Consider the following 109594-nt stretch of genomic DNA (forward strand, 5'->3'; position numbering starts at 1 on the left):
GCACCGTCAAATCCCAAATTTTGTGGATTTTTTCTGTTCTCCTCACGGACCTCACACATATCGATGGAAAAGACCAAGATTATTCTTGATCTGAATGAAATGCTAATAGTCGAGTACTAGGCTTCGCATGAGTTGCGTTACTTGTGAATCTTGATTTGGTCCTTCCTTCTTGATTCTTGAATGATACATGTATTGCTCTCAATTATAAAATTGAGAATTTGAGAGCAAGAGGCAAGAGCATTATAAAGAGTAAAGACTAAAGAGGAAATGACACCCTATGGGTTGTGTGACTGGGTCTGTTTCTTTAGTGTTGATTCTCTTGAAGAAGATCAAAAACTTAGAAGTTAGTTAAGTATCAAATATTCGTTCCCTTTCATCATTTCGTGTTTTGATGTTCATTTTATTTTTTCTTTCACTTAGTAGCTATTTTTTCAATATTTCTAAGTTCTAAATTTCTAATGTTAATGTTGATATATCATACAATTGTTCATGAATGAGGAACGTCTATTCCGCCTTAGAGCCTCTACCTCATTGATTTTGTGTCTTCCAATCTTTGATTCTACAAGTTACAAACGACTAAGGTATTTTTTAGGTATTTTTTTTTCTTACATTATTTGTTATTTTTATGTTCTGATGAATGAATAACAAACCCGATAATGTCTGCTTTATGCTCTAATTATTCTCCAATTAATGCAATACTTGTTTTATTTTTGACTAATGATTATGATTAACAAACCCATGTAATGAATGTTCACAATGTTTAGAAAATTTTCATCACAATTAAAATTGTTCAATATGCCTATTTAGTCTTCAGTTAGGCACTTATTGGCATGTATAGTTATGAAGCTGACTGTAACGACCCACCTCTAATGACACAATATTGTTCGCTTTTGGCTCTCCCAAATCAGACTTCCCAGAAGGTCACCTATCCTGGTACTACTCTCGCAGAAGCACACTTAACTGCGGAATTTTGATAGGTTCATAGTCATCACGGCTTTAAAACACGTTGTGTCAAGAAAGGTATATATATACATATAAGCAAATCTCCATTCCCAGGCGATGTGGGACATCACATCTTCCTCTTGGGACCCAGCATCCCCGCTGGCGACCCTCATGAGATCTCCCAATTCTTAGCGTTCCAACGAGTGCCAGCTAGCGACCCTCATGAGCTTATGCACACTCCCTCCATCTCAGGCTAGGTAATGGCTCTGATACTATTTTTAATGACCCAAGAAAAAATAATAGCCACATTTATGCTATTACTCAAAAAGGACTAGTTAATTTGAAGTTTCCCTAGAGTCCCTTATAAAGCTCAGAACCACCTACTAACACTAGATCATATGGTACTGGAGCACCGCATGACGTGACCCTGACGAGGACGTCAGGGGTTTAAGAGGGAGAGTTTGTAACACCCCGATTCCATATTGGGAAGATATAAAAAGCTCACATAAAGTGAGTGATTTATAAAAGATAGTCATGAGTGCTAAGTCCCGCATTACGAAGTTTATAGGTGAAATTGAGCTTTATAAGGGATTCTAGGGAAGCTTCAAATTGACTAGTCCTTTTAGGTCCCGAATTACCTAGTTAATAGGTGAAACTGAGCTTTATAAGGGATTCTAGGGAAGCTTCAAATTGACTAGTCATTTTAGGGTAATAGCGCAGGTGTGGCTAGCGCTTTTCCTTAGATCATTATATATGGTATTAGAGTCATTGTCTAGCCTGAGATAGGGGGAGCGTGCACAAGCTCATGAGGGTCGCTAGCGGGTACTTGTTGGGAAGCTAAGAATGGGTGGATCCCATGAGGGTTGTCAGCGGGGACATTGGGTCCCAAAAAGGGGTGATTGTGACGTCCCACATTGCCTAGGTTTGGAAATGGGTATATGCTTATATGTATATTCGCACACTCCTTGACACAACGCATTTTAAAGCCGTGATGGACATGAACCTATCAGAATTCCGCAATTAAGCGTGCTTCTGCGAGAGTAGTACTAGGATGGATAACCTCTTAGGAAGTCTGATTTGGGGGAGTTAGAAGTGGATAATATTGTGTCATTGGGGGTAGGTCATTACACTAACAATATGTGGCGGTGCTGTCTTCTCTATTTAGAATTGTTCTTGTAAGTTGTAACATTGTTCATCCTTTTAGTTACATTGTTTGCCTTGCATATATTTTAATTTTGGTAATTTGTTTACAATAGAATTAGAGTATATATTTTATTGAAGTTTATCTGTTTGTCATCTAGCTACTACTTGTCTACGTGATATGAACAAAACAAATTATACAAAACCTTGGCGGATTAAAAATTTCATAATATTAAGCAATGAACAAAAAAGATGAACAAAAGAAATAAAAAACAAAAAACCAGGTAGATCCTAATATGCTTGAAAAACTATGAACAAAACTAAAATTTTAAAAACTGTACATGTAGATCCGAAATTTCTTAAGAAAGTATTAAGCAATGAACAAAAAACTATGAAGAACCCATTTTTTTACAACAAAAATTTGCAGAGATTAGAAGTCACATGAACCATATGATATGCAAACTTAAATTCTATTCTAGAATTTAAAAATTCAGATTGCAACTCAAGTTTGAAGTATCTAAGTTCTAACACTTGCCTTTTTTTTTTTTCTTTCTTTTTTTTTTTTTTTTCATAACATGTTGAACACAAGAGAAGCAAACTACGTAATTATATTTGTACAACAAACAACACAAGTCCCATGACTAAACCAAGAAAGCTTCAAACTCACAATTTAAAAATCTCATCGCATTTTCTTGACACAGTAGAGATACATCACAACTGCATGTTTAGATGAATGCCCAACATACACCTAAAATTTAGAAAAAATAATAATTTTTATCTTGATTCTTTACAAGGCAAAAATGAGTGGCATTGTGGCAATAGGTAGTAGCAAGCTAGCAGTTAGGGCTGTAAACGAGCCGGTCCGAGTCGAGTTTTTGGCAATCCCAGACCGGCTCGTTTTATGGAGAATTTAAACGAGTCGATCCCGAGCTCGAGCCTGGCTTTAGGACCTTTACCCAGGATCGACTCATTGGGGTAATACCCTAACTCGGGACTATTAAGTCAGTCCTCACGAGTCGAGTCGAGCTCGGATCAAACCCAAAAAGTTGTTTCAGGTTCAATCCGAGCCCGAGCTCGAGCTTCGGGTTCAGGGCTCAGCCTGTCGACTAATTGGGTAGCTCGGCCCAATTAGGGCTCGTTTAGTTCAAATCTCAAATTTGGTAAAAATAAGTGGAAAAACAAAAAACTAAACAACTTCAGCCTTCAGGGGTTGAAGAAGAATAGCCGAACATGCACAACACAAGCACAAACCGCAAAACCAATATCAAACCAAAATCTCAAGAAAATGGGTCTCCTACAAAGACCAAAACCAAAAAGCAGAAAACATAAATACAGAGAGTATAACTGTATAAAACTTACACTCATAATATATATATATATAACTTATTACAAATCATTGGTGGCGGAAGAACCATTGTTGGAGACCAGCGAAGATGGAGGAAGACGGTGGAGAGCAACTCGCATGGCGTTGGGCTTCCAAAAACCGTGGATCGCAGGAGTCCGGTCCGGTTGTAGGGAAGGGAGGGCAAGAGGAGAAAATGGAAAGAAAAAGGGGGGGAGGGGGAGAGAAGCTTTCTCTCCCATGGTAGGCAGCACAATGAGGAGAACTGCGAGAGAGAGAGAGAGAGAGAGAGAGAGAGTTAGAGAAGGAAAATGAAGAGTAATAAAAGAAATGAAACGGCGCATGAGAGAAAGTGCAAAGGTCTTTAAGGGTTTGTAGAATTGAACGGTCAAGATCGTTTGATGTGTATGACTCTTTTATCCACAGCCGTTTGATCAAATTTTAAGTAAATGAGGGTAGTTGATTGCATTTAATGCAGATGATAAGAAGTGAACGGTTAGGATGTGCTCAGATAAATCCAGCGGCTGAAATGTGTTCATGGGTCTCTATTTCTGCATGAGCGACACGTGTTATCTTTAAAAAAAATATATCAAACGATCAGATCCAAATCTAACCGTCAGATCTTTAAAAAAATCGATCTGATATATTTTTTTTTTCTTAACGACTTATTGTGTTTCTTCTTTTTCGTGTTTTATATATATGTATATATATATATATACAAATTATACCTGTGTCTTGTCTTTTCTTCTTTAAAAATTGAAAAGTTTGATGAGTTATGACTTTTCTTTGAAAATTGAAAAGTCTCTTATCTTCTAATCTTGGTTGGAGTGCGTGGAATGGAAATAGCGGGAAATAAGGGATGTGATTTTTTTTCCCTGCAGGCGTGTGTAGGTGAAATCGAAATGGTGTATCCCACTATAAAAAATGAAAGGTTGGGATTTAATCAAAATTAATCGCGGGGTCAAAAATCAGTCTAAAAATGCCTCGTTTTGGCCCTTTTTGGAATTGAAATTTGTATTAATTTTATGTCATTTAATGGCATGGTTTTTGAATTACCATTCAATTAAATGCACGGCTAACATTAATGCCCATTTTAAGCTTGTTAACTTATATATATTGAACCATAAATGGATTAAAAAAATACACAATTTTTCATTAACATTTAATTCGATGTAATTTTTTTTTAACATTAATGGTAAGCTAATTCAAAGCATAGCATTAATGCCCATTTTAAACTTATTAAATTATTGAACCATATAAATTATTCTTATTAATCAATTTTTGAAAACTTATCCTTATTGACTTATTTGGAATATTGGATACTTAATCAGTTTTTGACCTTATTAACCTATTAACATTATAACATATTAACTTATTAACATATCAAAACTTCATGATTGTCACTTAATAATAATTATACTTATTCAAAGGCTCATAGCCTGTAAATTATAAATTTTGAAATATTGCTTAGAAAAGAATTTCTTTTCTTTTTTTTTTTTAAAAAAAAAGAGAGAGTTAATCATGTATCTTGGAAACTGCTCATCAAGTTAATCATGTATTCATGTATGATATACAACAATGATATGATGTATCATGTATAAGTTAATAATTTGTTTATAGAATTAGACCCATGGAATGGAACGTCTATTCCTATGGAATAGTCATTCTTTTGTTTGGTAGGAGTCTATTCCTTGGAATAGGTATTCCCATTAGAATACATATTCCTTTATAAAGAGGAATACCTATTCCTCTAAAAAATGAGAGGAATAGCTATTCCTTGGGATAAATGCAATAATTTTCAGAAAAAACCATTATTTTATATTTTATATTTTATTATTTAAAAAAAAAAAAACCAAACCCTTAACTGGCTAGCCGGCCACCCATATATGGAGTCGTGGGTGGCCGCGGCCACTCCCAGAGTCCCTCGGGGGTGGCCGACCACCCTCGACGAGTATTTTGTGGGTGGCCGTGGCCACCCCCGGAGACCACTCTGGGGGTGGTTGCGGCCACCCTCGAAGTGAATCGGTGGGCGGCCGACCACCCCAATGGGTGGTCGGCCACCCATGGGATTTTTTTTTTTTTTTTCCTTTTTTTTTTAATAATTTAATTTTCTTTTTAATTTTTTTTTAAAAAAATATGGGGTTTTTTTAGTAATTTTGATTGAATTCCAATTAAAATATATTTATTCTTACCAAACTAAAGATTAGGAATAGCCATTCCATTCTGCCACCTTCTATTCCTATAAATGACTTTTCCTTTTCCTAATGGAATAGTTATTCCGCAAATCAAACGAGACCTTAATAATAATAATAATACTAAATCATAGGCTCATAACCTATAAAATATGAATTTGGTTATAAATTATACTTAAGCTATATAATAATAATAATAATAATAATAATAATAATAATAATAATAATAATAATAATAATAATAATACTTATTAGGTGGATTTGGTCAATCTTATTCTCATATTTGCAATCACCAAGATCCTTTATAATTCTAAGATTTCATTTAATATCAAATAATATTTGAAATCTATACATTAAATTTGTATTTAATTTTCTAAAGAATTTGGACTTTTAATTCTAAAATTCATTTTTCTTTTCCTTCCTAAGTGATCATCCAATTAGTTGAATTGTATTTGATTAGGTTGCTTTGAGCACCTACTTAATTGTATAATATTCATAACTTAATTTGTAATTATATGAACATATACTTATAATAGTGTGATTATGTGAACTCAAACTTATAACTTATTTTCTAATTATACATTTATAAATTATGATACAATAATTCATAATTTATATATCTAATGATAATCTAGATACGAAATCTATATACTTACATACTTAATATATAATTATAATACTTAGATCATATGATCATATTTAATGATTATATAGTACAATTTTAGATCATATGAGCACGTGATCTAAATTGTAATGATAATACTTAATTTGTGATGATAATTAATAAATTGGTGATTCTAATCCTAATTACTTAATTTTGGATTATATGAATCAGATTATCATTGTATATGATAATTAAGTTTCAGAATTGTCATTATATCATATGATTAGTGTAAATTCATTTTATTGGTATGAATTTGTATACTTATATGACATTATGTGACTATAATTTATACTTGTGCTTAGTTTGTAATTATTTATATTTGTAATATATTTATGAATTATGAATCAATATCATATCATTTGACTTATGAGATTATCTATGATAAGTATGATCATCATGAATCATAATTATCTTAATTCCTTAGTATCTAATGATCAGATGATTTAAGTATTATCATATGATCATATGATTTAACAATTCAATGATCTTAAATCTTTAATCACGTGATCTAATAATTCTTAAGTAGCTAATTATAATACTTAGATCATTCTATCATATTAGTTAATATAGTAACTAATAGTCTAGTAATATTAGTTAATATCATATATGTTAATGATAATGCCAATGTTAAACTATAATAGTTTATACATAATGTCACACACTAACAAGCAACATAATTATATATAAATTAACTCTCTTATTACTTATATTCTATGTTATCTAATCTAGTATAATTAACTAAGTTACTATCATGTATTTATTCAATATATTAATACTTATTATAATGATTAATGATTAAGTTGTGATTATATTCACATTTTTATATTATGTAAATTACAATGTTATTGTTGCACTTGCATACATTCATACATACATTAATAAACTAAATATGGTATTAGTATGAATTTGTATATATTATACTCACGTTACATTATGTGCCTATAATATTATAGTACTTACGAGTTATGAATTGTAAATTATGTGATCCAACGATTTCTAAGAGTCTAATGATAATTCTTGAATTATATATATGATCATATTAATATATGCATATGATATAATATAATGATTAAATGATAAAATATTATATCATATGATCGTGTAATATTTATATGAATTATGTGATCATATGGCACAATGTTAAATCATTAGTTACTTCAATACTAATCACTTAATTTAATTATATATAAATCACATTGTCATTGTACTTGAATATATTCATACATACATCAAGGAACTAACTAACTAAATATATATATATATATATACTATTCATATGAAGTTGTATATATACTTGTGTGACATGATATAATTATAATATTATACTTATAACTTATGAATTGAAAAATAATAATATCATATAATATGAAATTATTTATAATAAATAAGAAGTAATGAAATATAATAATATAGATATAAATATTAGGTAACCTATATATATATATATATCGAGCTAACGAGTTGAGCAATCGAGCCGGGCGGGCTGAGCGAGTCGAGCCCTTAACGGGTCGAGCTCGCGAGTTCCCGTCGAGTTATGTCGGGGGAGTCGGGTATGTATCATTAACTAATCGAGCGAGTTTCAACAGTAATGAGCGGGTTTCAACAGTGCCGAGTTCGAGCTCGAATCGGGCTAAATTGGGCGGGTACCTAGTGGGACCTTGAGCCCGGCCGGCTCGCTTACAGCCCTACTAGCAATTAATGTTTTGAATATAAAAAAAATAAAAAATAAAAATTATTAGGCATTTTGAACACAATAGAAGCAGACTACCTAATTGGCTAATCATATTTGTACAACAAACAATACAAGTCCCATGACTTGTGCACGAAAGCTTTAAAACTCGCAATTTAATTTAATAGGAAAAATTGGAGAAAACCATATATATATATAAAGCAATCATGTGTCCTTCTAGAAGAAAAATCTATGGTCCTATCACCTGTAACACACACAAAAAGAGAGATTTAATTTTAACTCCCTTGCATTATTTACACAAGTTTTATATACTTGGTAAAAATGTCAAGGGAGGTTTAATAATACACAATTTAGTATGCCTAAATCATTAAATATAAAATCATAAATTACCTTAAGTCTTCATGTCTCCAACAAAATAATATTGTACAAGATCTTTAACAAAATTACATTGTCCAACATAGTCCCCAATCAAATTATAGTTATATTACAACACTTCAAAAAAGTTTGTGCAAATAACACTAACAATTAATTTGCGTCTCACAAAGTTGCCTCCACCTCATTTTGATCATTCTAACATAAAGAAGAAAAAGAAAAATAAAGGAGTAATTAGTACAATGTAAAAGCAAAATTAAATTAACAAACACAATTAGACAAAAAAAAAAAAAAAAAAAACTCACTGCAGATTACTTTTTAAGCCCATACATTGATTTGACCCCAATCAAGCCCACATAACAACTTTTGAACTGTTTCAATTGATAATGAAGCTCTGTGGGGATCAATAACTATTCCTTCAGTACTAAATGTAGACTCTGAAGTTATAGTAGTATTTGGTGTTGACAAAATATCTTTGGCTACTTTAGACAAAATACGAAATTTAAAGGTATTTGCTTTCCATTAGTCTAAGGTACTAAATTTCAAACTCTTTTAAGGTATATATAGACCCTCCTCAAAATATATTTCTAACTCTGATTTAACTAGTTGATGCACCATTTCAACACTTCTAAGGAATGACTCATAAATTGTAACGCCCCGCTTTTGCAAAAAGCGTAAATGAAAATTTTCGAATTTTCACGTGACATTACCTTATCAGAGGTAAATGTTGGCAACGGAATATATGTAAATGTAATATAGATAGATTGACACCTCAGAGCTACTACTGAAATACCTCAAATATATATATTAAGTCAGTAAGTATAATTATACAAACAGTGATAACAGTTATGGCTCACAGGGCAAGATAGTCATACAAGCCAAATATTTACATATAACTGAAGAACTATAAGTAATGTCTTAAGTTAGGTAGGGTGAACTACAGCAGGGTAGTCCCAAAAAGAAAGGCTGTCTAGCCTTACAAAAAGTTGAATCAGGAACCATCTATGGGTCGGGGTAGTCCTGATATTCCTCTTCTTCACAACCTGAATCATTACACAGTACAAAGAGAAGACAACAACATAGAATACTAAAGTGAGTCCGCTGTTTCCAATAATAATATGAATGCTGATTTATTTAATTAATGCAACATAATGCAATGGCCATATAATCACATGTATATACAAAATATAATCTATGACCGCGAATCATAGACATAAGATGAACATAAACGTAATCATAAAGCAATGACAGTTTTAAGTGTAGAATTTTAGGTATTTTCCTTTTTCCACTACTCTGTTGGCCTTGGCACGATTAGCGTGTTATTTGAAACCTTGGTTTCCTCACTTAACTTTTAATTATATTCTTTGGGAGCCTTGACTCCTGGAAACCTTGGTTTCCCTGGTGACCTTGGTACACCAGTTTTTGTATTTATTAATCTTTTCAGGTACCTCCTCATTTACTGAGAACCTTAGAACTCATGTGAAGCCTCGGGTACCCACTGTGGATCTTGATCCAACAGCTTGTTATTAGACAGATTATTAAAAATAATAAAATATGCAAAACCACACGCCCAAACAAATAAATAAAGCAGTAAACATAATATTATAGGAAAGTCAACCAGCTTCGTCCTCAGTAAGTATAGAGATACTTACTAGTTTCTGCTCCAAAAGTCTTTCTCTACAACTGCATAATTTCAATCATGTAGTAATACTAAATTAGTGAAAAGGTGCTACGAATATGTTTACTATACTTATCCTTAAAGTATTATTTTAACGATCGTTCTAACACTTCCGTTTTTGGTTTTCTTAATCAAGATATTGAATGACATCTTAGATTATTGAATAATGAAACTAAAACATCCTCTTTTAGGAGCCATTAATTCCAACTAGTATATTGATATATGACTCCCACTCATACCCATATATATATATATATATATATATATATATATATATATATATATATATATATATATATATATATATATATATATATATATATATATATATATATATATTATGTACACCTTATAGCCAAAATAATCCTTTCTACACACACATATTAGCCATATACCCATATACACTCACTCACTAAGTTTATATTTTAATATTCTCATTCATGCAGGGAATTCCAGCATACACCTCACACACAATTCACTTCACACATTCATTTTATTAATCAGCACACATACATTTCAGCAGCTCATTCACACACAAAATATTAAGGCAAAGTTACTATCTTGCTTATTTAAAACTTCATAGGTGTAATTCTCTCATTAGAAGAGGAGAAACAACCCATGATCCTAGGGAACAAATACTGAATTTCAGAGAGTGAAAAGGAAGATTTACTTACAGAAATTCGTACCCAACAGATTGGATAAAAGGAAGGGATCTGATTCCAAAACAGAGTGCTTAACTGAATTGGAAGTTGCTGGTTTTTGAGCTAGAATCAGAGAGGGATTTCAGATGTTCGTTTCTGGTATTTTGTTGAGAAACAAGAGGAGATTTAAGGCTTCATTTCTGGCTCATAAGTGCTGGTTTTCATAGGAGAGTGAGAGAGTTTTTCCCATGGAAGATTCAATACTAAAACAGTGAAGGGAATGAAAGCTTACGTGAGTGGTATGGGGAGAGCTTTGGCTGATTTTTGATGTCCCATGCATGCTATATATAATAACTTTGGATGGCTGAGATCAAGCCAGCACAATTTCTTCCAATGGTCGGATCTTTGACAGCAAGAGAGAGAGACATCCATGCAAGATCATGCAATATCCAATATTAGATTTTTTTTCCATATCTAGTGTCATAATTAGATTGTACTACCATATCTAGTTCAATTTCAACCAAACTAAGCTAACTTAGGCTAACTGAATGGGTTTCAATCATTTGGAGCCGTCCACAAGTAATGGGTTCAAAATCAAAGGTAGAAAATCACTCTCTGCTGTTTACTCGTAAGCTGCGTCGCACTAGATAAAATCGCTCGATCTAAAATTAGTCGATCGATCAACATCGACCCATAATCGCTCGATCGACCAGAGAGTCGCTTGATCGATTTTACATTACTCCCAAAGTCGCTCGATCGACATCAGAATCGCTCGATCGACTTTAACTTTACTGATCCATTTCTCTACATGCATAAATATATAATTTTATTAGACTAATAGTAATTCTTAAGCCTTATATTTATGCAGGCACATATTTAATAACCTAAGTATGGCGTCTTTCCCGGGCATTACATAAATTTCCAGACGACCCTGATCAACTGCACTGATTGAATAATTACTTGAAGAGCATTCTTGAGCATTGCTCACAAGATTTTGTTCTATAAGATTTGAATTATGTTCATTAACATACACATCATATATCTCATTAGCTTCAGCCTTTTCATAGATTATAGGAAAGCAAAATCGTATCAACACCATCTTAAACCTTGGGTCCAAAATTGCCGCAACTGACATAAACAAATTGCACTCACCCCAGTATTTAGCAAACTTGGGTTTCATTCTTTATTCCATGGATATGATGTAGTCATTTTGATAATTACATTTCTTGGTTAGAACTCTTTCATTCGCCAAATTTCAAGAAGGAATAAATTTGTTGTTGGATAGTCACTCGCAAATACAATCTTGGTTACTCGGTCGAAGACCCCAAAAAGTTCATACACAGATTCAACTTTAACTCAATCCTCATGTGATGGCACCCAAGTAAATTGTCAATCTTTGTATCCATACCTAGGAAATACCTACCTAAACTCATGAGCAGCTACTAACATCAAATACATGCTATTCTGACGAGTAGGTACATCCAAAAATAGTTTATTGGAAGACAAATGCAAGTTCTTTGCAATTTCACTAAATTGCATTAAACTTCCCTCCGATGCTACCAAGTATTTAATACCGTCCCTCACACAATCAAAAATTCCACCAAGATCATCATGAACCATCAAATTAGTTATGTGCGCATAGCAGCGCATGTGAAACAACTTTCCCTCAACAACAAGCTATTTTCTCATATTAAAAACATCTCTCAAGTGTCTTATTGCTACATAATTTGCCTTTGCGTTTTCTACGGTTATTAAACAAATTTTATTCTCAATACCCTAGTCTCTAAAACATTTATGAGGTGCATCAGCAATAAGAAGTCCGAAGTGTAGAGGTGGAATATTGCAAAAGTTCAACACATGCCTATTTAAATGACATTCAGAATCTATGAATGACATGTCACAACCACATACGAAACTTTTTGAAAAGAAGTCCACATGTCTGTTGTGATGTAAACTTTGGAAACCCGATTCAATAAAGCTTTCAATTTCTTCTTTTCTGATTTGTAGTTGACAAAGCAAAGACTCTTAGCAGTAGCTTGGGAAATTTTTTGCCAATGTGGTATGCAAGCCTTCATATACTTATTAAACACTACATGCTCCACAATTCTAAAAGGATACTCATGATAGAAGATCATGTGAGATAAAAGTTCTCTCACCTTACTTTCATGAAACTGGAAAATTTGAAATGGTGCTTGATTTTGATGTACAACTTGATTTTGAAATGGTACTTTCATCACCTTACTTCTCTCACGTCTCCAAGTATCTACCCAAGGTAGATGTACAACTTGATTTTGATTTGGTGAATTCGCTTTTACACCATTTGCATTGATTCTTTTTTGTGCATCTCCTTCATTTGGATCCTCATTAGTAGCAGCCGCAGTATCTTAAACCAGCTCAATAGTTGCTTCAACAGTAGCACCAGGACTAATTTCAAAAGAATCCTCAATCTCATACTCTTCAATCGAATCAAGTTGGTGCAAATCACTCTTCATGCCTTTTAATTTTTAAATATTATATTAGACTAGGAATTTCCTTGCCTTGTTTTCCTCAGAGACAGACCACACGATTCTGCTTTAATGTTGTTGATGTTACTTGGCTCTCTCTCTCTCTCTCTGAGAAAGCAGTTACACTAAAAACTATAGTTAATAAATAAAGGAAGCAGAAGCTAACTTATGATCGGACGAGAGAGGAACAGGCCTTGCCATTCTGGCAAAGCACAGCTCTTGAATCACCGTAGTTGGTGACGATGATCTTGTCAGACGTTACGATGGAAACAAACACAGTGGATCCAGCCACATCGCACTCGGGCGACTAGAGCTCGCACATCCACTTGGCTCCCAAAACGTTCTCGTTCCATGCAATCACTTCCTTGTCCATGCGCCAGAAGCTTCACTCCATCGCGCTCTTCCATTCTTCCTTGCTCTCCAATTCTTCCTTCACCATCTTATTAATTTTTATTTAATATTCAAGACATTAACTGCAAGTCTTCAACTGCCTACTGCCACAATGCCACTCATTTTCCTTGTCAAGAATTAAGACAAAAATGATTATGTTTTCTAAATTTTAGGTGTATCTTGGGCATTGATCTAAACAGGCAGTTGTGGTGTATCTCTACTATGTCACGAAAATGCATCGAGAATTTATTATAATATTAGTTTGGGTGGCTCACACAAACACAAGTTTTACAAAATTTCAGTAATATGTTATATGCATGACTATTTGGTAGGACTAGTAGTCTGTCATGGACTCATGGATGATTGTCTATTTGTCTTTGATAGGGACATAGTGTTATTAATGATTTAGGCACATTAAATTGTGTTATTATTAGACTTCAAGAAAATTACACTTTACCTTCCAAAGTTTCACCCAAATTGCAATTTGGCTCGAAAGTGAAAAAAGTTGCAATGGACCACAACAAAGTTTCAAAAATTTGCAATGTAGCCATTCCGTTAACTGATTTCGTCTTCCTTGACGGAAAGTGTCGCATGTGTGCCGCACGTGCGAGTTTTGGTCCCAACTTCACCAAAATTCCCTCATGTATTTTCACCTGTTCCTCTCTGTATCCTTCTCCTCTCTCCCCGCCCTCCCCACACAATCTCGCTCGTCGTTTTGCGCCAAGAGTCCATGTCGGAGGAGTCCCATCCTGACCATCTGAGCCAAGATCAGGGAGATCTTCATGCCGACCCTAAGCTCCACTATGACTGAGGGCAAGATCGTTTCCTGGATCAAGTCAAAGGAAGACAGGCTCTCCAAGGGTGAGAGCGTTGTTGTTGTCAAGTCCAACAAGGCCAACATTGACGTCAAGACCTTTTATGATGGCATTCTCGCCGCCATCATCCCCGAATGAGGGTTGACGTTAAGAGAGCCAAACCGCTCTCTACACTTCGTCGCCACCTAAAACAAATAACTTACATTTTAAACTCTAAATTGAAAATCGAAGTAAAAATTCGATTTTTTTTTTTTTTTTTTGGTTTATTGAATCGGAAAATGAGACTCGTACATTTACTTAACCATTTGCAAAGTCAATTATAATATCAAATTAAGTTTAATCTAACGATTGAGATTAAGTAATCATTACGATCTAACGTCTATAATTAAATAATTGTTAACAACAATTTAATATAACAATCAAAATTAGGTGTCTTTTAAGATTTGATGATCAGATTTTATTGACTGTTAGAATAGTTATTTATTACTATTAAAATAGAAGTTAATTTTGAAGTTAGATGTCTATTAGTGAACAGACTTTGATAACTGCTGTTTTAACACTAAGTATTCTATTGCATACCATTTTTTTGTACACAAAAATTATTTCTTCTTCTATCTCTCTAAACATTTTATGTAGTTTTTAAAATTCGAGTATCTCTCTTGCTAGATGATGTGTGTTTTAATGAGTACTCGCAAGCGCACAAATCGTTTGCAATATAGTGTGTGCAAGTGCGAGTTCGAATCCACAGGGAAATGGTCAAATGTTGGTGTCTTGTTTAATCAACTTCATTTTAACCTAGTTCCAAAGGTTTGAGGATTGATTCAAGAGTAAAAGACTAAACAAAAGATATGAAATGAAATGTGCAAATTAAAAGGAACTAAGGCTAAGGAATCTACCAAACCAAATCCAACAACTCACACTTCTTGGTTTCTACTTGAACACCCAAAGAACATTAAGCTTAGGATGTCATTCAAGTTTCTCAACCACATATTCTAGAACCATTAAATGAATCCAACTCAAAGATAAATCACAAAGAGTACCCATTTGAAATCAAATCATCTAATGTATCCATTCAATGAACAAATCACAATGGATATCATCATTCAAACCGATAAAACAATGTATCCATCGGTTGAAACACATTAAATGTCCTCTATCTACCAACAACCACGTTCATTGCAAAAGATAAAGCATTTAAATGAATGGAACTTGAATAACAAATATGATATATCATCAAATGTGCAAGTATTATAACAAGAGTGTGAGTGTCATCAATGGAAAGGTTTCATCCTCAACCTTAGTTGAGGTTACTAGCCTTCCATGACTAAGAACACCACAAGAAAATGAAGAACAAGCATGAAAATAAAAGGAAAGCTTTACAAAAAGAAAGTGTCTAAGAACAAAAGCTACTGGAATACACTACAAAATGCACGAAATTAAACCTAGCTACTGTTCTCTGAACTCTCTCTACAAGGAGGTATGGCTATGACTTTAGATAAGGAAATTAGGGCTAGAAACCCATGTAAAATGACTCCTCTAACCCCCTCTAGGGTTCTTCTCTTACTAGAGACAACCAAGGTCATGCAACCAGCGTGTTCTGCTGCGAAAATCAGAGGGAGAACTGCTTTTTGTCATGGAGTAGCTCCTGATTGGATGTTCTGGCGCGCTTCTGCAAAAGTAAGTTCTTGGAAATTTCGATCGATCGACTTTTATTCAATCGATCGACTTCGAGCAAAATTCGATCGATCGACTTTTAAGTTCGATTGATCGAGTTCTTCAGAACTTCCGAATTTTCCAAGCAATTCCACATGAATTTTGCCATTCCTTACTTATTAACTTACAAAACATAAAAACACAAAAACTAACAAAAGCATCAGAAAATAACAAGGCTAAAGGTCTAACTTATGTAAATCAAGGAGTCCAAATACACAATATTTGGCACTCATCACTAGAATAAAATCTTAGGGTGTTCAGGTTTGGTTTCGTTTGTGCAAAATGCAATCAAACAACATATCTTTTTCTGGGCTACATTTACTGGAAAAATATTTGCTATAGCTTTTTGAATACCAATTCATCATAATTTGGTGGGGTCAAATAATTTCTTAAGGAAAGCGACACAGTAACACACTTCAAGAGCATTTTGTTTTCTGTCTTATTATATTATTTTTCTCACACCAAAGCCTTCTCATCTTCACATTATTTCATACTAACTGATGTAACATGTTTTAAGTGGTCAAGAGCATTCCTAGTAGCCTCACCAAATTTTACTAGCCAAAGTAGTTAAAAACCATTTTTCTCTATTTTAGCCATCCACTTTTTTAAAGCACCCCAGCAGCCTCACTATTTTGGCAATCCACTGTTACTATTCCATTTAAATAATTTTTTTCAAAATGGATGTTGTGTGTAATGCCTGAGAGAGAAAAAAAAAATAAAATTGAAGAGAGATAAAATTTTATTAGTTTTTTTTTTGTTGCTTTGGTGAGTGAATAGTATTCACTATTATTGGTGAGTATTGTTCATTTATCAAATTTTTTTCACCAAACTGTTAAGCCTACTAAGAACTCATTTTGGATCATTTTAATAAATTGGCTCCTCAAAATAGTATTATTATTATTATTATTTTAATGAATCTATTAAGAATGCTATGACATAAAAAGTCAATTAAAATGTTACTTCAACTAATATAAGATGAGTGCGAAGTAGCGTAAAACTTCTTAAAAATCAACCTCAATGTCCATATCTCTATGAAAGCTACAGGTTGTCACGATTCATTTGGAAATATTCTACACGTACAACGAGACGCAAAAGACAAGCAGAGACAACCCGGTAGTGGACAAAAGCAAAAGTTGCCTCCCTAGCAATCCAAAAATCGATTAGCCCTTGCATTTGATAATATTATTTTCCAAGATCGATTTGCCCTTCACATAGTCATTCATGCTATCATAAACCAGCATCTCACTCACTTAAAATCCTTTATGCCATCATAAACCAACATATGAAGTACGTTGGAATAGGCTCTCTCTTTGAAAGGGAGAGAAACCATTTTATAGTTCAGATTAAATTCTACATTATCTTACGATAAACATACTGCTATATCACTCAAAAATTTTAAATGGCGCAATAATATATTTGTCATGTGATGACAACATATACACCACTGGATGCTGTAAGCCATAAAATAGTTCTCCATTTCACTTTTTTCTTCCAAGTACGAGAGGCAAGTTCTTATCGTTATAGCAAATTCTTATCCACACCTAATAAAATATATCCAAAGATTTGGGATCCCTGATCAAGTATTAATGGGGTTTGCCAATGCTCTGTGACTTGTGCGCCTTGCATATTTCCAACTTTGATGATTCTAACCACGGAAAAATCATTTACAAAGCAAAATCAACATCCATTAAACACAACACTATTTGTACAAATACATGCGAAGACTCCTTGAGCCAGCAGTATATCGTCCCTAAGCTCTTCTCTCTTTTTTCTTCTCTCTCGGGAAAAACCAGGCCTTGTATCTACCAGGTCCACGAGACTAGCCTTTGTAAACCATAAATTAGCTTCCATGATGCAGCTTTCTCAAGTTAGACTCTTAAAGAAGGGATGATTCAGAGCTTCTCTAGCCGTTAGACGTTCAGAGGGATCATATTTCATCAAATTAACCAACAAATCAGTGAGAGGGCATCTTGAGGACTCTACATGTTGAGATACCAGATCCTGTATAAAACAGCATTAGTCATCACACCATAGAATCTGTGCACGTATATTCCACAACCACCACATATCAACGACAGTAAACAATTTCCCAAACAACAAAAAAAGAAAAACAAAAGAAAAAAAGAAGACAAAGGAAAAGGAAGAAAACTAGTAAACCTTCAGACGGTGAAGCTTATTTACAGCTCTTATACTCTCCCTTGAAACTGCTCCTTCTGGCCAAATTAGTCGGGAACCTCGCCTGAAATATTTTTCAGCACCTCGGCTGCATATCACAACAAAGGCAAGCAAAGGCATGTATGCGTGATTTAGTAAGATCTAAATTATATTCCTCGATGCATCCAAAAAATTATTTCTTAATCAGTGTATGGAACCTTCATGGACATGCACTTATAAATCATCAAAAAGGGCTTGCAGATGCAAAACATGTCAACATGTAGACGCAAACATTCTTCAAGGGAAGCAACTGATTCAAAAAAATTCACTACTTACTCAGCCCTTCGAATCATGTGCTCTGGCAGAGGTCCCAACACCCTCTCCATCATTGCCAAATGCTCTAGGTTCTCATGGGTCTGAAATAATGCTTCACCCTGACAAAAGCTCCGTGTCTTAACAATTCCTAACTAGATATTCCATATCCAAATCAAGTTTAATATAACTATCAAAAATATAAAAACCAAAACTGACCGAGCAAAGTTCAACAAGTATGCAACCAACACTCCATAAATCACATGGATAAGTCCATCCTAAACCTGCATGATGTGTATACAACACCGTCAGAAGAGAGAAAAATAAAAAATTATGCAATTGAGAAATGTTATCCACAGCCATTCTTTTTCATAATCAAGAGCAACTATGTTTCTATAGAAGAAGGAAAAAAGAGGACAACCATATATTTCATCCCCATAAAAACAAAATCCCAAAACTTGACTCAAAAGGACGAGTCTAACATTTTACAGATACAAAGTTAAGCAACTACAATATAAGGGAATAGAAAGCAAATCATTTGAAATAGGTAGTATAAAGTGGGACCACACCCATAAACTGAAAAGACTTGTTGCATCTTTGACGTGATTCGTAGGGTACCAATTGACAGTTTTGAACCATGCTCTGATTTCATAGGACCCAGATTTCTGTTTCAGTGACCAAATTCTACCCTTGCGGCCCATCATTTGCCTTTCCTTTATAATATTCTCACTAGAAATTCTCCTTCCAAAAATATGTGTATGAGTAAATTGCTTCTCTTAAAAGAAATTTAAATCCTCTCCCGTGAAACTCCTTTATCTATGATTGATCTCTCACTATTTTCATTAGTCAGAAGATTGAAAGAGGTTTCAACAGAAACCACAATTTTATTTTATTTTTTGATAAGTAACAGCATCCAGAATTATTTTATCTACAAACAAACTGCTTTATGGTTGGAATCAGAACACAATGCACGTAAACCAAATGAAATGAACAGAGTTTTACTTGCCAACACCATAACTATTTACCTAAAATAACCTCAGGTGCTCTGTAATGCCTCGTTGAAACAACGGAGCTATGATTCTGATTATCAAAGGCAGTACTACCAAAATCAATCAGCTTAATGGCACTAGACTTGGGCAAGCACCTGAATTGCGTTTCATCCGAAGAAAACCTCTGTACCATTCCAAGAATTTTTTGAAATATATCATAACTGAGTCTATACCATATATGAAATGGTATTATTTTTTATATTATAAAAATCCAAATACCTTACAACCAGGAAGCTTTACAAATTCAGAAGACACAAGTAGTATATTTTCTGGCTTCAGGTCAGTGTGAATTAAACATAAGTCATGCATATCTGCCGGATATGATAAAGCAAAGAAACAAGTTAAACATTAAAGACAAAATCAAAACAAACTGTTCACCCCTGAACAATCAAAACAGGCCAAGAAACAGATCTGGGTGATTGGTTAGGAAATATAAGAAAAAAAGAAAATGAGAGAGATAAGCCAAAGGCCATGAACTATCCACACACATGCAACAGATTCCAAAAGCTGTCGTCCAAATTCCCGAACAAGATCCACAGGTAATGGGCAGTATTTATTTCTCTTTAGAAAATCAAATAAACTTGGTCCAAGCCTCTCAAACACCTGATAACACCATTAAAATGCATTCAAAGGAAGGTTCCTGTTTAGTTCCCAGTTGTATGAATAAAGTCCATATGGACAAATTGAGACAACAGTACAATTGATCTAATTCATTTGCAAAGAATATGTAAATCAATCATCCAAACCTCAAAGAACGGAAACACAGCAGGTCTAAGAGAAGTTATAATCAAGCATATTAACACAGCAACAAAGACAAAATACAAAAAGACAGAAAAGAGAGAAAGAATCATTGATCCAGAAAAATAGGAGAGGTATTCCCATAGTGCTAGAAGTCAACCAATCGCAAGACAGTACAGAAGTAAAAGTGGCCTTATTACAGAATGCAACCCAAGGCAATTAAGTATTATAGTTTCCTGTAAAAGAGCACGGATGTAATAGTACAAAAGGCAATAAAAACATACAAAAATTAATCTAAATACTTACAATGCATATGTGATTGCGGTAGTCAAACCAGTTCCGTATCTGAACGCAGCTGCACAAATGGATCAAGATGCGCAAAAGTTAGATCATGTCACAGAATGAATCAGTAATAAGACAAAACTATGTAGGTACGTACTGTGAGTTTCCTTGATCATTCTTGGCAAGATGTTGAAGTACATCAACCTCAATCATTGCTGCATCACGGTATTTACGTATGCTCCGAACAACCTTGATTGCCACATACTCTCGTGTTTGTCGGTCCCAACATTCCAAAACTCGACCAAATGTGCCTACAGCACTAGCAATATGCTGAATGACACAAGCAGAATCACAAAAACATAAAATCTTGCAGACATCAGGGCACTTGACAGCTAACCTTCACCAATCTTGCTGAGTATCTTATCTGCCAAAGAGATATTCCAAGTCAATTATGATGCAAAAATTAACTACTAAAAGCCAAAAATACTACTTAATAAAAAATTTACAATGGATTGACAACAAACTTACAGTGGGAAAAATTCTCACAGAAACCAAAGAAGCACGGAAATACAGTGCACAATACGCGAGCCATTAAGAAAATCATTTTTACAATAATTGACTAATTGATCATATACATTGCATTACTAGGAAGCTATCATAATAGCACAAAGAAAGAAAACTTCCAGAATCTAATTCACTAATTTGGTTATAGAAGCAATTGACAAGTTGATGCAATAAGTTGTTACAAGCATTGTGCCCAAAAAGAAAAGGTTCGATCAAGTCCAACGGATTTATGGCCAACAGTATATTAAACCATGCAGCCAATATATCATAGGCAGAGATAGTTGTTAAAGAAATTATGACCTGCTAACTCATAATAAGGCCTTAGACACGTAAGGAATCCCAAATTCAACCTAATTTCATGCAACACAGAGACTTCCAATTGAAACTTCAGGTGAATTAAATTAAATTCATAACCCAACAGCGGCAACAGAACAAGCAGCAAAATTAATTAACATAAACCGAAAATATGGGAAGTAAAACGGACATCTAGGACTGAGATTCTCGCCGAGATTGAAGACGTAATGCCCTTCGCGATCGTCGTCCCTTCTCGGCGGAGACCCATGCCTTCTTCTATCCACCCCTTCATTACTCACCGCCTCTGCTCGTTTCCCCTACAGCCACCACAAAAAACCCTCATCAAACAAAAAAGAAAACCATAGTCTTCGGTTTGAGGCGGATTCTCTCTCCAAAAACCCTAACGCTAACCCTAATTTACGACTCGAAAGAAAAGCAAGAAGCAAGCGAGGGACGGCCGGACGGACCTGAGGTTCAGATGGCGCCACGTCCCACGTGGGCCGAGGCCTTTTCCTGATTCGCTGCTCTCTCTGCTGCATCCCTTCAACTTCCACGGCCACCATTCACACCCAATCGATTCGATACCTATCTTCCTTCGCCGGGAACGTATATCTCCGTTTGTGTTTGAGTTTATGCTGCTTTATATATCTGCAACAAAAGAGAAAAACTCTGACAGGATTTTAGCGTCTGTGAGATTGAGAGTGAGCCTTGTAGAGCAGAAAAATCAGGTTCTCGGGGGGAGAGAGAGAGAGAGAGAGAAGAGTTGGGATTAGGGTTTTTTTTTTTTTTTTTTTTTTTTTTTTTTTTTTTTTTTTATAGCTTAGGATGGCAAGGATGCTCTCCGGCGGTTAATGAATGGTGGTTTAGAGGTAATTTTCAAACGTGCTATTTTTGCTCCATTTCACGTGTGGTCCGACACTCACACTCGGGTTTTCAGACCAAACTCGGTGCCCGATTAACTTGAACTTAATTTACAACTTCAAGCCCACCACCTTTTTTTTTTCTTCTTTTTTTTTACGGGTAACCAGAACTAACGTGCATTACTCGAAGAGTTCAACGGCCATTAAAGTGAATAAAGGTGCAAAGACACTCTACACACTAAATCAGAAAAAATTTTGACTTGGTGCTATCTGCGAATTTCAAATATTACAGGGACAGACATTTGAGCCACTATTTAACAATATTGCTCCTCTAATAAAGAAAAGAGGGCTGATCCAAGTTAACAAGTTATAAAAAGTCTAGTAATATCTAAAAATTTAACCGACAGACTTTCGAACTAAAACTACAAAAAACAGAAAACACCAAACACATAGCCGGTGTCAGGAAGAACTACCGTCACTGGAGACAACGCGTGTAGGGAAAGAGAAAATAGTGCAAAAATTAGGGGGTTCATTTATATAGGGTAGACTGGGGTCGTCCCAGCGTCCCCAAGTCTTTGACATAGTGTAACGTCCCGCCTTTTACAAAAATGTGTAAGTGAAAAAATTTCAATTTCCACGTGACATTACGACAACATTAGAAATGAGTTTTAGCAGCGAAATATATATATATATATACACACATATATATTATAACTTATGAACCAATAGTACATCAACTTGACATTTATTAAAATCATTATATTATTCTATGCTAATTACATCAAGACGTGTGTCCCATATGACACCAAAAGCATACATGGAAAACTAGGGACAGAGCCAGACATTTGGCTGGGAGAAGGCCAAACAAATAAAAAATTAAAATATGTGGTCAAAATATAAATACAAAATTACTGGGTGGGTTTGGTCTCTCTTCGTTTTCAAGTTTTCAACGTCTTCTTGAGTCTTTTATGTGCTTTGAAACAAAAAAAAAAAAAAAAAAAAAAAAAAAAAAAAAAAAAAAACCCGCATCTTTTCTACAATACCTTTCTTTCTTCTTTCTTTTTTCTTTATTCTCAAGTTTATACTACATCATCTATAACACAAACTAATATTTCCTTTCATTCGACAGGTAATATTAGTCAGAATATAGTGAAGTGGTGCTTTTCACGATATGGCCGAACCGCCTATATACTAACCCAAAATTTCTTAATTAAGATTCTAACTCCTGCAAAGATCAATATTTCTAAGATTTTTTTTTAAAAAAATCTTCCTCTTCCCAAGTTCCCAGCACTCAAGAACGAACCTAAAAAAAAAAAAATGCTAAGAAATTTGCTCCTCTGTTTTTGGCATGCACCCATATTTTAATTCATTTATATTTCTCCATAAATTATAAACCGTTTCACAAAGAACCAATCGACATAGATAAGCTCTAAAAGGTTTATTCCTCCACACTTTAACAGCGAAAATAAGCCAAAAATTTTAATGGGTAGGGGCCAAATAGACTAAAAATCAAACTATACTTATTAATTTTTTTTATTTTTTCAAATGAATTGAGGGGGCCATGGCCCCTACTAGCCACCCCCCAGCTCAATCCTTGTGGAAAACCTATTGAATGCAAACCTTTCTCTAAACATGTTACATACAAAAGCACGTGAATACCGATAATTAAAACCAAATATACAAATATTGACTTTAAATCCTTAAAGCTAGCATAATCCATTTCTTCATCTACAGAACCTGCACCAACAAATATGTGATTGTAGATGTTACCACAATCTCATACTGTAATAAAGTGAGTTAACTGTTTTCAATAATATAATTATTGCTGATTTATTTATTTAAAGAAATACAATGCAGTAATATGATGACAGTTTTATACAAGTCTTATTTATTTTCTGTTTTAACTCCTCTAGTTATAGCCTTGGCTTGGTTAAGTGTTAGCTTGAAGCCTAGGCTTCCTCACTAATAACGCTTAATAGTTTTGAAGGCTTAGGTCTTGCCTGTGAGCTAGACTCGCCAAGTTCGTATTTATTATATTTTTTATGGGGCCTTCCTCATTCACTGTGAACTTTGGAACGCCAGTGAAACCTTGTGCACCCACAGTGAGTCTAGACTCGCCAGCTTTGTTAATAATCAATTTAATCACAATAATAACATAATCAATTTCACACGCATACAATTAAATAAATTCAAAACCACAATATTATGGAAACCAACATCACTCTCAGTAAGTAATAAATACTTACTGTCTTTTGGTACAGTCCTCAGTACATCATCTACAATTAAATACATATATACCAGAGATGGTATATTTATCAGTTTCTTTTTCTAACCATAAGACATTGTACTTACAAACATGAGTTTGTAAATCAAAAGCCAATCAAACATTTAAAATCATCACAGAAATAATAACATAATCCTAAAACATAGGTCATAGCCAAATCAATGAAATGGCATTGAAAATTAGTTTAAAGCTATATGATAGATACAACTAAAACTTATTGAATTCACAATAGAATTTTGCAACCCAAAATAGCTAAATCATTAAACAGACAATATTAAGGCATACTAAAATAGTTTTAATTCAACATATGGTTTATTTTACCAACAGTCAGTCAAGAATTACACAACTTCAACCATTAATGAAAATAATGGTTATAATACTATTTAAAAATAACCATTAGCGTAACTAATGCTTTAGAAAATGTTTTCTAAAACTTTAAGCAGCGTAACGGCGCTTTCATAAAATATTTGATTTTTTTTATAATAGTACTTTTATAAAATGTTCATTTTTACTCAGGCATCATAACGGCGTGTTTTATTAATTAAATATGCCACTTGAAAAAACATTGTTTAGAACACAATACCAAACGTTAAAAAACTCAATAACTTTTAGTGATAAAAGTTTATAAAATACATGCATAAAATAAGACTTACCAAAATATCCAAGTGGGATATTTTAAAACACATCACTGCTAGTAAGGCTCGGCCAAGAGAGAGAGATTTTTGTTTCCTTTTCTTTTATTCTTTCTTTTCCTATTTCTTTTCTTTTTATCCGGTTGACCCTAGAGTGAGAGAAGAAGAGTTCTTCTTCCTTTGTTTTCTTCTAACTGAACCGTGAGAGAGAGTTGAGAGAAACTTCTCTACTGCTGCAATCCATGGTTGAGTTGAGCAGATGAGAGAATTAGAGAGGAAAGAGAACTACTGCAGCTGGTTTGAGAGAAAAGAAGAGAAGAACAAAGCTTCTATAAGTTTTTCTTTTCTGTTTTCTGGCTACTGAAAAATCGAGAGAAAGAGAGAGCATGAGAGTTTCTTCATTCTTTCTGCTATTTAATTCCTCTAAGATCAACATGGGTTGCTGTCTAGAGAAATAAGCAGAAGGAGAAGAGAGGTGTAGCAAGAGAAAAGCAGAGGAAAGGGAAGGGGAAGAAGGCTATGCGTGAAAATGAACTGAGAAGTGCCTTCTATTTATACTAATTTGGATAGCTGGGATTGCACTGAGTCATCCTTGATCAATGGTGGAGGCCATCTACTTGGGCAGCAAGTTGGGCATCGAGTCTTGTAGAAGAGGTACTTAAGAAATATCTCTCATCTCCAAGGAACTACACGGTTGGTTCTAACTAAATGCTTAAAACTTGTTTATCAAAGTTTCTTTAATTACTAAGGTGTGGAATCAACGGTAGGGGATTGCTTTGAGTTGGTCTTATCCAACGGTTAGGGATCCTTTTCGTGGGCAACAAGTAGGGTATGAGATATTTTGTTAAAATATCAGAGATAGGTGTTCGGTACGATGTAATCTGCACTCAGCAGAACTATGTCGATCGATCGTCAAGTACTGGCGATCGAGCGCCGTGTCGATCGAGCACTGGTTTTGAAAGATCGAGCGCCATCGCAGGTGTTTCCTTCCCTATTGTATAATTTGTATTCAACTGCTTATGGTTTATTAAACTTATCTAAGTGGAATAAGAACTGCTAACATGTTTCAAATGTTAATGAATATTTAATCTTATAAATATTCATATCAAATACTGATGAATATTTATTTTATAAATATTCATATTATTTAATTACTATTACTAGGTTTTAAATTTTATTTTTAAACGTTATATTTTATGTCTTAAAATTTGGAGCCCTACATCCCTCCCCTCTTAACAAAATTTCATCATCGAAATTTGTAAACTATGCTAAGCATAAAGTTTACACTAAAGGAAGATTTAAATTCTAAATCTTAAATCAAGGGACACAGATTTTAAGTGTAGTGTCAAACATAGGTTTCTCTAACCGCAATTACTTAGAAATATTATTCTAAGGGAGGACAATAACTTATATGGCGATCTGACTTTTACCATCCATATCATTTCCATTTCTCTACTTCAATGTAAAGGTCTGCTTTTATCATAGACCCTCGCCTACTTTGTTCGTCCGTGTTACCATATGATCAGATCATTATACTGTCAAATACCTCAAGTAATATACTGAAATTCCATCTCCTGTTATTGGAATTTCACCACCCAATTCAAGAGAAGAAACTTATTCATTGCCTAACGTTTCGATTAAAAGGCCGTTTCTAGTTATCCTTAAGGGTCGGAGTTCCTTTCTACTAGGAAATCCTTTTTAACATTAATTCAGGGTTTATCATTTCTATTCCTCAAGTAGGAAGTAATCCTTAATTCCTTAGCCCTTGAAAATGTAAATCATATTGTTGTGCAAATTTTATTAACTCACAAGTGCACTAATCGTTTGCAATAAAGGATTTTGCAAATGCGAGTTCGATCCCACAGAGAATTGTGTTCTTGAAAACAGTTTTGTATCTAAACTAATTAAATCTTAACCTAGTTTTGAAAAAGATTTGATTTCTGATAAAAAGAAAACGTAAACTAAATGAAGTAAAAATAATCAAAAGATAAGGTACTAAGGTTTAGGAATCCACACCCACCAAAATCATAACAACATATTCTCATCTTCATCAATATATATTCGAAGTTCTTACAATACAAATCTTATGTATGTTCTGCTATGCTTAAAAAATTAATAAAATCATTCAATGAATTTGTTCTTTGCACAAATCACAAAAGATATACAGTTTAAATCAAATCATCAAATGTATCCATAGAACAAAACACAATGAATATTCAACGTATTGATAAATAAAAACCCAAGCAATTAATTAAATGAAATTATCTCAAATCATCAAATGTATCCGTAAATCACAATAGATATTCAAGAATCATCTCAATAATTGAATTGAAGTAGAACAATTAGAAATAAAAAACTCATAAAATCGGATAGTATAAACTTACATGAAAATATTGTTGCTCTTCAATGGTAAGGCTTCATCCTCAACCTTAGTTGAGAATTTAGTTACACATGATTAAGAAAAAATAAAATCTAAATCTAAAGACGAACTAAACTAAAAGGGAAAAAATATGTGGAATCTCCTCCTCTGGTTTTCTAGTCTCCAGCCCTCTAGTATTATAAGCATATCACGCATACTTGCTTTTAGGTGTTAGACAAATTCTCTAAATGGTGCCTTTACCCCTCTCTAACCTCTTCCCACTTTACAAAAGAAAAGCAAGAATATATATGCTAGGGTTTTGGGCGTTTGCAACTGCTTAAAGCAAAAGAACGGTGTCTTTTTCGTTGAAGATTTAATGTCTGCCATTTTTGGGAAGAAATCGTGTCTGGGTTCGATCATTGCCAGGTCAGCCAAGTGCGCTTGCTCGCACTTGGGGTTTCTTCAATTCTTCCACTTTTATGAAATTTTAGGGGTAATTACCTTTTCCCCCATATGAACTACCAGCCATTGTCAACATGCCCCCATGATCTGACACCTCGACAAAAATAGAGTATCCAACTACCATCTTTACATATTTTGCCCTCTTCCGTCAATCAGACCCATTATGTTGGACTGTCAATGGGTCACGTGCACCTCACGTTCCACTTTAATGATTTTTCTTCCACTTTTTCTCTCATCAGCTCATGGGGGCATGTTGGAAGAGAGTGGTAGTTCATGGGGGAAAGGTAATTACCACCCAAAAAAAAAAAAAAAGCTATGATTTTCCTTCTCTTCCAACAATCGCATGATTGAATCATCAACCACCACCGTGATCCGATCTTTTGCTCTCGTGGATGACAACCAAACTAAGAAAATGATTCAGCTCCATCAAGAAAATGTTCGGAACCCACTCTTTGCTTCCAACAATCCCACGACAAGCCAAAGATTTCCCATCCCCTCAAACAAGCCAGTGCCTCTTTCCCTTGCCACTAATGCCGGTTCCACCTCTCATCCACTCTTCCATTACCTGGAATCCACTCCTAATCGGGCCAGAGATCGTCACTGAGCAGTCCAATTGGTGTGGGAGAAGCTGCTTCGATGGTCCCACTCTTGCAGCTCCAAGGCCAAGAACGATGTTCTTGAGTGTACGAACAAGGAGAAGTACGTAGATAGAGATATTCATTCAACTGGGAGCTCATTCAAAAACTGTCCATGAATAATCTCATTTGTAATCATTCAGGCATTCACTTTCATTCCCCTCCTCTGTTTGCCTTTGTTCTCACATTATAAAACAAAGTCCACTTCATTTCCCTTTGTTTTTGTTCTACATTGATTTGCAGTTTTCCAAAGAATATACTGTCACTGATACTATCCGACCAGTGAACAAAAAAGTTTGAAATCAAGGTAGAAGAGGATTGAAAGAAAAGATAAAAGGAAAAAAGAAATGTATTCAGATTCTTAATATTGTTTTTTATTTATCCTTTTAATGATCATGATATTAGAGAGGCAGAAGAAGTAGACAAGAAAAATGCGTCCTTGTGTGTGTCTGAAAGAGTACAATATATATAACGAATATTTCCATTTCCGATCCTCAGATAAAGTAATCATTGCTTTTGCTCATGTGAGCTATATAGTCAACTCAAAGAGTATATATATATATATAAACAAATAATATATTTGGTAGACCAAGGATACCGGCCACTGCAAATTATATTAAGCTTCATATATGTGGTAGACCAAGGACCCACTGCAAATTATATTAAAGAACACGAACGACGAACGACTGACTGCAATGTAGGGGAATAAACGGAACGACCCACTGCAACGTAGTTTGTGTTTAAGCTTATATTGTATAAGCTTCTAATCTTTATTAATATTAAAGAACACAAACAACCCAGGGAACGACCCACTGCAAGATAGTTTGTGTTTAAGCTTATATTGTATAAGCTTCTAATATTTACTCACACCCGCAGGAAGATTTATACTTGTTAAACATGTATTATCTTCTATTCCTGTACACATACTAGCAGCTTGTTCTCTTCCAAAAGGAGTCATGAGGACTAGAAACTCCTTGATGTTCAACTTTCTCTGGCTAATAAAACCAATGACCACAGTAAGCATTGGATTTCATGAATCGTCAGTGGAATCGGTTGGGAAGACTGGGTCGAGTTCAAACCCGTCCTCGTTGCTTCCTTTTGTTGTTTAGCAGGGGACTCAAAGTTGGCGGTGAAGAACACCTTGAGAGGTGAAAGTTGAAAGTCGTGGGGAACGCAACAAATCCTTAGTTAAACAGTGTGTTTTGAAGACTAAACAAAAAACCCTATTTGCCTTCAACCTTCAACCCTTCTTCAACGTCTGTAATATTTTTTTTAACCTAATTATTGAAACGTGAGGTTGTGACAAAAAAAAAAATGGCAAGGCCCTATTTGGTACTTATGCACCCCTTTCGCTTTGTACGTATAATATGGCCAACTTTGGTACGTACATGCTATGTGCAAAGAAGAGCGGTGTTTTGTTTATGAAACGATCAACACCTCTATAACATGATTAACCATCCATGATACAACTTTGGTACGTGCATGGTAAGATATATTGGCCAAAAAATGGGGTAATTACTTTTTCCCCCATGAATTATCACCTTCTTCCAACATGCCCCCATGAACTGACAACAAAGACAAGGGTAAAAGAGGAAAAAAAAAATAACTAAAACAGCAAGTGACAGGCATGTGACCCGTTGACGGTCCAACATAACAGGTCTGACTGACAGAAGGGGGCAAAATATGTAAAGTTGGTAGTTTGATGCTCTATTTTGGTCGAGGTGTCAGTTCATGGGGGTATATTGACAATGGCCGGTATTTCATGGGGGGAAAAGGTAATTACCCCACTAAATTTTACTTAAAAACTGTCATTTTCTCTCAATGACCTGCAAAACACTAAAACTAACAAAAAATATCAGAAAATAACAAAGCTAAAGGTTTAACAAATGCAAATTAAGGGGTCCAAATATACAATATTTGGCACTCATCAAATATCTCAAACTTACATTTTGCTAAACCCTGAGCAAAAACAAAATGGAAAACAAAATCAAAGCATGAAACATAAGTCCGCTGTCGTGGGAAAGACGATTGCATATAGCATATGTAACAAGCCTTTTAAACCCCTAGGACTCCCTAGTAGACAAGTAAAGTCTCATGAGAGTTTGCCATAAATGATACGTATAAACATTGAAGCACTATGTTGTTAACAAGAAAGAATTTTTACACAAACCATTGTTCTTATTCATGAGTAAGCTTAAAAAGACAAACATCATCATTAACATCAAAAGGGAATCCAACATCAAATCACTCATAAATGGAGACATCATATGTTTTGAAAAGTGCAAAGTGAAATTAACATACAATCATGAGGTTTCAATTTAATCTCAAGATAAGTATCTCAAAAATCATTGGAATCCCTATCAAATGAAACAACCAAGGCAAGATATGCATATCTTTATTCTTCTTCTTCTTCTTCTTCTTTTGTGTAGACTATGGAATGCTCGGCTCCCTTAAACTTTCTAATTGACCTATGTAATGAGTGTTGGGTCAGTGACTCCTAAACTAGATAGTTTTAGGGCACTAGATGTAAAAACATCCCTATGGGCTTAATGACTCAAGTAAAAAAGGCTACAAAGACAAGCTAATCATACCATCAATCAACTTAAACTTTACATCTTTTGACGCGAACACTCAATGCTTAATGAGGCAAGACGTCCGGTTACTTAGTGAAAAAACTCAAGCCAAGGTTATTTATGAATAGGCCATCTAACAACTCTCAAAATACACATGATTAAGCACAAATTCATATCTTACAGATTATATGCTAATATGCTCTTGATAATTTAACTCAAACAAGTGAAGTCTTACTAACGCAAAAATAAGTCAAAAGACTCAGATTCCTAATGACATGATGATATGTTCAACTCTCTAAGCAAGCCAATGAAATGCAAACCACAGTTATGGTTTAACTCAAACTTGACAACAACATAGAACAATTTTTTTTTTCAAAATTTTCTAGAACAAAAAGACAAATAAAAATAAACAAACAAACAAACAGACATAGTATTTTTTTCATAACCCCAAACTTGAATTACACATTGTACTCAATGTGTAGTGTTGAAATACGTTACCAAAAGGGAAGGAAAATCCGAGTGTGAAAAAGGTTAGGGCGTCCTCCAAACTTAAACACCAAAACACCTATTAAAAACTAACAGCAATATTGTCTCACAGGAACAAACATTAAAAGATTAATTGCTGTAAAAAATAAAATGACAAGAAATAGAATGAAAAAGGAAAGAAAGAAAATGTAAGGAAATTAAAATGGAAAATAAATTTTACAGTGCTTTCTTCGATCATTTGGATGTCCAACCAATCCCTTCCACCATTTCTTCTTTAGAATTTGATAGCCTTCTAGAAGAATGTTTCGCTATCTCAGGTAGCCAACTTGCTTACTTCGAAGGATCTTCTTAGGAAGATGGTTCCTAGATTTGTGACCTTGTGTGCATAGATCCTTGACAAGTTTATCATAAGATGGCTCTTTGAGGCATTGAAGAACTAAAACTTGGGGCTTATGAAGTGTCTCAAGAGGGATTGTGATGAAGGAATGAGCTTCAATACTTACTTCCCAGTCATTGGACAAATTTGGAGTTGACGGGTTCTCAAGCCAAACGATCAAGCTGTCCTTCCAACCTTTCAATCATTGGAGTGTTGGTCATAGTGGCATCTTTGATCTCTTGAATGGCTTGGCTATCGACCATGGTGACATTCTTAAGCTCTTGTATGGTTTGCCTATTTGAGTGTATGAATGCTTTGAATGTGTCATCCAATGATGACTCTGATTGTGGCACTTGAATGGTGGATTGGCTAGTTCTCTCTATAAATACCTTTAGCGTGTCTTCCAATGAAGATTTTTTAGGAAGAGGATCATATGATGAAGGATGGAGGACTAGCTTTTCGAACTGCGGATATTCAGGATGGTGCAGTGCATGAAATTGGAGAGCACAATTTCCCATGGCTTGAGCTTGCTAAGAGAAATCAGGATGGTTGCTATAGTTCGGGTTGTAAAAATTTGAATTTGATTCAAACCTTGGACTGGAGAATTTGATGTTCATTTGTTTATATGAAAAATGGGGGAATTGTCCCCAGGATGGACAATTACTAGAATTATGATAAGGATTGGAGCAATATGAACATGGTCCATATGGGTGAAAATTTTGAGGGAAGTTGATAGGAGCTAGCTCCCTACAACTATGAGAAGCATGATGTACAGAAAAATTATTAAAATCATCAAACGGAAAATTCATGTTTCACCCCCACTCGTCAACATACAAATATCCCACCTAAAACATGAACCATTTTTTTTTTTCAAAGAAGATAAAATAAACAAAAATAAATCAAATCAAATCAAAAATGAAAACTAACACAGAAGTTTTAATTCAAACATTATTCAGACTCCAAATTTCCAGAAGTATTGCAAGTATTTTAATCAAGACTGGAAAGGACTGAACAAGGGAAGATTTGCAATATATTTCTCAAGACAGGAAAGAATTTATTGAAGAAGATCTTCTGAAGACTTTAAAGAATTAGAAAAGTCGGTTTCCTTGCTGACCGTCCAAACGTCCAAGATCAGTGTCCAGACGGAAGCCACAAAGAATGTATGTTATATATGTCGGAACAGCACATCGGATGCAAGCCACATAGAGTTCATGTTCGCTACCTGTCCAAACGGTCTAGCGGACGCGAGGCACAGAGAGTCCCTGTGTGCAAGGATGTCCAGACGCAAAAGTGAAGACTACGGACAGAGAAGCTTTTCCATGCAGATGTCCGGACACGCTTCAGCAAAATATGAAATTGTTGATACTTGTTTGGGCGCAAGATGAACTATCTAGACGCCGCCACCTAGAAATCCATTTCTGACTTGTTTTAGGATTTTCAAAGCCTATTTAAAGGGGCTTCTAGGCAGTGTTATTGTAAGAATTCCAATAGAGAATTCCATTGTGCTAAGAAAATGTTTATTAGGCGTAAACGTTTATATGTATCTCTCTTAGAGTGTTTCATAAATTTGTTGTAACCATTCAACTGTTAAAATCTAACTAGAGAGGAGCTCCAATTAAGGGCTCAATAGAAGAACTCTCTAGACTGGTCTGGGAGAGAGGCAAAAAAGTAAGCACTTATTAGAATTCAAGAGAGTGACTACTGTAAAGGGTTGTGAGTATGAACTTTGTAATTAGCTATTTCTCCTAATAATTGATTTCTTGAGTTTGGCTGCCCCGTAGTGGTTTTTCTCTTTGGTGCAAAGAGTTTCCACTTCATAACCATCTGTGTTAATTCATTTTACTACTTTACATATTTGGTTAACTGTTTGGTTGAGGTTACTTAGGAGTCTAAATTTATTTTTCACTAGTTAAAAGAGGGACATAAATTTCTTACATATTGGATTGTAGGAAAATTCCACCAACTCAGTTATGTCGACCCGAACCTTATAACCTCAATAAGGTAGGCCGAATCACCACAATAACATGTACATACCTAAAACGATCTCATCACATGAGAATATCATATCATAGATCATTCTATTGTGCAGAAACAATGACATAATAAAAACTTACATAACACGCAGAGCTGCCAAATACATCTAGATCATTAAAGCATGCAACACATCCATATACATCACAATTGCTATATACGATACAAAGATGATGTACAAACAAAAAATAGGCTATAGTAAGCCTAAACTAAATAGTCCACGACATCGCATGATCTCAATCATAGTAGCTCAACTATGACGCAATCGGGTCCTTATCAACACTATTATCAACTACAACATCTACATGATTGTGGGGTTACCACATTTGCACAACGAATATGTCAGTCTACCGTCTCAGCAAGTATAAATTACTAAGTTTTATCATTGAGCCAACTTTTTATTTCCTTCCTTTAATTTACAATAACAGCTACACTTAACTTTACAATTCCTTTAAAACGTTTTATAGTTGATGAAGTAAACTCCGTAGTTATGCAAATTCTCTAAAATAACTATATCTTAGGTGTGAGTGTATGTACATTTTCCAAACCCCCTCTTAGAAACATGGACATACAAACTCATAAAATTCATATAATTTTTATACATCATATAACTCAAATATATACATATACATGTATTCTACATTTTAAGCGAAACACACGCATATAAGCATAACTAAGCAAGAAACTGTACTAAATCATCATATGCATTCTAACATACATATGTTCTGTTATATTCAAATTTACATGCATACTGATACATCTATCATGAAATCCCTGTTAAATCATGTCACATAAACATCATCATAAAATATGTCATGCATGCTTTCATGTGTTCTTTTCATTTCCTTTCTCTCTCTTATCTCTCTGGGAACTTGTTTCCGACGATTGTCTAGGACATCATCGCACTTTCATACATGTCTGTCATGTGGTACTTGTCCCATTAACTGTGAGAGATTGCTCATCACACCTTTAGGACTTGTCCTTAATAACACGCTTAGGTTAGCAGAATCGAGGGATTGCCCCTCATGGACTTGTCCTAATGCTTTAATCTCTTATGTACTTTTCTCTCATGCTCATGTCATGTATAACTAACATTCTTTTACTTTCATTCTCATGCTCTTTTCATCATTGTTCTTTTCAATACAAAAAATAAAACACATCTTTGTACTTGTAACTTCATAAAAATCATGAAACATTCTTCAAGACATTTCTCAACGTCATTCAAACATCTGAAAGCAAACATAAATCATTATCATTATAAAACATACTATCGATTCAATTAAAACATTATATCATGTTTGAAAACAATTTTCTTTTTAAAATCCATATTATTGCTTTGTGAACAAAATACTTACTAAACATTAAAATATTAGAAACGTAGTATCATCCTCAATAAACAATATACTAACATATCATTGACAACAAGCTTGAGATGGATCCCTAACCAAGCCTAGCAATGCCACTACATTTTCACATTGCAATAACTCTATTAAACTCTCACAACATAACAAACATGACTACCTCAAGTATAACCCTCTCATGACAACTTATAATAAGAAAGAGTTTACATTTACTACCCACAAGTTAATAAGCTAACCCATAGAGAAGCTTTTGGATTAGACACTCAAAAAATCCACATTATAAGACTTAGATAAACTTAGGGTTTGGGTCTTACCTTGAGGATGGAGGAATCTAAAGTTTCGTACCACGAAACTCTTACCCGTTGTTTGATGAATACTTTGAACTCCTCAAAATAAAAATAAAAAAATAAAATAAAAAAAGCCCTAAAGAAATTTGAGGAATTAACCATAAGCCTCAAAAATCAACCCAAAGCAAGGATAATCTAGGGTTCAAGGATTTAACTCAAATCGATCGATCAAAGTAGTGTTCTAACACCTAGAATTGCATTTCCTTTGTTAGATTCTGCTTTGAAAACTCCTACAAGATCAATCCTGAGAGCTTGACTCAAACCCTAGGAGAGAAAATAAGAGAGAGAGAGAGAGAGAGAGAGAGAGAGAGAGAGAGAGAGAGAATTGGGAGAAAATGAACTCCCAATTCGTGATTTGGTTACTTATAGGCCAATTTTGGTCTTTCGTTTGATCTAGGAAAACCTAGTTCGAACTAGCCTTTAAAATTTGCAAAAAGAAAAAAGAAAGAAAGATGAATTTTAGTTTTTAGTTCAAAATGAAAGTTAGAACAGGGAATACAACAAACCTGTTTCGATTGGAACTTCGAATGAAAAAGGTTATGTCGAACCTCAGTTTGAATGGGACTTAGATTGGAGGGTTCTATTAAATCCCAGTTCTAACGGAATTTAGAGCCGAAGGTTCTATCAAACCTCAATTTGAAGGGAACTTAGAATGGAAATTAAAACAAAAGGTTCTGAAAAACTTTTTACTATGCATTTCAATGGCCTGTTTGAACTGGAAACTTCCCAGTATGAACCAAAGGCTTAAAAATTGACTTTTTACTACAATTTTCATGTGTTCTTGCATCCTATTAGCTTTTAATTGTTTTATTTACTTAATTTAATTATAATAAATCTTTTAATTAGCTTTTTAGGTGTTACACCAGTCTCTAAAAGTATTATGTGTCTCTTTGCATGTGAGAAATACGTGTTTATAATAGCATTAAGAAGAAAAACATTTGCTCCTCACATGCTTTTTTAATAGCATTAATAAAATATATGTATATGTGTGCGCGCGGGCGCTCACATGCTCAAACACTTTTAGAGACTGAGTTGAAAGAATTTATACAATCAAATTTGTAGGAAATTTATATCCTTAAAAAAGATACCAAATTATTAAAAGAGAAATGCTACACACATTCACATACTTTCAAGTGCCACATCAGGACACTCCCTGATGTGGCACTAAAAATCATAATTGGATTCAAAATTCAATAGTGATCCATCCAAAACCTAATGGTGATTTTTAGTACAACTTTAGGGAATGTGTAGTTAAGAGTGTAGTAGTGAAAGTGTGTGTAGCATTTATTTTATCAAAAGACCTTTTGGTGTTAATAAAGGGAAAGAGGAACAGTTGAGCACCGTTTTGAATGTTTAAAATGCCAAGTTAGCAATTTGAAACTTGATATTAGTGATTGGGTAGATAAGTTTTTAACCCTTCAACTCTTGGTAAGAGTAAAGTTCATTATGTTAAAGAAAGAAAAATGCATTAAAGAAAAAAAAAAAGAAAAAAAAAAAAAAAAAGAACTTCGTTATGCAATCAAATTGATTGAAAAGGAAAGGTCATAAACATTGTAAAGTTATTAAAAAAAGAAAGAAAAAAAAACATATATAAAAGTGACAAACGTTACATAGATTTACTTACCAAGAAAATGAAACACTTTAGATAGACTTTTAAGCAAGCAATATATGTTGCAATTGAAAATGGATCAAGATCTTCTAGACTTTCTGGGATATTTTATTTGGTAAATTTTTTCAAACTTTAACTGTTGTTTTAAAATTAAATGAGGGAGATTTATTTATTATTATTATTTTTCATTTTAACATTTATCATCTATAAATATGATAAATATGATATCATCTATAAATATCAAAAGAATGGCTTTACAAACAATACGTGTCACAAGCGACACAAGCTAATACAAAAGTCTACAAAATATGGACTACTCTTGAGTCCGTAACATATGACCGTCACGATGTGCTTCAATCATAATATCCCAAATACAATACGACTAGGTCATCATCTACATCTGTTGTACCTGCAGCCAAAGGAACAATATCTACATTGTTGATGCAGTTTTCTGATAGGTGATGAAGGCATGTGGTATACCGAATCGGCATATGACCGAGCTCCACAAGAACTTTGTCACGTTCTCGGTTGTGATGGTGGCTAGGGCTTCGACTTCGGCCCACTTTGTGAAATAATCCACCGCGACAACAAGGAATTTCTGACTTCCAATGTCGACCCCCCATTTTGCGAATGGCCATGGCGAAGTGATTGAATTGAGCTTTTTGGGTGGGTTTTTCATTATCCGAGCAAATCTCTGGCATTTGTCACATTTTTGGACTAGTTTGATCGAGTCTTTGCTCATGGTTGGCTAGTAGTACCCAACCCTCATTGCTTTGTGCACCAGCATGCGAGATCCTGAATGGTTTCCGCAAACCCCTTCATGTATCTCCTTGAGTATATACTTAGCTTCGGAGTTCATGAGGCATTTGAGGAGCGGCTCGGTATGTCCTTTTCGATACAGTATTCCTTCGATTAGCGTGTACCAAGCCGAATGCATTTTTACCTTACGCGATAATAACTTGTCCTTGACAAGTGATCCGTTCCGGAGATATTGGATGACTCCCATGGCCCACTCGGGTTCGGTTGATTCTTATTCGATTTCCATCATGTCTTGCTTCGTATAGCCGATGAACCATCCACATAGGCTACCCATGTGTCTTCTATGGACAACTCCTCACTCTCGAGAGTGTTGCAGAACTCTACAAGGAAATTGGCTAGGGCCTGGCCTTTGATTGCAGTCTGAGGATGGAACTCTATGTCAAATTGCCCTATCTCGATTGCCCAATTCACTAGTCTGCCTGAGAGGTTTGGCTTCTGCAATACTTTCTTCATAGGATACTCGATCAATACCCGTATTGCATGGGCTTGAAAATACAGCCTTAGCCTTCGCGCCGAGACGACTAGGGCAAAGGTTAGTTTTTCGATCTGAGGATATCTCTCTTCAACTCCATAAAGTGCCTTGGTCTTAAAGTACACCGGCCTTTGGATTCCCAAGTCTTTTTTGACTAAGCCCAAACTGACAGCCGAGGGAGATACTACCAAGTAGAGATAAAGAATTTCTCCTTTGGCCGGACGGCTCAAGTGTGGTGGATTCATCAGATACTCTTTTAGTTTGCCAAAGGCTTCCTTGCATTCATTGCTCCATGTGAATGCTTTCCTTAGGATCTTAAAGAAAGGGAGACATTTATCAGTAGACCGAGAGATGAACCAGTTCAAGGCTGCTATTCTCTCGGTCAGTTGTTGTAATTGTTTTATCTTCGGGGTGGTAGCATTCTAGGACGACCTTCACCTTATCGGGATTGGCCTCAATACCTTTTTGTGAGACCATGAATCCCAAAAATTTCCTGGAAGAGACACCAAAGGCGCTTTTGGTCGGATTCAGCTTCATTTGTGGTTCCTCAGTGTTTTGAAGGTTTCCTTTAGATCTGCTATATGGCTAACGACTCGAGAGCTTTTTACTAGCATGTCATCGACATAGACTTCTACGTTTCGGCCAATCTGGTCTCGAAACATTTTGTTGACTAACCTCTAGTATGTGGCCCCAGCATTCTTTAGGCCGAACGACATCATCTTATAGTAGTATAAGCCTTGGTCGGTGATGAAGGATGTCTTCTCCTGGTCAACCTCATCCATATGTATTTGATTGTATCCCGAGAAGTCATCCATGAAGGTGAAAAGCTCATGCTCGGATGTAGAGTCTACAAGGAGATCCATTTGGGGCAATGGAAAACTGTCATTGGGGCATGCTTTGTTGAGGTCAGTGAAATCGACACACATTCTCCATTTTCCGCTGGACTTTTTGACCAAAACGACATTAGCCAACCATTCCGGATAGTTTACTTCCTGAATAAATCCGACTTGTAGCAACTTTTGTACCTCCTCGGTTATGGCTTGATTTCGTTCCGGGGCAAAGCTCAGTCTTCGCTGTTTGACCGGCCTGTGGTTCGGGTCGACCATCAGTTTGTGGACTATTACCGAGGGAGGTATTCCCGGCATATCCTCATGGCTTTATGCAAATACGTCTTTATTCCGCCTTAGGAATGCCACTAGCATTTCCTTCATTTCCTGGGGAAGTTGTGAGCTTACTCATATTTTCTTTTTCGAGTTGCCAAGCTCAAAATCCTCCAGATCTTCAACCGGTTCCCCCAACTATGATTGCTACTTCCCATCCTCCTTTGTCTTTTCCCCGAGGCTGATGGCCTTGGGGAGCTTTTTCAAGCTTGTATTGTATCATTCCCAGGCCATCCTTTGATCACCTTTTTTAACATCGATTCCTTCTTCGGTGGGGAATTTTCATGCTCAAGTGGGATGTCGATGTTACGGCTTTGAGATCATTTAGAGCCGTCCTCCCGATGATGGCATTGTAAGCCTAGGATTGATCTATTACCAGGAAAGTAACCATAATGGTTCTTTGCCTCGGGTATGTTCTTGCCATGACCGGAAGTTCAATAGACCCAAGTGGGAATACTTGCTCTCCTGAGAAGCCCACTAGGGAGTGTCTAGCTGAGACAACTTTACTCTGATCAATCTTCATAAGCTCGAAGGTTGACTTATAGAGGATATCAGTTGAGCTCCCTGTGCCTATCAAGATTCGATGTATCTAGTGGTTGGCGATAGCCAAGCTTAACACCAAAGCATCGGTATGCGGGAGAGATACCCTCGCATAATCATCATCCGAGAACCTAATGATCCGGGTCTCGTATTTCCTGGACTTTGGAGGTATCTGCATTGAGTACACGTCAAAGTCTTTCATTTGCCTTGCATAGGCTTTCCGAGCCGAACCAGACTCTCCTCCTCCTCTGAAACCCCCGGCGATTGTGTGAATTTCCAGAAGGTTTTCCTGTGGTGCCTGATGTGCTCGGTTCCTACTCCTTCCTTGCCTCTCTCGAGCATCTTCTTGATGATTTGGCTCCCTAGTCCTTTGATGGCTCCTTTCCCGGTCATCCCGAGGCTGATCTTGGTTTTGGTGGGCTCGGTTGCGTTCTTCTCGGGGATGATGATCTCATTCGTGATTCTACAGATTTCTCTGTTCTACGAGGAATCGAAAAATCCTTACCATTCTCGATGAAGCGTTCGATCAGGATCCTTAGAGAAATGTAGGCCTCGGTTCTGTGTCCAGTGGCATCATGGAATCCACAATATTGGTATGTGAATTGAGAATTCGGCTGACCGAGTATCGGCCTAAGCTTTTGGAACATCATATCTCTCTTTATCTCCATGAGAACATCCATGATTGAGGCATTGAGAGTGGTCCAGTTGTAATCTTTGAGCGACCTTTTGTCTTGCTTAGACCTGGAGCCCTCGCCCTCCTAATTTGCCATGCATTCTTCCTTCCGAGAATCCCTTTTCTTCTTTCGAGGCTCGAACGTCGAGGTGCGAGGTTGCTCGGATCCCAAGAGAGCTAGGAGTGTTTCCTCTTGGTTAATGTACTTCTCAGCTTTACTCATGAAGTCGTCTAGATTTTGAGGTGGCTTCCTAGCTAAGTCAGCCATGAGGGCCCTGTCTTTCCTAATTCCCTAGAAGAGGGCACCGTAGATAAAGTCATCGGTTGCACTCTCTGCACCAAGCCTCTCCTGATTGAAGCTCATAAAGAAGTCTTCCAGAGACTCCTCGAGACCTTGGTGTAGTGACATCAAAGATCTAGATGGCTTCCTTCTTTCTCTCCCGGCCATGAATCGTGTCAGTAACATCTTTTTGAGTAGGTCGAAATCGCTAATAGAATTTGGGGGGAGTTTTCTGAACCAATCTCGGGCATTGCCCGAGAGGGTGAGAGGAAAGGCTCTGCAGGCCACCTTCTCTAGTGTCTGGTGGAGGTCCATGTGAGCACAAAAAATTCTCCAGGTGCTCAAGAGGATCTTTAAGACCTATGTAAAATGGAACATCCCGGACTTTGAACTTCTCGGGAAGATGAAAGTTGGTCCTCCTTGATAAATGACGATGCAGTCTTCTAAAAGAGATTTTTGACTAGGGAAGCTTTCCCTTTGTCGTTTCGTTGGATCGCCTCGGTAAGAATGTTGCATCTCTGTTCTAACCTGTTGATCATATCCTGCATCGCTCTTCCCACTTCGGTTTGAAGAGGAGGAAGATTCCCATGAAAAAAACTATGCCATGCATGCTTTCTTTCTTATCACTCTGGGACTTGTCCCAACGGCTTCTAGGATAATCCTTTCGCTTACATACATAACATCATAAGGGACTTGCCCCTAGGTAGTGAGAGGTTGCAACTCACTCATTTCGAAGACTTGTCATTCATAACATTTTCATCATTCCATTTACAGCATCGAGAGTTTTCCCCCATGGACTTGTCCATTAGTGTGATGCTAGGGATTTGTCCCGATACTTTAATCTCTTATGCATTTTTCACTCACATCTATGCTCATGCTTCATTCTACAAAATCATCTTACATTTACTTTCATGATCATGCTTTCAACACATATCTCTTTCATAAATCTTAAACATTTCATTGGGTCATTTTATCATCATAAATAACATAAATCATGCCTCATTCTCATTATACTTCAAAACTCATCAAAACATAGCTCAATTCATGCTTTCATACTCATCATCTCAAAGACACATAAACATCATCATATCTTAATATAATTGAAAATATTGAAAATACTCAAACACATATTATCATAAATTATTATCGGCTTGAATTAAAACACATATCAATTAGCATTACTATAAAATACACAAAACGTAGTAACTTTTCTCAATGACTAGAATACTCACTTTGGCTGCTTGGTCTTAGGCTCAACTATGGATTTTTAACCAACGTCTTGCAATGTATCTCTGTATCAACACATTGCATGACATATTAGTATTTTTAACTCTAAAGATCCCAAATAGCTCTTGAACTACTCAAATAGAAAACCCATAAAATTTCTAAGATTCTATTTGACAACTCATTAACATATCACACTAACCCATTAGATATTCTTAGGGTTAGACACTTAAAACCACAATTTAAACTCTAAAACCAAAAGCTAGGGTTTGAGACTCTTACCTTAAATCTTCACCAAATGAGACCCAACTCTTGGAGATTACTTAGGAAGCTCTAAAATACACAAAACCTGAATAAAAATGGAAGGTTAAGCTTAATCTCTTGAGATTTATACCAAAACTAGAGAGATTATAAATTTCGGATTTTACTTCAAATCAAATGGTGAAAACGTAGATCGCGCTTTAAGCATCACGTTTTCAGAGTCGAATTTGAGATTGGAGGCTTAGATCTTCAAGAATCAAGGGTTTTGGGTAAAAAAACCTAGGTGAGAGAGTGAGAGATTGTGAGAGGGGGAGAAAGTTTTGAAAATGAGCTAAAAAGAGCTCATTTTCGGTTTAAAATGTAGCTTGTCCGAACATGCGCATGAGAAGTCGCAGAATTGAACATTCTGCAAGCTATGTCCGAACACAGCTTGGCCCTGTTCGAACACAACAGGTAGAAAGTTGATAACGACTTTTTGATCAACCCGTCTTGACATGGATTCCAGCCCGTCTGGACCCAACACCCAGAAATTCAATTTTGAACATTTTTTTAAGTGTTTTCAAGGTGTTTTCTTATGGGCTTTAATGATATAATTTTGAAGGGGGATACCTTACAGATTGTAGATGTGGTTAAAGCGGAAGGCGACAAATGGAGCAAGTTTAGACATATTGTAGATGATATCAAACTGGGGTTGTGTCAACTGAGATCCTGGAGAATTGAGCATGTTAAGAGATCCTGCGAATACAACAACTCATATCATAGCTCACGAGGCTATTCTGTGTGTCATAGATAGAGTTATGGTTGAAGATATTTCAAAATGTATATGTGGTATTATATCTAAGAAGCGTTTTGCCCCAAAGTGATTAAAGTTTGATATTTATTAAAATATATATATATATTATTACTCAATTAATTAAGAGAGAAAAATGAATTTGATGAGAAAAATGAATTTGATTTTGTAAACTCATGAATGCTAAGTTACTTATTAGATGAAAATTTTGTTTTTATAAAGTTTCATAGATGTGACTAGCGATTCATTTAGATGCTTACACGTGCAACGGAATTCCCCTTTAAAAAGGTGTTCCCGTTGTTCACTTTATAACGACATTGTTACCTCATAGAAGTCTATTTTATTAATCTATAAAAATAAAATATAAAGATAGACGACACCACAAAAATACAAACAGCCCATAGTTTCAACCAAACGACCGGCTGCAATCCCACGCGACCCCCACAAACTCTCTCTCTCTCTCTCTATATATATAATACAGACATATGAACAGCAGCCTCGCAATTCTCAAATCTAGCATTCCATTGGCGAGAGAGACCAAGCAAAATGCAGGCGCTGCAAGCCAAGGCCTCCGAGTGGAGCGGAGTCAAGCAAGAAGACGCCTTTGCCATTGACGAAACCAATCTGTTCCAGAAGCTTGGCCTCCAGACCTTTATTAACCTCTCCACCAATTTCTACACCAGGTGCGTAAGATTTACTAGTATTTGTTGCTGGGTACTTTCTTTTACTTGTCTAGCTTTTTTAGTGCAGTGAATACAGTATTTTTCTTTTCTTTTTCACAAAAAAGGGTTTTGTTTTAATTTAAGGGACGTTTGGTTTAAAGGAGAACGGAGCTTAGGGAGAATTTGAGATGCTTAGTTTTAATTTAGTTTATATATATATATATATATATATATATATATATATATATATATAGTTTGGTTGAAATGGGTTGTGCTTGATGTTTTTGGTGGGTGAGAAACAGGGTATATGATGATGAGGAAGAATGGTTCCGGTCAATCTTTGCGAATTCGAAGAAAGAGGACGCTATTCAAAACCAATACGAGTTTTTCGTGCAGAGAATGGGAGGCCCTTCTCTTTACTCTCAGAGAAGAGGTTATCTTTCTTTGCCTTGTATATTCTTTCATATTGATGCTTCTAGGATCGTTAATTCTTCTTAAGTTTTTTTGTTGTTTCTACCATAATCCATACCCCAGTTGCTCATGCCATGGTTTATTCCCTCCCTCTCAAGAAAAAATTGTCCTGGTTCTGTTTTCCTGAAGAACTAGGGTAGTTAGCAAAATATTATATATTATCACCTTTGGAAACTTAGACAAGACTTTTAAATTCGGACGTAGGCTTAGGAAAGAGGTTTTGGAGCCTTAAGATTGTGTTTCAGAGCATATCAATATCCCCTTACATTTTCTGGTGTAATTCCACACTGAAGTTCTTTAAATCCTAGCCACAATTTTCAAAGTAAATGATTCATATTTTCTCACATAAACATTTATCACCAAGTGAAATATAATGATTTTAAAGAAAAATTAAGATCTTCTGAAGATGACAAATGTTCAAGTGACAAAATCTGAATAATTCAATAGAAAAGTAATGGTTATTATTTTGAGAACTCCATGTTATATGATCTCATGATTATACTCATTTAGACTGCTTCTTACAATGGCTAAAAAAGATTTTGATTGGTAATAACTAGGATCAGTAGGGTAGTTATTATGGCTGGGTATCTGTTAAATCAATGATGGTAGGGGCATTTTCGTCCACCAAATCACCACAGTCGGTTAATTGTCATACCGACGGTAACAATTTCCAAATTTTTCGGTTAAGTCGGTTGGTTGATCGTGGGCTATTTATATTGAGCCAACAATTTTATTTTTCCTCAGCCAAAATGGTATTTTTTTTAAAAAAAGCCTAAATGGTTGTTTTTTGGGCTAAACAGGTGTTTATTGGACATTTTTTTTTTTTATATTGGATTTGATAATAGATTAGCCCACCCCATTTCAAATGAAACGACGTCATTTTGATTTCAAATAAATTTAAAATAAAAACACGGTTAAGTTGAATCGGTTTGATTAACTGCCTATAAAAAATTTCTACCATCTACCGAACGGATATCAAAACAGTAGTTTTATTCAGCCAACCGGCCGCCGGAAGTCAGTTGTTGGTTGGCGACGGTTTGGCAACGGTCGGTAAGCGGTCAACGATTAATCTGCCCACCCCTAGTAGACTAGTAGTTATGGGGTAAAGTTTGATATTGTCAGTTTAGGTTTTAAGGATAATCCGTATTTTTCTAACTTTTCTGAATATTTAGATTTTTGTTCTTTCTTTTTTTTTTCTTTTTTTTTTTTTTTTTTTTCCCCTAAATAGGGGTTTCTCTTGTATACTTTCTTTGTAATAAGGTCGCACCCCTCTATGCTTTTAATGAGATTGATTTACTTATAACAAAAGAAGAAAAAAGAAAAAGAACAATGCCTATAATGCTTTGTTCTACACATATGGGTTGGCTTTGTGGATCCCTTTTTCACTAGTCATTTGTGCTGTGGAATCTAGTTCTGTTATGTCATGGATCATTGTGCTTTAGGCTTTGTAGCTCTGGCCCATGTATATCTGGATTTCCTTTCTGTGGCTTTGTTCATTCGATTTATATCAAAACAATGTTGAAAAATTGGATAACACTCGTCTTCCGACCTTAAAGATGAACACAAACTTTCATTTTTATCCCAAAAAGCATCTGGAGAAATTATTTCACCTTACTGTCAAGCATATTTGCACATGGCAAAATGACTTTATGATTATTGAAATAATTCTTAAGCATATTGAAGTCACAACCTCCAAAGGGAAAAAATGTGCGCTCAGCTCTATTCACCATCAGCGGTTATTCTTCTCTAATTTGGTTCCAAAAAGCACCCCTAAATCCTAGCGTTCTTCTATTCTCACTCTGTCACTCCATTATTATTGCATACTTTCACATGTCTCTACCTTTTTGTGTATCACATAGATATGTGTAAGGCAATTACTTTATGAAGATACTATCTGTATGCTATGTAACGAATTGAAATGGGAAGAAAGCTGGGGAATGGAATGGAGCTACTGATTCTGCGTAGCTCATTCCTGCAAAAACTGTTTAAGTCTAGCAATTCCGCCAGTCATCCCCAGTAATCTCTATGTCATCCACATAAACCACAAGTAAAAGATATCCAGCATCTGAAAGCAAATGGAATACTGAATGATCAATCCTACATCGAAGAAGACCAAACTCCATTACCATATTTTTAAATTTGCCAAACCATGCTCGTGGATAGCAAGTATACGTTCTGTCTCAGCTATCTTATCTATTCTTTTCTCTTTCTTTTGCTTTCTTCTTCCTTTCCTTTTTCTCTGCATTAGACACTCGTGCTTCATTCTTCCACACCTTGGGGTTGGAGGCACGAGCATCATCATCACCATAACCATATTGGTTGTATGACATCGTCATTGCCACCGTTTCCCTCACCAGGTTGCGAGAATGACGATTGACCGTACCTCATATGTGCCCTGATAAGCTAAATGGTTCAGGGTAATCGTGTGGTGTTGATATTGGTGACATCTGGTTGATATTTTGGTGGTTCTGTAGTCACTTGAGACACTTGTTGTAGTGGCTGGAGGATGCTCTCGGTGGTTGCTTCTGTGGTTGCCGAGTTTTTTTTTTATGGTTATCCGTCATCGTTGGGGCGTGGCCATCACTCTGGTACTGGCCGCTGGCGGAGGATTGAAGAAGAAGGCAGCCACTCCGGTGCAGGGCTGCCTTATTCCTATCCAGAATAAGGATTCCCTTATCTATCTTAACGCACTTTGTTTAAACCTTCAACCTGGATCCAGCCCACTTTCACTTAACGCACAAAATCAATCAAACAGACCCAACTCGTAGAGTGGACTGCACCCAGTCGAAGTCCAAAACCAAAACAACAAAGAGCAACTTGAGCCCAAACCAAAGCTTTGATACCATGTAACGAATTGAAATGGGAAGAAAGCTGGGGAATGGAATGGAGTGGAGTTTATTGATTCTGCATAGCTCATTCCTCCTGCTACATTCATTAAATAGAAGAGGCAAATTACAAATTTCAGGAATGTTCTGTATAGCTATAGGAGACAGCTCACTAGGAAATTTGGCCTTCTTCTAGAAGGCTTTCATATTACTTCCTATGCTATTAGGAAATTACATATTGCTCCCCAGATGCCGGAAACTCTTTCCTCAAGTCTTAACTTTCAGTTGAAAGATCCTCCTCCTCCTTCTTCTTCTTCTCTTTTTTTTTTTTTTTTTTTCGTATTTTGTATTTTGTCACACACACACACAAATTATGCTCACACAATGAGTTGTGAACTCACGACCTCAGTCTCTACTTTGTTCTTAATTTTTCAATATTACACGACCTTGAGAAATAGCATTACCTGAATTCTCTTATTTAATTATGGAGGAATGAGTCCATATGTACTTTTTACAATGTTAAATTTAGGTTGGGATCAAATTTATGTCAAGTTTTTTTTCCAATATATATATAATTTCAAATAAGTAGAAGAAATGATTTTAGGTTGCTGTAGAATTCAAACTCTTCATTCTAGTATAATGAATTCATAAGTTTTACTTGAGTATAAATAGCCTCCAGGCTACTAGTTAGCACTTCAAATTGATTACAACTTCTAAGGTGCTCGTTCTATTGATACCTCCGGGTGTGCAACCACCAGTTCTTGAATGCATAAGTTTTGATTTGGCTAACATTATTAGTATGTTTAATTTTATTTATGTGGTTTCTCTAGATTTTCTAAAGTAGCTCTAAGGTGGAATTCTTTATTTTAGTTAATCATCTCAGCATACAAGTTAATATGAAACTAGAAATTTAAGGATCTTCTATTGGTGTTAAATGCTAAGGCAGCAAAATCTGATTCATTTAATTTTTTTTTAAAAAGAAATAGTTAGGATTTTTAAGGCTCTACCTTGGGAGTTATCCTAGAAAATCTAGATGATCTTAATATCCTCACTCCATATTAATTCCAATAACCTTCTACCTTTTCTTCCTGTTGATATCCATGAGTTGAGGACGGGGATTTATGTATTGGTCTTGACCTCCCAAAAACAAATGGTTTTTGATTTTGAAACTTTTCTTACTAATTTATGTTAAATTATTTGGCCAACTTTTAAGGTGGAATTTAAGATGATCTTGTGTTCCATACACATTTTAATATTTGGCAGGCCATCCTGCTCTGATTGCACGTCACCGACCATTTTCCGTCACACATCAAGCTGCCGAGAGGTGGTTAAATCATATGCAACAAGCATTGGACAGCACCCCGGATATTGATGCAGACTCAAAAGTTAGAATGATGAACTTCTTCAGGTACTTTCAAGTTACCTCTTTTTCATATATATATATATATATATATATATATATATATATATATATATATATATATATATATATATATATATATATATATATATATATATATATATTGTAATATTAAATTTTATTACGCACTATGCCTATCCTTTTCTGTATTTTTCAGGCACACAGCATTTTTTCTTGTAGCTGGAGATGAGTTGAAGAGTCAAAGCCAACCACCTCCATGCAAGCATGGGAGCAGCAACCAGCTCCCTTGTAAAAAATTTTAACAAAATTTCCTTATTCAGACAAGATTAATGTACTATTATTCATCAAACCTCTTGAATGTAAAAGGAATACTTCCTTACAGCCTTTTCTCAATAAATCTTATAATTTCTGGATACTTACATCTGTTATGTTGTGATGCATGTGTTTGTGTGTGTGTGTGTGTGTATATATATATATATATCATTCTGACATATATTAAAAACATTGTGAAATAATTGTAGAATAAAAATGTGGTAGATGACATTTTTTCTTTCTTGAAAATGAGATTCCATCCATAGAAAGTGTGGGATCTGTTGGGCTAAGAGGAGAAAGGTACTTGTATCATTTGTATAAGCATATAATAACTATAGGCTTAGGCTGGAAGCTATGATTGAAGCAGTGAGCTTAAGATTTGCTTCTCCACTTCCCAAGTTCCAAACATGCGGATTTAAATGATTATGCTAATAATATATCTATATTCATACTTAATACCCTTGATATTGGCACTGATTAATTAGATAGATGTCCCGCATGGTGGCCCTGTTTGAAAATCTCTCACCTTTTTCCTCCCATTAAGAATTTTTTTTGAATAATTAGAAAATAGAATTGATGTGATATAAAGTTGAAATAATTTATATGGAAAAGTAAAAAAAAAAAAAAAAAAAGTGTTGATGTGATATAGAAAGTGAAAAAAAAATTAAGAATATTTTGAAGTTGATGTTTTTTTTAGAAGAATTGAAAATTAGGGATGGAGATGGGAAAATGATTTTCAAACGGGACCATGACTTAATAAAGTAACAAGCAGCAATCGGAAAGATATGAACCAAATTATGCCAATTTTGAATATCAATGCATATTGAATGGTGAATGGTGAAGTGATATGATTGACTTCTCCTGTGCAACGAGAATCTAGTGAGTAAATTTGAATAATGTATAATCATATTTGAGCACATAAAGCGATTATTATGCCCATCATTGTGAATGATGGTGAAGTGATATGATTGACCCCCCCTCCCCCCTATGCAACACGATCGAGAATCTATTAAGTAATCATATTTGAGCCCATCAAGCCATTATTTGAATATTCTGCCATCATCAAAAGGAAACCCCTTAGAAAGCTTAGAAAATATGAGTGGAGAATGATTAATCCGAAACATAAAATTAGGGAATCTTAACAAAATTTCCATAAACTTTTATTCTTTTTTTTTTTTTTTTGAAATAACTCTTTTAAGGTTTAAAAATTCTCAATTTCATCCTGTATTTTTAATTTGATGCAATATCCCCCTTTTGTTAAGGTTTACCGTTAAATCTTAACGGTACATTTGAAAATAACGAAAATACCCTTTTTTTTCATTTAAAAAGAAAAATATTTGGTTACTCGTGGGTCAACAGACCTACAACCAAATGTCTAGAGGAATTTTGTGAAGTTTTTCAGTATAAAATTATGAGTAAATCATAACTAGTTCACTGCTAGAAGAAGATAGGAGATCTTACATCAAGATTCTGCTGCATTGCTTGTTACATTTCATTTAAGATAAATGTTTGTCCTCTATAATGGATTTTTTTCTTTTTCTTTTTTTTTGGTCCTAGTTCATGGCATTTCTGTTCTTCCTCCATTTCCCACATGATTTCAATTTATTAAAATAATAAAAAAAAATGTAGATTTGTAAGTTGGAAATCTATGCAAACAAAATGGAGGGCTTGAGATAGAAAACAAAAATGCATGTGCTACATTAGATTCTCTTGGCTTTTATCATGATGTCTTCCACTTGTGAATGGAAAAAAGCATCTTTATTTTTTCTTGTGAGTGGGGCAAGGACGAAAAGTTGGATCGAAGCCTACAAGCTTTTGTTCTTGTCTGGTGCTGTATGCATGTTGCCTTGCATTGAGATTTGAGATCATAAACTAAACTAAAGGTCAACACTCAAAACCCAAAACCATTCCCACAACCAATAAAAGGAACAGCAAAAACAAGAAAATTTGACAACTTGTTTGTGTTTTGGGTTTTAAGTATTGATTTGGCATGGGTTACATCTCAGAAAATTTGAAAAATGATTTGGTACAATTTTGGAAGTGTTTTGTAGAATTCAAAATTCAAAAATGGTTTTATAAAATCAAAGAAAAATGACAAAAAGAAATAGCGCTGCCACCACAGTGTCGCCACCTGCCACCGTGGTGCAACACTTCTAAGCCTTTTTTTTTTTTAGAAGTGTTTTGAGTTTTGAAAAGAGTTTCGTATTATGTTTTGAATAATGTGTTAGAGGTGGAGGCCACATCTGAAAATTTATTTGGTTAACAACTTTTGAGAAGAATATTCAATATTTGAGAAGTAAAAAGAGTTTTGCGGTACTTTAACAACCCGAAAAAGCTTGTAGATTAATTACTAGAAAATTGGTTAAATTCGTCTAGGTGGTTTGGCCATGTTATAAAGAAATCCTTTTAGTTTCGAAATGAACTTATAAATTTTTGTGGTATATATAACTTTGTATAAAAAAAAATCCTCCTCTTCAAATTTCAGTATATATATATATATATATTTTTTTTGATAAAATCACATAACTAGCCTATGAGTATGGTGAATGACCCCCAAGAACATTGAGGGTAGTTCGGCCATCCTAAAAAGGGCTTATGAGGTTGGTCAAACCACTTCAACAAAACATACTTTCAAGGGTGACCGAACTACCCAAAAACAAGCCAGAAGGCCTATGGGATTCAGCCACCCAAACCAATTTTTTTTTCTTATTTTTTTATTTTCTTTTAATTTTTTATTTGATGTTAAATTTGTAATTTTATAAGGACTATCATAAAAAATAAAAATGACTGAAATTCATAGAGAGATCTTATTTTGTTACATAGGCATGCCACATGAATTTATAAGTGTATTTTAAAATCATAAACATTTATGAGAAATGTTAGATGTATTTAATTTTTGGGATAATTTCATCATTGGTCCCTGAAATTGGCCTAAATTACGAATCATTCCCTTAGTATAAAAAGTTCATGGAGGGTCCTTGTAGTAAACTATAATTACGAATCACTCCCTTAATCCGTTTTCCATCTACCAATTTAACAGAATCCTTCAGTTTGCCACGTCATATAAATAGTGAGACAACCTCTAAATAACATTTGTATTGACGAACTTTGTTAACTTGGTGAGTTCTTTGTCATATGAAGGAGATGAACGATTTATGCACAATTCTTTCACGTTAATCTAATATTTTCTGACAAATACATGCACAAATTTATATATATATATATATTTTTTTACCGGTGTGGATCAAATTCCACATCACTATGTAAGGTTCTCTTGGTAAAAAATTACGTATATGTAGCATTTTATTTGTCATTAAACTCAAATAATATGAACAAATTTTTCCTCAATTATTTGGTAAGAATTATTGTTCAAAACCCAAGGCTGCTGCCACTAAAATCGTTTTACGTGCTTTCAATTTACATAAGATTAAACTGGTTGACTCACACAATAAACGAACCTTTTATTCAGATTCTGCATAAAGTTTTGCCCAAAAAAACAAAAACACATTGACATATATATATATATATTAATTATGTTTGCTTATTATTAATTTTGAATGGAGCTAATTGTAAGAGATAAACAAAGAATAGAGTTAAGTGGGTGCTAAAGAGATCATGAACACAAAAGGCTTAATTGGTTACCATGAATTTATAATTATAAGATCATTAATCTAATAATGAAGTATTAATTCGTACAAGGTTTGAAGGAACAGCAAAGCGAGCGGAGAAAGAACGAGAAAGATTATCGGGCTCCATCCAGCTGGTTCCATGATCGAAGTTGTTGGAATACGTTTTGGGATCATAACTTGTAACTTGCGAAGTACTGGGAAACCTCTTCTTCTTATCTCTTTTGATCTTCTTCCAAAACGTTTGCCACTTGGCCGGGTGTGCGTTGCTGCCTAACTGGATGCTTTCACTGCCTCTGCCGGCCGCCGATTCCAGATTCCACCACTTCTTCATGATGCCCATTGCCACCACCCAAACACACAGATCAATGAGACTTGAGACTTGAGACTTGATCGCTTTATATATATGTGTGCGCGCGCGCGCGCAAGGCCATTAGTTGGTGCCTGGAAAGTATGCCACTTTTATTTATTTTATCTATTTGCGAGCAGTTAAAGTAAAGGTTTTTGTGCAGTTAAGATCGACGAGGCTTTTGCCCATCAAAAACATTGAATGGTTGGGATTTTCAAAGTAAGACCGCCGAAAGTCATACTTTGCTGCCCGCATGCCAATCTCTGTGTTTCACCAAACTCCTTTGAAAAAGTGATGGTTGGTTTATAATATCCACTATTAACTTATATTTTATCATGTACGTGTTTGAAATCTCCCAAGACTAGCATGGTAAACATCATTGGCTAACTACAAGAAAGGATAAAAAAAAAAAAATGGGTCAATTATAAAAAAGCCTTTCAAATTACAAGTTATTTTTAAAGTAGTTACATGAACGATCAAGTGTAGTATTTAAGCCATCCTTATAGGCCAAATTTCGGCAAATAGGGTTGGCCGGCCACCCTCATTTTAGCCAAAGTCACCCATTTTGACCGATATGGATAGAAGTTAGTTATGATAAATGATGATTTGATTAACCTAAATTAAGGGATTATTTAGTTATCTTAATTTAAAAAATTTATTTGCATTTAAAATTATTCAAATCATCTGTCTTTCTTGCTATACTTCCATTTCTTCATTCCTACGTACAACTTTCTTATTTATTACAAAGCAATATGATCCAGTATATTCAATGAAGGCTGTAAATATATATATATATATTATTACTATGAGTTATTGCTTTATATATATATATATATATTCCAATTTCTTTGTGTACGTTAGTCACCTCCAAATTAAAGAGACATAAAAGTCCCATTAAGTAAATTTTATTACAATAATGATCCACCCTCAAAGCCGCCAAAAATGTGGATCACGTGACCAATTTAACACTGGGATCCCTTCTATCGCCTTCTTCTTCTTCTTCTTCTTCTTCATGATTCCAGCGTTGACCACTTAAAACACAAATGCTGGTTCGTTCCTGATCGACGTCTCTGTTTGTCAACGAAAGTCTGGACTTTTTCCTTCCTTGACAACACCAACACGTGGAAACCCAGCAAAGGAGCACAAGATAACTAAAAACAAGCAATTTTTTTTTTTTTGTTTCTCAATCTGTTGCTCTCTTCTTCACGAAAAATATTTATTGTCAAAAGTTGTGTTTTGGAGTGATAAAAGATCATATCTCTAAAGAGAAATTATATTCTTACACATCTCATTTTTTAAATTTATTATTAAATATATAGGACTCACATTATATCTCACAAATTTAATGATGAATTTAAAATTTGATTGTACGAAGACACGTACCAAATGTATGTATGTCATTTTCCCCTTGCAAAGGTCAATTTTGGCTCGCAATGGACATGTACTTGAGCCTGTCAAAGCTTCTTCTCCTTTTATTTCTTCTTGCAGAGGCGTGGACCTCTTGATGGCAAAGCAACAAGTCCCACGTGATGCTGTTGTATTGTGAAAAATGAGTGGCAATTGTGGTGTAAGTGCACTCCCAATGATCTAGTCATTTCCTCTTTTTAGCTAAAATGGCTAAGAAAAATACTAAAATAGGCCTCCATGGGCTTCTCTAAAGCCATATGCAAAATCCATTCAGCTCCAATTCTTAAACTCCTAATGATCTAGTCATTTCCTCTTTTTAGATAGAATGGCTAAGAAAAAGACTAGAATAAGATGATTAAAAACCAAATTGAGGAAAACCCACAACCCACATATTACATCAAAAGTCCCTGCAAGTTTTTCAGATAACCCAATTGAACAAGACCCAATGGGAGTGAGAAATCGACATTGTTGAGGGTATTGAACTGTATATGGGTCTGTTTGGTTGATGGGAAAATGTGAGAGTTGAATTGGGTTATTTACTAGAAAATCAGGGCCCTCACAGATACTTTGGTGATGCTAGGTTGATGATGGATATTTAATTAAAATGATAAAAAAAAAAATTAAAAATTAAAAAAATAAATAAATTAAAAGTGATTATTTTAATAAATAAATAAGAAGTTTAGATAAGCTAATGGAGGTAGGTATTGAAAAGTGATTAGCTGAAACTAGCAAAAGTAAATTTTAATTAGCTATTTTGCATAAAAATATAGATAAACTATTGTGAGTTCTATAAAAAAAAAAAAAAAAAGAAAAAAGAAAAAAGAAAAAAGAAAAGGTGGACCTTTGAAGGCTCCCTTCTTGGCCCAAAGTTGGCCCTATTTTTGGCCTTTGCAATAAAGTTTAAAGACTCAAGCCCCATCTTTCAGTCCTTTGATGGCTCTCTTCTTGACTTACAATTGGCCTTATTTCTGGTCTTCGAAGTAAAGTTAGAAGACCCCGGCCCTTTGTTAACTCTCTTCTTGACCCATAGTTGGTCCTATTTTTGGCCTTTGAGGTAAATTTTGAATACCTAAGCCCCTCATTTTAGCCCTTTTTTGGCTCAAAGTTGGCACTCTATCTTCTTCCTTTTATTGGCCTTTGTGATAAAGTTTGAAGACCTAAGTCCAATTAAGGCTCATAGTTGGCCTCATTTCCTTAAAAAAAAAAAAAAAATAAATAAAATAAAATAAAATAAAATAAAATAAAATAAAAAATTACATTCAAGGGGCACATGCATCCACAAGTATCTGGTCTTTTTCAGCCCTTCTCAATGAAAGTCCAAACACGTTCATCCTAAGATTTTGTGCAAACCTTATAATAAGCATAATTGTTGCCATAAAAATAAGGAGGTATTGACAAGGACTGTGACTGGGCCATTGACAAAGGATCATACTTAGGAGATTAATCCAAATGAAGAAAACCTCGCTCTAATACCAATTGAAAAATAAGTTTAAACCCCAAGCACTCAATTAAAGGGGGTGAATAGGTGATATGCAACAGTAAACATCAAATTAAAATCTAGGGTTAAAGATCTTCATGTGGTGGTTTAACAATTTTATTTTTTGCCTCCTATATTTCATTGTGTATCACAGATGGTAACAGGTTTATGGCTAAAGATGGAGATGGTACTACCGTCTAAAAACTTAACAAAAGTCCACGTCACTAGCCTTAAAAAAAAAATAATAAAAGAAAAATAAAAAATAAAAACTGACGTGTCCCTATTCTTAAAAAACTCAAAATAATAAAAACTTTTAAAAAAATTAATTTTTTTTTTAAAAAACAAAAAAAATATATGTGGAGGGGTGGCTCGAGCCCTAGCCACCCCCATTTTGCTCTTTGGCCACCCTCGGAACCATGGGGGTGGCTTTTTTTTTTTTTGTTTTTTTTCAATTATAATTTTTTTTTAATGCTTTTAATATTTTTAGTTTCTTAGTTTTTTAATTGTTTTATTGTTTAATTTTATTTTTAATGGGGCATAGGACAAAGCCGAATAAATCTGATTTAAAGGCTCACAGTTATTACTCAAATTTGTTGAAATTCCACAACTCCAGATGGAGAGACAACTGTTTCAGAATCACGTGTTAGTTTCTTAAGGGTGCTAATGTAGACTTCCGTCAATTTTTGGACGAAAATTGAACAGAAGTACCATCTCTGTCTTTAGCCATAAATGAGGTAACATCTGTGATACAAAATGAAGCACATGTAGCAAATAAAAATAAAATTATTAAACCACATAGGGTAAAAAGATATTTAAACCTAAAATTTATGCAACATCAAATATCAAACCACCACAATGATAATGGGCAATCATATAATTTTTGTTGACGTTGTAAAACCCTTTGAGGAACTCTTCAAAGATAAAACACTCTGGAAATGCCAAAGCTAGAAAGTCAATTTCACTATAGAAGAATAAAAAGTTTACAATAAGATCATACTCGCAAAATCTTTGTGGATGACCTTTTATTATACTGAACAAACAAACCACTTGCATGCTACCGCTGTAGTTTTCTTAGAACTTCTAGGCAATTCTTTTATCTGATCTTCTTAACTGGAACTCCGAGTAGACTTCAATTTGTTGATGATGAAAGGTGTAGTTTGAACATAATACTTTAAGAGATCAATTAATGGCAACTCAAAACAAAGGTATCTCTGGGCTCAAATCAAATAGGTTAAGCGCTCGGTAACCAATGGCTCTAATGACTTCAACTCTAACAAAGAACAATCGTGCTTAGTTCTCTAACAATAGTGCATTTATTAATGTCATGACGAGTTGGTGACGGAACTCTCTGGAAGTCTTCATGTCAGGACATTTTACTGACAAAACTCTTAGTGGCTCTTCTAAACCACTCACGTCAAGACGGATGGCTAACGCCAGTTGCGGACTAGGCTCTCTAGAGTGCTTCTGGAATAGTCGCATGAGGACGTCTTGGCTGACGCACTTATTGACGGTAGTGTAAATCTTCACTTAATCAATTCCAAATGGAAACCCAAAATACCTAAAGTATCTACAACTTACAACTATCGTTTTGATCACCATTTAACCCTATTTTTTAAGCGTGTATCTTTTTGATCATCTGTTTGTATTTTTTAAAGGACAGAAATTTCCTACAAATCGGTTTGTAGAAAATTTTTTACAATTCACATATAAGAATGACATGTGTCTTTTAAGCATATAAGAATCACATTTTTTTTTTTTTTTTGTTAATGCTATTAAAAAAATATGTGAAATTCTCACATGCCAAAGAACATGTCAATTTTAAATATAGTTTGTATGAAATTTTTTATAAATCAGTTTGTAGGAAAATTCTGTTCGTTTTTAAATGGTTTTGTTTGACCACTCAGTCGCGTACGTGTGCTTTTGTTTCTCTAGATTGGATGAGTAGATAATAAAACTAATTATTTATTAGTTACTTACAAAAAAAAAATATTGTTGCATTTTTTTTTTTTGTAGTTTTCATAGCTTTGTTTTAACTTGTATCAATATTCTTAGTTTTCCATAATATGACATTTTGTAATTTTGACAGGTTTGTAAGGTTGTGAGGCTACAACTTTGTTTATTAATGTATTTTGGAAGATGCTTTTTGTTTTCGGTTTTTGGTTTTTTTTTTTTAAAAAAAAATAATTATAATATGCTTTTTGTATTTTTATCAGTGTTTTGTACTTACAGATCTACCAAATGGATTATTATATTCCTAAAAAAACGAAGGCTCTCTCTCCTCTCCCGTCTCCCAATCTCTTCTTCTTCCTCCTCCTCTTGCAGAACCCCTCTCCCCCCTCCTCCCCCTCACGCCTCTCTCTCTCTCTCTCTCTCTCTCTCTCTCTCTCCTCTTCTCTTCCACCCCCAAACTCTTCCTACTCCATAACACAAATTCACACCCCAAAACTCCACAACACAAAAACCCCCCAAATTCCACTCGAAATCAACAAGCAAAGAACAAGAAAACAACAGAACCCACAAAGAGAGAGAGAGAGAGAGAGAGAGAGAGAATGAGAGAAAAGAAACATGTTGTAATTAAAAGAGAAAATATTATTTTAATGATATAGAGAATATTAAGAAAATCTATTGTAAGGTGTATTTGGATAAAGAAGTAAAAAATAATTTTGTTCTCTAAATTCAGAAGAAATAAATAAATAAATAAGGTTAAAGGGGTGTATGTTACTATAGTGCTGTAAGGAACTACAACACATTGGACTTGGGACTGCCACGCAACGATGTTAGGACACCTAAGATTTGAAAACGTAAAATTTGCAGCATTTTCCGCACAAGAACAAAGATCATAACATTACATCATCGCCAAATAAAACAAGTTTTGTCTGGAAAACGAGAGGTGAGTAACTTTTAAGCTTTTGATTAAACTTCAGTAGGAAACAGGCAGGGGGGTTTAGATTAAACTCACGAGGGACCTCCATTAGATTTGTGTGACTGCGTCTGCGTGACGGACCATATTTTCCCATAAGCGTCAGAACAGGCAAGAGCATAATCTGACATGGCACGAAAGAGCTCAGGCAAACGAGTCTTGAGAGTACCCAGTGACTTCTCTCTCACCTGAACACAATGTATCTGGTGAGATTCTTCTTCCTCTTCCATTCTCTTCTTCAAGCTGTCAATCGCAAATTGCTTCTCTGAGATGTTGGGATCCTTGGGATTTCCATCTTCGCCTCTTTCGGCATCCGTTTCATCTGGCGTCCTCCGCTGCGTATACTTGTGGTACCAATCCTCAAATGCTTGGTTTTTACGGAAGAACTCCTTCTTGGTCTCCTCGAACTTCTCTTTTAGCTTCATCTCTTCCTCCTGATGAAGCATTATGGTTTTTATCACAGCAGCAAAGGAGGAAATTGCAGATTTCACAAGCTCATCTGGAAGCTTTTCAAGATGGTCGTGCCACGATTGGAGGAGGGCTTGGATCGGAGGATGCTGGGCTCTTGGTGGGGATGAGATTTTCTCCTTTACGCTGCTTTCAATGGGGATGAGATTTAATTTCAACCAAGTGTTAAGTGCTCGGATGTATTGTTTTTGATGGGTCACCAGCTTTTCAAATTGTGAATGCCATTCTTGGACAACATGGCAGAGTTGGACAGTGCGCTCGTGGTGCTGTTTCGTTGTTTCCTTGGAAGCATGTTCAATGTCAAGGGCTTTGAGGTCTGTAACAAGGCTCAGCTGGCTGTCATGATGCGTGTGCATAATTTCCCACATTTTGGCCATCCTGTGGAGCAGATATCATATTTATCCTCATCATCATCAACCCATATTGCCATAGTTTTTGACAGGAGAAATCGAAAGCTTAAACGCCAAAAAGAAAAAGAACCAGTAAAACTAATCCTTTGGACTACATTTTTTGACGGACTAAATACAAAAATATAATGCACAACTTGCAATTGAAGAGGATGGCACCACCACCATACATGAATAAAATGGCCTTTTCCAGTTCAGCAACGTGAGAATCAATTGGAAGATAGACCTAATGCAGCCCAGAGCACCTTTCATGAAATATTAAACATTAAAAAGCATGGGATATCTCACCACAGTAATGCCATGGTGAATAAGCATTAATTGCCATTAAAAGGTGACAACCTCCAATGGACATATATATATATATATATATATATATATATATATATATATATATATATATATATAAGAAATAGATATTTAAAATAGGAATCTTAGGTTGTCTCAGTTGAAAACAGCCACCTCAAATAACTAATTCCCTGCCATTTGAGTTCAAACCTTGACAATGGAAGGGGCTTGAAACACACCTTTACCACTTAAAACATCACTAAATCCATAAAAAAATCCAAGTGTACCCATGACGGTAAGCCCAACCAGAACATAAAAAAGCCTTTACACTGACCCCCAGAGTTGAAACACAACCAGGCCAGTTGGGTGTGACTAATGAAATGGAGGGGGAAAGGAAGCCAAAAAATGGTCCTTGGGAATATAATTAAAGAAACCCAGAAAGAAAGGTTTCTAGAACAAAGCATCGCAACATTGATACAAAACTAAATAGCAGAGAGAGCAGAGCATGTGTGCGTGTGTGCAATGTTGACTACCTTGAGTAGAAATAGAGCACATCTAATCTATTGATAGCAAAAGAGAGAAGGCCTGGTTGGTGTCAAATGGTGTTTACACTGAACCAAAAAAAAAAAGGTTTTTTACCACATTTCAACAAGTTCAACTAAGAAGAGAAAGACAATGAGGCAACCAACAGGAGTTTTAGGGGTGTTCTTGGTCAAATAAGCAGCAAGTGAATAATGATTAAGAGAGAACTTCTGAGTCCACCTGACAAAGATCTTGGGTAATGCAAAAAGCTAAAGAACCAAACCATAATTTAGAAGTGCAAAAGCAACCACACTAGAAAATATGGTGGCCTCTTTTGGCATTATTAAACCTTAATTCACCACACAAAAGCTGGAGGCAGGCCCCTGATGTGAAACCAAACACATCATAAAGATAAAAGAGAGGTTCAGCAAGGAAAATTTTGCGAGGAAAATTAAATTGAGTACAGCATTATAGAGATTTCTCAGTAACTTTTTGTTAATAAGAACTTACCCCTCAGCAAGAGCAACAAGTTTTGGGTACAACTGCTCATCACGTAGGCGATTCACTTCCAAAACTGTCGAATCCATTGACTGCATGTCGACTATATATCTTGTATGCAAATGACTTACAGCTGCTTTTGTTTTTTCCAAGGATTCAGCACTCAGATTGCGTTTCTTCTGCTTGTTCAGCAGAGCAACCTTTCTCTGGTATTCAAGCTTCATTAACTCACCTTGCTGTCGGCATGATGCAAATATCAATAAGATTCAGCATAGGTAATAACTTTACAAAATTAAACTACCCATGAAAACACAGTTACCAGCTCAGCACAGTTATGTATCAGAAAAAAAAATGCTAACAAGAAGGAAGCTTCACAATTAATCATACAAAGAAGCTGAAATTTTTTCATGCCCATGATTATCACAAACAGAATTTTTATACATTCAAACAGATTTTATTTATTCACATGCTAATAAAAACATTTCAAAGCTGCACAAGACCACCCCCTGGGAACTTGTAGCTCAACATACCTTGACTTCTTCATAAAGTTTCTTTTCCCATGCTAACAACTTATCCAAAATAGTGGCATGAGTTTCATATTCTTCTGAATCAAAGTCATCCTTCCCACCCTCACCATTGGATATACCTCTGAACGATTTATTCCATGTGATAACACGCATGACCCTTGCAGAATGATCAATGTGTCCTGCAATCCTCAGAGCATATTAGTTGTGCCGCGTTTAGAAAATAATAGGAAAAAAGAAATCATTACTACAAATAACAGTGTGAATGAAATAAATCCATAATTTGGCCAAGTAGATCCACCATCCTTCCAGTTGCTTGGACTGGGAATTTTGTGATCATCACACAATAACAAAAGGTACGGTAAGATATTTGTGACTCAAGACTGATAAAAACTTTGAAACTCACTAAGGCACCATTAGAGAAAAATCTTGGACTTCTCTTACTTTTGAAAAGAAAAAAGAAACAAAAGATCTGAGATTGATCTGGGATCCTCTAAAAACTTAACATCTGATCTAATATTGTAAACCCCAAAGTCATGCGAACATGGAATGAGATCTTACTTCAATCAATTACAAAATTGGGCAGATCGATGTATGAAAAAAAAAATGAAGCTTTATATGCAACAACTTCAACAATTAATTGATTTGGTATGACAAATAACATAAAGAATCGCAAAACAAAACATAAATAAATCCCATATGAATTATTCTCATTTTCTTTCCTAACCAAACTCTGAAATGTAAGACAATTGTACCATCCAAAACAACAAAGAATTACCCCGATTATCAGCGAAATTGGAGTGGTAATGCAAGCGAGTTGCCTCGAGCATCTTGGAGACCTCTTGGGCGCTCTGGGAGGCCTTGAGGAAATGATCATCAAGATCACCCAATATCTTCATTAAACTCATACTCCCCACCACCTTCCCCACTCTTCTCATCTCCGGCGGCGCCGTCTTGGCGTGCTCTATCGGCTTCTCCGGCGTCTTCGGCTCCACCGTATCGCCAAAATCAACCCCACTGGGCTCCACATTTTTGGGTTCTCCGCCAAATGCCACACCTTCACTCACGCCCTTAGTCTCAACGTTCTCGCTGAGAGATGGCCCAGGGGCCATACCGTCCTCCACCATAAAGAAGTAGTCCCAGGCCACGCCCTTCGACACCGGCATCGGTGGGACCGCCTTCATGTCCGGGGTCTGTGGGGGGTCCACTTCTCCGACACCATCTCGTGTACCACCCTTTGCAATAACACCTTTCTTGCCCTCCATTCCAACATTGCCCTCACTGCCCTCATTGTCTTCTTCTTCGTCTTCTTCGTCTTCTTCGCCTTCCACTAAATCATCATCATCATCTTCTTCTTCTTCTTCGGCAATGGCAATGGTCCTGGCCCTTCGAGGCTTCGTGGGCATGGCGGGCAAGCTGGTGGTGCGCTTAATGGGGCTGGGGCTCGGCGAGAAGTTCGGGAGCGGCGGCGGCGGCGGAAAGTTGTCCATAGGAAGAGGTGGAGGCGGCGGCGGGGGTTGAGAGGCAGTGGGTTCCGCCGGAGGCTGGTGGTGGTGTTGGTGGGGCTCTTCGGCCTCGCCGTGACCGTAGTCGCTGAGAGCGGCGCCGGTGTTCTTTAAGCCCACGGTGTAGCCGGAATGGCCCGCGGCGAAGGCGTTGCGGGCTATTACGGCGTCTTTGATGAGGTTCTTGCGGTCCTTGCAGCGCGAGACGGACTCCTCGTTGTCTATTCTAGACTGTGCACAACCCATTTCCTCTGGGTTTTGTTGTTGAAGCCGTATATTTTACTTTATATATATATATATAGAGAGAGAGAGAGAGAGAGAGAGAGAGAGAGAGAGAGAGAGAGATGTGGAAACTTGGGTGCTTTGGGGTTTCGGAAATGGCGAGGCTCTGATGGTTTTGAGAGAGAATGATGCGTGTTTTGAGAGAGCTGGCTTGGTTGGGTACAGAGAGGATTGCAGAGCAATGAGGAGAGCATGAACAGAGAGAGAGAAAGAGGGATGTACAGGCAAGTTTGTAGGGAGAAGGTGGCAGAGAGCGCAGAGGGGACAGTTTGTTTACTCGCTGAGAGTATGGGATCGAGACCCTACTCGCTAGTTTTGATGACGAGGTGCCCAAATCTATATTTTTAAAATAATAACGGTCACATTTTTTAAGGTGAGAAAACGATGTCGTCCTTTTCGATCGTTTCAGATTACTATATTTATTTATTTATTTAGAACCACAAAACGGTGGTAATTACTAATTACTGTACAATGTACGTGGCATGGAAATGGAAATTACCACTGGGTGAGAGAATCGAGAATCCGCACATATGTTTGTTTGGGTTCGGTTAGTGGGACATGGAATGAAGTAGCCGTGGCCCCCGCCCCCCAGCTAGGAAAAAGAATGGGCATGTACCAAATATAACCCCTTATAATTACTCCTCTCCATGCGTTTGGTAAATAATTGTATAATAAAATTTTTGTTTGGATAATAATAAAAAGTGATGTGATTTAAAGTATATAAAAATTTAAAATTATTTTATAGGAAAATAAAAAAATTTTGTTTTATAATGAAATTTTTTATTTTAATAGTAATAAAAAAAATGATTAATGTAATATAAAAGGTTAGAATATTTTGAATTTGACTTTTTTTAAAAAAGTGAAAAAAGATGTCATAGTGTATGTACTAGTAATTTTAAATGTTATACTCATTTTTTTTTTATTATTTTAACAATAATGTGACTTTTAAAATCAACATTTGATTAAAATTCAATAATCATTCATTATAAGTTCAATAGTAATTTTAAAAGCCGCATCATTATTAGATGGAAATAGGTACGACGTTTAAAATTACTCTTATTACACTTAATTTGGTTAAAACAAAATTGAAATGTGAATGAAGCGAAATTGAAATGTGTGGTTGGTGGAGTAATGTTAGAAGCCACTCTTTTGTTACTTTTCTATACCTCTGAAAATGACTTAGTTTTTAAATTTATCATTGAGCTTGTGATTAAATAAAAAAGATAAATTTTAATCGAGTAATAATTTTAAAAGTCACATCATTTTTAAAGGAACACAAAAATGAGTTATAAAATTAGCCCGTGATCGAGTTGGTGAATGAATGCTTCACTCCTCGCCCTTTCTCGTACGGATTGAACAAAAGAGAGAGACAATTGACATGAGTTTGGCCCCTTATTCTCTAGCTTGCCTTCCTACTTGTGGGCTCATCCAATTTTTGGGTCAAGATATTGTCAAGGACACCGTAATTATTAGAAAGGCACGCTGAGGATGTGGACCATTTTTTTAATTTATAAACCAAGATTTTGAAACAAATTTCCAAATCACAAGACACACTCAAACTCAATCCCCCAATTGCAGCAAATGTTGTCTTCTTCAATTTACCTTTCTTTCTTTTTTCTTTTTTTTTTTTCTTTTTTTATTTTTTTAATGATACTAATGACTCTAATCTCCCACTTTATTTTATGCTGAAGTTGATCTTCAGCCAGGGATTATTTGCATGTTTAATAGCGTTTATATTTCTCTAAATATGATCAACAGTAAAACCATACGGAAGCATACAAACAAAAGCTTTGAAAGCCTTCTTCCTCCGCTGTTTCGGCCCTTCTTCAACAATATCATTTCAGCAAATCGGAGAGTTTCCAACACTACACAAATTCAGAATATTTCTCTAAATTCTACCACTTTAGCTATAGCCAAAGAACAAATGGTCCCTATCTTTTATAACACACCGGCAAAACATACATTTTGTGTCCCCACGGTAATCAATCCCACTTCAACAATTTATTGCCTATAGTTAAAGCATTTTCCAATGCGAACTAAAGAATGAAAGCATGTTTTGATACGGTGAGAGGAAACCATACAAGTATTGTCTTAATATATATATATATATATATATATATATAAGGTCAATAAGAGGCCAACTATAAAATAAGAAATAACGGATAAATATAACTTTCACTCTCCTGTGCATTAAAATAAGTATAGAATTTTCTTTCAAAAAAATAAAATAATAATAATAAGTAAAGAATTTGAATTATTTTTAGATATGGATGATATTAGATAAACTATTGTTAGGGAAATTTACATGAATTAAAAAAGAGAATTTTTGGTGACCCCGGACAAGGGCAGAGTCCGACGACAATGACACGGAGAGTCCGGAGAAGAAAGGTGGAACAGTGAAATATTAAATGAGGGCATTAATGGGGGAAATCACTTCATAGGAAAGCAGTGGTCCATCGGGTCAAAGACACCCGCCGCCATACAGGAAAGCATGAACTGCGGCGTGAGGTGACCATTTGGAACGGCTGAAGGGCATTAATGAGGAAAAGATAAGCATCTCAGAGTAATAAATGGTCGTACGGACTAAGGGAAAAAGGGGACAATAAAGAACAAATGCGGGAATAAAAACAACAACATGATATTTTTTCAGGTGATATAACCCAAAGAAGTTTTTCCATCCTTCATACAAAAAACTCCTACTAACTTGATCGTCGGAGGGGATTTGGTCAGAAACCCCGCCGATCCTTTTGTTTTGCAGGACTTGGAGAAAGTTGCCCTCTGGCTTCTGGTCTAATTGTTCGAGGTCCGAAAGCACCAGGAGCTGACACGTGTTACATTTGAAATTTGACATGGGGTGGAGAGGAATCCGCCCTTAATAGGGGAAAAAACGGGAGGATGTCCGATCTCGGACTAGGCCCTCCCCTGGATATCGGCCAGGGGGGTGGAAAGGAATCCGCTCTTAATAGAGGAAAAAACTGGAGGATGTCCGATCTCGGACTAGGCCCCCCCTGAGTTTCCGACAGGGGGGTGGAGGGGGTATCCGATCTTGCACTTACCCCCCCTGGGTTTCGGACTATAAGCTGGAATGGGCTTAGCCACCTAATCACAAAACTCCTATTTTCCACACAGTAAACTCACCTCTCTGCAATACAAAATCCCTCCCTTCCCTTCAACCGAGAACGCAGGGATTTGGGGGGAGCAGGAAGAGGGAGAGTTAGGGGTCGAGCTGCGCAACCCCGCAAGCACTACACTTTTGTTTGGTTACAGCAATTAAAGGTAAAAGTAAGTGCTCAAGAATAACAGAAGAATAACCTTGAAAGGGAATATTTTGAGACACAGAAAGAACATGTTTATTGATAAAGTACACAGTTACATGTTGAAGAATATTTGGACTGGCATACATGAGGGTGAATCGGGCGCCAACAGGTCACCGACCTCTTCCGCTTCCTCCCCATGAAGGTGTTGTCAGGAGGCGACGTCCCTAGCAGACGGGAACCCAGCGGTTCAAAGGCACAGGTGGCCAATGCAAAGTTGGAGAGTGGCGGGAAGTCGGACGATGGGGTCCACTGAACGCCGGAGTGGACCCTGAAGCAGGCGACTCCCAACTGGGCATGGCGAGCAATGGGGTATCTCCGGCGTAAAGCCGGAGATCGCGCCTCCCTTGCTAGATAAAGCCGAAGATCACGCATCCAAGTGGGTCTAAACGCTGGAATTGGGACACTCCTGACTCCATGCCTAAGTGCTGGAACCGCAATGCGACTTCAAATGAGAAAAAGCAAGTGTGAGAGCTTGAGATGAAAGTATGATGGACGGGAGGTCCAGAGGTACATACATATATAGGTGCGAAGTTGTTTAAATGCATTCACTATTCCCTTAATGGCAGGTATACCTAACGCTGAGAAGTCAGATTGAAAATCAATTGGGGCCGGTAGCCATTAATGGAGTGAGATCAGACGAGATGTTCATTAATGGCAGTCATAAATGAAACATACAAATCTCTTCTTTTCATTGAAATAATAAAGCAAAGTAGTACATCGGTATTTTCAAAAAAGAGAAAGGAGTTATCAGGGGTGGCCGGGGGCGCGACTGGTGGAAGGAGCCCCTTGTCCAAATGAAGAGGAAGTGGACCCCGACTCTGAGTTTCTGGCCGGAGAGGGTTTAGAGGTCTTCGGGCTCCAATCGGTTACATGAGGGAACTGATCGACCCCAAGCTTGGCCATGGTCTCCAAGGCCTCGTCCGGGATCTGGATGGTGCTGATGTCGAGATCCTTGAAGGACTCGTCGCCGGGAGGGGCACTTCTGGCAACGCCCCTTAAGTGTTCGAAGCCCCAATTGAAGCCTACGGTCCATGATGTATCTCGGAGCTCCGGGACCTGGGAAAGCTCCCTGGTAAGCTCAACCACTTGAAGGTGGAGCTCCTCCATCCTCTCCACCGCTTCTCTCCTTTCTTGGTACGCACTGGTCTGTTCGTCGAGAGCTTGCTTCTTGTCAGCGATGGCTTGTTCGAGCTCCGACGTAACCCTGTCCCTAGCAGTGAGTGCTATCCCCTTCTCGGACAATGCTTGATCTCTTTCCTCGGCAAGCTTTTCATTGTCGATCAAAGCTCGGTCTCTCGCCGCTCGAGTGGATTGCAGCTCGGATTTCAACTCCGAATTCTCGGCTTGTAGGGATTGGACAGTTGCCCGCAAGGAGCCCGAAGACTGAAGCTCTACCCCCAATGTGGCCTCGAGCTTGGCCTTCTCGGAGAGAGCGTCTTTCAACCGAGCTTGGGCTGCGGACAAGTTGTTCTCTAGAGCCCCCATGTCGCTGACCATCCTCTCGCAGCTGTCCAGGGTGGTCTGTAGCGTGCTTCCCCGGAGCTCGGACAGCTTCTGGAATCTCAGCCGATGCTTTTCAGACTCGGCCAAAGCCCTCCTTTGCCCCTTGGATTCCTCTTCCAACTCCTTCACGCGAGCCTCCAGTGATTGGATAGATTCCCGTCGGTCTTGCTCAGGATCGCGAATGCTCCTCCAGGAGGTTGCAACGTCCACGGCGAACTAAACATAAATAAGGTGTCAGTAAGAGAGTGAGAATGGCGGACTATCTTAACCCAAATAAATATTGTCGGGATCACATACCTGAAGGATCTTTCCGGTAAGTTGTTCGGCGTAGCTTTCCACTGGGAGCTGTCCGAATAAGGGACTGTAGTCCAGAGAGACCAGGGAGCTCAGGGCTTCCAGGGGACATCCCGCCAGCTCGTCGGTTCGGAAGTCTTGCCGTCGCCCGGCAGCCGCGTAGGCGTCCGGAAGCGCGGAGGTTGAGGCTTGGGGGACCGCGTGGTCCGGAATCGGGACCGGAGACTCAGGCCTAGAGGGCGAAGCAAGTATGGTCGAACCCTGCTCGAGTGCCTCCCTCTCGGAGGCCACTTCTTCTTGTAATTTGTCGAACTCCTGGGAAAAAGTGTCTGGTTCTTCCCTCAATGGCGGATGGATTGGTGACCCACTGGGCAGAACTTCTCCCTCGACAACGACCTCAACTCCGGGGGTCGGTTCGGGCTCCGGACAGGCAACGGAATTGGCTGGAGGGGATTCCGGCGCGGCGGGCGCAGGAAGGGACACAGCAATCGGAGGGTTCTGGCTGCTCGGAGGAGCGTAAATCTTGGCCATAGCTAGAATCCGGCTGACCATGAACCCACTGTCTCGCTGGGCTCGAGGTTTTTTGAGCTCGGGGCCCTCATCGGCCCCCGTAGCGACCCTCTTCCCTTTCTGCTGAATTGAAGTCACCTCATCTGGCGCAACTGGGCCCACTGCAAGCCGTGGAGGGAGTTCGGAATCGGTCGGAGAAACAGTAGGACGCTCAGCCGCCTCGATGGGAACAGCCGCTGTGACCACTTCTTCGACGGTATCCTCAAAAGAAATGGGGGGCGAGCGGGCGCTCAAGCCGGGGGAAGAGGGACCCGTCCGGGGGTCTTGGGGAAGGATCTTTACGGTTGGGGAAGAATTCCCCTCCTCTTCCTCGGACGCGGCATCGGCCACTTCGTCAATCTCCCTCATAATGGAGTCATCGGAGCCGATTGATGAGTCAGAAGATGACCTGTCTGGAAGGACCTCAGGGCCCCGGGAAACCGGAACCTGTGTTTGTTGAGCCTTTAAGGCGCGTGTTCTCCGGAAAGATCTAACGACCGGCCGCCCAGACGTACTCCCTTTGGGGGCCACCTTCCTCGGAGCCTTACCCGGAATGGGCCTACTAGTTGTTACGGACCATCCGGTGATCGGGGTCCCCCGCTTGTCCAAGATCACTTTTTGCTCCGGGATTTGGTACCCGAAGCACTCGTTCAGGCTTTGAACTGAAACGAGATTCTCGTAGTTGATCGACGACTGGCCCGCCCTAGCTGAGAAGGAGAGCATGGTGTTGACCTCTTTGATCTTGGCTATACTTAGACGGGGTGGGATCCGCAGGTCATCGACCAGCGGCCTCCATTCTCTGGGCACTCATTCGGAGTCTGGAATAACTGACTGGGAAGGGCATTCCCATTCCCCGGAGACCCGGAAAAACTGCTCTCTCCAGCCTTTATTATTCCCGTACTTGCACTGGTCCAGGTGAATGAATATCGGGTCCTGGCGCACCCGCAATTCGACGGCCCCGTCCTTAGTAGACGGACGGTATATGCTGAAGAACTGAGCGGCGTCCATCTCTGTTCCGAGGACCAGCCGCCATAGTATAGACGACGCCACTACATACCTCCAGCCGTTCGGCGCTATCTGACCGGGGGCCACCCCAAGGAATGCACACACTTTGCGAACGATCTTCGGAAACGGAAGCCGTACGCCGGCCATGAGCATGCGCTCTGTCAGGGTGACCTCGCCACCGGCTATACCCAGCGATCCGGGCTCTTGGAAGAAAACGTTGACGGATGGGCCGATGTCGTAGGCCCTCCAGAGGACCGATTCATGATTCGCCAGCCAAGTCGACTCCAGCCGGTCTTCCGGCGGCACCAAACGAACGGCCCCGGGTCTTGTAACCGAAGGTGGCACAATGGCCAAAGGAACCGGTTCGCCGGAAGTAGCCGCGTGGCCCCTAACCGTTGAATCTCCTCTGCGAGTGATAGTCATTTGGTGATCGAAAGAGCTAGTGGAGCTGAGGAAGAAGCAGACGAAAACAGAGTAAATGATGGAAAGGATGGTCGGAGTCGATGTCAACAGGAGATATTTATAATAAGGCTGACAGCCCCTGGAAGGTGAGAGGACGCGACTGTCTGACTGATGGTGGCGAGTGTTCATACTGTCAGCACGGTAACCGAAAAGGTGCACTTCAGTCATTGAATAATTACTTATTTTAGGAACCCCGCACTTAAAGGCTGGGCACCATTAACCAGCACGAAAGCATTCCAACGGCCGCCCGTTTAAGACGATTGAAATTCACCCATAATAGACGGGTTATAGATATCAGCTTTAAAGCAGGGTCGTGAACAGACACTTCGCTTCCCCATACCAAGGGTGAATAAAGATGACACCCACAAGTAATTGGGATGTCCGGTACCCACTGCCTGAAATTGCGACACTAAGATCCTCACTCTCAAAACCCAAGCGTCAAAGACTGACCAATGTAGGGTCCGGCCTCTCAGCATTTCGACGGGCATCGCCGGAATTCCCGTCTCCTTATGGAAAAGGAGAGAGAATTCGGGGGGTAATTGTTAGGGAAATTTACATGAATTAAAAAAGAGAATTTTTGGTGACCCCGGACAAGGGCAGAGTCCGACGACAATGACACGGAGAGTCCGGAGAAGAAAGGCGGAACAGTGAAATATTAAATGAGGGCATTAATGGGGGAAATCACTTCATAGGAAAGCAGTGGTCCATCGGGTCAAAGACACCCACCGCCATACAGGAAAGCATGAACTGCGGCGTGAGGTGACCATTTGGAACGGCTGAAGGGCATTAATGAGGAAAAGATAAGCATCTCAGAGTAATAAATGGTCGTACGGACTAAGGGAAAAAGGGGACAATAAAGAACAAATGCGGGAATAAAAACAACAACATGATATTTTTTCAGGTGATATAACCCAAAGAAGTTTTTCCATCCTTCATACAAAAAACTCCTACTAACTTGATCGTCGGAGGGGATTTGGCCGGAAACCCCGCCGATCCTTTTGTTTTGCAGGACTTGGAGAAAGTTGCCCTCTGACTTCTGGTCTAATTGTTCGAGGTCCGAAAGCACCAGGAGCTGACACGTGTTACATTTGAAATTTGACATCAACAACTATAAAATATATTACGGTTGCATCACAATTTTCAGAGTTATATACAATCATATTAAATAGAAAAATGATCTTTTTACTTCTATTTTTTAAATCAACCATTGAATATATAGGACTTACATATAGGTCTTACGAGTCCTACAGATCCAATAGTTAATTCTATATATATTATGGGATACCTTAATATTTTTATATTAAGTTGTTGGCCTAATGTTAGACAAGGTGATAGTGAGGGGTTGAGTAAGCCAAATAAGAAACCTATATATGTCAACTTTGGCCCAAAAGTCAATGGTCCATGGTTCAAAACTTCAAATGGCCAGGGGGGGTGGGGGTAACTTGGTTTTTTATTATGATGATTTCCCAGGTTCTGTTTGGGATTTTGAGATTATAAATTTTGGCTCATCCTTTTTGAATGTACAAGAGTATATATATATAAAATTATATATATAAAATCTGATTATCTGCATATTTGTGTCCGTTTTAAAATCTCTATCCATTTGGGCATGTTAGTTTTTATGTTTTGGACGGTTGAAACTTGAAAAGCTTCAGGAACAAGAAAGAGTATGCCGAAAAAATTGCATTCAAGAAAAAAAATACATGTATTGATCATTTAGGGTTGTTGAGTTTAGGTAGGTAGGAGTTATTGTAGTGGGGTTTTCCTTTATAAAAAGCCATACATTCATTGAATAAAGATCATCCATGCTTTTTACATTGCTATTTTCAACTTGCATGAGAAACTTTCGGTTTTCGACTGTCCAAATTCAACCTACCAACATAAGTCATAAACCTTCTAATAGAATTCTCATTTGGTTAGTTAAAATAATTTCGGAATGTTAAAAAGGGACCAAAATGAACTACATCCGGCTCCGCAAATTGGAGAAGCGTTTAGTATGTTGCTACAATGCTCACCAAATAAAAAAATTTCCAGCATTCTCTCTCCTCTTAAAAAAAGAATAAAGAAATCCTTGAAAAATAATATTTAAATGAAATAATAAAAGTGAATAGCTAAAATAGAGAGCCAGATGTAGATGCCTTTTTTTTTTTCTTTTTTCTTTTTTTTTTTTTAAAAAAAGGTAATTAAAATAGAGAAACGTGAGTTTTTTTTAGTTAAAATAAAGAATTTTCTTAGTCGAATGTGAATGCTCTAACTCTTCTACATGCATGCCAAAAAGGAAATCCAAAACATGAATCGATCAATCTCTAAATTAGATCTTAGATGTACCCCACTTAAAAATAAAATAAAATAGGGGGGCGGGGGTTGTTAAATGGACTTTATATTTAGTTGAAAATGAGAGGAAAATATAGGGAAAACTTTGGGGTTACACTACCCAATTTAGGTAAAAGAATTTGGAGAGACGATACAATACCCCCTCAAAACACATTTTCAATTCCCAAAAATTGGAAGGATTTGAAATGAATACCAAATAACTATAGTTTGAACTTTTCCTTTTCACCTTTAATAATTAATTAAACTTTAACTATTTACAAACAAGCCCCTATTACTTATCTTTCTCTATTATCCTTTGGCCTCCTTCCAAGCCAGCAACCAAACCAGAATATGAATACCTATTGCCCTCTCCCTTCCCATAAAACATCCAAACTAAAGATTAAATACCTATTTTCTCTCTCCTCTATTCTCCTTCCCCATCCTCTCATCTCCCTCCAAACTATCCAATAGTATTCACTGCGCAATACGCCAACCCAACTCGCGCATACACTGGTCCGAGGTAGACCAAATCTTATTAGTTTTCCAATAGGTTGGTTTAGGGGTGGACTTTAACTAGGTTCGAATAAGAAGTTGATTTTAGCTCAATTCACATCCGGTTAGCTACATTTCCCCTCTCTCTAAAATTTAGATACAACCCCCCAAAACTACCCCTCCCCATTATTGTATTCCTTACTCTAAAACTAAAATGAGCTACAACACCAGTGACACAAGCAAGATTAGCAACCATGAGCGACGAGCAAAACAACAATGGAAAGCTGACGAGGGGCAATGGCGAGCACAGCGACAAGCATGGTTCGCACCTGAGAGAGAGAGAGAGAGAGAGAGAGAGAGAGAGAGAGATCAGACTACATTTTTACAAATTAAAAAAAAAAAAAATGAATAAAAGATTATTTTTAATCAAATAGAGATATTTTAAATAAGCGGATATATGGTATTTTTGAAAAATTGGTAGTTAAAATAGAAAAGGTCAATTTTTTAGCTAGAATTTAGATAAACGAGGCATAAGCCGATTCAAATGCTGTTAGGAGATCGATTTTCCAACCTAACCTAAGAAGAGCCTAGTTTATTAGTTTTAAAAAAATAATACATTGCTAAAATATATATAAAGACTTATTTTGTAATTTTTACCCTAACACTATTTATGCCATTCCACATACTCGACCCTTACTCCCTCAATTGTCGCTCAGTCACGCCATCACACATGCTCAAACTCAAACATCTTTTTTTCACTGCCATTCTCATTCTCATTCTCACACATCACCTCTTCTCTTTTACTGCCTCGTTGCCATTTTTTAATCGTTCTACAAGTAATTCCTCATTTTCCCCTCCCTTTCTTTGTTAATTTTTTGGTGCGTGGTGTACGTTATGGCCATTGAAAATTAAATAAAAGCCTAGCCCATCCTACCAACCCTGGCCGACCACCAAGCATTGAGGTCAGTCAACTCAGTTCAGCTGGGATTATCAAAATAAAAAAACAAAAAAAGACAGTATTATCAAAAATTAAGCACCAGCAATTTGATTAGAACCACGGTTGCTACATAACCAAAAATAAATAAACCACCAAAAAAGCACCCATGTTGCTTTGCTTGATAATGAAATGAAAAGCCATTCCATATTTTCATTCCTCTTTTAAAAATGGAGGCAACTAGTAACGGTAAAGTGCAATTAGAAGTAATGCAGTAAACCTGATTGCTGAACGTATTTATACAATTGGCAGATATGTTCATTTTACAGTGTCCATGATGCACATAGTATAGAAATTGGTGAACCAGCTTGCCCAGAAGCTGCCATCAAAAAGATCTCCAATTCCCAACAAGCCAGAACGGATATTTACATACGCTCAAAATTTGCCTGAATCCTCATAAACAGGACACCTGCCAAAAGATAAAAAGCCTACTATTGTGTGAGTGGAGCCATATCCTCGACAAGCTGATAATAAAGGATAAATATTCAAAAATTAATACAGAAACATATGTATTTCTCCTATAATAACAATAACCTTATATGGCTCTACAAACTATGATCACTTTTTGCTACCTTCATGTAACTGGAAACCATATATCCTCTAAAAGTTGATAATGACCATAAATTTGCAATGCTAACCTTACGAACAAACCCCATTCATATTTTAACAAGTCCTCCAGTACAGCAGAGAGGAAACAATGCATGCAGACACACAAAAAAAAAAAAAAAAAAGTGTTTACCAATACAGAAGGACAAGATACTAGTGGCACCAGCTTCTCTACCAAGGTAACTACTAACTTAAAACGAATAAGCAACTCAAAAGGGATCAAAGTTTGAAAGAAGGAAAATGGTGGAAATAATTACTGATATATTCTAGTCAGGCGGTAGGAACCCTCTGGTTTGATGACTTCTGGTAACCATTAAAGCATGAACGCAAAGTCCATTGCTTGCGGTGCCTCAGGAAGAGGAGATTCAGAATGCGTGAACAAAAACGGAGGTACTGTACAGAACAACAAGAGCCAATAAATTCAAGTATGGAACAATTACAAAACTTATGAAATGCTTGGAAGAAATATCTTTTTGTGTTGGAAGTGCTTACCAGGAAGAGGATATGCACAAAGCCACTAGCGGTCATTTGGACTTGAAGCGGGACTTTAGTTTTTTCAGCTCCTCCTCTTGTCGCTAAAGAATTGCAACATACCCAGTTAAAGAACAACAAAGGAAATGGTATATACTGCCAAATGCAAACTCCAATACATTACTAAAATTGGATAATTATTTGATCAGTTGAGACCTTATACAACTTTTTCCATGAGAATTCTGATCTTTCCTGCAGTAAGCACCATTCCATGGCCATCTCATATTCAATTGTGTTAGGCTGAGAACAATGTGAAGTAGATACAGCTTCTCTCTGAGCAATAAAACCACCCAAACACATAAATAAAGGGCAATGCAACAAAGAATACAACCTCAGAGTCAAAGCTTTTTACCTGTAAACATGTGTTTGCTTGTGTGTGTGTGTGTGTGTGTGTGTGAGAGAGAGAGAGAGAGAGAGAGAGAGAGAGAGAGAGAGAGAGAGAGAGAGAGAGAGAGAGAGAGAGAGAGTAAATACCATTTCCCGAGGCATCTGATGTCTAGCTTTATCAATAACAAAATGGCCAAAAAAAGTTGGTTTCTTTTCTGGGAAGCAAGGAGTTCCAATACTTCCAACAAGAGGCCTGCAAATTATTGAGAACGTAATGGGGAAGGAAATCAATGAGTAAGCATTCTCTATGCGAAATTGTTCCTCGAATTCCAAGCAAACTTATAATTTTTCATTAGAAAAAACAAATCCAGTAATAATTTTATGAACCCCATATTCCGAAATCAAGAAATTAATTTCACAGGCCCAAGGCAAAATAAAAAATAAAAAAAATAAAATGACAGTTCACAAAAAAGGGGCAGACTAGTGAGATAAAATACAAGTGGAAATATGAGTACAATGGGAAGGTGAATAAAGATAGGGCTGTGCAAATTTCCGGTATTCTGACCTCTGACGTGACGCCAACCCAGTTTTGATCCGCCCATGTTGGCTTCAAATGGGAGGCAATGGTTCGGTCGAATTTTAGTTCAAATTTGTGACAAAAGCTGGAGTCAGCATCAGAAAGTACATTAGATTTCTGACTTTTTCCGACCCGACCCTTTTTTTTTTTTTAATAAGAAATTAAAATTAAAATTATTTTTAAATAAATATAAAAACGATTTTAGATTATTGGAGGGCCAAACTATCAGCAAGCCCGCCAGAAAAGCCACCCGGCAAAAACTATTATGAGGGACGGCGGCCTATGGCTGAAAGGCCTAAAGGGCCGGTAGACTCACGACCCAAACAATTCAACAAGGACCCAGACGTACCCTCACCAAAATACCACCTCCTGCAGGCAATTAAGCTCACGTAACGGCATGCTTGCGCCATGTGCCACCTACCCTAACAAACCTAGGAAGGTATCTCTACATTAGTAACAAACTACTGGTAGGAATTCTAGAAACCCTAGAGGAGAGGGCGAACCACCAAGGCCTATATAAGAGGCAGGAGGACCCTAGTTCAGGTACGCCTAATTGACCCTATTCTTACTCTGCTAAAATTCCCTCTTGCCTACCCTTATTAACTTGAGCGTCAGAGTGGCATTGTCGGGTCCACCACCATGGAGCCCTCTAAGCCCTTTCATCCTTGCAGATTTCCCACCCCTAGTTGGTAACTTGGTATCGTGTGGCAACTGTGTTACCAGTTAGCGTCGTGCAGCCACTGTGTTAACGGTTGGCGTCATGCAGCCACTATGTTAACAATTGGCGCCATATGTGGGGAAAAATTTTCTAGCATCGTGAAATCTCAATTCCTCGGGACAAAAGGCCTCATGACAAAAATCAGGACCGAGAAACTCTTACTAGCCGACATTGGTGTTCCAGACATGCCAATCCAACCATAGGACACCCCTAAAATCTTTTAGTTTGACCCCAGCATCTCTGCTGTGCTGGATCAACCACTGCCCAGCCCCCTGTTAACTCTCTAGACAATTGGTGCTAGCACTTTTGTTACGCCTTCAATAAACCCTCACTCAACACCTCAGATGAACCTCCATCTCACCTTACCAATCAATCCCCAAACAGATTCCCAAACGAATACCCAGAGCACTTCCCAAATCAACCCACCATCTCTCTCTCCCACCTCTGTTAACTCCAGTGACCGGACTCTATTAGCAACGGTTCACCACCCTAGAAACCCAACTAGCTCAACTCTCCTAAAATATCAATCTCATGGTCCAATCCAATCACCAGCAGTCAAATCCACACTCTGAGATTACACATCACCATGAATCGCCGCCAGAAAACAATCAAACACCTGGACAGATTGCCAACCCTAATCTGAATCCCCCTAGAAACCGCCATGAACACCCGCCTCCCGAGGGTAATGACAACGCTGACGAAGAAGAAGCTAGCACCTCGACCTAGTCGAAGGTGGGTAGATCTGGATTGATTAGTGACCAAACCGAAGGCACCCAAATGCACTCTGGCCTCAAAGACCTCTAAGCAAATACAATGCAGTGTTAAAACACTTGCAGGTCAATTGCTCAATCACCTTCGATGACGGTGCCACCTAAGAGACGGATCTGTCGTTTACCCGAGATATCATGGAGTTCCCACTCCCCGACAAGTTCAAGGTGCCCCAACTTGATCTATACAACAAATCCAAGGATCCCACAGATCACATCAAAATATAGCAGACCTATATGGGCTTAAGCGGGGCTCCAAACCAGATCATGCACCAGGTTTTCCAGGTTACACTCGTTAGCCCAACCCAAATGTGGTTTGGGAGCTCAAAACCCAACCCTGTCAACTCCATGGAGTTGAAAAGGCAATTCTATATGCAATTCATAGGAGGGCGCCGACAGCGCAAGCAAAGAAAGTACCTCCTTACTTTGAAGCAAGACTCAGAATCCCTTCAGGATTTCATGACGCATTTTAAATGAGAAACTCTATGTGGATGAACTAGACAAAGCCATAGTCACGGCTGCCCTCCTTGGAGAAATATGTCCAAAAAGCTCTTCTATGAGAAAACTTGCCCAAAAGCCCCTGAAAAACTTGCAAGAATTCATTAACAAGGCGGAGAAGTTTATGAAGCTGAGGATACCATCAAGGCACCACCGTGAACGGTCACAAGAGAAAAGAAAGGAGAGAAACAAATCAAAAAGCAAGTAAATTAGGAAGAATATTCAAGCCCCACTCTTTATACATGCAAGATGCGTGAACCGAAAAGATAGCCATCAGCTAACTTTATTGAACTTTGAAAATTGTTCATTGAAACTTACACCAATTCAATAAGTATCGAATTTAAATGGAGGCAAAATATAATATGGTTCCCAATGCAGCAGACATCATGAGACCGCCTAACAGCATAATTAACCGTCCCCCACACGCAACAAGCACTAAAATGACACCACTCAACGGCCCAGATACTCACTACTTGATTCGAACAACCACTCGAAATTCGAAATAACCTAAAGTTATAATCAAGTATCAAGCGGCAAGCAGCCCGCCAGAATACGCCCCTTTGCGCAAGCCATTGAAACAAATTGAGAACCATGGCACTAAAAGCCTCCCAATTCTAACATCTTTACACTTCGAAGGCAGACGAATTTACCATATGGAATAGACTGCAGGAGCCTCCAGGAAGGCTTGCCAACTTGAGAAATGGTTGAAGGTGACCTTTAGCCAAACCTTGATAGGTGAAACTGTCAATACCAAAACAATGAAAAATATCCAAGTCAATCAAGACTTCCTAGCCAAACAACAAAGAGGAAAGGATGAATATTTAAAGACATCAGCTTTCGCAAAGTTCATCTTTTCTTCACAACAAGGGTGCACAACCCATTTGCAAAGCTCGACATTACAAATCTACAAATACTCAGTAGCAAAACCCATTACCAAACAAACAAACCATTAGTGCATCAATCTAGACTATTGGGAAGGAGAATCGTCTATTTGGTGCACCCCACTTGTACCTTGGAGCTGGCCCTTGATCTCTTGCAAAATGCGTCGAACTTCAACCCGCTGAGCCTCCAGATCCCCAAGTTGACGATCAAGATACCGGGCCTCACTTTCCGCTCACCCTAACTCTCGACCAAGACGAAAGGCTCTATCATTCTCGAACTTGAGGACTTCTTGAGTTTCCTTGGATTGCTTCAATTGTTCCCGTAAAAGCTCAATATTTGCACATGCGGAGACTAGCCAGCCCCGGGACACCTCCAACACCTACCTTAACTCGGGGAGCAAAGAACCCTTTGCTTCACCACTCGTCACCACTGTAGGAAGCTCGGATGCTCATCAGCAACAAGCCCCACTACGTCAAAACAAAGCGAACAATTGCAGTCTGGAGCATCACTGCCCTCAGACGGATCCTCCTCCAGCAAGAGAACCCCCTCCCCCAACAGACTCGACTCAGTAAAGCAACTAGCCACCCATCAAATGGCTTAGGATCCGACTCCACATGCTAGGATCCTCATAATATGAGCCCAATGGGCCTACTGACAAGGTCTCAGAGGACGGAAGCACAACGTCTTCACTTGCCTCGTTCGAGGTCTGCCAGTCATCAACAATTTTCTAATCAGACAAAACCATGAACTGCTCAGTCTAACCATGAGTAGCAAAAACCTAGCAAATTCTGCCCTAGCACTCCAACTAGCATCTTGTCCACTAGGGCCCCGAGCCTTTTGCTGCTTCTTTGGAGGGGCTGCCACCCCCGGGTCTTCCTTGGCATCAAAGTTGAGGCCCCCTTTAAGGCCCAGCGGAAAACTCTCCCGCTTCTTCCCGGAGGACTTCCTCTTTGGTTTGCAACTTGATCGGGCCGACAAAGGCATGATAGTAGGCGTAGCCAAGCAAAAAGATTTGTTATAAACTTCTTGAGCCCAGTTGCCATAGGGCCTTCTCATCTATAAATTGGTCCAAGCCATGGTTGTAGGACCTAGTTATTCATCTATAGATTGGTCCCATCGAATAGCCCACTCTACTCGCCATTCAGCATCGACGAGAAGGTGAGGGCATGCCTTTCGTTCATCCGACGGAACACCACAGTTCCGGATGAAAGGGACTTGGACAGCACCACCAGCCACGTCTCCGTTGAAGCACTCGCAGCCTTGACCCAATACAAAGAAGAAACTTCTTTCCCACTCCTTCCAACTCACCTGGTCCTTGGTGACAGCGACAAACGACTACTCCCAACAACCATGAGAACCCCATGTAATTGGAGCGTCACTACCCTCAGACAGATCCTCCTCCGACGAGAGAACTCCGAATAATGCTCGTCGACAACAAACCCCACTCCGTCTGTAAGACAACGAGAACAATCGCAGCCCGGAGCGTCACTGCCCTAAGACGAATCTTCCTCCTTCGGCAAGAGAACCCCCTCCCCTAGCAAACTCAACCCAGTAAAGCAACTAGCCGCCCTAATGGACGACTCAGGATCCGACTCCACCTCTTCCCACATGCTCAGATCCTTAGAATCCAAGCCCGATGAGCCCATCGGCGAGGTCTCGATGGAAAGTTGCTCAACATCCTCACCCACCTCGCCCAAGGTCTGCTAGTCATCGACAGTTTCCACAACAGACAGAAACATGACCGGCTTGGTATGACTAGTAGCAAAACTTGGCGAATTTTGCCCCTAGTGCTCCACCCCCCACCATCCTCAGCCTAGAAGTTGAGGCCCCGTTCGACGGCAGGCCAAATACCCACCCACTTCTCCAACAGCCTACATCCTTACAACAGGAAACTTTTTCTACCCGACAAAATTCCTCTTCTATTTCCAACTTGACATGGCCATCAAAGGCATGGTGGTAGGCGTGCCCGAGAAAAACGATTTTTTGTAAGCTTCCTAAGCCCTGAGTTGCTGGAGGGCCTTCTTCTCGTCTTTAGATTGGTCCAAGCCAATGATATTACAAGGATTGCTCCAATTGCCATGGTTGTAGGACCTAGTCAAGGTCAACCCAACTATTCATTAAAATAGTCCTCCTAAGGGTCAATTGAATATCCCACTCTACCAGTCGTTTGACATTGGCAGAGGGGCGAGGGCATGCTCTTCCTTCCTCTGACAGAACGCCCCAGTGCTAGCTGATAGGGACTTGGACGGCGCCACCAATCACACCCTTAGCCTTGACCCAATACATAGAAGAAACTTCCTTCCCACTCCTTCCAGCTTGCCTAGCCCTGGTGACAGCTACGAATGACAACTTCTAACACCATGAAAACCCCATTTACCGCCCTTGCAACGGGTAAGTTTGTACATGAACATTAATTCATTCGTTGTCAGTTGGGGCCTACCGGCAATTTGGAAGAGTTCTAACCACATAACAGCGGCAGAGTACATTATCAAGCCCCTTGGGGTTACCTGAGCAGGAGCAAGACCAAGTCGGGCCAGTACTTCCTTGACAACATGAGGGAACGGGAGATGTAGACCCGCCCTAAAGTGATCCTCACGGAGGCCAATCACTGAGTAATCTCTCACCACCACCCTCCTCTCATTCATGGCCGGAACTTGAAGCTTGACACTATCAAGTACACAAAAAAAGAGCCGGAGATTTGCCAACTTTCTAGAGAAAACGGGAACTCCAAGTACCATTACCAATATCAGCCATTTCCGAAAAGTTCAGATCTTTAAGCAAGAAAGATCGAAACTTTAAGAAGGAATGTGAACGGTACCACCAACAACCGAAAGATAAGAGGTTTAAGCAAGAAAGATCAAAACTATATGCAAGGATACAATCAGTTACCATCAGCGACCAAAAGATCAAAACTTTAGGCACTGTGCAGAACGATGACAATAGGACTCCCCAAAGGAACGGCATGACGCTGAAAAATGATGGCGAGTGCCAAAAAGAGGAGAAACATAATGGCTACACAAAGCAATAGCAAAGAGGGTTGAATGCAAAGGAGGAGGAGAAAAACAAAGCCCCAAGTCCCTTTTCAAAGGTTCAAAAATTCAAAACCCCCCTTCGATTTTAAAAGACTGCCAAACCCCCTTTGTATTCGATAGCCTTGTTGCTACATTGCCTCCCCGCTGATTTGAGCATTAAATTTGGTCGTGAATGCGCAACCACCCAATCATGTTCCCAAAGTCGCACATTTATAACACTGCCCGAAGACGCAAATTGCAAAGACAATCAGACGACAACCCCTTACTCCTAGAGAATGCACCGCTGGGACCAACAAAAACATTGGATATTCCCATGGTTTGATTAGCACACTAACCGACCAATGGAATCGATGGACTCCTAGAGGGCCATACTATTGAAGGGCCCACAAGACAAATTCCTACTAATCACTACCAGCCCAAGTGATTTAAAGGAATTGAAGGACTCCTGGAGGGCCGAACTACCGACAGGCCTACAAAACAAATTCCGATGAATGACTATCATCCCAAGTCTTTCAAAAGAATTAGGGTACTCTTAGAGGACCAGGCTATCAGCAGGCCCACCAAAAACCATTACAAATGTTGAGGCCTAAAGGACCAGCGACAGACGACTAAAGCCTAAAGGGCCTGAAGACCCAAACAATTCAACAGGGACCCGAACGTACCCTCGCCAAAATACTACCTCCAGTAGCCGATTAAAGGCCCCGTCAGCTCATGTAACAGCCTGCTCAAGCCATGCACCCCCTCCCCTAACAAACCTAGGAAGGAATAGTTACGTCAATAACAGATTACCGACGAGAATTCTTGAAACCTTAGAGGGCAAGGCGAGCCACCAAGGCCTATATAAGAGGTAGGACCCTGGTTCAGGTGGTACGCCTAATTGACCCTATCCTTACTCTACTAAAATTCTCTATTGCCTACCCTTACTGACTTGAGCGTCGGAGTGGTATCTCCAGGTCCACCACTAGCGAGCCCTTTAACCGCTTTCATCCTAGCAAATTCCTTGCCCCTGGTTGGCATCATGAGGCCACTGTGTTAGCAATTTTTTTTTTTGATAGGTAAGAGATCAATTTTATTAGAAAAGCGTAGGCGCCCCTTGGTACACTGGAAGTATACAAGGAAAACACCTAACTAGAAATAGAAAAGCGAGAGAGAAAGTCAGAAAAAGAAATAAACAAAGGATGGACATAAGCCGAAGTCCAACAATACAAAGTATGATAGAACAAAGAATGAGTCTCTTCCAAGGTTCTTTCCAAGTCTTCAAAACTTCTATTGTTTATTTCCCACCAAAGGCACCAGAAGATACAAATAGGTGCCATTTTCCAAACAACTGCGCTCCTTGATCTGCCAGATGACCACCAACATGCAAGCAAGTCAATAACCCGTCTAGGCATAACCCAAGACACACCGAAATGGCTAAAGAGAGAATTCCACACAACAGAAGCCACGTCGCAGTGGAGAAGGAGATGATCCACAGTTTCCTCGGTCTTCTTACACATGCAGCAACGGTTGATCACAATAACATGCCGTTTCCTAAGGTTGTCCTGAGTAAGGATCTTACCAAGAGCCGTAGTCCACACAAAGAAAGCAGCCCTAGGAGGAGCTTGAGTACGCCAAACACTTTTCCAGGGAAAGCGTCTACCGCCAATGCTAGTTAAGGAGTAGGACTTGACTTTGAAAACTCCTTTTTTGGAGGGGACCCACCACAAGCTGTCTTTATTGTCTCTGTTTACTTTAACTGAATGTAGCAATTGGAAGAAAGCGGCAAAGACATCCACTTCTCAATCGTGAGCCTCCCTGATGAAGATCACATTCCACTGGAATGAGTCACCCAACCGCTCCAGATTATCCGCAACAACGGCATCCTTAAGGCGATGCAATGTCAAATAAAGCTAGAAAGGCTACTTTGAGGGCTGTGTCACCACACCACAAATCATGCCAAAAACTGATCTTGGAGCCATCCCCCACGACGAATCTAGTGTAACGAGAGAACAAATCCCAGCCTTTCCTGATTTTTTCCATACACCCACCCCAAAGGCTCCTGTCGGCTCGAGAGAGCACCAACCACCCCTTAGGCTGCCATATTTAGAATCCACCACGACTCTCCACCATGAATCTCGCTCAGACCCATAACTCCATAGCCATTTGCCTAGAAGAGCACAATTGAAAGTCTTCAAGTTTCTGAAACCCAAACCTCCCTCAGAGATCGGAGAGCAAACCTTGTCCCATCTGACCAAGTGATATTTGAATTCTTCGCCTATCCCACCCCAAAGAAAGTCTCTTTGAAGCTTCTCAATACGGTTAGCCACATGAGTAGGAATGGGAAAAATAGACATGAAATACATAGGGAGGTTGGAGGGTGTACTCTTGATGAGGGTAACCCTAGCACCCTTAGACAAATACAACTTTTGCCAATTGGCCAAACAACGCTCCATCTTAATCACAATATCATCCCAGATGGACGTCGCCTAGTTGCGTGCCCCAAGGGGCATGCCAAGATACTTCAAGGGCAGAGAGGAAGTCCTGCAACCCAAGATAGAAGCCAACTCGGCAACATTGTCCACATTGCCAACAGGAACCAAGAGAGATTTAGCCAAATTGACCTTTAAACCAAAGACAGCTTCAAAGCAAACTAGTAGTACACGCAAGAAACAAAGATGGTCAAGATTAGCCTCGCAGAAGACCAATATGTCATCTGCAAACAACAAATGAGATATGTTGATCACAAGAGGCCTAGAACCCACCGAAAAGCATAAGTCGACCACTATCAACAGCACCAGAGAGCATTTTGCTCAAAGCCTCCATGACAACAATGAACAGGAGGGGCGAAAGAGGATCACCCTGTCTCAGCCCTCTAGAACTATTGAAGAAGCCAACTGGAGAACCATTAACCAAAATTGAGTGGCGCGCCGATGAGATGCAATGAGAGATCCAAGAGACCCATTTATCCCCGAAGCCGCATCTCTTTAGCATGTACAATAAGAACTTCCAGTTGACGTGGTCGAAAGCCTTCGTAATATCTAGTTTGCAAAGAACCCCTGGGATACCAGACTTGATACGGCTATTCAAGCATTCACTGGCTATGAGGACCGAGTCCAAAATATGTCTACCTTTGACAAAATGAGGCTCTGAAATAATCTTCTCCAAAACACGGCTCATGCTATTAGCGAGAACTTTAGCAATGATCTTATAAATACCACTCACCAAGCTGATAGGCCGAAAGTTTGCGAGATCGGTTGCCTTAGGGGATTTGGAGATTAAAGCAATGAAAGAGGCATCGCGGCTTTTCACAAATTTGTTATAAGCATGAAAATCTGTGAAGACCCTCATGATATCCAATTTGATCACATCCCAGCAATCTTGGAAAAAAGCCAAGGGAAAGCCATCAGGGCCAGGAGCCTTGTCTCGGTTCATAGATTTCACCACCTCTAGGACCTCCCTTTCCTCAAAAGGAAGCTCCAACTGAGCGGCTTCCTCCAAGAATAAGGAGTTGAAAGCAATGCCATCCAATTTGGGCCTCCAGTTGTATTGCTTAGAAAAAAAGAGAATCATAGAAATGAACAATGCGGTCTCTGATGGTCGGTTGATCAGAAGTGACTGAACCATTAACAGACAAGGATTCTATGGAGTTGGATCTTCTGTTTGAGTTAGCGATCTGATGAAAGAACTTAGTGCATTTGTTGCCCGCTTTTAGCCAAAGAACCTTGAATTTTTGCCTCCAGATGATTTCTTCTTGGAGAATAATTCTTTCTAAATCACTAGCAATCGAGTTTTTCCTCAAAAGTTCTTCGGGATCTAAGCCTCTGCACGCAATTCTTCAAGGCGAGCCAATTTAAGGGATTCCACGTTTCCAAACACCTATACGTTCCAAGATTTGAGATCAACCTTTAGTGCCTTCAATTTTTGAGCAAGAACAAAGCTAGGGGAGCCTTGGAAGGAGTAAGACTCCCACCAAAGCCTCACCCTCTGTACGAAGCCGTCTTCCTGAAGCCACATAATCCCAAACTTAAAAGGTCTTTTCCCCCTATGAATATCACCACAATCGAGGAGGATGGGGAAGTGGTCAGAGCACTGGCAGGGAACCCTCTTTTGGAAGAGACCAGGATATTTAGCTTCCCAAACCGGAGAGACTAGAAATCTGTCAATCCAGACCGAGAGGAGAGATTGGACCATGTGAATGATCCTCCTGTAAGGGGAAGGTCCATGAGACCATGCTTTAAGATAAAGTTAGAGAAATCCGCCATCGCGGGAGAAATGCGAGCGGCTCTTGAACACTCACAGGGGAAGTGGATGACATTGAAGTCACCACCAATGCGCCAAGGGAGATCCCACAAACTAAGCAAACCAGCCAATTCGTTCCATAAATTCCTACGGAGAGGATCAAGGTTAGGGCCATAAACCCCAGCAAAAGCCCAAGAGAATTTATCTGCACAATTTCTAAAGCTACAAGCCACGACATGATCCCCCACCAGCACCTCAAATTTTTCCACAACCCTCCTATCCCACATCAATAGGGGATACCACTGGAAGCCCTGCTTGAAGGAAGAAAACACCAATCCGCAAACTGACAACCCAACAAGCTTTTCATGATACTGTTAGAGATAAGTTCTAATTTGGTTTCTTGCAAACAAATTATGTCAACCTTCCACTGCCTGAGGAGGTTCCTGATTTTCAACCGCTTGCTTCTTTGATTCAACCCTCTAACATTCCAAGAGATCAATATGGGATTCATGAGGAACCACTGAGAGCCCTCCTCTTGTTCCTACCACGAGAGACACTGCCGCTGCGAGCATCATAGTTGACAGAGCAAAAGAGAGCATTAACTTCTCTAACACCTTTTTTATGCACCTTTGGACTAGAGCACTTCCCTTGGTCTTCATGCTTAGACAGCATATCAGAAAACAGGGGCAAAGGATTATGAACAGAGTCATCGCAGGAGAGACCCACAAAGTACCAGGAATCCTCTAACATCGGCATAAGCCAGTCCAGAGAGCTCTTCCCAGTCTTCCACTTGGACTTGAGAGGAGGGCAGCAAACCAAAGGGATGGGGTTGACCACAGCGGGATAATCCAACTCTAAGCCACCAGCCACTGAGAGAGAGGGAGGTGCAGCCTCCATAGGGATCGGGGCAAGAGAGAGAGGGTCAGGGTCAGGTGCAAGAGAAGCAGAACCGGTGGACCCAAAGGGGGGAGGGAGAGCCATCAAAGGAGAGAGAGAATCCCTAACCAAGGGTGGTGACCTGGGCTGAAGCCTGATAGACACGGCCATCAGTGCCTCCAAGGGGGGGGGGGAGGCACTGAAGGCGCTCCAAAGGGAAGACCACCGTAGAAGCAAGGGGCAGCAACACTGAGAAGACCGGTGATAAACAAGGAAGTGCCAGCTCCGGCGTTCTGGGCCGAGAGAGAACATAGCTGGCTTGAGATGAATCGGAGAAAACATCATTATTTTGAATACTATATATATAACCCTCTTTCCCGAACCCTATCTATGATGCACCGTTGCCTTCTCTCTCACCTCAATCTCGAATCTTCTCTCTTAGGGCTCGTTTGGAAAATCGGTTTCTTTTTTGTTTAAATTGGTTTCTGAAAACTGTTTTCAAGAACAAAATCATAAAACCATTTTCTGTTTTTTTTTTCATTAAATAATTGTTTGGCAAACTGTTTTCAGAAACAGTTTCTAAAAACAAAAAACAGAGCTTACGATGTTGAACAATTATTTTCAAAATAGTTTCTACTTAATAAGAAATTAATTATAAAATACAAAAGGGTTGGGTGATGTCAAATTTGTGCTTTTACATATTTTTTGTTTTCAATTTTGTGTGGATGACTTCTCTATAACTAAATTACGTGATATACTTTGTGTAACTATGTTAATAGCATGTAACCAATGATGCAATTTTAACGTGGGAATCTATAAAATTAAATAAATAAAAAAACAGATTGACCATCTTAATTACAAGGTATAAATTAGATACACTTATTGGAACTCCCTAAATTCAACTAAATCAACAAAATCATCTAATCGGTACATCGAAAATTGTCAATTTCATCAACACACAAACACTTGTCAATACCCATTCATAGATTAATTCAAAACCATTATCAACAAAGTAAGCCACGTCTCTCCATCAAGCAACGCATCTCAATTCCCAAAAGAACCCTAATCCATCTTGTTCTCTCTCAACACTTCTCTCTCGTTCTCTTTGGTCTGGTGTGAGTTACAAAAAGAAAATAAAGAGGGCTCCAACAAAGGAAAATAGGGGAAGCGTTTTTGTAAGAAGGCAGAGGAAAATGGAGTTGTGAAGATTAGAACCACAAATCATGGCACTAGGCACTTAAGTTGGACCGCGTGTTTTGGCCTCTATTTTGGTGGAAACATAAACTTGTTTCCGGAAACACCTTTGAACTGTTTCCATATTTTGTGTTTTAGTCATTTTTGTTTTTAAAACCGATTGCCAAATGCCTTGCTACAGTAGTAAAACACGTTTTGCTATTTTGGAAACAGAAAATTTTTCTGTTTCCAAAACAACAACCAAACAAGCTCAAATTAGCCTCTCAAAATCTCAGTCACCAATCTCCTCTCTCAATCTCTCAGAAAGCACATTTCCCCCTAACTATTGTTGTTTTTCCTTCTTGTCACGTTTGTTCTCCATTTTTATTATCACCAACAGAGAAGATCATATTCATCTTCGTTGCATTTCAAGTTTTTTCGATATTTCTTTTATAACTTGGCTTAGCTTAAGGAAATACCAACTATAAGCTAAAAGCTCTAAGTTAGCTTAAGCAGACAGCTCAAGGAGCAAAAGGTTCAAATTCCAACATGTTTTGGAGGGCCTATCCCACTATCAAAGTTTTCAAAGTATTACACAAGTACCGAATACTGGGTGGATGAGCTAATATCATATCAAGGTTGGTCAGCAGCAACACAACCCACAGATGGAATTTTCAGCATATTACGCAGGTAGCAAATACTAGATGATGAGCTAATATCATATCCAGGTTGGTCAGAAGCAAGGCGGCCTACAGATGGGGAAACATATAAAGCAATAATGCCACAATGATAAAGGCTAGCTAGACAAGAAGTGTATTCATCACAAGATGATAAGAGGTTACCAGGAACAAGACCGAAGGAACTGCCACTAGAAAAGGAGTACCACCAAAAGAACTACCTCTTCCCCCCACACGACATAAAAGATTCAAGCCCATTGCTTATCCTTGAAGATAGACACTGGACGTAGAGGAGATGGTAAGTTTTCCCAAGTAGTGGCACGTAAAGCTAGTCCTAAGGCTTCTCTCCCTAATAAGGGGTAAGGGGTTTCTCTTGTATACTTCTATTGTACTAGAGGTGTGCTCATCTGCGCTTTTCTAATGAGATTGAATTACTTATTTATTTTTATTTTCTTAAAAAAAAAAAAAAAAAATTATAGGATTAGTAGCAGTACAAGAGACTTTTACATCATGCTTCACAAAAACATCTTTTGGCAAAGTAAAATGGCAAATCATGAGTCCTTATTTTGACACCAAAATTAGTTGATATAAGGCACTGATGTTTAATTGGAGTTACATAAGTACCTCCCATTTGATAGTAATAGGCAGCCCTCATCTAACCTTCTAACAACCGTCTCTGCTGCTTCCCTTGTTTTGAATATAACGAAAGCTTGACCTACAACACCAACAAACTACCATATGATGATTGTGTTACACGCAATACTGACAATGTCAATTCATTTGTTGGCTGTGTTTGTTAAACTTTTCAAAAACTGTTTTCAGTTTCCAAAAACAAAAAATACATTTTCTGTAAACATTTAACAAAACAATACACTTTTCAAAACACGAAACACATCAAAAATCAAAACAGCCGCATGGCCGCAACCAGAACAGAGTAGTCGTGCAGCCACCCCAACCAAATAAGAGTAGCTGAGCAACCACCTCAACCAGATGATAGTGTCCGCGCAGTCACCCCAAAAGGACAGAGGTGGCCGCATGGCCACTCCTTCAAGTCAGAGGTGGTTGCGCGACCACCCCAACAGAACAAAGGGCAATGCGACCACCCCATCAGGACAGAGGTGGCCGCGCAGCCACCCCCTCTCTCCTCCATCTTCTCCTCCTTTGGGGTGGTCGCGCACAACCACTTCTCCATTTTTTATATTTTTATTTCTTATAAGTGACAAGTCAACTTCCATGCCTGAAAAGATAACCATGTGTTTTCTCAAAATAAATATAATCAGTGTTTATTTCTTTGAAAACACAAAACACTTTCCAAAAAGTTCACCAAACAATTTTCTTATGTGGACTCAACAAAAAACACTTTTCAAATGTGGATCCAATCAAGAACAATTCTCAACTTTCTGTCATATCAAAAACAGTTTCAAATCAAAACACAAAATACAATTTTCAAAATCATTAACAAACACAGTCGTCATCTTTCTTCATACCACAGTGAGAACTAGAAATTGAAGTCCGCTGAATCATCTTTGCTGTGCAACTTTCCTTGAAGCCATGCCAAACAATATCCTGGTAAATAGTTGAATGTACTATTGAGATAGGATAATAGATTCTCAAAATGGAGAGAAATGAAAAAGGAAAAAAAATGAAAAATAACAACAAAGTATGAAGTGGACACCTTAACTAAAAAGATTGAACAATTAAAAAAACACGACAATTTATTTTGCGTAAAATATATGACCGAGAAAAAGAAAGAAGTCTCTCTCAAAGAAAGAGAATTGCATTAGAGGTGTATTCTTCTTTTTCCTATAGTGATTACAGTACCAAGCACAGAATCATCATTAAGCCCAGCAAGAAGATACAACCTAAAAAAAAAAACCAAAGCTCCAGAATGAGTAGTACCTCCACTTCTGCTGAAGTATACACTGGATCCAAATTTTGAAGAAGAACCAGTGCTCCCTGCTCATTAGCAGTTTTCATTCTTTCTTCCCAGGGCTGACGATGTATTAAAAAATTCATAGATTAGTCTAAACTGTCGCACTCTAGATTCAATTAATGTCATCGATGTCACCACTTCAGATTCTAATGCTTACTAAATCCTCTTTCTCTGCTCCTTGTCAGAGAGAAGGATATGGAATTATGACAATGAAACCATGTCTACAACAAATATGAAATTTATTGAGATTCATGAGCAAAACTATTAAGTTAATGAAATTTGGGAATATGCAATTGGAGGGAAAAAGAATAACTTACAAGTCCCCTGAACCATTTGCTTCTATCCTGTCAACATGTAGGAAATGAGAATTGTAAGAACTGGATGTCATCTTGAATAGAACTTTCACATAAAGAACAACAAAGAAGGCACTAAAGGTCACACCCATAAACACATCCCATGACAAAATACAATGGCATAAATAATATTGCCTGAAGCATCCAGACTATGGACAAGACACATGTATTTGCTAAATAGAAAAGGCACAAAAAAAAAATATTATATATATATATATATATATATATATATATATATATATATATTATGTATGTATGTATGTGTGTCTGTGTGTGTGTGTGATGAAGACAATTCAAGTGATACAACCTTATTCCTAAATAGCTTATCAATCAAAACATCCAATAGCAAAAAAGAATCTATCAAACAAGGATCCTATTAAAGAAAATAATTTACATGAGAAAGTGATACAACTTACAGCATCTGGTCTTCGGGTAACTTCCATTGTTTGGTGATCCATTTTTTTGTCCACGTCTGGAAACTGTCTTGGAGATGCTTTAAGCAACTTCCCATTAGAATGTTTTGTCTTCTCATCAGGCACCATCTTAGAAGGGCCTTTTTCAGCCCCTTGAGAAACCTCTGCAAGCTTTAGTCTAGGTTTATCTTCAGACGCAGTTATAGTTGCTGAAGCCTTTGGATCATTACCATCCAAATCAACACTTATCTTCCGCACATTCTTCTCATTCTTATCATCAGATACTTTACTAGAACTATCAAATTTTGCCCTCTTAGCTGGCCTGTCCTCCAGATCACCACAATCCTTAGCAGATTTTACTTTCTCCTCACTGACAACCTTACCAACTGTGCCCTGTGTCACAGGAATATTACCAACTTTACCCTCACGCTTGACAGAATCATCTTCAGACCTAGATGCAGTGTTGTCACGGGGAATATTTTCCTGCCTATTGTTAGTTTTAGAACTTTCTACTCTGCTAGAAGCAGGATTCTCTCTAAGTGAAGATTTCTGTTTATCAAGAAAAGGTTTTGAGCCTGTATTTTCTCTAAGTGAAGCTTTCTGTTTAACAAATGAAGCATTTGAATCAGCATGTTCTTTCCCTAGAGTATCAACAGAAATTCCATTTGTCAATAGAGTTTTGTGCTCTTTAGATGGGTTTTTCTTGGAAGGAACCTCTGTTTCATTACTTGCTACAGCATTTCCACCAACTCCTTTTTTGTCTGAATCAAGATTCAGAACAACACCAGGCTTCTGAAGAGCCGGTCTGTTAAACATACATTTAACTGCAACACACAAACTAATGAACAAATAAGAGGTTGGTTCAACCATAGAACAATAAACAACTAATTTGAAACTACAGGGACTGTCAAGGAGTTAAAAGGATAAAAGAAATAACAAACAAACAAGCAGGCAGGCAAAGAAAGCAAGAAAAAATTATACCTTCAATCCCAGCTACTTTTTCTTCTATTTTATCCAGGATTTTCCAGTGGTCAACATCAAAGGCACGGTAAAATATAAAGTCAGCTTTTTGAAGTTCTTCATCTGAAGGTTGTGGATTTCTACTGTCCTTTGATGTACAAACAACATTGCATTTTCCAGCAATTGCTTCCTGATTTATCAGACAAACAATTAGTAATAGCTGATTTACTTCAACTGAAACATACTAGTCACCTCCAAGGCATATATATATATATTCGTGTCTTTAGCTCCTATGCATTGTCATACCAAATGTCAAATTATAAATACATGTTAAAAATTCGAATAGTTTTTAAGTTAGTTGAAATGTGACAACACATCAGAAGAACCAAAATTTAACTGCTGAGATATACGGGATTAAAAAATTACTAATGAGTTATGCTACTAGTAAATCCATCTTCCCCCCCTCCCCACCCAAAATTAAAAAAAAAAAATATCCGATTTTTTGATAAGTATTCCTTCAAAGCGCAGAGGGGCGCAACCCTAAAACACAGGAAGTATACAAGAGAACTCCAAAATTAAAGAAAAAGAACATAATTCAAAAAACTCAGAAAAATTAGAAACAGGTAAACTATTCCATGCCACTCTCCATGCATAAAGGGACTGTAACTTCATCTTCTTCATCTCTAACAATCTTTTTTTTTTTTTGATAAGTAAGAAGACTTTATTAATGAAAGCGTGAGGCGCCCCTAAGTACACAAGAAGTATACAAAGGAACAACCAAAGGCACCACATTAAACACAAAGGAACCAAACTCCATATTTTCAAAGCATTAAGGTTTCCCAATTGTCCCCTCCAACTTCCCAACGTCTCGCTCACCCTTCGAGGCATAACTCGAGTAACACCAATCAACTGAAAATGCGCACTCTACAACTTTGTTGCAACCTCACAATGAACGAGTAGATGATCAATAGACTCCCCACATTTTTACGCAAAAAACACCACCCCACCACAATAGCTTTTCTCTTTCGTAAATTATCCAAAGTTAATATTTTCCCTAAGGCCGTTGTCCAAAAAGAACGCCACACTCGAGTTCAAATACTCTTCCAAGGAAAGGGGGACTTTACAAGATTAGTTAATACCTGATAATAAGACTTAACTTCAAAAATATAGAACCGGCTATTTCATAGAAGTGCTAAAGGAAATAGGGAGTGGATATACAGTAAAAAGAGAGATAAATGCTAAGATCTTTCCAGAATTCAATTACCAAAGGATTCATATTTGCAAGGCCTGCACCTTCACCAGAAGCCAAAAATAATTCATTTTCAGCTGCGTCGACAACCACCCCAGGATACTTTAGCACCTCGCAAGGGCGGAAAAACCATAGAACCTTCACTCTCTTTTTCTTGTCAGGATTCTCCACTATTTTTACAAGTTTACCAATATGAGGCTCAGGTTCACCATCAACCCACAAATAAACACAATCATAAAGCTCATACTCCACACCATCATAAGTAAAAGATTGATAAAACTGGAAATCTTTCTTTTTCACACCAGCATTTTTCTTTTCACCCCACTTAAATTCAAGGTCCTCCACGACTTTGTTTGCTTCCACCATACTCTTACACTAGGCCTCTTTCCAAGCAGATTGATAAAAAGACCTGAGAGAAAACAATAAACTCTTTCATTTGAAGTACACTACATTCCAATAAAAAGAAATCCACATGCAGCAACTAAAACCATTAAACCAAAAATATTAAACATACACTAAATGCAAATACATAGATGCAAATAGTCCTAATTGTTCAGGCTTAACTCTAAACCAAATCCCAAATCACTTGAAAGAAATATCATTTCCATCCAGGTGTTAAATCTAAATTCCCACAAAGATAAAAAAATAAAAATAAAGAAAAAAAATAAAAAAATTCCGAAGTCAAGTGCACAGAATTCATAAAAAATAAAAAGGAACCGTTGAATTCTCTCCCTTTTTATCAATAGATTTTGCAATAAACTAGATTCCAACAAAACAAACAGAGCTCTTATACAAACGGGTACATGTGCAATTATAATACTACTCTTTTTTTTTGTGCATTATACACTATTGCTTATATTCTGAGGAAGACAACAATCTGGACTTAATAAGGACTTAATAACCATAGCATCAAAAGTAAAGCAAACAACCTCCTCAAACTCCAATTTGACAACAAAATATTGCTGCATCAAATTTTTCCAAAGAAGAAAAAAAGCATTTCCCATGAGTTTAAACCGCCTTGCAGTAGATAAAAAGAATGTGTTCCTTCGGTAGACTTCCTGAGGAGCTTCTTTCCATTGAAACGAACACAAACCCTGATTTCCTGGGCAAACCTGCTACACCACTTTATACCTCTCATAGAGAAATATACAAAACCCACAAATTATCGCACAAGCCCAGAATATTTATAATGCGAACCATTCTTCCATTTCCTTAAGTGGATGATACTTCCAGGAAACAAATTCTCCTAGAAAATAATCAATTCCAGGTGAAAAGAAGACATTATTTCCGCAAAACTAGTTGAAAATAAAAATAAAATAAAATAAACATCCACAAAGCCTGGCACAAAATGGCCCAAAAGAGTAAATGAACCCTTAAAAACGAATGTAAACCGCTAGAAAAATGAGCAACCCGAAAGATTTTCACGAAGAACAATTTTTCTCAAAACAAATAACGCCTTCGCGAACCCTAGAGTAGCGTACGAAGAGCAATGCCAGTGCAGAAGCGCACTGAAAACAGAAGATTTGAAGAGAGAATTTGAGGGGAAAACTTACAGTTTTGGGAGAGTGAAGAGTGCTGTTTTCCTTCTTCCCACTGAACCCGAAAACCCTAGCGATGGTAGCAAGGTGTCGCGCTCAGGGCTAGCATTTTCTCCGGACCTTTTGATGACGTACGTTCTTTATTTGATTTTGATTGATATTGGCCACCTTCTTCCTTCTATCCCAACCCCCTCCCCCTCCAAATGCTTTGGGGAAATGACGACGCCCTTCTACCCTCGATTTGATCAATATTCGCGCTTTTGGACAAATTTGTAAGGGCGACTTGGAAGATGTTAAGGCCAGATAATTCTAGCGTTGTCTGTGAGTACGTGGCTCCTTTTATAAGCTTTTCTTTTTCTTTTTCTTTTTTCTTTTTTCTTTTTTCTTTTTTCTTTTTTCTTTTTTCTTTTTTCTTTTTTTCAATTTTTTATTTTTAATCTAAAGTATAATAAAGAGTATACAAAACGATTATAACCGACGATTATTGGTTAAAACCACTAACTGCCAAGCAGTTCTTTCATTTTACCAACTGCAACTGCTAACCACTGGTTAGCGGTTATTGTCTTAATAACTGGCAGTTTTAAAACCGTTTTTTAATTTGGGTTTTGGGCCCGTTTTGTGTAGAATTTTTGGACATTTTGCCTTTTGGTACAAAATTAACAAATTTAAATACAAATCTAAAATATTTATTAAAAAAAAAAATACAAATCCAAAACACAAACAAATAACCACATAACCAAATCCAAATCATTACAAATCTAAATAACCAAATCCAAGACCAAAAAAATTAAAAATACAAATACAAATACAAATAAGTAAATAACCACATACTCCAAAACATTACAAAATACAAATCCAAATAACCAAATACTCCAAAACCATTATTCAAAAAAAAAAACTCTAAAACCAAACAAATCCAACTAACCAAATACTCCAAAACATTACAAATCCAAAAAACTAAATACTTCCAAAACCAAACAAATCCAAATAAACCAAATACTTCAAAACATTATAAATCCAAATAACTAAATACTTCCAAATCCAAATCCAAAACCAAAACATCACAAATCAAAATACAAATATCCAGATAACCAAAACCAAAACATTACAATAACCCTTCATTACATACATCCTTCTAGATAAAGTCCAAGGATGCTTCCGTCCTTGATTGAGTGTCATCTACAAAAGAAGAAGGTTTAGTTAATTGAAAAGTTTCAAAAATAATAATTGCACAAATGAAAAGTTTCAACTAATTTACAAACATTTACCTTCTTCATCAAAGCTTTCCACAAATTTCTCAAGCTCCCGAATGTCAATTGGAGTACTCATTATCCAATTTTGTGTGCAAACCAACGCATCAACGGTAAGTGGAGACCATGTACTCCTAAAGGGATCCAATATACATCCCCCAGTGCTAAAGGCGGACTCATAGGCAACAGTGAAAATTGGCATGGCCAATACATCAAGAGCTATAGCTGCAATGATAGGATATTTAGGCGCATTAATCTTCCACCAACCTAAAACATCATAGTCTTTTGTTGCTGCTTCACACCCATCCAACAAATACCTATCCACCTTCGACCTACATTCCAAATTATTCTCTTCCTCAAAGTGTTAGGTGATGAGATTATGAATTTTATCCACTGCAATTTCTGTGTCATTGACATCAACAACATTCACGGAAGTATTATCTGCACTTCTTGAAGTCGCATTAAATTGAGACACCGCAATCCCCTAAAACTTACCATATTGCTCAATCAAACGATTCAAAAGCTCTCTCACCATTTCCTCTATTTTATTTGCCTATAGTGGCCCATTGCACCTTTTCAACCACCACACCAAAATCTTCATCTTGTAGCGCAAATCAACAACAAAAGTAGTATATAACATCAAGTTCATCTTATCCATACTCCCCCAGTACTTCTTACTTCTCATACTAATAGCCATGGCACTCATGATGGGATCAACATTGAGACACCCATCATTCAAGACATCTTGAATTATACAAAGCTACATGAAAAATAAACTGGCAGTGACATAATTTGAACCAGAAATGATTAATGTGGCATCATAAAAAGTTTTCAAATACTTCACAAATGCCTAACATTTTCCCAATCAAGAAATCCAGGAACCTTAAGCATTTTTAATACTTCAAATGCTCTTTGGTACTTTTCAACAATGCTCAACATTAAGGATGTTGAATTCCATCTAGCAAGAACATCTAGACACACCACTTTCTTATTTTGAATGTCTAGGTTTTCTATACATCTCTTAAACATTGTCATCCTCGCCAATAAAGACCTTACAAATCTCACTGCATTTCTAACATTACAAATAGAGTCATCTAACTCTTTCAGACAATCATTTACTACAAGATTCAAAATATGAGCAGCACACCACATGTGAAGAAACTCACCTCCCAAAACAGTTAAATTATTTTCTTTTATCCTCCTTCTCACATAATCAATACCTACATCATTAGACGAGGCATTATCAACTGTAATTGTGAATATACTATGAATTCCCTAATCTTGCATTGTACTATCCAACACTTTTCCAATGGTCTCACCCTTATGATATTAGGTAAAACTTTAGGATTTTCTTATGCAATACCTAATCACAATCTATAAAATGAGCAGTAACACACATGTAATTCAAATTTTGTATGGATATCCATGTATCAGTAGTGAGGCAAATCCTTTGACTGCTCATCAAGGCCTTCAAATGAAGCTTCTCTTCCCCGCATAATTTCAAACAATTTCTTTGTATGGTAACACGACTAGGCATATTGAACCTAGGTTCCAATCCATTAACAAATAATTGAAACCCTTCACTCTCTACATGACTAAAAGGCAACTCACATAAGATGAAATACTAAACAAGCAAACGCTTTACACGGTCCGGATCATACTTCACATATCCTAATTGGGGGCTACTAGTGCCTTCTTAAATAACATCTGCAACAAAGTTTGATTTTTGGCAACTTTTGATTTTCTGAGTGGAGAGTTTGCACAGTTAGAGGTAAGGTGGGTTATCATGGGTGAAGTGCCTTATCTTCGATGGTGACACCCTATCAATCTATTGCAATAATTGCAACTAGCTTTAGGGTTCTCTTTATCAACTTGTTCCACTTTTTTAAAGTGGTCCCATACAACAGACTGATTAACATGTGGTTTTTTGGATTGTGTGGGTTTTTGAGTATTTAAGGAAGAAAGTGTTCCGGGACTATCCTCATCCATAAGAACAAAGGCAGGGCTACCAATACCCACGGGAGTTGTACTAGTACGAATTGTATCACTATGAGCGTCATCCATCTGTTATTAAATAAATGATAAATTATATGATAAGAAAATGGTTCGGTGGTACCAACAAGTGAAGTAGTGAAAGCACTGAAAGACATGGTAAATGGTTCAATGCAGGTTGTTAATGTAGCAAATCTGGTTAAAAGACAACCTATTACTTGCTATTTTGGTCAGATCATTCTCCAGTAAACAACAACCCAACAGAAAATGATTCTGACCTAAACAGTAAACAACAACCCAAAATGAAAAACTGAAACCCTAGAATGAAGAAATAATATCTTCCAACATCTAGTAAACACTAAACAGAGAACAATCAGAACATTATATAGTATATACCAATAGCCACTCACAAAGTTTAAAATCAACCCAAAATGAAAAACTAAAACCCTAAAATGAAACCATAAAACAAACAAAATTCGCACACAGTGACACACCCTAAAAAAGACGAGACAAAAGCCCTAGATAAAGCAAAATAGCACATAGTACACACCCTAAAAAGGCCGAGACAAAAGCGAGAGAAACTGAGAAAGAGTGGAGAAGCTTAGAGTGTAGCTATGTAAAAGATGAACGACGTGCTGGCGGCAGAGACGAGATGGGCGGAGAGGTCCGAACAGCGCTGAAGAGTAGAGAGGAGACTCCAGTAGAGACGAGAGGCAGAGGCTAGGCGTCGTGGGCGAGCGATGAACTGATTTTTTGAGGAAATGAATCAAAATGAAACCCTAAACCTAAAAGATGCTTATATATATATATTCTCAAAAACGGCGTCATTTTGGGCATTGCCCCTCTCCTAGCCTCCTAGGTTTTTAATTATATATATATATATAACAACAACCTAAAATGAAAAACTGAAACCCTAGAATAAAGTAATAATATCTTCCAACATTCAGTAAACACTAAACAGAGAACAATCAGAACATTATATAGTATATACCAGTAGCCACACACAAAGTTTAAAATCAACCCAAAATGAAAAACCCAAACCCTAAAATGAAACCCTAAAACAAACAAAAATCGGACACACCAAAATCGCACATATTGACACACCCTAAAAAAGCCGAGACAAAAGCCCTAGATAAAGTAAAATCGCACACAATACACACCCTAAAAAGGCTGAGACAAAAGTGAGAGAAACTGATAAAGAGTGGAGAAGCATACAGTGTAGCAGCGTAAGAGATGAATGGCGCGCCAATAACGGAGACGAAATGGACGAAGAGTTCCGAACGGCACTGAAGAGTAGAGAGGATACTCCAGCAGAGACGAGAGGCGAAGGCTGGGCGTCGTGGGCGAGCGACGAACTGATTTTTTGAGGAAATGAATCAAAATGAAACCCTAAACCTAAAAGATGCTTATATATATATTTTCAAAAACGGCGTCATTTTGGGCATTGTCCCTCTCCCAGCCTCCCAGGTTTTAAATTTTATATATATATATATATATATATATATATATATATATATACACGATTAGCGATTATTAACCGTTTTTCCCAAACCCTATAACCGTTAACCGCCTCCACCTAGACGGTTAGCGGTTAGCGTTTCTTTTATAACCGCTTTTAAAAGTGGTTAGTAGTTTAAAGCGGTTAGCGGTTTTAAAGCTGTTATAACCGCTCCGTTTGTACACACCTAATCTATTGGTTCTAAATTAGCAAAATTGAATTAAAATAAAATAAAAGTTTGATTTCTATTAAATATCTCTTATATACGTTGATAAGTCCTAATTTAGATTTTCATAACCATAATGTTTAAAAGGTTTTAACTTTGCATTAATTACTGGTATGAAGTATAACAATTTCTTAAAAAATAGTATTATGTAGATTTTTTAGATGTATTGTTTGTATACATGCAAAAAGAATGATGACTTTTATCCAAAAAAAAAAAAAAAAAAAGGAGATGACCAATAGGTATTGAGTTTGGTTGGTATTTAAAACGTTTTCTTATTTGATATAGGTTATATTCAAATTTGAGAATTTGAGAATTTTTTTTTAAAAAAAAAAAGAAGTTAAGGGAATAGAGTCATTCCAAAAACCCGAAGGCCCAACTTGCCAGACCAAAACTAACCAAAATCATCTAGTACACCAAAGTAAACCACAAATAAGCACCCAACAATCATCACAATGATTTTAATGACAAAGTAGAGACCCTTTGATCACCTCAAAGGTAAAATCCCTATGTGACAGCCAAACTCAGAAAGTTAATGACTAAAAAAAATTCAAAGTATAGACATAGTAAACTTACAAACCCCATTATAAAATTCTTAAGACTCTACACATACAAGTTCCTCACTTGCCTCCTTACTTCCTTAGCGACTCCAACTCACCACTTGCCAATCTTCTTTATATCACTTCTTTATCAACCCACCAGTAGACTTCAAACGGTTGAAGGTTTTAATATAATATGTGGTTTGAGCAACAAAGTCCAAGCAAGGGAAAGCAATGGAAGCTCTCAACAACGGTTCTCTTGGCACACAAAAGTGAAGCTAAGCAACCTCTCAAAAGGTTCTAAGGCTTAGACTTCACAATATTCACAATGAGCATCCTATTATATTTATAGGATGGAAAAAAACCATCTCACAACCTGTAAAAAGGTTCCACCTTTACTGCATAATTTCAAATACCGTCGGGACACTCACTAGGGTTTCATCGCTAACTTTAGCAACAACTCAACAGCGTCAAGATGGTCTTCCTAACGGTGATCTTGGGTAGGCATCTTCCACTGGTAGCGTCAAGACGGTTTGCTAACGATACAGGTGATGGTGCTCTTGGGTAGGCACTAAAAACTTCAGTTTCTACCATCAGTGTCAAGCATCTATGTGATGGTCCTCTTGAGTAGGCTCTTGAAGTCTTTTAACACGAATCACGTAAATACATTTGCTGACGGTAGTTCAAAAACTTTAAATCTAAGCCTAACTTTTTACACCAGGATATTTAAGTGTTAAAAAGTTTACTACCCTAGTTTCATCACCTAAATGAGCCAATTTATAAAACCTAAAAATCTCCCCATTTGGCCTTTAGTGAAAAAACTAAAATACATAAAAAAAAATTAATAATAAAAAAAAAACACAATTTACTAGTAAATACAATTTACAACCCCAACCCTAGCCTATCAAACCACGACTAGACTTTGATAGATGAAAAAAATTGTTGTTTATATTCTCTGAAATCACAAAGACTACTGATCACGCGCATTGAGATTTGGAATCAATTTAACATTATCAACAACACTCAACACATTCTCAAAGCATACTTTCAACATTCATCGAAGACACAATTTACAAAATTTTATTCACATTTTATGAAATAAACAACCAACAAGAAATTGTGTCAAATCAAACATCCACAAAGTATCAACTATGTCAATACATCACATAGTAAAATAATCAATGAATACAAGAGATATAAAGAAAACAAAAGATACATCATAACAAATAATATTAGCAGAAACAACGCCTCTCCCCCTCAATATAAACACATTTCCCTAGTAAGTGTGTCACAGCCTGCTCTCCACATTATCCCCCTTTCTATCATGAATGACATAGGGAGGAACTCAAGCAGCATCTTCTGCATCCGTGGTAGATATAATGTAGCACCCCGTCTTTACTTAATGAAAGATGAAAGTGAAAATCTCCAATCTCCACTAAGCACCACTATCTCAACCTCAATATCATTAGGATTCATATATCTCACAGCGGAATACTTTTTTCTTTTTTTTTTTTAATAAGATAATTCTCATAGAACACATCAGAGCTAAAATGATGACTTCTATATTATACAGATTCTTACATTGTACTTTACATGATAAAATAACACCAGTCAAAAGTGCCACAAACAGTACATAAGCAGCTATACATCAAAAGTACTTAGAACATGTTTAACTATAGGTATACTCCAAAAGATAGACATTTTCTTGATATTTACAACAACTAAGGCATAAGAAAACCTTATCCATAATACCCTAGACATGCATATGGATCATCTTCACCCTCTTCTATACCTGCATCAATATCTATGTAATTGTGGTGTCACCACATTTACATAGGTGAATTAATAAATCCATAGTCTCAATAAGTATAAGAATTACTGAGCATTTCCAAATATGAGCAATCTTTTTCAAAAAGATCCCTAACATGGTGATTCTAATAACAGCTATGTTAGATTTACCAAAAAGAATTATTTTATGTAATTCACAGCTGATAAGATAAGCACTGTAAAGTTGTTTAATAATACATAATGAAATCCACTTACCTTTTCAGTAAGATTTCTTTAATATGTATAGCTTTATACATTTATCAATATACATGTTACTTGCGTCTCATAAATTGCATATGAATATAAATATAAAGTAATGAAACTGCTCACAAATCACAAAACATATAAATCACATTATTCATTAGATGCAATGCAATCTTCTCTCATTTTTCTCTAGGAGACTCTTTTGGCTCTTCCAACTTTCTAAAGGACTTTAATATTTCATTTATGGCTATCAAGAAGCACCTTCGGCTTTGCGGTTAACGTCTATTGGAGGCACCTTCGGCTCCTCATTTAAACATTGTTCATGAAAAACTTTTTGGTTTCTAATTTAATCTGGAAGGCCCCTTTGGCTTCCACAATTAACCTAAGAACACCCCCAAACTTCTAGCTTCTTATTTAACCTGGAAGGCCTCTTCAGCTTCCACAATTAACATAGGAAAACCTTCTAGCTTATCTTAGGAAGACCTTCTGGTTTCTTATTTAACTTGGAAGGCCCCTTTGGCTTTCATAGTTAGCATAGGAAAACCTTCTAGTTTCATATTTATCTTTTATTCTCATTAATCAACTATGTGCAATGACATGTCTCACTTAAAATTATTCTTTTTGAAAATATTTGTTGACTTCTAATTTAAACCTAGTGTGTGTGCAAACAAATATCTTAAATGCGGAATTTAAATAAGACAAGATATTTGTTACGAAGTGGAAACTCTTTGAAGAGAAAAAACCACTTCGGGGCAGCCAAACCCAAGAAATTCACTATCTAAAAACAAAGCTAGTTACAAGACACTCATACTCACATAAACCTATGCAGTAGTCATACCTTTAACTCTGACGTGTAACCCAGTACGAACACTTCCCAACCAGATCTTCCACCTGAAGGGGTTTTTGATGGATTCCTTTACCCTAAGGCTGACCCTTAAGATAGACTTCACACGAACAACTGAGAACACACCAGCAACGGCTTGAGAGCTACCGGATCTTCGATTCTCCCTAAACACCCTCTCAAAGCACTATGGAATTCACTGTCGAATTCTGTACAAAACAATAGGCTTCAAGAGACCTCAAAAATTGCTGAGATTCGGACTCTGACTGGCGAGCGTCCGGACTGAAGTTAGCCACGTCCGAACGATTTTCTGCGATATCCTTTCAGAAACATCGCAATTCTATCTTTATCAGGTTCACGTCTGAACGGCTTGATCGAGCGTCCAGACGATCTTCTCTAAAATCCTTTCCGCATTCGAACAGAATTCTAGAATATTCTGAACTACTGGACATCGTCCGGACGTGTTGCCACGCCGTCCAGACGTCTAGCAGAGACTTCCCAAACAATGTCGACTTCTAAAATCAGACTCCTTGTTGAATACTTATTGACCTAGCGTCTGGATGGTGTTGCTCTGACGTCCGGACGCCTTCAAAATTTATCTGTAAGACACTGCGAGGCGTCCGAACGCCTTCAAAAGCCCATCTGGACGGTTGCACAAGAACCGGTTGTTTTTGTCTTGGATTTTGCAAGGACTCTTCATGGACATCTTTAAGCAGCTTGTGATCAGTTATTGTCTTGGATTTGATCATTGTCTGAATACATGAAGATTCTGGATTTAAAACCGACCATCCTGTTAAAACGCAACTATTACATAAAGCGTTTTTGTTTTATCCAAAATGTAGGCAATATAAAATACTAACACTTTTGTTCTCATAATCATTCTCTTTCATTTCACAAATTACTTTAACACATGTAAAAATAATTAGGGGTAATTACCTTTTCCCCCCATAAACTACCGGCCTGTGTCATTTTACCCCCATGAACTACCACTTCGACCAAAAAGAGCATTAAACTACTATTTTTACACACTTTGCCCCCTTCTGTCAGTCTAATTCATGCAAAGACGTAAATGCCCTAACTCAATTTCAAAAATGACTTAAATACCCTCATTTAAAAAAAAAAAAAAAGACTAAAGGAAAAGGGATGGCTGCCGCCACCCCTGAGGTGGCCGAGTGGCCTGCGAGCCAACCCCAGAGTTGGCTCCGGCCACCCCGGAAGCTGGGTGGCCGCGCAGCCACCCTAGAAATGGGGGGGCCGCGCGGCCACCCTAGGTCATTTCTAGGGTGGCCGCGCAGCCACCCAGCTTTCGTGGTGGGCCGCGAGCCACCCCAGAGGTGGCCCCAGGTTCTGGGGAGGCCGTGCGGCCACCCCTTAGGCTGGGGTGGGCCGCGAGCCACCCCAGATGTGGTTGGAAAGCTGAGTGGCCGCACGGCCCCCCCAGGTTCTGGGGAGGCCGTGCGGCCACCCCTTAGGCCGGGGTGGGCTACGAGCCACCCCAAAGGTGGCCGGAGCCACCTCTAGGGGTGGCTCGCAGGCCACCCGGCCACCTCAGGGGTGGCGGCAACCACCCCTTTTCCTTCAAGTTTTTGGTTTTTTTTTTTTTTTTTTTTAAATATATTAATTTTAATATTTTTTATTAATTACTGTAGAGGGTATTTTGGTCTTAAGTCAAAATTAACGGTAATAAATGGCATATTCCATCCAAAATTAACGAAATTCCTGACGGAAGGGGGCAAAGTGTATAAAAATGGTAGTTTGATGCTCTCTTTTGGTCGAAGTGGTAGTTCGTGAGGGCAAAATGACATTGGCCGGTAGTTCATGGGGGGAAAAGGTAATTACCCCAAATAATTAAAACATGTTAGTTTATTGGCTACATTCTGTTGATAAAATCACTATCATATTAGGATACTGCTGAAACAGGAACACCATAATTCAGAGAATTTTTTAGAGATATTCATAATATTTTCTTCAATATGGAAAGGGCCTATTATGACAAGTTAAGTGTCACAAATATCAAGAAAGGCAATTTTCGGAAGTCAAGGAAAATTCTGACGCACTTACAGCTCAGCATAGGCAGTTTCCATTGTGACCGCTTGGACGGCCAAAGGAAGTATCCAAATGCCCACCAGTATTCGAAGAAGTTTCCGAACACCTCAGCAGACACCAATCACAGAGAACTCATGTTCGCACAGATATCCGGATAGCACAACAAACATCACCTCCCGAGAGCACCTGTTCAAACATGTGTTGAACATCAAATTGAAGGCTGCGAATAGTCAAGATAGCATGCAACAGTCCAAATGCTAAGGCAAGGCCGTCCGGACGTGATAATTGAAGATTAATGAAGAAATGCGTGAGACCGCGTGAAAAGAAGTCGGTTGCTGCTTGTCGTCCAGACGCTCACTGCCTTGGTCTGAATGCCACATAGAGGACACCGAATCAAAGTTGTATTAGGTCTTCTAAAGCCTATATATAGAGGTCTCTAGGAATGTATTCTTTAATGAATTTGGTTCTGAATTCCATTGTGCTAAGAGATAGTGTTTAGGCTGAGATTGTGAGATCAGCTAGCCTCTTAGAGTTTTATTTGTGTGATTTGATCAACCCATTGAAGTCTAGTTTAGGGAAGAGCCCTAAGTTAAAGGAGTCCATTGAAGACCACTTCAGACAGGAGGTCTGGTTGAGAAGCGTTCACGTATAGGTATTTGTCAAAGTTAGAGGCACGACTACTGCATCGGGTTATATGAGTACTACTGCCTTGTAACTAGCTTTATCTTCTGAATAGTGGATTTCCTGAGTTTAGTTGTCCCGGAGTGGTTTTCTCTTGATAAAAGTTTCTACTTCGTCAACAAAATATTTGTCTCTTTTAAATTTTGCATTTAATATTTTGTTGCATAATTGATCACACACACACATTAATTAGGAGTCTTCCTTTTTCAATTGGTATCAGAGTGAGTATATATTTTTTTGGATTAATTTCCTGAGTGTGATCCATATTTTTCCTGACTCCTTTTTTTTTTTTTATAATGTCTCAAAATCTTAATTTCGTTCTTGCATTTGATGGGACAAATTATGGATATTAGAAAGCCCGTATGCGCTTCTTTTTAAAATCTATTGATATTTGGCAGATTGTAGAATCTGATTGGACTAAACTAGAGGCTACAATTACTGAACTCATAATCGGTCAAACCAGTGCATGGCTTTCCAACGGTAAAGCCCTCCATGCTCTATGTCAAGCTCTTTCACCGTATGAATTCTCAAGAATTTCAAACTTTGAATCCATTCAAGAAGCGTGGCAAATTTTGGAAACAATATGAAGGCACGAAAATTGTTAAATATGCCAAGCTCCAAAGGTTGATTTCGAAATTTGAAGAAATTAAGATATTGGAAGATTAGACATTTAATGAGTTTTACACCAAGATTAGCGATCTGAGAAACTCGATGGTGAGTCTCGTGAAGAAAGTCTAATGTAAAATTCATCAAAAAGATTCTAAGGTCTTTACTTGAGCGTTTCAGAATTAAGGTAACAACCATTAAAGAAAGCAAGGACTTGGAGTTGATGAAGATTGAAGAGTTGGTGGGATCTCTTCAAACTTATGAGTATTCCTAGCCCCCTGTCTTAAAGGGGAAGGCAATTTCCCTCAAGGCATCTAAGAAAAAAAGTAGAGTCTCCTCTAATGAAGACTCCGACAATGAAGAAGAGGATGCAATTGCTATGCACACCAAGAACTTCGGTAGACTAATGAAGAACAACAAATTCAAGAATAAGTTTACCGAAAGACTAAGGAAAGTCCCCAAGGAAGCTGAACCAGAGGAAGTTGAGAAGAAGGATCCTAGGGGTCTCTGATGCTTTCAGTGCTCTGGCTTTGGGCACGTGCAGGCGAATTGCTGGAATCTCAAGCAGGCCAAGGGGAAGGCTTACAACGCTACTCTCAGCGAATCTGAAGAAGAGGAGACCCCAGACAATGATTAGAAGTTTATGGCCTTCGTAGCACCTCATGAAGAATCTAAGGGGTCGTAGTCATACTACTCAGAAAGCAGCGATGAAGACGAGGAAGAACTAAAAGAGCCTTAGAAAGTCCTCTATGTAAAGTTCTTGAAGCTGAGGGAGATGCGCCAACAACATGTGCAGGAGCTAAACCGGCTGAAGACTGAGAGAAGCACAATGCTCATCAAGATCACAGATATAGAAGAAAAGATGTTGAAGGTACAATTGCATATAGAGAGGCTGACTGATGAGGAGCTGACCCACATGCTAGCAGTCCAGAAGAGCCCAACAGACAAGACAAGACAGGTATGTAGCCTTTATTTCTGATATCCCTTCTACTTCCAAGACTGTGTTTGTCAAGCCCACAATCCCCGAGCCTCTACCTGCCTGTGTCGACAAAGGAAAGGCTTGTCATTGGTGGAGATGTTTCGACTGTTGCAAAGCCCACTCAGAAGCCTCCTACCATGAGAGGACCTCCCATATGCCACCACTGTGGCTTGAGTGGTCACATCCGACCCAAGTATCCACTTCCCAAAGCTCAGAGATCGAAGGTCAAGAAGGAGCCTCCAAGACAAGCTACATCTGGCACTAGACCTTCGATGGGGCATCAGACTCCATAGCATCAGCGGCGACAGCAACGATTTGTTCCTGCCAATCAGAGTGGCAAACCAAAGAAGAACAAATCAATGCTCTACAAGAAGAAGCCGCGGAAGCCCGATAGCGATCAATCTTATGAGGGGTTGCCTATTTTGATGCTGAGTTTGCTGAGATGGATGGACAATCAGATGAAGGCCTGTCAACCACCACCACGGGTAAGGTAGGTATGGGTCAGAAAGAATGAGGCCATTCACCCCTTGAGGAGGAGTGGACTCACTTAGTTGGTGAGATCACACCATGTCTAGGATTTTGGTTCCTAATCCTAGAGCATATCAGGTTGCTTGCATTGCATTATTCTCTCCCTCTCACATCTTCACATATGCCCTGCAGTCTAGGAACCATATTTATTTTATCCCCATATTTTCTCTTGTTTGCCTTGAGAAAAATTTCTACAGATATTCTATGGGGATAATAGAAAAAGCACGTCAGACTGCTGCTTTTCTGTCTTGGTAATTTCAAATCTCTCTATGAGGAACATGTTTGCTCTTACCCTACTCTTAGGATTAGATTTTATCTCTTTTCCCCATAGCATGTTTTTATTGTTTTTGCTGTTATTTTTTTTTCAACTTTAAAAATAAAAAAATAAAAAATAGGGGAAGAAGATGCAGAATTTTATTTTTTTATTTGATAGCTTTTCAGATATCATATGTATTTTTGCTTGATATCTCAGTTCATTATGCATTGATTAAA

General features: G+C 37.7%; 5 protein-coding genes and 1 long non-coding RNA gene across 10 annotated transcripts; 1 reads left to right on the plus strand and 5 right to left on the minus strand.

Moving 5' to 3' along the window:
- Positions 1-17670: 17670 nt before the first annotated feature.
- Positions 17671-22268, minus strand: LOC133871198 (serine/threonine-protein kinase AFC3). Of its 2 annotated transcripts, XM_062308589.1 has the most exons (12): positions 21944-22268; positions 21667-21793; positions 21016-21042; positions 20776-20929; positions 20643-20691; positions 20087-20201; positions 19818-19909; positions 19575-19722; positions 18769-18833; positions 18574-18671; positions 18241-18346; positions 17671-18084 (listed from the first exon to the last, which is right to left on the minus strand). In XM_062308589.1, exons 1-12 carry the CDS (start codon positions 22037-22039, stop codon positions 17947-17949), a joined length of 1215 nt encoding a protein of 404 aa, XP_062164573.1. In that variant the 5' UTR covers positions 22040-22268; the 3' UTR covers positions 17671-17946. The 2 variants fall into 2 exon arrangements, with proteins under 2 accessions (XP_062164573.1, XP_062164574.1); XM_062308590.1 differs by lacking the exons at positions 20087-20201; positions 21016-21042; positions 21667-21793; positions 21944-22268 and having other exon boundaries at positions 20776-20864.
- A 1582-nt stretch (positions 22269-23850) lies between these two features.
- On the minus strand, positions 23851-43160 carry LOC133870465 (uncharacterized). Its single transcript, XR_009900740.1, has 4 exons — positions 43088-43160; positions 42942-43008; positions 42668-42727; positions 23851-24073 (listed from the first exon to the last, which is right to left on the minus strand). It is a non-coding gene; the product is annotated as an uncharacterized LOC133870465 (long non-coding RNA).
- A 1026-nt stretch (positions 43161-44186) lies between these two features.
- LOC133871822 (two-on-two hemoglobin-3) lies at positions 44187-49464 on the plus strand. Its single transcript, XM_062309254.1, has 4 exons — positions 44187-44393; positions 44675-44805; positions 48932-49076; positions 49246-49464. Exons 1-4 carry the CDS (start codon positions 44257-44259, stop codon positions 49349-49351), a joined length of 519 nt encoding a protein of 172 aa, XP_062165238.1. The 5' UTR covers positions 44187-44256; the 3' UTR covers positions 49352-49464.
- A 3563-nt stretch (positions 49465-53027) lies between these two features.
- Positions 53028-53330, minus strand: LOC133871514 (uncharacterized). Its single transcript, XM_062308952.1, has one exon. It carries the CDS (start codon positions 53328-53330, stop codon positions 53028-53030), a length of 303 nt encoding a protein of 100 aa, XP_062164936.1.
- A 5682-nt stretch (positions 53331-59012) lies between these two features.
- Positions 59013-63925, minus strand: LOC133871197 (nitrate regulatory gene2 protein). The gene is made up of 4 exons (XM_062308587.1): positions 62623-63925; positions 61851-62026; positions 61333-61556; positions 59013-59986 (listed from the first exon to the last, which is right to left on the minus strand). The coding sequence occupies exons 1-4, from the start codon at positions 63593-63595 to the stop codon at positions 59176-59178; spliced, it is 2184 nt and encodes a 727-aa protein (XP_062164571.1). The 5' UTR covers positions 63596-63925; the 3' UTR covers positions 59013-59175.
- Positions 63926-74585: 10660 nt separating this feature from the next.
- LOC133871891 (protein ANTI-SILENCING 1) lies at positions 74586-96182 on the minus strand. 4 transcript variants are annotated; one of them, XM_062309348.1, is made up of 14 exons: positions 95904-96182; positions 95280-95462; positions 94366-94759; positions 93123-93291; positions 92145-92965; positions 91693-91719; positions 91342-91434; positions 90930-91008; positions 90067-90157; positions 76172-76277; positions 75854-75970; positions 75659-75741; positions 75424-75559; positions 74586-74969 (listed from the first exon to the last, which is right to left on the minus strand). In XM_062309348.1, exons 3-12 carry the CDS (start codon positions 94714-94716, stop codon positions 75691-75693), a joined length of 1905 nt encoding a protein of 634 aa, XP_062165332.1. In that variant the 5' UTR covers positions 94717-94759; positions 95280-95462; positions 95904-96182; the 3' UTR covers positions 74586-74969; positions 75424-75559; positions 75659-75690. The 4 variants fall into 4 exon arrangements, with proteins under 4 accessions (XP_062165332.1, XP_062165333.1, XP_062165330.1 ...); XM_062309349.1 differs by lacking the exon at positions 95280-95462 and having other exon boundaries at positions 90103-90157; XM_062309346.1 differs by lacking the exon at positions 95280-95462.
- Positions 96183-109594: the final 13412 nt, after the last annotated feature.

This window comes from Alnus glutinosa, chromosome 6, assembly GCF_958979055.1.
Source record: "Alnus glutinosa chromosome 6, dhAlnGlut1.1, whole genome shotgun sequence".
Taxonomy (NCBI): Eukaryota; Viridiplantae; Streptophyta; class Magnoliopsida; order Fagales; family Betulaceae; genus Alnus; species Alnus glutinosa.

What these genes read in the sequence shown, in the direction of transcription:
- LOC133871197 (XM_062308587.1), bottom strand. Translation starts at nt 63,595, where the DNA reads ATGGGTTGTGCACAGTCTAGAATAGACAACGAGGAGTCCGTCTCGCGC. An exon ending in CAATTTCGCTGATAATCGGG is followed by an intron (nt 62,027 to 62,622) that starts GTAATTCTTTGT and finishes TGAGGATTGCAG; the next exon opens with GACACATTGATCATTCTGCA. An exon ending in CTTGTTGCTCTTGCTGAGGG is followed by an intron (nt 59,987 to 61,332) that starts GTAAGTTCTTAT and finishes TCTGCTCCACAG; the next exon opens with GATGGCCAAAATGTGGGAAA.
- LOC133871198 (XM_062308589.1), bottom strand. Translation starts at nt 22,039, where the DNA reads ATGGTGGCCGTGGAAGTTGAAGGGATGCAGCAGAGAGAGCAGCGAATC. An exon ending in CGAGAATCTCAGTCCTAGAT is followed by an intron (nt 21,043 to 21,666) that starts GTCCGTTTTACT and finishes TCTCTTTGGCAG; the next exon opens with ATAAGATACTCAGCAAGATT. An exon ending in TAAAGCTTCCTGGTTGTAAG is followed by an intron (nt 19,723 to 19,817) that starts GTATTTGGATTT and finishes GGAATGGTACAG; the next exon opens with AGGTTTTCTTCGGATGAAAC.
- LOC133871891 (XM_062309346.1), bottom strand. Translation starts at nt 94,716, where the DNA reads ATGGTGGAAGCAAACAAAGTCGTGGAGGACCTTGAATTTAAGTGGGGT. An exon ending in AAAAGTAGCTGGGATTGAAG is followed by an intron (nt 92,966 to 93,122) that starts GTATAATTTTTT and finishes TGTGTGTTGCAG; the next exon opens with TTAAATGTATGTTTAACAGA. An exon ending in ATCAGATGCCTCGGGAAATG is followed by an intron (nt 75,971 to 76,171) that starts GTATTTACTCTC and finishes TTTATTGCTCAG; the next exon opens with AGAGAAGCTGTATCTACTTC.
- LOC133871822 (XM_062309254.1), top strand. Translation starts at nt 44,257, where the DNA reads ATGCAGGCGCTGCAAGCCAAGGCCTCCGAGTGGAGCGGAGTCAAGCAA. An exon ending in TCCACCAATTTCTACACCAG is followed by an intron (nt 44,394 to 44,674) that starts GTGCGTAAGATT and finishes GGTGAGAAACAG; the next exon opens with GGTATATGATGATGAGGAAG. An exon ending in AGAATGATGAACTTCTTCAG is followed by an intron (nt 49,077 to 49,245) that starts GTACTTTCAAGT and finishes TGTATTTTTCAG; the next exon opens with GCACACAGCATTTTTTCTTG.
- LOC133871514 (XM_062308952.1), bottom strand. Translation starts at nt 53,330, where the DNA reads ATGGGCATCATGAAGAAGTGGTGGAATCTGGAATCGGCGGCCGGCAGA.